Source organism: Scleropages formosus, chromosome 4 (genome assembly GCF_900964775.1).
Source record: "Scleropages formosus chromosome 4, fSclFor1.1, whole genome shotgun sequence".
Lineage (NCBI taxonomy): Eukaryota > Metazoa > Chordata > Actinopteri > Osteoglossiformes > Osteoglossidae > Scleropages > Scleropages formosus.
In genome coordinates, this window is record NC_041809.1 from 1,084,510 (window position 1) to 1,228,688 (window position 144,179).

The window sequence follows — 144,179 nt, forward strand, 5'->3', positions numbered from 1 at the left end:
TGATGTGTGTGCACCTCCCCTCCTGGTCCCACCGAGTGTGTGTGGCACAGGAGCGGGTGGGCGGGGGAGGGGGGTGCCGTGGCGGGCACTGATGGATCAACAGGGCTGCCAACCCTGACCTTGAGGGGCGACTGAAACTGTAGATGTGTAAATCCAGTGTAACTCCACCCCCCCCACCGCTCTCCACCACCACCCCCTACTCTTTTTTCCTCGTTTTTAAAAGCATCTCGAAACAGGATCACAGGGCTGTTTACAGGAGCTCATGACTCATTTGGGACCCGGGGCCCAATGGGGCACAACCACAGTCCTCTGTCTGAAAGGCTGGAAACCCAAGCTGGCGGGAGTACACTGTTTAACCAGGGTGGCGCGGTAACTGGCCTTGAATAATTAACTCTGCTTGCTGGTATTCCGCTGTGAGGCAGAGGGAGGAGCTGGAGGTGGGGAGGGGTGCCCACTGACCCCCTGCAGATGGAGACCTGCTGTACATCACGGACGGCTGACCAGAGCCCGGCAGGACCTGGGTCCAGTGGCGAGTTCTGCAGGACACATTTTATTTACAGCCCGTCCAAACGGACCCTTCAGTGACGCGACAGAGAGCTGAGGTGGGGTGGGGTGGGGTGTGTGTATGTGTGTGAAAACGCTGAGCGATTTCTTTTTTTGTCTTTTTGCCGCTGTAGCACACATATTAAACCACACGGTCCCAGGAACACGTGGCTTCTGCTCCCAGCACCGAGCGGTAATCCTGTTTGCCGGTGCAAATGAGCTGAACCACGGGCCTTTGGTCTCCCACAGCAGTCAGTGTGTTCCCCTGACTAGTGTAAACACACACACACACACATGGTCCTGGGGCTGGCCAGGTGAGCCAGCTGCTGATGTTCTTGGTCCTGTTGATTCATCTTGGTTCCGCCCAGTTTGGTTTTTTCTTCATTCAACAAAATTGTCCACTTGTGAGAAAAAATCTGGAGTTGTATCACTTTTTTCCATAAATGGTTTCTAAAATGTGGTCTCATCTTCATTTACACTGTAAGAAATAAATATGGTCTTACGTAGCAGACAATACACACAACATTTTACGAAACCGCATTTTCAGTGAACAAATGGTTTCAACAGTCAAGATCTTTGATGGGACAAGTATGTGAACCTGTAGGATAACAAGGTCTTGAAATGAGGGCAACTGGAGTCAGGTGTTCCAATAAACTCCGGAGTGAGTTTCACCTGCCTGCTGTATAAAGAACCAGACCATGGTGGTTACTTGTTTTTCACAAGGGATTGTTGGTGAGGTTCAGTATGGACCCATAAAATGAGACTTGAGAGAGCCTCCTAAGAAGGACTATTGAAGCTCATAAGACTGGGAAGGGTTACAGTAGGTTTTCTAAAGACTTGGGCCTCCATCAATCCACAGTCAGGCAGATAGTTTATAAATGGAAGACACTGAGCACTGTTGCTTCTCTCCCCGGGAGTGGATTTCCTATAAAGATGGTTTAAACAATCGTGGTTGTTGAGAGAAAAAAAATATCCAAACTTTTGGATTTAATAAGTAGTTGAACCTCCTTTATTGGCAATCACCTCAGTCAAACACCTTCTGTAGCTACTGCTCAGACCTGAGAAATGGCTAGGAGGTATTTTGGCCCATTCCTCTGTACAAAAAAATGTTTCGGTTTATGTGTATTTTTGGGATGTCTTGCTTGAACGGCCTGTTTCAGATCAAGCCACAGTGTATCAGTGGGATTGAGGTCAGGAGTCTGACTTGGCTCCTCTGAAATACGAAATTCCTTCTGTTTGAGCCACTCTGTTGTTGATTACTCCTGTGTTTTGGATCATTGTCATATTGCATGACCCAGCTTTTTTGAGCTTTAGATCACAGGCAGATGCCCTGACGTTCTGCTGTAGAATTTCCTGATACAAGTTGGAATTCATTCGTTCCTCAGTGATTGCAGGCAGTTCAGGCCCTGAGGCAGCAAAGCAGCCCCACAGCATTACACTCCCTCCACCAGGTGTTTTGGTATGCGGTTTTTGTTTTCTCCAAACATAATGCTTTTTACATTTACCACAAAGATTAACTTATTGTCTGCGGAACATTACTCCACTAGTGCTGTTGAACATCCAGGTGGACTTCAGCAAACTTGAGGTGAGCAGCAATATTTTGTTTCGGTGAGAAAATGTTTTCATAAACTGCCTGACTATGGTCTGATGGAGGCCCAAGTCTTTCAAAATCCTTCTGTAACCCTTTACGCTCCTATTGTCACGTCAGGCCAAGAGAACCGGGACGGAAAGATCCAAGTGCGGAGTCATTCGTCTGGAGTCAGAGGATCAGGCAAGTTCTCGGTATCGGGGACAGGCGGAGGGTCGGTCGATCGACGGTCAGGGTCAGAGCGGGAATCCATGGACGAGGTCAGGAGATGAAGCGAAGAGTTAGTCGAATGGCGATTGCAGTTGAAACGAAGATCCGTGAACGTGGTCGAGAAACAAAGCTAGGGGTCAAAACCGGAGGCTGAGAACTGGAGATGCATATGAGCGAGGAGTCACAAGGAAGGGCAGTTGTCCCTGACAAGGGAGCTGAGGAGGGTCTTTTAAAGGGTGAGCAGTTAATCAGGTGCTGGAGCAGAGTCAGGTGTTGTCGGTTGAGTTGTGGGCGTGGATGTGGACGTGACACCTATGAGCTTTGAGATAATTGCTGTGAAGAGCAATTAATTTTTTTGTACAGCAGGGCAGGTCAAACCCATACTTGAAATGACTGGAACACCTGACTCCAGTTGCACTCTTTTTGAGACCTCATTATTCCAGAGGTTCATATACTTTTCTCATCAATGACCTTGACTCTTTCAACCATTTTTTCAACAAAGAAAGGGAAATGTAAAATGTCCTGTGTATTTTTTAAATAAGACCACATTTATTTATTGTGACATAAATGAAGTTTGGATCACATTTTACTAGCTGTTCATGCAGAACTTCGTATAATTCCAAAGGGTTCAACTTTGTCAATTTTACACGATAATGGTGAAGTATAAATGAGTAAACATGGTGTAACAGCGTGGCTATTTACACCTCAGTGCCTCTATCTGACTCTGGGGGGGGGGGGGCTGGGTTCTCAGCATGCCATGTTGCAGACCTGCATCGATATTGAGCAGTCCTCACAGCTCACTCTCTCGGCTCATGACAGACAGGTGTCCAGGATCCAGGTATCCAACAGACAGGTCTCCAGACCCTGCAACTGCAATGTGCATCCAATGCTGCTCATTACCGGACGGGTGGATGCCGATCTCTCCGTCCCACTGGATGCGTTTTTGGAAGAGAGCTTGACCTGTGAAGATGAGCGGGCGAGCAGCAGGAGGCCTTTAGAGGTCACGCCACCTCCAGGCAAACACTGAAATGCTTATTACAGCTCTAAGTGATTTTGAGTTCTTCAACATGACAAAAAGGTCCTGATGTCTGTTGACACCGATATTTACTATTTACCTGGTGTCTTCGCTGAGACTGCAAGTAGCAAATGAGGGAAGCGTCATGCTGAATGAAATATGAAGAATTATTGCATCGTCTGATCGAAGACAAAAAACTGGAACAAGTCTGTGATTTGCTGAAGGAACTGTTGTCTGAAGATCAGTTGTTGTTTGACTTTCTCCTACTATTATTAGGTATTTATTTGACACTGTTTCGCAAACAGAGATACGATGTTGGATAGTCAGCTTTAGAAGTGCGTTAGCACTTATGCCACAGAGTCATGTTAGCTGTATTAAGGGTATGTTTGATCAGGGTTACTACAGGAGGAATGGAGAGTTGAACCCTTCAGCTGCAAAGCGACAGCTCTATCCAGCACTCCACCGCATGGTGCTGATACACCTCTTTGTCTGCTTTCCGGATCATACACTGTTTGTCTTTACAAACCAGTCGGTTGTTTAGAATAAGCACACCTTTAGTCTCACCTTTACCTGAGAGCTGCTCAGGATCATGGCATCAGGTCCTGCAGCATCTTCTGTCAGAAGGACATGAAGCAATAGATGAGAGTGTAATTAATATCACGAGTTTTGCAAATAACTGAGAACTATGTTAATCTGCCCAGCTTTTTGAAAATTGGACAGGACTCCTACTTTGGAGGTGTATTGTTCACCTTCTTAACATTGGCAGTGAAAGGCAAAACAAGTTACTGGAGACTCACACCTCATTTCCAGGAGTCCACTCGAGTGTTTAAGGGCAGGTCATTTCTCACCCAGCAGCTGGAGGGCTTCTTTTCAGCTGTCCACCCCCAGGACCTGCCAGCCCCCCCATAGCTTTTAGATGAGGGGTGTTTCACAGAGCAAAGCAGGGGCCCATAACCCCCAGCTCCCCATCCCCCCCACCCACCAGCACAGCCCCTTCCCCACCTCTCAGCGCCACATCTGAGCTCAGATGGCTGGCTGCTGAGGCCGCCGTTTCCCTTTAGGATGCTCTGTTGTGCAACTCGAGGAAGGTGGCCTGCGAGCATCACTCATTCCCCAGTCGACTACACACCGGTCCCTCAGAACGAAACTACCGTTCTCGTTGTTTTGTGGAAACATCTTTCCTTTCGCAGCAAAAGGAGAACCAGAAAGACTCGGTCTTTCTCTTTGCCGATGGGTGGCGCCGTGCCGACAGGGCCCAATTAGTCAGAGAGCAGACTTCCCATGTAATTATTGCTCCACAAATAGCAGGCTGCCTCTCTGGCAAACAGGAAGTGGGGACACAGGGCGCCACGTGTGGGAGGAAGTACCATGAATCAGGCCGAGGAGCTCTGATCTGACATCTGATCTGTCGCGACACGGCGAGCCCCCCGGCCCCCCGCTTACAGGCCCTTAAGGGTGGGCTGGCGCCCGGGGAGGACTGACACTCTAGACATGCGTTTCTTCTGGTTCTTTACTCGTTTGTTCCCCAAAAAGAACGCGGGTCTCGACTATCTACTCGAACCCCGTGCGTCACGCACAGCGGGAGGCCGGAAAGGGGAGATCCCGTGAGGAGATGTTTAAGAACGATGCCATTTGGCATTTCCAGTGCCCCTAGTCCCCTCGCTGCCCGCTTGCTTGTCTCGAGGACCTTAGATTGCGTTTTGTCTTATTCTTCAGGATTAACTTTATATTCACGACGTTAAGCTTCTCACACGGATTTACTCATTTACACAGCTGGGTAATTTTTACTGTCTCAATTTAGGGTAGGTACCTTGATCAAGGGTGCTGCATCACAAGGTGTAGGTCTAGGTCCACCTGCTGCCCCTAAACTTTGCGGAGCGTGGCTGCATGTCCCCCTTACAGTGCCGTGTTGGTACTCAGAGGTACTCGGGACAAATTTGCTGCTGGATGATTCTGAGGTTTTCTGATAATTATGTGGTTGTTTGCCCTGAGTCTCCGCCCACCCCAGGCGCGACCTCCCTCTCCTCCTCCCCGTCTCTCGTGCCTCTTCCACGGACCCCGCGCCTTCACCGGTCCCTCTCTTGGCCCTTGGTTACGATCCCAGATCAAATGTTAGGTTTTAAAAAGCTAAAGTTTGATGTGGATGAACAACTGCCTATAAAACACTTTAATCCCTAATGCTGTAATGTATTTAATTTCACACTCTCTGATGGTATTGCTCCCCCCTCCAGCCTTCCACTCCGCCCCAGGATTACCGAGGGAGCCGTGGGCGGGTGGCTGTTGTGGGGGACTGCCATTGTAACCCTCGGTAAGTAAAATAACAGAGAATGCCTCTCTTTCTAAAGCCCCCAAACCCTTGGCAAACCGCAGAGCGCTCGGATGTTTGTATTCAAATAGGAAGCGAGAGCTTTAGCACGCTGAGAATGCTGCCGTCGCCGCATTCGCTCAGCCCTACGCTGAAAGGGCGTAAGCCTAAGCCTATTGTGTAGGTACGATTGTGGAGCTTCATAAAGTTTAGGTCCAATATAGTTCCGGGCCCCGACTGGATGAGCTTTGGCTCAGGGCCTGAAACCCCGAGGGAATGTGGGTTGCGGTAATTCCCCGGTACGGGTGCGCGCTCGCCCTCTTTCATAACGCCGCCTCATATCCCATTTACAGGCTAAACGCCTTTCGCCAGTGCAGCTTACCAAGTTATAAACGCAAAATCTTTAGCGTGAGCCGCAGCTTGGGCCTGTTCTGCTTTAATTGTGATTTCACTTTAATTCTTGATCTTTGCCCTCAAAACCAATTTGCCTGTTTAATGAGCTAAACCGAAAGGGACGAATGTTTGCGTTTTAGATTTAAGCTGCTACTGAGTGGTTATTGCTGTTCGAAATGTGGAAAAGCCCCACATGAATAACATCCGGTACATACCCATGGAGCCCCGCAATGGACGCGTTGATTCTTTTTTTTCTCTAACTTTTCATTCTTGTTGGACATCTTGCCCACTGGAGCTGCTGGGAAATTGAGACACGTCTTTTAAAACCCCGCACCTGACTCTGGCTATTTATTTTCCAGAATCGCTTCAGGGGAGAAACAGAGCAAAAATAAATATTTAAAAAACGATTTTTAAAAATATTTTTACTTATACTGTCTAATCCAGCAAGTATTTATTAATTTGTAGCGTTTCATCAAGTGACGGTGTGTATGTTGATGGAGATGAGTGGAGATTTTCATATCACGGGCCTGATTCAATGTGACACACACTTGCCACATTCTTCCTCCAGTGTCTCTCTCACACACACACACACACACACACACACACACACACACACACACACACACCCACACACCCTGTGAGCCGCCTTCAGAGTCACACACTCCGCGCTGTCTTTCGTATCCCTCAGTGAAGTGACATATCAACCTCCAAATGAGACTCTGTGCTCCTGATTTATGCACCGAGTCCTGTGGATTGCATTACACACACTCTTTAACCGTTTCCACTTCACGCTCCTCACTTTACCCTCGCAGATCCCCTTGTTCTCAGTGCTTCACACCTCATAAAAACAGAGAAGGAGGAGAAAGCAAACCCAAAAACACAAAGCGGCACAGCTCAAGGACTCAAGGGTCTCTGTCCTTTAGAAATCCCACTGGGTCACCGATGGACCCTTATGCACGTTGTACTCGGCTGGCGAAAATATGTTTGGTGACCGAGGAGCACCGTCCTTAGCGCTGGTAAAAAATATAAGGTGGCAAAATGTAGAGAAAGGAAGGTGACAGCTTCACATCACAGGATTTGTGTGGACCTTTGAGCCTCAAACACCTCCATCTGTAGCCTGATGTGTGTTTCCCAGATCACTTCAGGTTCTTCTGCTCTAATGGTGCAGAGCTTTTTGACTGAACCTCTTTAATTTCTTATTTTTATATTCATGTGTAATTTCAAGCCAGTATCTATCTATCTATCTATCTATCTATCTATCTATGTAATAGTCCTTGACCAAGGTACTTACTCTGTGCTCATACTGTAAAAATGATTAAGAAGTATAAACTGCCAAATCTGTGTAGAGTACCATAGTGTACCGTAGTATACAAACAGTACAGTACAAACACTGTATGTCACCTTGGAGAAAAGAGCCAAATAATAAAGGTTAATAATAGCAGTCAAGAGTTCACACAGAGCCCAGTGGCGGAGAAAGAGAAATTTATGCCTTGGCTTGCTGCCATTGTGCCGACCCAGGACCATAATGCGGTTTCCATGTGGAATACAGTTTCTGGAATAGTACCAACACTAAAGCCCATGTGGAAAATACCTTTAAATAATGAACTCCTGGCAACAGGTACAACAGATTTAAACGTTTTTTTAACATGACTCACAGAGGCTCCTGACACTGACTGCTGAAAAGGTCACGCTAACAGCTGATTGAAACACTGCTGGCCCAAAAGTGTCTGTTTGCTTTCAGTGTGAAGACGCCTCTTCTCTGACTCACTCTTTTCTTTGAGCTGCAAGATGATTTGTTTGCAGCAAAATGCCGCCATGCCTCGAAAACACAGAGCTTTCGTACGGTGGTTAATCTAAAAATTGGTTTATTTATTTAATTTTATTTTATTTTTCTGAAAGGTCAAACGCAGTGCATGTAAGTCGTAAAAAGAGCTTTAATCACATTATTTAGCATGTCTCTTGCCAGTTCCGTTCAGTGGACTGGAAATGGAGTGAATTATAGGAGCTGGTCAATAGCAGAGCTGTAATGACTGCTGGTGGGCTTTCACTTTGCTCCCATTTGTTTTCCTGCTAATCAATAACTAATTTTCAACATTGTCAGAAATAAAATAAAGTGGGAAATGATGCAGATGGTGGAATTTGGTGCAGACCGCCCCATCTCTTGCCTTCCATGGACAAAGTGGGCCGATAAGTGGCAGTTTGTTAGAGCTGGATGCGAACCCGGGGTTGATTTAAGTTTGAAGGAAGGATTCACCCACTTCTTCTCTCAGTATCCAGGGACAGAGGAGCCCAACCACCCATTAATCTATCTATCTATCTATCTATCTATCTATCTATCTATCTATCTATCTATCTATCTATCGATCACATCTCGGTTGAGGACGTGGGGACAGAAGCAGAGCAGAAGCAGAAAAATAGAGAAAAGAGCTGGAAAGATGTTGTGAAACACAGAGAGAAGAAGAAAGAAAGAGGGGCGACTGTGCGCTTGTGCTAAGTCGTCCATATCTAAGCCTCTTTGCAGAAACTCCCTTTGTCTTCAGACTCAAAGTCATTTAAGACTAATCCTATCACTCCACCTAATCTGGAGCCCCGGAGTCACAGTGCTGCCTCCCGAAAGTGCCTTTGTTCCAGACGCCGCTGAGTTCTGGTCAAGAGTCACGCTGGAGCGCCCCCCTCCCCTTCGCCCCCCGCATCCCTACATAACATTTAACGTTCCAATGAAATGCTGATAATTAATCTGTTGGCCCCACCCACGGGGTCTTCTGCTGCGGTTCGGTTTGGAGCTGCTGAGATCGTGTCCAGGAAGGGCAGTCGAGGGCGCAGTGGTTCGTGCTCCTCCCCTGCACTCAAATGACCCAGGTTTGAATCCCACCTCCTGCTGTAATACCCTTGATCAAAGTACTTACCCTGAACTGATACAGTAGAAAGTACCCAGCTGTATACATGGGTAAATCCATGTAAGTAGCTTAACATAGTAAGTTGCTTTGGAGAAAAGTGTCTGATAAATGAATAAATAACTACATAAGGTTCAGTGACAACAGCAACAGTGCAGTGACGGTTCCCTCGTGGAAGCGCCTGTCTGGCTGCTGTCAGTCCTACACATGGCACCAGCAGCGTGCGGCTCGAAGATGAGACGGAACCACCGTCCATTTGCTGCTCAGCAAACGCACTCGTGTTTTTCTCTGACAAAGGGTCACCTTGCAATAATTTGCTCTCTCCTCCAGGCTGATGTTATTAGCGGAAAGGAAATGCCCATTGAAGTTGAGCCAAAGATCAATTAGGGATTTTATGTCGTGAGCCGAAATGACACGAACCGGCAGAAAGCTCCGCGGTCCTTTCTGGAATCATGCTGTGATGTTTGCTTAGGGATGCTGGCGTGTGGGGATGTACCTTCCTGGTGCGTATTTGACCCCGAGAAGCCCAGCACTGGTTCTCCTCAGACTGGAACAAGGAACACAAGCACACTCGGTCTTCACATTTCTGTGCTGGCGTGCCGGTCACGGCCCCCAGGCCCACGTCGGAGCGTCCCTGCAGGGTCGTCACACTCCTCCTGTTGCCCCCCCTCCATCCGACAGCTGCCCTTTCGTACAAACCCTTTAGTTCAGCTTTACTGCCCTCCTCCTCTTCCCTGCCCAACAGGAACCTACACAGCGAGGGAGCCACGGTGACGCCAACCACCCTGGGACGAGCCGCCGCACAGCTAACAGACACAAAACTAGTCAGTATCTCAGTGTAATCCCCACCAGTGTACTAGTACTAACTACTGTCTGTACGGCGGCTACTTACTGTACTTTCCTCTCACTTTGTCGCTTTATGCTGTGTAATGTCTGTAGCGTCTGTTGTTCCTTCGTGTTAAACGTGACTGAATGAGCACCAACCAAGTCAAATTCCTCCTGGGTGCAAATGTTCCTGGTTGATAAAGTGTTTCCTCTTATCGTGTCTTATCTCATCTCATCATATCTTATCTCATCTTATCTTATCTTATCTTATCTTATCTTATCTCATCTTGCTTTGACGAGGTGCTACAAAGTAAGCTCCCTGAAGGTAGCCGCAACGAAGCCAGCCGCCTTGCAGCTAGTCACGGCAATGCTAACCAGCGTCACGCTGGCCACAGTGAAGCTGGCCTTTGGTTTTATCTCCGGTGGCACTAAATAGGAACCAGGTGCACTTCAGGCGCAATTAAAGTGCAGTAAATTGGTGGAACAACGAGAGGGTAGTTTAACTGCGCAGTAAATGCAGGTAAGAGTCCTTTTTAAGGGCTCTCGGGTTGCAGCGCTGCTGTCAAGGGCCGCTTAGCGGGAACTCGATCGGCGCTGACCCGGCCCGCGGAGACCGCAGCCGGGGTGGTGCGGAGGGCAGGGCTGAGCCGCGCACACGGCGCCGCAGGGTCAAAGATCCGCTGTTAAAAAGCACATTAACGGGGGGACCGTTGTGGGTACGAGAAGATGACCCTAACGGGCGCACGTGGCCGGTGGTCCTGATGGGTTCGTGTTCTGGGTGTGGATTGCTGTCAATGATCGCAGTTCCTTTACGGTTTTATCCTAACAGTTTGCACACTTGCCGCGAGGACTCTTTTTCCACACATCCTGCTTCAGTGGCAGCGACTCTTTCAGTAAATGCAATCGCTTGCTTTCTGTGTCGATTACAGTTTTGGATAGATGCTCACGCTGGGCATACAGTACACATTGTGATTCTTCTCCGTGTAAAAAAAAAAAAAAAGCGCTTATAGGGATGAATAGAAATACAAAATCCTTCTTTCTACAGCCTTGTCTGTCATAACTTCCAGTAAACAACCCTGGTGTCTCTTTTAATGGTTTCACCAGGTTCGTTTAATTTGATTCCACATTAAGCCGGGCCAAAAAATAAGTCGCGTATAAAAATGGTATTGAAAATTCTGGGTTAAATTTCTGTTACGTGTTTGTATATAAACATTTTGAAGTGCATATATTACGTACAACTATGATAGACTGGCATTCTGTCCTGGGTGTACCTTACTTAGCTTTGTGCCCTGTGCTGCCAGGATAGGCTCTGGACCACCATGACCCTGACTTGGCGCAGCGGTTAAGGAAAGAGAATGAGTGAGTGAGTGAGTGAGTGCGTGGGTGCGTGATATTAGGTGTAAATGAAGATGAATTCCTCGTTGCTCTGCTTTGACCTCACGTGTGTTGTCAAGCAGCTCCGCTCACAACGATGGAACCGTGTCGTCCGTTTCCCTAGAAAATGACATCACCCTCCAAAAATAAATCAGTGCCGCACGCCTCGCCGGATTTCCTGCATGGCTTCCATAGCCATGTAGCATTGTTCAAAATTATGTCACTTATTCCCATAATAATATTTTAAATTAATGAAGTGGTGAAGTGGTCCATGTGACACCGGTGATTTAGGGAGCTGCTTTTAGCCGGGGCCCGCAGCCGTTCGTTTAAATAAGTCACGCTTAAGAAGCGACTGAAAATGAGCACTTTCTGAGCCGGAGTTTACAATTCAATTAGGGGTGGGGGAGGACACTGGCACATCATTACTCCTCTCTCCCTGGGCAGGCGCTGTGCTGTACTGTGTGTGGCAGGGAAGAAGGACTCCATGGAACCCAGGACCTGCATGAGCGCTGCTTGAGTCTTGAATAAACCTGTCGAACCCGGGGCCAGCAGAAGTCTCGTGTGAGTCCGGTGGACTCAGATGACTTATGCTGGAGCCTACAAATACTCTGTTGATTCACCAGTTTGCTGGCCGCCGTCGTACCCAAAACCCAGCTCGTTTTGGAATCCACGGGTCCTCAAACTCCGAGGACGCACATCTGCAGAGCTACACAAGCAGAGCTTTACTTGTCTAAACTTCAAATTAAAAAAAAAAAACGCACACAATGCAATCATTATTTTGTTTACTTTTTCATTTTCATTTATTTATTTGGCATTTTTGTCCTAAGAAATGTATGTTTGTGTTTATAAACTGTGGTGTGGCCAGTTGGCAGACAGGCCCTGGTCCAGACCCAGCCCCCCGGCATGCGTTTCCTTCTGAGGTCAGCTGGACTCGCTGTCAGATCCTGTTTGGTTGTCTTTGATTTGGTCGCCTGCAATCAAAGTGCTCAGTGTTTGGGTCGGGTGGGGGGGCTCTCATCCATGATGCCCCTGGGGCAGCAGGCGAGGGGTCCCCTGAAGATTCTGCCTACCCTCCATGCTGCTGCGTGTACTTTTGCGCAGCCTCTAGAGGGTCTCACTTGAAGCGACTCCAGCGCCAGACCCCACAGTTACCTTCTCCCTTTAGAAGACATGGGCTTCTAACCCAGGTTCGCTGCTGTGTCTCAGCACTAATAAACTGTCCGAAAAGTGCGCGAGGGACGGAGGTGCGGCCGCTCGATGTCGGAGCTCTTGCGCTTCCAGCCCTGTGAATAAGTGTCGGGAGCAGGGCCGGCGGACAGGAAGCTGGCCGAGAGGAGCATGTTCTTGCTGTCTGACAACAAAAGGAGCGCTTGGCTGTCAGGCAAAACGTCGTTAAAACGCGCGAATCTGGACTAAATCAGCTGTTGTGCCTTCATTTCATAGTGACGAGGAGCTCAGTAAATAACATTTCCAAGCTACTTTATGGGTCTGTGTAGGAAATCCCAGCTCTGGCTCGGGCGCGAGCCCCGCCTTCATCCAGGGCTCTCGATCCATCTGCAGTACATGCATATTTCCGAGCTGCACATTCCACTCCGAGTTTAATATCCACTGCAGAACGGACGCCGCGAGAGCTGCGCCCACATGAACATCCCGCTGTGACCAGAGGACATGGACCCTGTGGCCACATTCCGCAGTCTCTGACTGTTTCGTACACTTACCTTTCAGTCCTCGCTCTCCTCCCACAGTGGCAGCGGTTGCTCAGGTGTGACAGGTGGGCAGCTGATCAATTCTCAGCATCCAGGAGAGGTGTGAGAGCCATCTGCGGACGGCCCACAAGTGACGGAACTTCAAGAACCCCCAACCCCCCATCCCCATGCCTCTCCCGCCGAACCAGGGCATTTCACCTCATGTTTGACTAACTCAGACTCAAGGGATGGGACCGCAGCAATCTGTGAACTGAACCACCCCACCTGATCCCATTAGCACACCTGGGTGTCTGGGTGGAGCAGAGGAGAAGGGTGGAGAGGGTTTGGAGGGCGGTGGAGAGGGAAACCAGAAGAGCAGGAAATGGACACCTCTCGAACCCTGAGCCACTAACTTGCATAGAGCGCCTTGAGAAAGTAACGAGGGGAAAAACCTGAGCCCTTAAATGTTTCCACAACATGACATGTAAAAACGGGAATCATCCATCAGGTTAGTAATATGTAAAAAGTACATTTTGCAAAGTTTTATTTTTATTAACACAATTGCTGGCTATTGTGACACTAACCATGACAGTGACCCCTAAGAGGTGTTTTCGCTCAACTCCTGACCCCTGACCCCAGACCCCCTTTCCATATTCCTTCTTTCACATTTGTGTTCCATAACTCACAATCCACTTCGGTATTATTTATTATACATTCATAACATTGTTTACAGCCGCAGAATGCTGGAGTTGCGTGTGTGTGATCGCAATCCTGTGAGCCGCTCCCTTCTGCTTCGACGTTAAGATATGGGAAATATTATAACGCAAAAAAACATTCAATTTTCAATAGAAAACAGCAGAAAAACCGAAAATGCCTTCTATCCAGGTGAGAGAAAATGTTAAACCTAAAATGTTTTAAAAGGAAAAATGTTATCAAATGAGCAGGTAGCCTGTAATGTTACCGAAGTGCAGAGAATGAATCCACATGATGAAAACTGCAACATGAAAATATATTGTTTAACGTGACCCAACGTTTTTGAGTGTGTGGTGAGTCATGAATTTCTCAAAGCGGGGTTATGTGCACATGTACTTGTATATTTAGTACAATTAAAAACAAATACGCATCCCCTCCCCCCAACAATTTTGCAAAAAAAAACCGAGAGAGACTTTGCACTTGGCGTCTCCGCGGACTTAAGTTTCCGACTTTTTCAGCAGCGCTTCTCGCCACTGCAGTTCCCGCAGCGGGCGGTAGGCGGCGCTAACGGTTTAGTGTAGCAGTGTTTCCGCTCCGGGAGGGGTGGGGCTGGGGGTCGGGCTGGGGGTGGGGGTTCGAAGGAGCTTTCAGTTGGTCCCCACATGGAGACACGAGCAGCAGAAACTGAACAAATGAGCCGAACAAACTGGGCGAACTCCCCAGTGGAGCTGCGGGAACCGGGGCGCTTTAGAGAAAACGTTTAATTGCTAATTAATATAAAGTCAACATTTGTTTGTAAACACAAATGTCACGTTACTTTCCGCGATGAAGAAGAGTATGAGCAATAAAATGAAAGATAAAAGCATACATACAGCTGTTGACTAAACGAGCGCTTCGTTTTTGAGTATTGTCTACCTCCACAACTGTGACATTTTGGTTTTTTTACAATTTCATTTCTCCCTTTCTTCGCTCTAGTTTATTTGTGAAATGTCGTTTAACTGTAAAATTACATTATAATTAATTGCAGGATTCTGTTAAAAAGTACTCCTAAGTGTTTTCTATTCCATACCTTTATTGTACTGTATTAGAAAGTGGAAGGTGAACCGTCGTAGGTCTAGTAATAATGTCTAAAAGTGAAAAGTTATAATGAAAAGTTTATTTACGTGGTTTTTAAGTGTTTCTTTTTTTGACGATGGTGTTTGCAGATGTAAGCCTGGAATTTGATAAAAAGTAAAAATAAAAATTACAGCCCGCAGAGGAGAATGTGTCTATATATTCGGACTTATCGGTGTTTCTCTGCGAAAAGTCTATAAAATATTTTACCTTGTTTTACGTCGCTTTGAGTACAGCGTGTTTGTGAAAAATGACCGGGTTCGACCTCTGAAACCGCCTGTAAAACGGCTCGGCGGTGAGAAATATATTATATTCGCGGACAGATAGAGTCGCTTTACGAAAGAGGAAAATTACAAACGAAGGATTACTGTAAATGTGCGCCCGAGGCTCGCGCTCATTATCAGCGACGTCCCCGCGAAATGGGTCTCGTGCTCGATATTCCTCATATATTCACCCCCTACTTTGGTGTATTTCCGCGGAACAGAATTAGTGCAGGAGTTGAGAACAGGGAGGTTGCCGGTTCATGTTCCCGTAGTACCCTTAAGCAAGGTACTTACCCGGAATTACTACAGTAAAACACCGTGCTCTAAATGAGTCAAACACGTCACACTGGTGGATAAAGGCATCAGTTAACGAATTAATAATAATTTATCATCACCTTATTTCAGAATTTATTTCTCGTCTGGTGAAAATTCGTGAGACGGTATTATTGAAACAGGCCCAAATTAATAATAAAAACAACAGTAAGAAAACTAAGCAAAATGAAAATTAAACTTCGGGAATAAAAGAGGAAGTTAACAGTTTAGCTGTTAATTAATACATTATCACTGGGTTATTATACATTAAAACGGAAAGATCGTTCTTGAACTGGTTATTAAATAGAGAGAATAACGTCACCTGGAGTTCTGTGACATGAGACTGAATTGTCACAATGTATCCCGGACTCGTTTGATGGTCTTCATAAAGATAATAACAGTAATAATAGGAGCGAGGAAATGGATCACGTTAGATATGGATAATAAGCAATATTAAACTGTGTCGCAGATGCCGTTAGAGAGAGAAAAGAGAAAATGTGACACATGATGTGACGATGAGCGGAATCCTGCGTTTCTCCGCAAACCCACCGTTTCCGCCCTTTGATGTGCCTTTATCGCTCTTTTTATTGCTGTTAATCACTTTACAGCGAATTGCTGAGGCGCGCTGCGAAAGTGATGAAGTTGTAATTGTTTCAGTCCAAACTGAACACGATTTGAACTGGACTCCCGCCGGTGCTGCCCGAACGGTTCAATGCACGGAGGAGAAGCAGAAAAGACGCAACAACAATCCGCCAATTCGTGCGCTTGGAATGAATTATGATTTATTGATCTGACTGAGCGTCGAAACAGAACATCGGTGGTGTTTACAAATATTTTCGCCGTTTGAAATGTACAATTTCCCTTGTACGTGAAATGGAAGGAGGACAGAACGCGAGTGGTCGGGTGGGAATATATATATAGTGCCGAGTGAATCACTGTGATGTGTTCGTTACTCACCGCCGCGCTCCGCACGGTCACTCGTGTCACCGGTCCGGGGTCTGTCTCGAGCCGCCACCGTCCCGCCGCAGGGCTTCCGCGGCGATTTCACGTTCGGGCGCGTGGAGGACCGACTCCCTGGGCCACGCGGGACCGCTCCGTGCGCGCAGTTTGCGCTCTCCGGTGTGACGCCGCCGCACGCGCCACACTCTTCTCCGACGGCTGCACCTCCCCACCAGAGCCTATGGAGGCAAAGAAGGCGATTTGCGCGGCGGCGTGGACCCCACCGTGGACCGTGGCGTGGGTGAAACAGGAAAGCATCAAAGTCAGGAGAAAACGCAAAAAAGTTAACACGTGTCAGTGTGTACTGAGTACTTACTGATGTCGCGAACAGTTTAAAATCAGTGTACCACGAGTGTTTTTCTTTAGCAGAGTTATACATTATTTCAGTAACACTTATGTATTCAGTACTGTGCTTTGAATTTATTAAAATGATTACTAATCAGTCACGAGACACACATCCCTTGACACGCCGGACCCCTGCGATGATGAGCTCTTCGTGGGAATTAATAAAATATTCGGACAAATTAGCTGCATAATCTGGTTATATTTAACGCATTTAGAGCAATTTCTGAAGGAATCTGTTATTCCAGGATCGCATGGATGGATTATCTGAAGTGAAAGATCCACGTGTGGACGTAATAAATGTAAAACTATATTCTCTGAAAAAATTATCACATACGGCGGCTGTATTTCTACTCGTGCTGAAGAGTAATCGCGCGTTTCTCAGTCAGTGTCTGGTATCTGTGCACATGATTATATATTTCCATCATTTAAGTAGCATTTAATATAAAAGGCACTCTGACCTGCTCTTTGTGACTGCTTTTTTTATTTTTGTTTTTATTTTTTCCCCAATACTGCTGGCCAGCCTCAATCAAGTTGATCGATCTCCCGAACAGTGCGCGCCTCCGTGCCCAGTGAGGGGTTCCACTCCGCGCAGCGCACTCCCATTGGACACGCGTCGGTGCTGAGCGCTGGACCATCCCATCTGGCGGCGCGTGGGGGGGGGACCAGGGCTCGTGCACGCTCAGAGTGGCATGTGTGAGCGCTTCGGCGCGTGCTGAGCGCTCCTTCGCTTCACTGCTGCGTGTGCGCGCAACTGTGAAAAACACGAAACTAAGTGAATCATGGTGGTGAATAAAAAGGCACCTTTTCCAGCTGCTCCGCACTTGTGTGTCTCGCGTTAGAGAACTTGTAACTTTTTCTCATCATGTGGATCCATCGGTTTTTGGGATTATTTTGTCCATGCAAAGAAAAAAAAAACACTGCGCCCTTTGCATACACACGTGTGTTGGAGGTACAGCATTTCTGCGAGCTTGTGGTTACAGTTGGAAACTACTGTAGGACACAGCGTTCGCACCTCCCTCCTTTACTCGCAGTAACCGTGGGAAAGAAGCAGTTCGTAATCATCATCGTGATTATTATTATTGTTGTTGTTGTTATTATTATAATTATTACTACAGTAAAACACATCCACAAACTGAGAGCACAGCAATAAAAAAAAGAGAGGAACACAAGTCAGAGAGGTGGAACACGCGGCTCCACACGCGCCCCCACGCCTCGTCTCGAGCCCCGACTCCTCTCTCCAGGGGTCCAAGCGGAGACCCCCGACACCCCCCCCGACCCCACCCCCTCCCCCACCTAGCTCCCCTCCTCTCCAAGCAACTTGCTGCGGCCCGGTACATTGTGCAACACGCGACCTGTTATGGCCACCACTGCTTCCGGGTTTCACCATTCTGGTCCAGACCCACCTCTGGGCTCCGCACGAGACGCCGGAGTCGCGCGTGCCGCGCCGCGCCACACCACGCCACGCCACGCCACGCCGCGCCGCGCCGCGCCGCACCGCGTGAACCGCACCGCGCAGGGGGCAGGCGGCGCGCATCGCCCACCGTGGCTCCTTTAAGAAAAACTCGTGCGGAGAGATCAGCCCTCCTCCTCCTGATCTCACTTAGAGCCCGTTGCATAAAAAAAGGAAAAATCAGCTCGCGAGCCGAGAGTGATCAAAGGGAGGGGAGAGCTCGCGCTTCGTGTCACTATTTCGGCGTGAACGGCCGGGCTGTCCCGAGCGCGAGCGCGAGCGGTGCGAGGCGCGCCGACGGCCGTCGCTCATCCCGCACTCCCGACGAGCGCGCGCTTGCCTGACAGCTGGAGGCGCAGGGAGCCATGAGAGCGTAGCGGGGTCCGAGGGGGTCTCTCTCTCTCTCTCTCTCTCTCTCTCTCTCTCTCTCTCTCTCTCTCTCTCTCTCTCCCCACGCCGGTCCGGCGGAGAAGGTCCGCTCTCGCGCTGCTCTCGCGCTGCTGTCCTGGCGCCCTAATCCCGCGCAGACCGAGGAGCTCGTCGCGCGCATCGGGGAGCCGTCGGGAACCGCTCGACGTGCGTGTGGAATTTGCGCGCCCGTGTCGCTCCAGCCTGGACGCGCGCGGGATCCGGAGGATCTGTGTGAAGCTCGAGGCTGGAGAGGGAGCGCGGCGGCCCGATGGCGCAAAGGGTGGGTACCGGGAGGAGTGGGGGGCAAGGGGAGCCCGGGAAGGGGCTCCGCACCGCGAGAACAACTTGCACGCACGCACGCACACACGCGCGCAGGGACTTTTTTTTCAGCTTTATACAAGTTCACTTTCCTCGAGCCGAGTTGCACCAGCCACAAACACGACGTGAAAGTGTGTGTGTTGCGCGCGAGAAAGTGTGCGCTGAGCAGTGTGTCCACATCACATACTTTCCAACTGAGTCATGACGTCTTTTTACTGTATTTTGTGCTCACCGGGAATGATCTGTTTACGTGTTTATGTGCCTAAGGTCGCTGTTTGTCTCATTCATTCCGTTTTGCGTCTTCATTAATTTCATTACATTCATTACAAATTACATTCCTCTTGCAAAATCGTGTCCTTCGAAACAAGATCGTCAGTTGCCACACATGTTTCATTGTTAAAGGAACTTTTGATGCGCCAAAAAAGATCTCACGTGAAACTTTCACAGCAAAATCCACCCGCGAATCTTCTGTGTTTTCATCTTTAAATCAGTGTCTGTTCATAATCTTTTCGTTCGTTTCGTAAAAATGGTGTATCGCGGTGTTAACTGAACTAAAAAAGTATGTACATTTAAAAGAACTCGCTAAATAATCCTTCTGTAAACCTTTTGCTAGTGAAGGTGTGACAGTAAAGCGCCCCGCTGCCTCGTGACACCTTTAGGGTTCGGAACATGAACGCGCTAATTCCCTTTTTACTGCACCTTTTTTTTTTAATTTTAAAAAAAAAAAAAAAAAAAAAAAAAAACACTTTCACTGCAATTGCTCTGGCTTTGGGGTAGCAGGGCGAACAATTAAGGCCACATATTAGTGAACATTAGGCCTTGAAAAACTTTACGCGTCTCTTCTCAATGCGGAGGAGAAATGGACCGCTGCGCCTCTTGGTTGATCCGTGGAAAGTGTTTTCGTAACTTGTTTTCGCCACACACACAACAAATATATTTATAGAGACCCTGCATGATTTCGAGTCTCCGGGCTGAAAGGGAAAGCTCCAGTGTCTGCTTCTCTGTGCCCTCTTTTAATGACCCGTGGTGCATGTGTCCATGCTTTTCATTTTCAGTTCATATTATATAATACGCGCTGCATGCGTTGTTGCTATTTTTCTATTTTTGAGACACAGTATATATGCGTTACGGCAATAATTTCACTTTTTGTATTGTAATTACTTAGCATGTGCTGTGTTTACTCTTGTTTTGCGTGCACATTGTAGTATTTATGCTGCTGCAGTGAGTCTTTTATTTTTACTCTGTATAACGTGCATGTATTTTACTTACTTGGCGGATATTTTGTGTTTAGTGCTGTTTAGTGGTTGTTTTGTTGAATTGATCCATGTTTTTCGGGCGCGTGGGACAAAAAAGTCGCTGCTTTTACTCTTGTTTACCGCTTGTATTCTATTTGGCCTCCTTTAGTCTTTTTAATGCCCTTTGTTGGATGTGTTTTATTTAGCGTACACGTTGCGTTCGGTGTTGCTCAGTCCACCTTTTGTTGCACTTACTGTAGTTCAGTGTCCGCGTTGTTGTTTGTACTCGCGCTGCTGTGACTGACTGCTGTGTGTGTGTGTGTGTGTGTGTGTATCTGTGTCGCGCGCAGTACGAGGATCTTCCCCACTACGGCATGGACGGAGTAGGAATTGCCAGCACCATGTATGCGGACCCTCACGCGGCCCGGTCCATGCAGGCCGTGCACCTGAACCACGGCGCGCAACTGCACGCGCACCCGTACCCGCACGCGGCCGCCGCGGCGGCGCACGCCAACGCCATGGCGCCGAGCATGGGCTCGTCCGTGAACGACGCGCTCAAGCGGGACAAGGATGCCATTTACGGGTACGAGCTGTCCGGGGGGTGGGGGCGTTACAGAATAAATGTGCACATAGTTATTAGTGTGAGAAGTGGGGGTGGGGTGTGTGTGTTGTGTGTGGGGGGGGGGGGTCGGCACCGGGACACCGGGACACCCGACTGTTTTTATATTGCTTTATTTATGCTTTTCATATTTACCTCTGTATATATTTAGGTAATTGCACGCGATCATTAATTACCATTAATCACCGACACCGTTTGCATTTGGTGTCCCTGCAGTTGTTTATTATGAAACTTTCACGTTTTGCGCGCTCACCGCGTAGCTTTGCTTTGTAACTAAAAATCGAGACTATTTGCTTGGATATATGAATGTATTGTTTTAAAAAAACATACACTTATATAACGCAGAAAATGTTGTTTAGTTTTTTTAGCAATTTACAACAACAAATACAAAATATAAGAAGCTGCCGATTAAAGTAGCTGAGCTTCACTGCATTGGAACTATGTCCGAATATAAATGAATATGCTGTCAATAATAATAACACCCTCTTTTCCATTTAGAATTTCTTGTCTACGTATGTGTATGGTATAATAGTAATAATAATTATTAACATAGCTGGGCCTACGTAAAGGACACCGCGAGCTCTGAGAACTTCGAACGCAATTTCATCCCTCATAAATTAACGTAAGAAAAGAGAAGACTCTCGCAACAAAAGTTTTAACTTGTCCAAATTTGCGGTTGCATTTTCGCCCCTGGAAGCTGAATGTGGAGCTCCAAGAAGGAGACTCCCTCCTCCATCCATCCATCCATCCCTCCCTCCCTCCCTCCCTCCTTGGCTGCCCCCGCGGAGCGGCGCGCGGCGCCTCGGCTCGCGGGCGGCGGCGGCTCTCGGGCTCCGGCGTGACGTTTCCCCGTGTGCTCCGTTGCAGGCACCCACTGTTCCCGCTCCTCGCGCTCATCTTCGAGAAGTGCGAGCTGGCGACGTGCACGCCCAGGGAGCCGGGGGTCGCCGGGGGGGACGTGTGCTCCTCCGAGTCCTTCAATGAAGACATCGCCGTGTTCGCGAAGCAGGTCTGGTCGGAGCCGCGCGCTTTACTTTTTGCTTTTTGCTTTTTGCTTTTATTTCACCCGGCCGATGCATCGCGGCATTATTCCGCGGAAGCGCGCGCACGAGGTGACACGCGCTAACGTGACAAGTTGGTGACGCACTGCGTGAGAAAAGCGTGGCGTTGCGGCAAATTACTGTAATTTTTGCCACGTGACCCCCTGGCCTGCGACTTGTCTCTCAATCTCTGACCTTTTCGTTGCTTCAGGTTCGAGCAGAAAAACCGTTATTCTCGTCAAACCCCGAGCTGGATAATCTGGTAAATATATAATTGGCTGTAAATAATGGGGTTTGGGGGGGGGGGGGGGGGTAGTGAGCTCTGATGTATTAATCAGTTCTGATCTGCGTTTGTTGCAGTGATGATGGTTGATGCATGAATATTTTTCTCTCTCTCTCACTCACACACACACACACACACACACACACACACACTCACACTGTAGCTGTCTCGAGCTTCTCCTCAAAAGCATTGATGCTAATTAATTTCACTCATTTGCCGACACAATGATCTCATCACCAGCATATTTTTTTTTTAAATAAACGATTAATTATTTTTGAATTCTTGATTACTGATGACTAGTTTAGAGTAGCTGTAATATTGCGATATAATGCAATAATTGTACAAGAAAATTAACGGCTATATTCGGGGGATTTAGGCAACAGTTTTCTTTAAGAACCTTTATTATAATTCTTTTAACAGCAGTGCAACTGGATCAAGGGCTGTAAAATACTCTTAACTCCAGTTTGTTTCACGAGCGCGTTTTTATTCTAATCAGTTTTTTTTCCCCCCCTCTTATTTTTTTTCTTCAGATGATACAGGCCATCCAGGTGCTGCGGTTCCACCTCCTGGAGCTGGAGAAGGTGACTGTCTCCACTGTCTGCGGCCCCTGTTACACTCGAGGCCCGTGGGCCACATTTGCATAAATGTCTTTTTTTCTGGTCTCTTGTAATTAGTGTCAAAATCAATCTTGGCGCCTATTTCTCCTTCGTGTTTAATTACAGTTCACGCAGACGGAGCTCGGCGAAAATCTCCGATTCAATTCCGCCCTCGCGCTCAGCGCGCGGTGCCACCACGGCGCCGTGTCCTTGTCACTGTGGGAAACAGACACGGATGTGATTATTAACTCTCGGAAGTGTTACACGCGCTTCCATATTTACTGTGTGAAGCCCGAGCTGTTTCTCCAAGGCGCTGACTGTCCCACTTGTATAATAACTCGCCAGGGTTCCTCGCGGAACCAGAAACACTCGCAATACTCGAAACACGAGCACTTCCACGAGGAATACACACACACACACAAGTATTTCGGGGGGCACGCCCCCCTCGCCTTGTTACCCCGTGGATTGTGTCACACGTGGCCGTGTCCCGCGCTGACCGCTCCGTAATCATTGACCTCGAGGACTTGTCGCGCGCCCAGTGAAAACTCGTGTGAAGAGAATGAACTCGCGCGCGCCCTTCGTGTACCTGCTACTCTGTAATGCTTGTTTCTTTTTTCGTGACATTCGCGTATAAAGTAACTAACAAAATATGAAGGGTGTGGAGTACAGGAAACAGACCCACGCGCCGTGGAACGTTGACGTTGCAAACCTGAAGCGCCCTCGTGAAGTGTACGAGCGGAACTTGCTGGAATGAGACGGTTTGGGAGGGTTTACCGCGATATCGGCGCTGGACGATGCTTTTCCCACGCGTGTCGCACGTGGGGTGGCGCTCAGCCGTGCTGTCACTGTCCGTTATCGGAGATATCTCTATTAAAGGGAAAAAAAAAACACTCGTCCTGCTATGCGGATGATCGAGGGGTTGAGGGGAGGGGGTCATGCTCGTGTCACACTCCGTACCCACCCCCCCGTGGTTTGTGCGTCTCTTCGTCTTTAAAAAGTGCGCCTTTTTTTTAGTGACTTTTACTTCTCTGCAGGTACACGAGCTCTGCGACAACTTCTGCCATCGATATATCAGCTGTCTGAAGGGCAAGATGCCCATCGACCTGGTGATCGACGACAGGGAGGGCGGCTCCAAGTCGGACAGCGAGGACATCTCCAGGTCCTCGGGACCCCTGGACCAGGTAGGACAGGTGGAAAGCGGAGTGAGCTCGTGTTTGCTGTGAGGCGCTCAGACGCTGGGGAGAAACTGAGATGCTGAGACGTTGAGGTGGTGTTGAAATGTTGGGACGATATTGCGATCTGGAGACGATGTTGAGATATTGAGATGTTGAGGTGAGATTATAACGATGTTGAGACTTTGGGAGGGATGTTGGGATATTGAGATATGGAGACATAGAGATACTGAGACTGTCTCCTGGGTCAGCGCGCTATTTGCATACGATTAAGGCTCTTTTAAATTCCATCTGAATGAAAAAAAAGATTTGAATAATGTGTCCATTATCGCTTCATTAAGGTCTGATCCCGGATCCGACCCGGGAGATTAGCTTGTGAAAGCATCGCCATAAACTTGACCTGTTTCTTGTCGATTTTAATTTAGCCCTTTTCCAACTCTTTTTTTTTTTTTTTTTTTTTTTTCCTTTTTTTAAACGGAGCCAAACATTATGGGTGTGATTTTGAAATCAGTAAATGGGCGGAGGGGAAATGTGTTTTATTGAGAAATGTGGCGTTTGGAGCCTCAGATGTTCTCATGTTCACCCTTCATTGAGCGTGTCTTTCTGAAGACACGAAGAGGAGCTCTGCATGATTTAAAAATAAATTTTGGCATATATTAGTATGCATATGCCAGTAGATTAAAAAAATAATGTAAATGAAAATCATTCAAAAGAAAGGAGAAAGAGCTGTTGCTCAGCTTGAGGATGGTTGCAGTTTTGCTGCAGGTGATGCTTTCAGAAACCCTGCTCGTTGTTGCCATATACCTGTGAACTTTGCATAATTCAATATGTTTTATGTGCTGCGTGTGGGGAGGGGGCGGGGGCAGACAGCACTTACGTTTACTGTAAGTATGTGTTGGAGCTTAAAATGGTATAAAATTAATGAAGCGATCAGGCAAAGTGATATAAATGTGCAAAGTGATGTGTGGTTGAGTGCTCTGCTGAGGATGGTGCATTATTATTATTATTATTATTATTATTATTATTATTATTATTATAACAATTATCGCGTTGGTCACCAAGCTCCGCACCGGGGCGCATATGGATCCATGCAGTTTCCTGTCGTTAATTGTTAAACAGTCAAAATGTGACGCCCTGTCACATATGAACATTTTCCATACGTTTATCCGGAATGTCTAAATCTTTTCACAATAGCGACGGCGCTTGTCGGGAGGCGCCTGCGGGCGGGAGCGCGCGCGGTTTACCGTTTCCACGCGCCGAGGCGGGACGGCGAGGAAAGGATGGGATGGAAATAGACTTGGCGAAACACCCTTGGGTTCCAAGGTATATGGAGCTTTCTGAACAAATTATGTTGTGCTTAGGGGCACAGAAGCGGGTCTTTAATTGACTTTAAGATGGAGACGTGCCCTAATTTCACCTAATGACGGGCCTGCGCTTCCTCTTCGTATGGAGGCCAAAATATGACATGTTTACCCCACCGGATCTGTGAGTCTGTAGAAGGGCCTCCTCGCACTGGGGGTGGGTGGGCGGGAGCAGAGCTGTCACTGACTGTGGGCCGGATGACCGCCGAAACGCTCTGTAAGGACCGCTTCAGGCGCGCGAGTGACCGGAAACGCGTTCGGTGCGGATTAATTAAGCAATTAATTAATTAACTGGCTTGTGCGCGCGCGCGCCTCATCACCGTCGACCATCTGAAAAAAAATACAGAAAATTTCTGAGTTTTTTTTTTTTTTTTTTTTTTTTTGTTACATTTCCCTATGTGGCTTGTGTGTGCGGTTGTTAAGAGGTGACATCTCGAACGAATTTGTGTCGTGTGTGCATTATCTCGTTCCATATGTATTTTTAATACGCGCCCTCGGGCATAAAGTTGAATTGGACTGGAAAAAAATGTTCTTTGTGCAAATTCTCAACATTGTTAACAAGACGGAGAAGGAGGCGCATTTATTCATAAACCAATTTATTCATGCAAGGGGACTGTAGCAAAAAAAAAAAAAAAAGAAAAAAACTTTGAATTGATTAAACTCCTGCCAAGCGCGCGTCCACGGCATGTCTTGTCTTGTTGCGCGCGCGCGGCCCAGCATGGAGATTATGGTGCTCGGTCCCTTTCATGTTTTTTTTTTTTTTTTTTGTTTGTTGTTTGGACATGTCGGAACCCAGAGGTGAGGGAGTCACCGGATCTCGGACCACCGATCACCGCGCTCCGCCACTTCCGCACGAGCCCGCGCTGTGGTTCGTGCCATTGAACGCGAGGCCCCCCTGGGGTGCTTAACCCCTTAGCTGTGGACCCGCCACACACACACACACACACACACACACACACACACACACACACACACACACACACACACACACACACACACACACACACACACACACACTGACATCAGTGCGGCTGAAAAACGAGCGCCTGGTTTCCAGTTTACTGCCAGAGTCTGAGAGCAGAGAAACGCGGCGTAATGTTTCACTCAGTGATCTCAGGATTGTTCTAGAAAACACAATAAGGAGTATTAAGAAAAATAATCTCTCTGGTCTATACTCCTTACCTCGGTTATTAATTATTATTATTATTATTATTATTATTATTATTATTATTAATTCACTTATTGGATTCTTTCTTCAAAGCAACTTTAAAAATAAAGTACTTACACTGATTTACCCATTTATATAGTTGGGTAGTTTTTACTGTATTCATTCAGGGTAATTTCCATGATCAAGGCGCTACAGCAGGAGGTGGGATTTAAACCCATGTCCTTTTTCAGGGCTGCATGACGGCTGTAACCACTATGCCAAGGCGGCTCTTTAATTCTTTGGTGTGTGTGTGTGTGTGTGTGTGTGGGGGGGGGGGTCACAGTTGTGTTTGTTCATTAGGTGCCACAGGGGGCCTCGGGAGCCACACTCAGGGGACCAGAACCATCTTCGAAGGCATTGTTGACTCTGCCATAGTTACTGGCTTGGCTTTTAAGCAATTAGGAGGCGCAGTGGTTGTGTTTCTTGTTTTCGATGTGTCCCTACGACCGGCGCGCTGTAAGGATGCCCGCTTTGTGCTGACTGGGAGTGACTTTACCGCGGTGCGCTGCCATCGGGGGGTGTAGCAGGGAGCCGTGCCATCGAGGTGTCCTCACGGAGAGCAGTAGATGGCGTGAAGACAGTCAGGGGGCCAGGATAGCAGCACCGCACCGGGAGTGAGCACTGCGTCACAAATCATCCTCTTATCCAGGTGTGTGTGTGCTTGTGTGTGTGCGTGTGCGTGTGTGTGTGCCCATGCGTGCGCACGTGCTGGACCCCCTGGGTGGCTCCTCTAAATATATCCACTTCCGACCCTGTTCCCCAGGTGGCACAGTGTTAAAGCTGTCACCTTGTGCTTAAAGGATCATTTTGAAATCCCACCTCCTGCAGTCGTAGCCTTGATCAAGGTATTAACCCTTGATGGACACGGTAAAAATGACCCTGCTGCGTACATGGGTAAATCAGTTTAAGTGGCTTTGGAGAAAAGTGTCAAAAGATATAATAAAAGCCCCGTCGCGTCGACTCTTATCGGGCACTTGGAGACGGTCGATGCTGTGAGCACTGACACTGCTGGGTGCTGATTCTGTGTAGCGACAGCGATGTGGCGCCACTGTGAGCTCCGTCTTCCAGAAGGATGCGCTCTCTCTCTTTCTCTCTCTTGACCTGGTGCTCCGCGCTCTGGCTCATGGTACGTGTGACCCATTACCGTAGTAATGATGCGTTGGGGTCAGTCCCGGTCGGCCCCGCAGGGCGATGGAGCCACGTGACCCGCACACCCGATCGGTGGGGGTGCCTGGAGCCTGCCAATCAGAAACGGGCGCCGGAGTCCCGGGGGTTCAGGCCCCGCAGTGTGGGTGGACATAGGAAGTCAGCCCATCGCGTTGGGAAGGAGCCGGGTGATGTGGAGAGGCGTCCATCCAGGAGACGAGCAGCTCCTCCTTACAGTAAAAATGATCCTGGGCAGTAAAGAGCTGCAGTGGAATAAAATGTTTGGCGTGACTGTTGTGTGTAATTATTGGTTTTTATTTTAGTGAGTCGCTTTCATTTAACTGATGGAGACAAACGTGTTACGTATGAGGTTGAAGGTCCCGGGTTCGGATCCCACCTCCTACTCTAGTGCTCTTGATCAAGGTACTGACCCCGAAGTCACCCTGCTCCATCAGTGGGTAAATCAGTGTAAGTAGCTCCGTGTACAAACCCAACAGCATTTATCGTGGTATCAGATAATGGAGCGAATGTAAACGAGGACTGTTGGGAGTTTCCCACTCACTTTCTACTACGGTAATTACCACGCTTTTACCCTTTGATGCCAGGGCCTGGCGCTCAGGTGTGGAGTCGCACACAGACGTCTGTGTTACGGTCACGCTACAGATCAGACCAACAGGCTGTGGACGGGGGGGACAGGGGGTGTTACACTCTTATTCATGGACCTATGGGCCCCCACCCCCAGGTCTGTGTCACTGTGGGAAACTATTACCTTAACCACCCTAAGGGGGGGAAGCTGCCCACATGTAGGGAAACAGCATGAATTTCACATAATTCACACACTTCTGGGTGTCTTTAGGTTTTTTCGGGGCAGGTTTGCTTTTGTGGGGTGGGGTGGGGTGGGCATATAAATATAAATGTGTCCCCACCAGGTTGAGCGAGAGAGAGACAGGCTTAGGAGTGCGTGGTTGCGTGTTCATCAGGACACACCAGCGTCACCCCTTCTCAGCCCTACTCTTCTGGCTCCAGCCTGTGTGTGTGTGTGTGTGTGTGTGTGTGTGTGTGTGTGTGTGTGTGTGTGTGTGTGTGAGTGTGAGTGTGAGTGAGATCCTATAGCCACCTGCTTGTTTATCAATGGACCCCTCCCTGCCCCTCAGGGCTCCTCCGCCCTTTCGGCCCCTGTGTGTCACCCGCCCATTTTCTGTTCATTGCCGTCCACATGAGCGATCGACACGCGTGTTTATAAATAGACCCCCCCGCCCCCCACTCTTCAATTACATTCAATGCAGTCGTTTCCTGTTTTCCCCCCAGTCATATTTCCATGTGGAGGGGAACTCCGCGTGACGTGCTGGTGCTCTCAAACCCGGGTTCGGCCTGTAGGGCCCCTGCGCACCATCCCGAAATCAGAGCCATAGGAATCGTGGCTCGATGCGCTAACCGCTGACCTTCTGACCACATGGTGCATATTCACCGCCCCCCCCAGGGGGCATTCCTGTGCTGCACTGCCTTATAACCCCACTCTTTTTATTCTGCTATTTTTAAAGGGCCTTTTTTGAGAACACATTTCGGTCAGTGGTGGGTTATGAATATGTGATCTCGCGCACACACGGAGGGTGTGGGGACACGTGGGGCTGAAGGGGTCTCACTGTGGGAGACCAGCTCCCGAAGACGTCACCGCAGGGTCGCGTCACCCGTCCACCAGCTCCGCGAGTCCCCACCATAGAGACACTTGTGTCCATTGCAGTAGAACCCATCAAGACCCACAGTGCCTGCCGGACTGCGGGTGGTGTAGCGGTTAGAACTGTCCTTTTTATGCTTGAAGGATCTGGGTTCGAATCCCAGCTCGTGCTGTAGTACCTCTGATCATGGTACACTCCCAGACCTGACACAGTACAAATTACGTAGCTGTATGAACGGGTAAATCAGCGTAAGCAGTTGAACATTTTGTAAGTCGCTTTGGAGAAAGAGTCATAGAAACAGTTTCAACGTTTATTTCTTTAGGAAATCTGGGATATGACATGACCCTGTAGCCTTAAGGTTTTGGGTTTGAGCCCCAGTACCCGTCCTGTTGTAGTACTTACTCCGTTTTTCCCAGTCCCTCTGTGTACCGCAGTAAACACCGCTCGTGCGTTTCTCTGTGCGGCCCTGAAATGTCCGGTGTTTGGACGGGACCGAACACGGCAAAGGCCAGACATGATTTTGTGTGTGTGATGCAGCGGGGCGTCAGGGCTGGACTGGGGGAGCAGGGGGGGTTGTGGTATATAAGGTGAAGTGTGGTCTCACCGCTCCGCCCCCATCTCCTTCTGTCCCCCCAGCAGACTTCGTGGAACAGAGACCACGACGACGCGGCCTCGACACGCTCTGGCGGCACGCCCGGACCGTCCAGCGGGGGCCACACGTCACACAGCGGGGACAACAGCAGCGAACAAGGTGAGGCGCTCGTGTGGCCAGCAGGGGGCGCAGCAGTTAGCGGAGACCGGACACTTTGCCCCGGAGGAAGTCACTGCGATGGGAAGGTGTGCCAAACGCGTGTGCTGCGGCTCCTTGCTTCGTTTCTGGAACGTTCCCACGTCCGACCGCCTCGTTTGCTTCGGTGACTCCGCAGAAGTAGCGAAGCAGATGTTTTGAACAGCGAGAGGGATCTGCGGAGGATCTGTCAGCCGGCGCCGATAAGCCGTCGTTAATGAGCGCCTCTCCGGGGCCCGACCCCCACCCCACCCCTGGCAGGCAGCGGCTCCGACCGACCAGAGTTAGAGGTGCGACCCGTGTGGCTCTGACGGTCATTAACGGCCGACTCAGCAAGTTAAAAATAGTACATTAGCAGAGTGTCCGGTACACTGACCGGGTCCCGGAGTGACCACACGGCTCTGTCCGGCGCAGTATCGTCCTTTAACGTGTTTTCCAGAATCGCCATGAAAAGAGTGGCTGGTTAATCAGCAAAGTAAACCACAAAATATGTTTTAAAAATGAATTTAATTCAAGTATTTAGAGTGACTTTCAAGAATACAGCTCAACACACAGAAATACTGTGCTGGAAACGCAGAACTGGGGGCAACGAAGGCCACCGTGATCCTTTCTCGTCTCACTGCGACGGAAGGAGAAATTTCCAAGTCGTGGGTTTGTTGGGTGTTTCTCACCACCAGGCAGAGATGGCAGCAGGGGGTGAAGTGGTTAGCGCTGCCTCCTTGCGCTGGAAGGACACGGGTTTGAATCCCACTTGCTGCTGTAGTAAACTTCATCAGGCTACTTACCCTGAACTCATTCTGTTAAAATACCCCCTGCTGGGTAAATCACTGTGAGTAACTTAGGGCCAGATGGAGGCTGTGATTTGAGCAAATACTCCATGCTGGGGTACTTTACCCTGGTAGAGAGAGCACAAGGTGAAAAGTGTCTCTGATCCCGTGGCCTCAATCAGACTGCGAGGCAAGAAGCGGCTTCATCGATTATTGAAGGCCAAGTGGGGACTGCGGTCGGGACCCTGGGTCGCCGGCAGGAGCTGCGAAGGGGCGGGGCCACCGAGCGCATACAGTCTGGACAGGCGAGCAGAGCGGTTCTCTGCAGTCGCCACGTGGGTGCTGACTGATGAGATGGGGGTGGATGCCGCAATGGGCGCTCACTGCACGCAGGTCAGTTACAGCCCTGCCCCCTGTTCACATACACACACTTGTGTAACGCACACATGCTCGCGAGGCAGTAAATAGTCCTAGAAAGGGAGGAAAACGAAGCACGTGAGCCCGTTTGCGGCGAACACACAGGTCAGGCGGGTTAGTTACCGGCGCAGTCCCGTCGTACACTCCGCACGCTCGGTACACTCAGTATTAAAGCTTGGAGAACAGAATGCAGGTGGTTTTTCTGGATGTTATCGCCCCACCTCCCCCCAGACTCGCTCATTCACTCAGCAGGGAGCGCCCGTCTCTCCAGTGCCACCTTTTTGAGGGTGCTCTGGGTCCCGGTGCGGGGTTCGGCGCATCTCCCGTGGCTCCGCCTCTCCTCGGCTCACCGCTCATCACTCGAGTTTCTCAACACGTGACTCGCCTGCCGCGTGGTTAATGCTCGCTGGATTTTAACTATCTGTGAGTCCCGGACCGCCGTGACTCGTTGGCGCGCCGCGTCAGGAGGAGTTCTCCACAGACACACGGCGCTCCGTCTTTAATTAGCCGAAGCCTGTCGGTCGGGGTGTGTGTGTGTGTGTGTGTGTGTGTGTGTGTGTGTGCGCGCGCGCGCGTACGCACGCGATCCCGGGGGCGCCTGGCAGTATTGTGTGCTGGGCTGCAAACAGTGAGGCGCGGAGGCCGAAGGGAAGCGAGGCGCTGCTGGGGGTCCCGCCAGGCTGGTACGACCCGGCGCTCTTCCTCTGGTGGCGCCCGGTACCAGGGACACAGAGACCTTCCTGGCAGGAAAGGGTGGAAATGGAGGCGAAAGAACAACCCAAACGGACTTTGACAAAAAAGCCTCGGGTTCCTCAGCGGGTCACAAACAAAGGGTCTCTCTCTCCCTCTCTCCCTTCTTCTCGCTCGCCCACTCACGCTCCGCCAATATAATACAAAACGAGAGAAAATGGGTAGAGGAACGAGGGTGTGTGTGTGTGTGTGTGTGTGTGTGTGTGTGTGTGTGTGTGCGCGCGCGGTCTGCGCAAGCAGGCACTCTGTGAGCCCAGCACCAGTTCTCTTCTCCACTTTCACGGCGACCCGGGACTCGACGGTGACACATCCTGCTTCCAGCTTCCACATCCCTGTGCTGTGGAACCGAAACGTGCGTCTCCCCACCAGCTGCGGGTCATTTCGGGCCTCCGCTCTCCACACGTTACCGCGGTACGGCTCGTGCCGCCATCCCTGCAGCCTGGAGGGCGCGGTGCTATCGCTGCGCCATCTGCCATTGTGTCGCTTCACAGGGAGCCGCTCGCTGCGCTCTCGTCCTTGACTGCAAACCCACTCTGTGACACTGTTTCTCTTCGCTGCCGCTGCAGGGCGCTCGGGTCGGGAACTCCGGCCCCCGCTCTGCAGCGGCGGCACTTGTGTCCTCTTCTCCGAGCCGTCGGCGCGTCGGCTGTCCAAACAGGTGGGAGTGGTGCTAGGGATGAGAAAGGATGTCCCTCTGCCTCACCCTGTTACCATGGTTACCGCAAAGCTACAGTCGGCTACATGTTTCTCAGGTGTCTGTGTCTCCCCCCTCCGCTGCCCCACGCTGCCCCACCCTGGGCGGAGGCCGTCTGTCTGCAGCGCCGTGATGCTCCACGTCTCTCTCATGTCGAGCCCAATTGTATATTTAAATCGCACGCATATAATTGTGGTGCGCTAACGACAGAGCCGCATGCTATCTTTGTAGCCGTGCTGGTGGGAGCTTCTTCTTTCCCACAATGCAGCAGTGGTGATCTTCCATGTGGCGCGCACACACAGACGCACAGAATGGCGAAGCTCTGCGACATGTAAATAAATCTTTGGAGACGAGTTTTCCACGACGTGATCATTTTTCCTGCAAAGCGCCGTTTAACAAGCGGTTAATTATTTATTCATTTACGTGACGCTTTTCTCCAAAGTAAAACCGAGCTGCTTACACCGATTTACCCAATTACAGAGCAGGGTAATTTTTACTGTCTCAGTTCAGGCTGAGTGCTGCAGCAGGAGGTGGGATTCGAACCCGAGTCCTTTAAGTGCGGGGTGGGGCTATAAGCACTGCGCCCCCTGCTGGCACAGCTTTCTTCCCGGTGCAAGTTAATGACTCTCTTCAGCTTTAATGCTCCTTTCCACGCTTCAGAGAAGCTCTATACACAGCGGAGTAAGAATTTTACCACATCGTTCCACTCGAACCCTGGAGCGGACGCCGTCTGCTGGGGTCCAGACAGGCTGTGCCCCACGTGGGGTCCCCGAAGGACGACATGCTGGGAAGAAGCTCCAGATGTATCATTACGAAAAACACAACTGGCCTGAGCTCTGCGGCGGAACTCGGTCTGGGAACGGCGTTGGGCTCTGGGCTCGCACCCCAAACCCAGAGCCCAGAGCCGCAGGGCCCCACATCGCACCCGCCTCCAGAATCCGAGTGAACGCTGGCGAGTGAAGAGCGTCGCCAGAGCGCCACGGGACCCGGGGGGCAAACTGGCGGATTCGTGCAGCACTTTTCAGGAAAAACCTGACAGTGCTCATAAAGGGAGGGGGAGGGGGGGGGGGTTAGTGACAGAAGACAAACATGGGCATTAACACTTGGCTCATTATCACTTTCTCTCCCTTACACACACGCACACATTTTCTCTCTCTCTCTCTCTGAGCATCTTTCATGTTTTCTTGCTGCTTCCTTGCAGCTGCTGAACTGGCCCATTTGCTGCAGTGTGTGTGTGTGTGTGTGTCTGCGATTTCTTAATCTGTGTGACACTGCAGGAGCTTCTCTGTTTTTGTTTCCAATTTGGTGATAGATCCCGGGACACACCAGCACAGAACATAGAGATATAGGAAATCAGTACAGATACAGGTAAATACAGCCCATAAACAGACCAGCGATAGCAAGAGCTTGTCCCGAGTGGGGTCACCGCGAGCCAGTGCCTACCCTGGGAACGCAGGGCGGAGGGGACACACCCTGGACGGGACGCCAGTCCGCCGCCAGGTGACCCAAGCAGGGCTCGAACCCCGGACTCACCGTACAGTGAGCACCGGCCAAACCTGTTGCACCACCACCAGGTAAATACAGGTACAGGTTATCTGAGGTTACAGTGTTCGGCGGGGGGGTCATGTAGCACCATGTGACAAGTTCCTCAAAAGTGAGCAGATCTTCCGGAATCCATTAGAATTACAATGCAGATGAAATATTGACATCGGACACAGATTTGTGGGGGGGCAGCAGTAGCAATATCCATTTTCTTACCAAATTTTTAACGGCACATTTATACTTCTCTGACGCTCTTGAAAAGCTGTCTCTTGCAGGAGCTGAATCCCTGGTACCGTTTCCATTAAAGGGGTCCGACCTGAGGGATCCGAGTGTCCCCCCCCCCCCCTCGTGTCCAGGGTTAGTGGCAAGAAGTTTCCTGTAGACAGCAGCTGGGTGGTGGTGGAGGGGAAGTTTTGTGTTAACAACTGGCCAAAAGCTTGATCCCTTGCTGACCTCGGGTGACATGACCCCCCCAGCGAAGACCCAGTTACCTGTTGGGAGATTTGTGTGCAAGAGATAAAGAGCACCTTAAAGGGGCATTGGAGGGGGGCATGTTTAAGTGGAGAAGAAAAGAAAACAAACACACTGAATGGGGCTGCGGAGTGTGTGTGTGTGAGAAGTGGTCAGCTGACCCTCGCTGGTGCTTGGGGGGTTGTTCCAGGCAGGTTCAGTCTGATGGAGGAGACCTGATAATCTGGTGGACAAAGAGGTCAGCTGGACTGAGGTGGAAGGACATGACCCCTCAGGGATTCCTGTCTTTGAACTGTGGGAGGAAACCAGAGCACCTGGAGGAAACCCACACAAAGACAGGTTAGAACTTTTAAATTCCGCCAGTGCTTAGTGGGGTTCGACCCCATGTCCCAGTGTTCAGCCCAAGAGTTGTAGCACTCTTCTGACTCCCAGCACCAAGTGCTATCTCACCATTCCTTCCTGTACTTTAAGCCGAACTACCTAAGGACAGTGGGGGCGGAGTCAGAGTGGATCAAATGGTGAACCCCACACACACACACACACACACACACACACACACACAACCCACCCCCGTCACCCAGTTTGCTTACTGAAACACAACTTTAGTTACACTGTTTACTCGCCCAGCAGATGTCCTTATCCTGAGCTACTTACCAAGCTGAGACTTTTACACGGTGGGGTGTCCATCAGGGCAGTTCAGCTCAGGTCAAGTAACTGACTTGAGGAGACAGCAGGGGCCCCCTGCTGGGATTTCACCCCACTGTGGGTTCATCGCCCCAGCAACGGGGCAGTTAAGGCACGGGGGAAGCGGCATTAGCGACCGGGTGCTCCTGACACGACGCTACGAGGGAAATCCCTGCTTATCTCCCGTGGGTATTTTACATAACAGCTGTGTGGAAAATGGTCTTCGAGGAGCGTCGGCTCGCGGAAACAAGAGCGCCCAGAGCGTCAGCTCCGTGTTCCCCACCAGAGCGTAATAAAAATTTGCATAAGAGTGTAGGAACGGGCCTCTCGGTTCTCCTGCTGTAGTTGAAGTTGTGCCCCAGCTGCTGGGACTCTGAGAGCTGTATTAATAACAGGGACAGCAGGTGGCACAACGGTTAGAGCTGTAACCTTGCACTCAAAGAGGCCTAGGTTCAAATCCCACCTCCTGCTGTAGTACCCTTCGAAGGACTTAAAGGGAACTGGCTGAGCTGCGGCTAGACCCTGGCTGGGTCGCGGGTGTCGGGTCACGAGTGTCATCTAGTCCTCCTGCCTCCGGAGGCTGCTGTTCTGGAAGGATCTCGGGCTGCTGTGCTGGACACAGAGGGGCCCTAAATTGACCACTCCCCTGACCCCCCCCTGCCCATGGCTCAGAGACTGAAAAGACAGAGCATCCTGGATGCTTGGGGAGAAAATTGATGGTTTTCTATTCCTGAAAGGGTTAGGGTGAGGTCCGTCCCCACACACTGCAGACCCGCTGTGTATTTTGCACCGCGCAGTCTCGCCGGGGCAGCGACCCTCACGCAGACGCCGGCACGCCTTTTCCCGCTCGCATTTTCGTCATGGCCTGTGGGTATGAGCTCCGCCCCCCGCCGGCCCAGCAGCCGTCACGTACGAACATCTTCACTGTTGCAATCGCACAGATTATAAATGACTAACTAATCACTGCTATTTAGAGAAGCAACTGTGATTATTCGGAAAAATCACTATAATTACGGTGAGTAATTATGTATTTATCCACAGATTAGTCATTACTGTATTTCTTCCTTTTAATTATGAAACGTGTTCGACGCAGAGCGGGACTCGTATCAAACTTTTCGTTTACTTTGTGTCCGGCGAATGCACGCGTTGGCCTACGAGTTGCCGAGCAGAAGCACGGAAGGTCTCTTTTACGTCTAATTTATCTTTTCTTCCGCGAGCTCGATAAAAGTGCTCCTGCTCCGGGACCCACGTGGCGTTGGGAGAAAGCGGAGCCGCAGTTCACTCGCGAGCCTCCCCCCTTTCTTCTCAGAGGAACCTTTAATATCGGCGAGAAAAAAACGACTGTGCCGGGGCTTCGTGAACAGGAAGCACAGTGACACGTGGAGGGCGTCCCTGTGGCTGCGTGGCAACCGTAACCGAGGGATTCCTCGAGGACTCCTCTTCGCTGGGGGTGCCGAACGCCTCCGCCGCGGCACCCATTCCTGAACTGTCTTGCCGAGCGGGGCTTCCGACCTGTGTAAATGGAGCCCCGCGGAACCCCTCCCCCCCGCCCTGCATGTCCGTGGACTGAATGCAGTTCGAGGCACTGCACCCCCTTCTCGTACCGAGGGTCACGAGGCCCGACTGGGGTCCGGACCCAAACGCACAGAGAACGAAGAGGGAGGGACGATAAGACGGCCTGTAACATTTGCTGGAAATACCTTTCGGGTCGACGCGGGGTCCCGAACGGCTGCGCTCAGGGTGGCAGCAACTCTACTCGCATTTCGGCTCAGAAATGTCGGTCAAAGTCACTAATATTTGTATTTATTCATTTATGCATCACTTTTCTTCAAAGAAACATTCAGTGTTTAATGAGCTACGTATACTGATGGGATACAGTGCTTTTTACTGTACCAGTTCAAGGTAAATACCTTGATTTTAGGTACTACAGGAGGGTGTGGGATTTGGACCTTGGTCCTCCCAGTGCAAGACAGCGTCTCTAACCATTGTGCCACCTGCTGCTCCTTTTGTACACGAACCGAACAGATGATATCATCGTTTGGGTAAAGAAATGCAGGAGGAGCAGGAGGGCGAGAGAAAAGCGGGGTGCTCCTCCCCTCCCCCACGCGTGTCCGACCGGCACCGTGATCACGTGACTTGCGTGTACCGACGCCGCCGCTAATTTCCAAAGGAGCAGAAAAATATGTGGCACCTCTGCGCCCCGTCTGACGAAACAAAGGATCGGGGAGTGCCAATTAATGTGCCCTTTCTGAGCTATCAGCTCATCGTGGATTAGCCCAAATTCCTCTGATAATGTCAAGATACGCCTGGAGAGAGAGAGAGGCTGCGAGCGGGCGAGCAAGGAAGAGCGAGGGAGGAGGGGATGAAGGCGGCTGGTGGGAGAGCGAAGAGGAGGATGGGATACGATGTTCGCTCCCTTGCTGACGGAGGACAGCAGAGCATTAACCTGATTTCTGCAGCCCGCTGTTACCGCAGTAAGGGGGAAGGGGGGGTCATAAAATATTCGTGCGTGTGCGCTCCCTCTCGCCAGCTAGCCGGCGGGCATCTCGCGGCGCCCCGGCCCCCCTCCCGGCCCGGCGACGACAGCACGAGCAGGCGCGGCCCCCACCGCGCGCATCCGGATGATGTGACATTTGGGCCCCTGTCAGCGCTGAGCCGCGCCGCGTCCCCGGCCCCAGTTGCTAAGGAGCTGTCAGAACCCATTAGCGGCTGGCCGCGGTCGCCCCTGGCGCTTCCTCGTGGCACCGGGCAGAACGGGGCCTCCGTCCGCCGCTGCTGCTGCCTGCTGCTCGGATAATGAGGCTGCGAGCTTGTTTATGGACCAGCATCATTTTTATGATTATTTCCACCTTTTCGGCCTGCCTCCGTGATTTGCCTTTCTCGGGCGTCCGAGCAGCGCGTGACATTTGGCAAGCTGGCTGCCGGTGGCCGCCGTGAGCCTGCAGAACGAAACGCACCGGGACCGTTGGAACCGGACCAGTGAAAATGGGCGAAATTAGTAACGAAATGGCCCTGCTGTATAAATGGGCAAAACGATTAATCCGACACTTTTCCCCAAAGTGACTTACACTGATTTACCCATTTATGCAGCTGGGTCATTTTTACTGTATCAGCCCAGGGTAATCGAACTACAGCAAGAGGTGGGATTCGAACCTGTGGCTTTGGGTGCAAGGTGGATCTAAGCATTGCACCACCTGCTACCATAAAGATGGTGGCTCTGCACAGACCCTTCGAGACCGCAGATGCACGCAGCGAGAGCCGTGAAAATAAATCGAAGGTGAAAATGTTGGGAAAGGGAGGGTAGTCACGGGTGGGGGGGGGCTCCTCCCCAACTCCAACTCCACCCCCCCGGTGGCCTCCTGCAGTCCCGTGTAACAGGCTGCAGTTTATTGTTGCAGGCTCTGCTGCGTGAGCCGCAGCGTTCGCCTCCAATGAAAACCTTGTCGTGGATTACGGAGCAACGGGGTGCCCCCCCCCCCACCCCCCAATGTGGGAGCAGTAGGACGGACAAACCGAGCGGCACGTCGGCATGCCGCCGGCCTCGGGTGATGATGTAACTGGAACTCATTATTGTGCACGCGCGTGTGTGTCTGTTTCAGTGTGTGTGTGTGCGGCATCCTGGCTGTGTTTCTGTCTGTAAATGTGCTGGTGTGTGTCTGGTGTGATACTTTTCTACATTTATTCTTTTATCAGGCACTTTTCTATAATGTGACACAACAGATGTGCATCAGCAACAGGCAATGAGGTTTGGACACACACACAGATTATGTTCGCACAGCTGTGTATGTTTGACACCACCGTGTTGCTGGTTCACATCCCTCCAGTAGCTCCTATAGAAGTGACACTGAAATAACCAATACATAGATAATCAGAGCAGATGATGTTGGACTCATTGATGGAGCTGTCAGGAGATCAGGAGAGAAGTGGTTCTCAGAGAGATGGGTTCGAGACCCTTCTTCAATGTGGAAGGGATTCAGCAGCTCTGAGAGACACAAGGAGCTCATTCCACCGCATCAGGCACCGAACTGAGAAGTGATGGACCTTTAGTTCTGTACCACCAAGAGGTGGAATACCGGTGTTCTAGCTGGGCTGTCAGGAGCGATCAGGTCCTGTGGGTTTTGGGGTTCAGATGCTTTGACCGTGTTGTTGGCCGAAACCAGGGAGAGCCAGCGGAGAAAGACGAAGAGAGGAGGTGATCGCTTTTTCGACTATGCGTGTGTCTAGTGGTGGGGGGGTGCTGGTAGCAGAGGGAGGGGGGAAATCGCTGGTCATCTCCACCGGGCACGATCGCCTCGACCGAAGCATCTACACAAGTCTCCACTTAGAAAGGCAAACTCGTCCTGCGCCCCCCCCCCCCCCCCCCCCCACATCGCTCCATCGCTCCATCGCTCCCTCGCCCCCCCCCCCGCAGCAGTGCACAGAGCGCCTGCGCTCCCCTAATGGCCTGTATAATTCAGGTAGCCCGCAGGCACGCTTTCAGGGATTCTTCTACCGCAGGTAATGGGAGCAGCGGTTGCTTTACAGACCTGATTATTCTATTGATGCGCGGAGCTGGAAGAAAGTTATCTCCACCGGATTACCTGCAATATTTCCATTAATTATCGATGAATCCGGCTTAGGCGGGTGCCGGCGTTGCTGAGCGACGCCGGCAGAAGGAGTTAAAATCCGGTTATCCGCGTGGGGAGCTTTAGCCCGGCTTCCCATTTAATCAATAAATAACGGCATCCGGCTCCACGCCCGCTCCCGTACCCCTGCTGGAAGCGGCGCGCGAAAGGAGGTTATCCCATAGAAATTTCCAGCGCCGCCGACTTGTTTACCTTTCTCATGTTTCTTTTATGATTTATTATTTTATGTGGCAAATCGCTTGGTCTCTGAATAATGATAATAACAATTATAAAAGGGCTTTTCAGGGCCGGAGACAGGCAAGGATCTTCTGTGCCGCGCCTGTATAGAATGCCTTCGATAATTGGGGTTATAAATAAACGGCGGCGTTCGGCACATTCATTAAATGCAGAGGAGCGCCGGCGGGGCCCGTGCCTCGCGCTCCGGGGGAAGCTAAGCCGCCTGCCCCGGCTCCCCAGCCGCGTGTAACTGCCCTTAATGAAACCTTATCGAGCGCCGACAGGTTGCTGTAAGCACCTATGCGCCATTGTTATTGAAATGGCGGATTTGAAAGCCACGCGGTGCCCTGGTATAACTTTATTTCCCTCCTGCTTTTGTGGTACCGTGCAGGTGCCCTCTCTGGTGGGGCGTGGTCATAAGTATTTCTGTGGGGTGCCGAAGACTCGGTGTGGCTGCCTTGCAGGAGGGGACCCGGGGCGACCCCCCGGTGCAGAGACCCTGCCGGAGTCACGTTTTTTTCTCTGGCTCGCAGCCACACCCTCTCCAACCGCTCTGCGCGCTGTGTTTCCGCAGGCGACGGTCTGGACAACGTGGCGTCGCCCAGCACCGGGGACGACGACGACCCCGATAAGGAAAAGAAGCGCAATAAGAAACGAGGGATCTTCCCCAAAGTGGCGACCAACATCATGAGGGCCTGGCTCTTCCAGCACCTGACGGTAAGCGGAGAGAGGGGAACCGCTGCGCCCGCTGCCCCAAACGGTGCTCCGCCCACTGCCCTGCCCCGTGCTCCACCCATCGTCCCGCTGAGCCGTTTCGCCCGGCAGAGCTAGAGGTCCACATGAACGCAGTTTTGATAGAACACCTGTTCCTCCCGGGATGTTTGTCAAGCGTAAATGTAACTGTGTAAATTGGACAGAGAACATGGGCGATGACTGGGATGATTATGGGTGGGGACTATGATCAACATGGGCAAGGGCCAGGGTGGGCGGGGACTGGGCGTCGACTGGGATGGATCTGGGCGGAGACTGGTGGGCACCGCGTTGATGAAAGGAGGCCGCTGGGGCCGACACTTGGGAGCCGTGGTTCTCCTGCGACGATCTGTGCCGGAGTGGCGGTGCCGTCGGCAGCGAGATGAACAGCGCAGACGCCGCCCCCCCCCCCCCGACGGGGGTTTTCGGGGGGGGTTGACGCGAGTCCCGGTCCATTGATGTGGTTTGTTAGCGTGGAGTTCCCCCGTCGCGTGTGCCGCGCGGCGACGGGCCTCTGATGTACAGCAGCACATCTTTGCACAGCAAAAGGCACATGAAAGGCGTCCTTTGCGTGGCGCTCGGCATCATGGGACATCACGCTTCAGATATTATATATTGAAAATGTCCGCGGTGGAAGATACGGCTGCTTCTTTCTGCTCGGCGAGTCCCACGCTGCACTGCGACTTCACCCCTCAATACGGATGCTTTTCCACGCCCGGTGCTCCAGACCCGCGGTCCTCGATAACACGGTGGCGCCGCGCTTGGTGACGGCGGCCCGGTGGCAGCTGATAAAAGCTCGGACTTGGTCCTCGCAGGCCCGGGACGTGTCCGTCGCGTGAGAACCCTTTTGATTTGGGCCCAGGCTGTCCGTGCGCCAGATAAAATGCTCCCTTTCTTCGGCCCACTGTCTTCTGGGAGGGCAAAGCGGCTGATCTGCGGCAGCTCGGCTATCAAGGCGGCCTTTCATTGTCGCGGGCTGGGGGGGGTGGGGGTCCGGTGAACGGTGCTGCAGGCATTTCCCGCCGAGCGTAAAAGTTTGTAATGTTTGTAATGGCTTCGCTGCTTGTGTCCCCCACGTGGAGGGGCTGTGAAGCGGGAAGGGGGCGTCACCGTGCGGGACGTGTTCGCGGGGACGGGAGCGGGCTGATCCGGTTTCTGGAAACGTATTCTCACCCTACACCTCCGCCCCAGTGGCGCTCATGCGGTACCGCCCCCGTTGCCCCGCCCCTTGAGCTCCGCCCCCTCATACACGGGGTTTTCTTGTCGAATTTAACGAGAAACGAGCAGTAGATGAGTGCCGCTGCCCGAAATTCCCACAGCGCCTGTGTTCCGTGCTGCGCTCCCCAACGAAAAGGCAATTTGTGAAATTACGCGACGGAGTAATTAGGCGGAGTCCCGGCTCGAGACGGTTGCCACGCCGACGACGGGAAGCTTCCCCTCGGATCCTGGCCTCCCGGAGCGTCTGCTGGAGCTGCAGCAGCGACTCGTAAACGTCGACCGCAAACGCAGAGCCTTTTCTTCGTAGCGCGAACAGCGCTCCTGGAAAGCCGGGCCCCTGTTAAAGCAATCACCCCGTGAACCTGCTGTTCCGTGCCCATTTTCCCAGGATGCTCGGTTGGTGAACCTCCTCTGTGTGGCTTTTGGAGCAGAAACAGGTGTGAAAGGAGCTGTAATTCATCTCTGCGCTCAGGGGCTTCGTGGCCTTGGAAGGAAGTCGGTGATCTTGTCCAGGTGGGAGGGAGAGGCAGGTTGGCAGCTTGCTATTTGGGCTCCGGATGCCGGGGGGCGCTCAGGAGCACGGTGGCTTTGCACCCTTTGGCCCCGTGAGTGGGAACGTGTTGTGTTCTTGTAAACATGGGCAGAAACAGGGCTTTAAGTGACAACTAGAGGTTTTCACAAGAGCAGCAGAGCAGGGTGTTTGATGCCGAAAGAGGTCGATAGCGCTAAGCGAGTTCGGCTCCGGGGCGCCTCCCTCAGGGCGGCTGTTGCACCGCCTGGGCGCACGTCGCGGCTGCCGATGGTGATCTGGTTCTCAGCTGTCATGGCGGTTGCTGTAATGGGCTAGCGAGGGTTGACGGAGCCCCCAACAGCTCCACCCTGTCCAGTGCCGTTGCCGTGGCGACAGCCTGCCGTCACAAACTTTGCCACCGAGGTTCGGACAGCCGGCTCGGGGGTCGGAGCCGCCGTCGGCCCTGTTGTTGGGCTGCGTTAGACTCAACGGCTTCTCCTGGTGACAAGGGTGCAGAAAGGTGCAGAAAGGTCCAGCGAGGCGCGAGCTCCCTGCTCGGAGGGTGCGAGCGCCGCGGATGACAGCGGAAGGGCTCGGCGCCACGATGCCATGTCATCCCACCCCCTGCAGCACCTCAAAGTGGCCCTGGACCCCTTCCATCCCCAAGAACCTGTCGTCTCGTATTGCCTCAGCTGTCGCTACCGCCGCGGTTCCTGCCGGGGGGGTTCCTCCAAGTTCTTCCAAGACCACGGGCGCTTGGCGGATGCCCTCCCGGAGCCATGAAAAACACGCCGAAAACCTCGTGCCTGGGCCTGCGGAGTCGAACCTCAGCCAGGCCTCAGATGCCATCGGTCACTGGTTGTTTACCACTGTGGTCTAAGTTGTCAGCATGCTGGTCACCCATGGCAACCGGGGCATGACGTGTGACCGCAGGCCTCTTGTGTAGCCGCTGCTCTTGGCCTGAGGCTCACAGTTACATTTTACATTTATGTATCTGACACGAAATGTACAGCGTTAACCTACTTAGAGAGATTTATCTTTACTCTAGGGTTATTTTTACTGTGTTCGTTCACGGTAAGCGCTGTGCTCGGTAAGGTAGTCCCTCTAAACACTCCGCCACCTGCTGCCCCAGGTCTGAAGGCTCAGAGTTGGCCGGCCTTCTCCCAGGTGTGCGACCCCCCCCGTGGAGCCGCTAACCCAATTGCGGGCCCCCGCTGGACAGGAAGCGCAAGAAAGCTCCCTGTCTGGATTCCAAGTAGCCCATTCATATTAATATGTGCAAATTCAATTTGGTGACCCACCGTCTCTGATTAGTCCTTAATTCCATCGGCGCTGAAGGCAGAATCGGAGACGCCGCTCGGGTTAAAGACGAATCCTGTTGCAGACGGTCGGCACCGCAAGGGCGCTCCTCTCCACGGTCACTGGAGGAGTTCCATCTTTGTCTTTGTGGCTTTCAGTGCTCCGTGCGTCTCGGTCGGCGTCAGTTTATTGTGCCTTTGGGTTTGGTGTCGGTTTGGTTTGGGCTTGTTTGGGCGTCCCTCCGGTGTGGTTTCCTCCTTTGCAGTCCAATGGCAGCTGCGTGCCGGCGGGGGAACCGTAGTCGAGGTCGACGGCCGAGCCGGCGAGCCCGGGAGCGCGGACCCCCGTGCCGGTCGTTCCCACCGGGCTGCCATCTTCTCCGTGAAGCGACAACGTGAGCCGTGCAGGAAGAGATGGATGGGCACCAGATCGCTGCTCAGAGCGTCGACGATGGGGCTCGGTGTTGGGCGCCCCTCCCTCTGTCGCTTGACCTCTCGACCAACGGTGCGGCCGAACCATTTCCGAGTCACTTGGGTGTGGAGCCGTGGCTCTCAATGCTCAGTCTGGGCTCTTAATGTGGATTAAACAGCCCACTAATCCACAGCGATTCCGTCCCTCCTCACGGCAGACCGGAGGGTTGCCCTGTTGTGGCCTGGGTGGTGATGGGCCGGCTCATCGGCACGTGTGTGTTTGCGCGCGCGCGTCTCTGTGTGTGTGTGTGTGTGTGTTTTCAGCCGGTGTTTGTCTGGAGAGTCAGGTGGCGTAGTCGCAGGAATAAATCCTAGCCAGCACATGGCTATCATCGACAAGCGGCAAATTAAATGATTTTATGCCATCATCTGTAAGTGCACAAATGGTTTAATGGACCAGGCCCTGCTGCCGGATTGAATCCTCGACCCTTTTAAAGCGCCTTTGTCTTTGCCGCCATTGATTTCTGGGGCAGGAGGACGGCGCCGCACCGGGAGCTGCTTCCTTCTTGGGCTTCCTGCGTTCGGGCAGCGCGAGAACCAGCGGTCGCGTTCGGTCGCTGGAGGGGACCGCAGCCGGAAGGAAACGGCGGCAGCTGACGGCCGGAGCGCAACGTGTGACGGTCGCCGTTGGGGATCGCGCGGTTTGCTCAAGATGCCGACGAAGCAGTGCTGCCGCTCCTCCGGACTCACCCTTCCCGACCAGCGTGGCGTTTTAGTGGCGCGTGAGGACGCTGCACACTAGTTTGGTACGACAGATTAAGCCATTGATTAGTGAGAGCGGTGCAGCAGTGAGGAAAGAGCTGCCTGCTGTGAGAGAGAGAGAGAGAGAGAGAGAGAGAGAGAGGGTTGAGACCGTCTTGCCTCCATCTCCCAAACCGTGGAGCAGACATAAGGGAATGATTGTGGAATACCTTTACCTACTTTTAACTCCTTCCTGTCGCCCCCACGGGCTCCTCCAGCAGGCACTAATTAACACGGGGGGGCCAAAGGGGCATTTATGATAATGACATCATAATATCGCGTGGGGTCCGCCCATCTAACGTCACTTCCGTTTCAGCGAGTAGATCGCTGTGCCGTTGTCCGATTCGCGCTTTTAAACGCTTAACGCCCCCAATTCCCAGCAGCCCCCGCTGCTCCGCCCGCCCCCGTTTGGCTCCGTGGATCAGCAGGCGACTGACAACTGGAGTACTTGTGTTCTCTGGGGACTGTGGCCCCACCTCGACCCCGAAGGCCTGCCCCCGCAGGTATGGCTCCCCCGCAAACAGCCGGCCCGCCCCCGGGGCCACGGGGGGGCTGTGTGAACGAATTGCTCCTCAATGTTCTTTACTCAAATAGGCAGTAATTACAGGCTTAAAGAGGTTTAGTGGCCCAGTAAACTGTGTAATCGGCCCTGAATTAGCACAGCTTCATCAGTCGCAGTCCAGCGAGCCCCAGTGGCGCTCGGCACGCGGCGGCGCGATCAGCAGCAGGTGTGCACCGGCGAGCCCCCCCCCCCACGCACGCACGCAGCGGTGGCTGGCCGCGAGGCAGCCGCAGGCCGGGGGGTGGGGGAGGGGCCCTGCGGCCACCTGACATGGCTGTTGTGTGGCACCGGTGTGTGTGCGCGTGCGTGCGTGTGGAGGCTGAGCTCAACTCGACTGGACACCGACTTATTTTTGTATTCGCCCAGCAGGCAAATGAAAGAGTAATTCGGGTCACCCGAAAGGGCAGCGCTGCCGTTTCTCGTGGAATCCTGAGGTTGCCCAGCACACGCTGTCAGCTGCCTGGGGCAAAGGCCCAGGCTGTGGCTCTTTCCTCCTGCCCAGAGGCTCTGAAATGTTGGCCAGGGCTGGAAACGAGGCTAGGATTCTGGCTGCGAGCTGGACTGGGAAACATGGGCACGAGGTGGGTAAGATAGGCCGGGAAAATGAGGCTCTAGGTGGACTCGGTGACGGACCGGGAGGGGAACCGAGAGAGAGCAAGAGATGGACCAAGAGTTGCACCGGGGGAACAGGCCAGAGGATGAGTGAGGGAAAGGGTCAAAAGATGGCCCAAGAGATGCATCAAGAAATAGTCCAGGAGATGAGTGAAGAAATGGACCGAGAGATGGATAAAGAGATGGGCCAGAGGAGACGGATGAGGAGACGAGTAAGAATGGACCTGGAGATGGAGCAAGAGACGGACCAGGAGAAGGACCAGGAGGAGGCCATGCTGGGATGTAGACTGGGAACCGAGCTGACGGACAGACCTTCGTTCTCCAAGGGCTGACCTTCGCTCCTCTGAACCTCTGAGCCACCTCCTTCGTGGCCTCCTTGGGCACGCAGCTCGCCGGTGAAACTGCCGACTCGGCAGCGTAGAGCCGCGCTCTCGGCCCCGACTCCGGCTCGCGTCCGGGGTCCGTTTATCCTCCTCGCTTTGAAGAAGACGCCCCTGTGCCCACCCTTCTCCCAGCAACGCTTAGAATTCCACGCTTCTCCTTGACACCGGGATCCACGCTGCTTGTTCCGGCGCCGAATTATCTTCTGCGGCTCATCTGCGCTATCAAAGCCGGAAGACGTAGCGAGATGCGCTCAGATCTGGCGCGCGGCACGAAACGCCCAACGCTCCAGCTTTAATTACATGCTTGTGTCTCCAGCTGCATCCGAAGCCACTGGATACGCGCATTACCCGTCGGCGCATCTCGGCAGCCTTTCCCTCCGCCAGCGAGAGATGTTTTTCAAAACGGGACGACTAATTAATGTTTTGGATGCGAGAATTTTTTATCTCAGGGAAAAATTAAATGACATAAAGTGTTTCTTTCCAAGGGTGTGCTTTCCCAGGTCTCGCGCGCCGCACAACGAGGATTTCTAAAAACAGCCGACGTGAATAATTCATGCGCCGCCTTTGTGTTGGTTTAGCGCGCCGCGAGGGGAGCGGGGCGCAATGTGGGTCGAAAGGGGGCACCCCAAATTGGGGCCTGCAGTTATTTTCCGCCCTGCGCTCCGCAAACCCGAACGCTGCTGCGTTGTTTATCGCTCGGAGCCCCCCCGCCCGAATTTCCTACTTACATTTATGTATTTTTACTTGCATTGGACACTTTTGACGTGAAACGGCGCCAGTGCTCCCGGTAGAGGCTGAGGACGGAGCCCCTCTAGGTTGCATTGGTAGGAGGAGCAGTAGGGGGCGCAGTGGTTAGAGCAAATACGTTTGGACTCGCAGGTCATGGGTTCTAATCCCACCTCCTGCTGCAGTACCCTTGAACCAGGTACTTACCCTGAACTTAGGCAGCAAGAATGACCCTGTTGTGTACGTGGTAGATCGGTGTAACGCTGTAAGCTGTTTTGGAGAAAAGCGTCAGATGAGTAAATAAATGCAAAGAGAGAGACGCTCCTATACCAGGGCGGTGGCACCGCTTGGGTTTCGCCCTCATCGTGACTAAGACAACGAGCGGCTGGCGTCTTCCTGTCCAAATATTGAAGGGACTGACGCGGTCGCCCGACTGCGGGTTCGCAGGCCTCTTCGCGGGGGGGGGGGGGGGGGGGAGAGCGCCGCCCAGCCCTGTCGGCAAACACGACGCCGACATCAGAGCCGCGGTGGGAGGGACGGTAAACTTCCCTTCGGATCCTTTTTTCTTCCGAGCAGCTGCCTGGGAACACCGGCATTTCTTGGCTTAACTCAGGAGGGGGAGTGGATTTCGAGGGACGAGGAACCGCGAAGAACGGGAGGTCTTGACCCTGCAACAGCAGCGAAAGGCCCAGGATAATAGTGTGCGGACGCTTTTAGTCGACGTGACATCGATGCAGGTGTCCAGTCTTTGCCTGCCGCTGCCGTTTTTAGTTATTTACAGCGATTCGTATAGCAGGCTAACCTTTACCATGTCGACTCAGGGTAAGTGCCTTGATCAAAGGTACTACAGGAAGAGGTGGGCTCTTACCACCTCTAAAGCGGAGACTTTCCCGACAATGGGGAGCAAAGCTCAGCGGAGGAAGAGGTTGGTGGAGGCCTCCTCCGAGAACCCGGGGCAGCCAATCACCTGCTATTTTGGGGTTCGAGAGCGTCGAGTCCTCGCATCGGCGACGTCCGCCGGGGTCACGGCAGCCTCTGGTTTCTACACACGCGTTAATGAGCCCCGTTTTAATCCGATTCACACTGGACAGGGCAAAATAACGGACCTTTAAATAGAAGAATTATAGTGGGGGGGCAAACTGCCCTGTGGTGCCGCGGGAGAGGAGACCATGTGTGAGAGTAGGTGGCAAAATAACTTCCGGAAAAATCCTCCCTGCGGAAAGAGGGGGGCGATAAAGATGGCGATGCTCTGATGGGGCTTGATTCCCCTCCCACCCCCTGTGGCCCCGTTTGGCCCCTCGTCGCTCTCATAACTCCCATAAGTCTCTCAGTGAAAAAGGTTTTACAGGCTGTAACACCTCCTTTTCTCTGCCCTTTTGATTGTCTCACACCAGTAAATGGCATACCCCTGTGTGTGTGTGTGTGTGTGTGTGTGTGTGTGGGTGTCTGCAGTGGGGGAGGGGTGCAAGAGAGGTGCCTTTGTCCTCTATCTGCTGTGCACACTGGGGCCTTACTTTAGTGTTGAGCTTTAGTATGGGCAGTGTACCCTGCTGCCCCGTCGCACACACGTACACCGACACACACACACGGACGCGCAGATAAGCTGGAGCGAAGAGCGAGAACCACAGAGTATCGCCCTCCCTCGGCATCCGCAGCGCAGCCTGTGGTGGAAATTCTGAGGAAAGCAGGAGTACATTAAGATAGGAAGCGCGCGGGGGGTCTGGGGGGCTTTTCCGTCTGCTCGTCGGAGATGTCGGGTCCTGAGAAAACACTCGTCAGGCCGGACAGCCAGCGGCCGGATCTCGAACCCGAACAACAATCCTATCTATGTTTGCCCCCGATTACGGCCCTCTTCGGATCACGCCGTTTTCACAGATACGGCTCATTCGTTGTTTTCGGAGCGGGAGACGGGACGGGCTTCCGACTGGCGCGGGGGGCTCGGGGGGGGGGGGTCCGCGGTGTGTGTGTGTGTGTGTGTGTGCACTTCACTAAAGGAGTCACAAGCCCTCAGTGGAAAACAACTGCAAGCAAAAGCAAGAAACTTTGAAAGTTGGTCTGTTTAGAACCTTTGTGGGGGGGGGGGCACCGGGTGTCGTAGCAGTTTGAGCTGTTGTAGGTTCGAATCCCACCTCCTGTTGTAGTACTCTTGATCAAGGTACTTACCATGGACTCATGCAGTAAAAATTACCTTGCTGCATTCATGGTAAATCGGGGTAAGTCGCCTTGGAGAGAAGTGCCAGACAGGTGAGTGAATTCGGGAGGATGTGTGATGGAGGAGGACTTGTGTTGGGAGTCGTGTGAAGGAATTCTGGGAAACCTGCATGGCGCTGGTGTATGGCTCCATCCAAAGCAGACGTTACAGAAAGGTGTGTGGGGGCGGAGTCAGGGGCAGCGGTTGTGCTTTGATTGACAGCTCTGGATCTGGGATGCTGCAGTCTGTCCCCTGATGTTACCCCTCCGCAGACTCACCCACGCCGAGCAGCTCCAAACAGGGCCTCTCCTCACTGGCCCCGGGGCGGGGCGGGGCGGGGCGGGACGGCCATACTGTTTCCCCGCGGTGGGGTTGAGATCAAAGGCATAACGGCGCAGAGTCGTGGGCTTCATGCGAGCAGAGAAATTGCCTTTGTCTCTTGGAGGATGAGAGGCGCCAGGAGCAAGTTTGCCGGCGTTGGTGTGATCACATGCCTGTAAACAGTCCACGAATAACCCTCACCCCACGAGAGCGGTTTGCTCCCATTCGAAGGCCGCGTTCCCTCCCCGACACGGCCTGATGGAATTAGCGATGATGGGGGGCCTCGGACAGCGCGAGTCTCGGCCCCGGGCGCCAAAGGCGACGCTACAATTATAACTTTCTGCATGAAATTAGACACAGTTTGTTGCAATTACCTACAGGCAGGTCACATGGAAATGACGGCGGGCGGCAGGGCGACGCCTCTCGGCCCCTCGAACCTCGGAATGAATGCGGAGCGAAGTCGCTGATTTTCCCGCGCGTTTGGGCGTGACGGCGGGTGTCGAGTCGTGCGTCCAGGTGGTGGTCACATCTAGTGGGGGGCGGAGCCAACAACACGGTCGTCTGCTGGCGGTGGATGCTAACCGTGATGATCGGGGCAGCGGATGGCGTAGCGGTCAGGACCCTTGCGGATTTGGATGCGCCTCCACGAAACCATCTCCAAATCCTACCTCTTACGGTAGTACCCTTGGTCAAGGTACTTACCCTGGTACGGTATAAATTTACCATCCGTTTAAAAGGCTCAGTGAACAATCCTCAGGCGGGGAGTGAACAAGGTAACACTAAGCAGTTAAATTATGGTTAATAGCAGCCTGTCCATTACCTTCGCCTTCGGGAAAATAGTTGTGAGTAGCGAAAGATTCTAAGTCGCTTTGAAAAAAGCAGCAGGTGAACAAATAAATGTAAATGAGGGACGACGGCACAGGTGGCGTGAAAGCGAACGCGCCGAGTCCGGGAATCCATCGTCACGGAACACGAGCCGGCGTGGGGAGTCTGTCGCCCCGCAGCAGGTCCGTCGCGGTACGAACAAGCCGAGCGCGATTTCGCGCTGGCGTTTTAACGAAAAAGAGGATGCGGAGCACGGGGGTGCTCGACGCCAGCGACGCCGCGCCTCCCTTTCCGGATCCTTCACCGCTCGGTGCCCTAATTAGCGACGCCGTTTCTCCACTTCACTTCACTTTATAATTGCCTTGCCTTTTTCCCTGCCATTAATTACACCGCCGCGTATCCCATTAACGGCGGCGAGAATAAGACACACCTCGCGCTTTACGCTAATTAACAGCTGCTCGGAGACTTCCTGTGCCGAACGCCGCCCCGTTTCCCCTCTCGTCTCCTGCGTCAATTAGTCCGATTTGAAAACAAAAAAAAGCAAAAAGCCCAGATCTGTCGATTAATTGATTTATTTACGTTCTGTGCTGGCGTTTCCTCTCCTTCGCAGCATCCCTACCCCTCGGAGGAGCAGAAGAAGCAGCTCGCACAAGACACAGGCCTCACCATCCTACAAGTGAACAACTGGTGAGTCATTGGCACTCCTCTGTTTACAGGCAATCAATACCGTTGCCCCTGGCAACCGGCCCCTAATGATGTGAATGAGTACGCTCCCGCGGTACCCCGACCACGCCCCGCCCCCCCCCCCGACCTCATATGGGTTCAGCCCAGAGACCTTGGGCTTGTGAGGTCTTGCCAGCAATGGGGGACACAGGTTTAGTTTACAAACACAAACTCTGTCCACGGGATACACACACACACACACACACACGCTGTTCCTGCTTACAAGGGCTTTTCTGTGGGTGCTGCACCGACCGAGTTGCTGGAACCCGAATCGCCGTTTAGTTTCCTGACTGCCCTACATGAGATCAGCCTGGCACAGAACTGGTGTGGCCCAAGGTTCGAAGGGGAGACGCTTCATGCTCACGTGTACCTGGTGCGGGCTACCATGGGGACGGTGCGGCACAGCGTCAACACCTTTCTCCCAGAGGATCCGTTTGCATGGTACGTCATGGGCTGTGGGCGCTGAATCGCAGAAGAACATCCGGAGAACCTCAGAAAAACCAGAGGAGCTCGTAAGAACGTCAGAAGAGCTTCAGTAAGAGAGAAGAGAACCTTGGCTGGGTGTCCAATGAGCTGGTCCTCGCTGCCCCTGTCCAAAATGTACCGTCAGCCACCGTCTGCTCATCCCAGGCTTTGTTTGGCTCATGACTCCTGTTGCTAATGACTCATGGGATGATGTCACTGCATGCCAGGAGGTAGGCGTGGCTCTGAGTCATTGTTGAGGGCATTTCCCAGGCCATCCTGTGTTACATGTTATACTGTAGTATACTGAGATTTCCTCATGTTTCCTAGGTCTGTGTGTGTGTGTGTGTCTGTGTAAGAGAGAGAGAGAGGGAGAATGAGCACATGAAGGAAGGAGGCCTGCTGTTTGGTGTTTTTTCACTCTGTTGGCCCCACGATTGGGTGTCTCCATGGCAACCGTGACGATGTGGTCTTATGAGCTTCTTGTCTTAACAGCTGATTTCCCTGCCGATGATTTTGTTTGGTGCGTCAGTCAAAGTTGCGGGACTAACTCTTCAGGAAAGTTAATTATTAATGAGAAAAAAAAAAAAACTGACAACATAAGTAGAATTAGAGGTGTAATAGTGTTTTCCCTCTTCAAGCCGCGAACGATGGATGTGTTCCAGCTCATTCGCTAACCGTAGGACATGATCACGTCAGGTCGGATTGAATCTCGCTCACGATGGAGAGGCTAGAAACAATTAGCACGTTGTTTTAAATAACGGGAACATCTTCCAAAAATAAAATCGCATTTGAGAAACCGAAGAGAACCGCGGTGCAAACAGTTGTTAACACGCGTGTTGCTGTTCATTATTGATGAGCAGCCTGTAAACTGGCGCCGTGCAGATTAAATGAGAGATGCTAAAGAGCAGGCAGGGTGCGGATAGCTCATCAATTATTGGTAAGAACACAGCGCTAGGGAGCGTACTGAGTGTGTGTGTGTGTGTGTGTGTGTGTGTGTGTGGCCATAGATTTATAATACACACACACACACACACACACACACACACACACACACACCAACATGGATATACTGGGGACCCTCGGCAGCTTGCTGTCACAGAACCAGAGCAAGGGAGACATAAGGATGTGGACGCTGGACTGTTTGACGCAGTTTACCACAGTAAACCCTTGAACTGGGTGGTTGAGAACGTAGTAAATAGGCCGTCGGGGTTTTCACATCCCAGATTGTTATCAGCTAGTGCAAGCAGAATTTATCAGTCTGGATCTGAATTTATAAACAGGATTCGGGAGTTACGAGTTTGCTCAAATTCACTATGGGTTAGTTAACGCTCCACAGGGCTGACTGGTTGTGGCCACTGGGAAGATGCTACCAGCTGCGTAAGACTGGTGTCACAGTTATTCGTCACTGGTTGAAGTCCTTCTCTTTTTCCTCGGTGATCGTGGCTGTGTGCTTTCCGTGAGGTTCCTTCACTGATCCGGTGGGCGGGCATAACAGACTGAAGGGAAGAGCAGGACTTTCTCCTTATGTTACAGTGATCCAGCAGAGCCATTCGGAGGACTCTTAAAACCCGGGTTCAAATCGCACCCCGTGCTTGATCAAGGCAATTATCCTGAATCGATGCAGTGAAAGTTACCCTTCTGTTAAAATGAATTAATCCACTTAAGTAGCTTAATGAATAAACCAAATAATGTAAGTTGTCCCAAGGACTGACAAGCTTAAACTAACCAACTAGGTAGCGGTTAGTGGCAGTGATGTCCTTGGCACAGTGTTGCCAACCTGTCCACTGAGGTGGTTCCTTTTCAAGGTCCTATACCTTTTATTTCCCTGAGTTAGAGTCAAGTCCTCGTGCTCCACTTTCTGGAGTCACGTTATGAGTAACCGTGTTTTCTGACTCGGCGCTCCAGGTGACCGTGTCCCTTGAGCGACTCTGTCCTCACAGTCATCATTTCCTCCAAGGGACTGTATCCTCTGTGCTACTGTGCCCTATGAGTGAGAGCGTCTCCCATGGGTTTCGGCCATGCGTACCGTGCTGTGCGACCGCAGGGTCTGCCGTGAAATGTCGGATGGATGGTCGACGGTTGAGGAACGGAACGGGGCGGGGCCGGGGATGGGGCCACCTGCACGGACCGCGGGAGGACGGCCGCCTTCGGCAGTAAGCGAGCGCTCCGAGAAGACTCCGTAACGCGCCGCAATCCGAAATCGATGGGAGGGTCGTCAGGTTTCAGTGCTGGCAGCTCCACCCTTCCTGGCGGAATTTAATAAAACCCTTAAAGACGGTGTGTTGGCCCCCACGATGGATTGTTTTGTCAATAAGGCAGCTTTTACGAAAGTCTTAAAAGCAGGAAGAGCGACGCGCTGGATGTGCGGCAGGTCTACTTTGGAAGAGCAGCGTCCGGAGAAAGTGCAGATCCTGTTTCCTGGTTTCCTCAGCTGCAACACACGCACGGGTGGGGGTGGGGTGCCGAAACCTTCATGTCCACGAAATACAGGCGGAGAGGCTCGAACTCCAGAGGTTGTGCATGAAGGACCTGGGTTCGAATCCCACTGCCTGTTGTAGCACTTAACCTGAACCGATGCAGTGAGAATTACCCTGCAGTATAAATGAGTAAGGGGTGCGGTGGCGCAGTGGGTTGGACCGCAGTCCTGCTCTTCGGTGGGTCTGGGGTTCAAGTCCCGCTTGGGGTGCCTTGCGGCGGACTGGCGTCCCGTCCTGGGTGTGTCCCCTTCCCCCTCCGGCCTTACGCCCTGTGTTGCCGGGTTAGGCTCCGGTTCCCCGTGACCCCGTAAGGGACAAGCGGTTCTGAAAATGTGTGTGTGTGTGTGTGTGTGTGTGTGTGTGTGTGTGTGTATAAATGAGTAGATCCATGTAAAGCAGTTAGTGTACGAAGTTCCCAGGTAATGCCGTAGTCCCAGAATGCCGTGTGTCATTGGGGGGGGGGGGGCTGCTAGGCTTCTTCCCTGCAGCAGCTCTAGTCTTTACAGCTCCGTAGCGGGGGGAGGGGAGCAGGTCGGTCCGGTTGAGTTTCTCGCAGACCTGGTTCTGGCTGCTTCTCCTCAGCGTCTCCTGCAGGGTTCACAGCCACCTTCACCTCTGAGGAATTCACCTACCTGCACAGACCTGATCCCACCTGTGCTGTCAACGTGAGCACCGCGGGGATGTGCGCTCTGTGCTCGTACGCGTGAATGAGGACCCCGCCTACAGGTGTGTGCGCAGAAACGGCTCCGTATTTGTTGTGGGAGTGTTTGTCAGCGCATGACTGCATATCGGCAGAAGTGTGTGACCGACCGGCCGAGCGCGCGTCTGTTTGTAAAGGAGCTCACGCGTTAGGTGTCCGTGGAGGATTCGCGGTTGGACCCCCTCCTGTCCCGCTCACCCGTCCCGCGGTCCGCTCCCCAACGCCGAACACCTCGAACCCATGTGGAGTTTGTGCTTTTGCACCGATGGTGCCGAAGTACAGGAGACGCTGGACGCAAGCGTCCATCTCACTCCGCCACAACCCGGGGTGCCTGAGAGAGGCGGTGGCAATAATATTAATGTTTATATTTATTCATTTTCCAACATACTGTGATTATTTAGCTCCGAATCAGGACTCGGTGCAAGTCATTCTGCTCTCCCGCTTCTCTCTCCCATTGGTCAGATTGAACGACAGACTGTGGGGGGGGGGGGGTCCCTGGCTGTGGTGCTGACAGGTATAGGAACAGGTCTGCCTGCCCCCCCGTGACAGCCTCACCCGAGGGGCAACAGTTCTGCAAATGGTGACGCTTCATTTGGGCAGGATAACAGGTCTGTGGGGAAACTGGGGCACTACGCTTGCGTGCCTAGCCCTCCATTCCAGCTGTGTGTGTGTGTGTGTGTGTGTGTGTGTGTGTGTCTCCACACAAGTGTGCTTTTTTTGCAAGAACTATTACAGCACCAGGTGGCTCCTCCTTTACCTTGTTTTGCGGGTTTTTTTTTTTTTTAATCGCAAAGCATCATGGGGGAGCTGCTGGCAAGGGGATCAGTTGGTGTGTGGGCTCCAAGCTCCCGCTCACAGCTGGACCGGTTTATGCAAAGAGTCGCAGCGCAGGGGAAGTGACCCTCGGCTGACACGCAGCGAGGAGGAGCCTCTTTTACGACTCTGAACCCCAGACCCTGGAAAGAAGGGAAAGGGAAAAAATCCCTTATTTATGAATTCTTGCTCTATTATGAATTCTTGCTGTAAGGCTGCCATTATCGGATTATATAAAAGGAGCCCTAATTCCTGCTAATTGAGGGAAGCTAAACGGAGCTCTCCTGGAGATGGGCAGTGAGCTAGCGCCCCTCGCAGCGGCCCAACGGCAGCCTGAGAGAAGACGGCCGCTCTGCGTTTTTCACCACAGGCCTCATGATGGCGCTGTCACTAAGGCAGCAGGTAGCGATCGGCGGAGTCGCGGTCGGGAACCAGTGGGATCGCGGTGTGCGGGGTTTGTGTGCCGTCCTGCAGCAGCCGGGGGGGGTTCATCTGACTCGCTCGCTTTCCTTTCTCACACTCCTCCTGTCCTCTGGCCACCACCCCCCACCCCACCCCACCCCATCTTTTGTTCGCTCCGTGCCGCAGCGGGGTCCTCGCTCGCAGAAGAGGCCGGTCACGGCGGTCCGAGTGCCGGAGCTGGGGGTTGAATGACCCTCGGCTGACCCCGTCCTCCCGTCCGGCGAGGGAGGGAAGGGGGCGGTAAAGGCACGCCGTGCTGGAGACACCCCCGGTGCACAGGGAGAGCGCCGGGTGATAAAACTCCAGACGTTCCCTCATCTGATGGTGCCCTGCCATGCCATTACATTCTTTTCCTGTTTTTTCTTCCTTATTTAACTGAAAAAAAATCCCTCCTTTAAGGTTGGGAGGGTGCTGTGTGGTTCGAGGGCGCAGGACATCTAAGACGGGACAGTGCATCAGTTAGGGGGCCGAGTCAATGTCCATGCGGGCATCTCTTTGTCCGCAGCGTCAAGTTTAGCTTTTGCATGAGTGTTTTCCCTGCCCCCCTCCCCCGACCCTTTGTGCCTCTTTGGCTGAAAGGAGCAGTGTGGCCATTGTCTCCCCCGAAGAAGTCCGCTAATTCCCCCCTGAAAAGACGCAATGGAAATGTCCACCCGCAGTTAGAGCAGGGGGACATAAATCAAGTCCGAAAGCCCGAGTCTGCACCGAGAGGGGTCGCCGGGGTCACCGGGGGTCACAGGGTACTTTTAGAAGGCTTTAGGCTGAGCAAGACCAGAGTGGCCTTCTGCTAGGGGGGCTGCGGGATGGGGGGTCAGAAGCCAAACGTTCGGGCGCCCCAGACGCAGCCGTGATGAAAAGCACCTCCCCCATCACTGGGCCGCATGCTCCACGCTGAGGACTGTGGGAATAAAATGTTCTAGCCACTGAAAAGCTTGCCTTGGAATAACATGGAAAAATATGATGGAAAAACCCTCAGGGGTGGTGATGTGGACAACATGGAGAAACACCCTCGCTGCGGACCCCGTCCTCCTCCTCGTTCTGTCCGACACCCCCTCCGCCTCCACCCGAGGCACTAACCCGTGGAACGTGTTCCTCTCTCTTTCGCAGGTTCATTAACGCCAGGCGGAGAATAGTGCAGCCCATGATCGACCAGTCTAACCGAGCAGGCAAGTCCCCTGTAGTAACCGTGTTCAGGTGCCGCAGGCCACGGCCGCTCACGCGCCGCATTCCGGGAGGTAAACATGCAGCCGGCCAGACGCTGGCACCGAGTGACCACTAAGCCGTCATATTAACCGCTGCATAAACTGCTCTGACCGGACAGACCTTTGGTCCGCTAAGGCATTACAACTAGGGGTTAAATAATGTGTAATTAAAAGTGTGATCTGTGTGTGTGTGTGGGCCAGAACGGGCCAAATGTAGCATTAGATTGTGTCCCGAGCAGAAGGAAAACACAACTGCACTACTAGCAGCCTGATGAAAACAGAGCCAGGTTTCCAGACCGCGCCCCCTCCCCCCCCCCAACCCCCAGTGCATGGCGTGTGGTGAACCGCTGTAAACTTTATTACCTGTAATAAGGGTCAGGGGTCAGGGGCCAGGCCTGCGCCAGGGACTCTGTAAAGTCCCAAAGCAGTCCCAGGGGTGGGTGCTGCAGGGCTCCATGTTCCTGTGCAGGGAGCGTTATGGGGGGGGGGCCTGGGAATTAACCTCTCTAATACGCTGCTGATGACTGATAACTGAAGAATGATGAATGATGCTTCTTTCCCAGCCCTCTGCTGTCCAGTGGGGTTTTGGTCACTGCGGTGAACACGACTCACTGACGGCGTTTCTCACGTTCCCCAGCTCACCTGGTCTGCTCAGCATCGTTCATTCACTTTACATATCCACTGTAGGAGGGATTATTTAATGTGGCTCTCATTCCCAACCTTCTTGTTGGAGGAATTGGTCTTCTTCGACTTAATTAGCTGCAAGAACAAACCAAGCATTAGAATAAGTGCAAATAAACTAGAAGGGTTCTGGTCCAGGTCCCAGATGTTGGACCCTAGAGAGAAGCACCTGTCCTGCATTGGTGTGCTGTGAGCCGTTCTGGGGCCGCTGTGTGATGACGCTCTCATCTTTCTTGCCTGCAGTAAGTCAAGGAGCCCCCTACAACCCCGACGGACAGCCGATGGGCGGGTTCGTCATGGACGGCCAGCAGCACATGGGAATCAGACCGCCTGGTAAAATCCACGTTCGTCCCTTTTCCTGTGTCCCCGCAGGGGGTCTTCTGCTGTTCCCGGGTGTTCTGTTCCGCCAGGAGCTCTCTGTCCCTCCCCAGGTGGTCCCATTCTCATCCACCCTCCTTTTCCAATGTGCTTCTTTCCAGGGCCGATGAGTGGAATGGGCATGAACATGGGCATGGAGGGACAGTGGCACTACATGTGACCTCTTCGATAACTGCTCGCAGAGCAGAGGGGAAGTAAGTACACGGCAGGCGTCGTACCCGTGCCCCGTTCTTCTTACCGCTCCCCGCCTTTCCTTCTCTCTCTCTCTTGCCACCCTCCACCCGGCACACTCACTGACCGCATGCGGTAGCAGCGCTCGCTCTCATCTGAAAGGGGGGTGAGAGAGAAGAGCAGCGCCAATAGCAAAGAGGGACGGTGGTTGGAGGAAATGGCAAAGGGGGCAGGGTTACTGCAATGTCACCGTGGTAACAGTCTGATTGGCAAAGTGCAGGCAGCAGCAGCAGCAGCAGCAGCAGCAGCGGCACAAGGAGGGGAAGAGCCTGTCCCTACAGGGTCGTAAATGCGGCGTCCTGCCGGTGATGCGCGAGCCACATTAACGCGGGAGCGGCTGGACGGCTGAAAAAAAGCACAATGGCCTCAGCTTGCCCTGCAGCGGAAGAACCTTCTGCGCTCACTTTGAACTGGAAGGCCCGGTCGTATCGATCTGGACTTTGCCTGCCGCGCCGCGTGCCCCCCCGTAAGGGGATTAGACAGCGATGGTGGGGAAGCACGGTGTTGCGCGGCGGAGATGTGTTGCTGAGGTATGCCGCTCTGCCCGGCCTAATTGACTGTATCCAAATTAAATATGCCATCAGTGGCAGCGTGACGAATGCACCTGACTGGCCCAGCCTGCGGGAACGCGAGCCCGTAATGTGCCGTCCTGCAGGACGCCGGTTGCAGCGAGGCGGAGGGGAGTGGGGCCGGACGGCCGCTCACACGTCACCCAGCGAAAATAAGCAAGTTTTACGCATCCGCTGCCCGCCCTCCTTCGCCCTCTTAGGAGAACTGCGGTAAGCTGGGGGGGGTGCTATCTGATTTAAATGCATGCGTCGTGCATCAGAGCACCCCCACCCCTACAGCACCTTCCCAGCAGCTGTGCTCGTTCCCAGAAGCCTGTGGGAAACCTGCATCAAGCAGTCTCAATTTGCTGGCCGACTTCCGTAATTGGGCCGCGTGGAACCGGAGACACGGCGGGTCGGGGGGGGGGGGGGTTGCGGTGGCGGCAGGATGCAGCCCTCCGCTTTACGGCTTCATCGCCAACGCTTCCAGTCTGCACTCATTTAAATACGTTTCCCCCTCCCTTTCTGGGTCAATTAAATGTAAGCGCTGTGTTATATTCTTCACGACCAATTAAATTAATGGGTTATTACAAAAAAGTGTCTCCCTTGATTAAGGGAGTGAGGTTCATATTTTAGAAGCAGTTTTCATTAGCTGCGAGTTTTTGTCTTAAGGCAAGACTGAGCACGTTTGCGGGCATCACCTCACCTGAGAAGAAGGTGACGGTTTCCCGGCAAATCACAGCGGTACCGTGGTAAGCAAAGCCAATTAGATATCATGACGCATCCATCGGTAGCTCTTGTTCCATTTTCTTTGGGATTGTTGGACATCGCTACACTTTGGCACTGCTGGGGTCGTGAGGATCACTAGGTTTCGGTTAGTTGTTGGGTGTCCTTAGGTATTGTTACACTTTGTTAGTCAGCACCTAAGTAGCGATAATTGTCATTTTTGGGTGTCGTTAATTATCGGCATCGTCAGACTTTGTGAGGGATTGTTAAGTGTTATTAGACTGTTGGGGGCCGTTAGGCATTGTTAGGTGAGACAGGGTTGTTGGGTTAGGGTTCGGTAGGGTTAGATATCGTTAGGTGCCATGGCGTTAGGCTTCGTTAGGTAGCATTAGGTGTCATTAGCCATCGTTAAGTGTCGTTAGACTTTGTTAGTGATGCTGTGAACTAAGTATCGCTGAGTGGCGTGCCGGATTGCCCTCGGGAGCGTGGAACTCAGAACCTTACGGACGAAGCGCCTGTCGGTCCCAATCGGCTGCAGCCCAAGCAGAAAGGCGGACCCCTTCGACTAGGCCGAAAGGACTGTTTGATGGCCGACCCCCAGCCTTAACTTTTTCGTTCTCCTTCGACAAAATTATCCGAAGGTGGACGCAACTGCCGTTTTATTTTTGAGACGATGGCGGTGAGGCGGAGGAATTAATGAGGACCACTTTGAGGTCTCTCCTCCCTGTCGGGTGGAGCTCGGGCCGCGGCCCGCGGATGAGCCTGCTGACCCCAGGCTGCTCGGCACCACCAGGAGCCTTTGTTTGGCAACCCAACTCCTCCAATTACCGCCCTGAAGTTTGTTAACCTCTCGCAGGGTCGCGATCCCCCTCCTCCCGGATGCAGCCTGGACTCCCCCCCCCCCCGACGGGATTAAGAAACGAAAATCCTGGGGAGTTGACGTGCTTGGCTCCTGGGCACAGCCTCCCCGGAACATATGAAGCCAGAAGTGGAAGCGCATGGCTGTTTCCCGGTGTGACGGTCGTTGCCACGGCGACAGATCTTTACTGGTTTGGCTTTTTGGCATCTATTTAAATGGTGCCCAAACAGGAGTTGCGATTGGTCCACGTGAATTGGGTGCGTCAGCAGCTTCGGCCCCCGGGCCTTTGCTGTTCGGGTGGGCATCCCTTGCGTACCCCTGGTGTGTGTGTGAGGTCTTGGATGAGAGGTTCAGGAGGAACATTTCTACAGTAACTGGATATTAAATACTGTGTAGTTGTCAGAATGATGGAGAAAGACATGCACACGCACACACCTCTTTCCCTGCAAAGCATGTGTAGGGATGTAGCGGTTGGGGTGTCACCTTGCAATCAAAGGACATGGGTTCAAATCCCACCTCCTGCTGTAGTACTCTTGGTCAAGGTCCTTACACTTAAATTATGCAGTAGATATTACAGTGCTGTACCCTATTCTTTGCTCAAATTAAACTTTGGGATGGGCAGCATAACAGCCTTCTGGGTATTCTTGGAGGTGTCCGTGGGGCTACCTGTCCTCAGTCCACAGCAACTGTTGTCCTAACTCATCCCTGCGTGTCCAGTGCTGGGACTCGACTGAAGTCCACTGCGATCACAGTGGTGAGGATGTGATCATTTTACACTCTCTCTCTCTCTGTTCATCTCTCCATGTTGTCCTGGAGCAGTTTAACGCCTTTAAAAGATGCCATGTGGGGGACGCGCTCGTACACACAGGTACTCAGGTTTGCACCCACACCAAGAGGGGGACACATACACACACACACAACCTTCTGAGGGGCTCTGTGGCCTCCTAGGGCCTACCAGTCCTTTCGCCCTTCTCCACCGAAGTCCACCCGGAAGGTGCTACATGAGCTTCCGTGTTCGAGGGGACCCATATCGCCCCACGGGGAGACGCTGCATCCTGGATTTGTGCTGTAGTCATTTCCACCATCCCTCTATTAAACCGGAGACTCGTTTCCTTCCAGGGCTATTTTCAGAGCCGCAGGACATATTTCTCATGTGCGCGAGCGCAGCGCCGCATGACAGAAAGTTTCCTGTGCTCACGAGAACGGCCTTCTGGGCCGGAGAGCGCAGGAGCGCCGACCACCGAGCGCCAAACGTCGGGAGGCTGTACCCCCAACGTGCGTAAGGAGCGTGTAGGTGGCCGACGAGTGCCGGCTAGAGGCGGTACTATGCGCTGCGATTGTCCTCTATGGGGGTTCCTCCCCTCACTGTGCTCTCCCCCCTCCGCCACAGGGCTGCAGGGCATGCCAGGGGAACTGCCCGCCCCACGGATACCCGATGGGTGCGGGCCGCCGAGCTACAACACCCCCAGGATGCCCCCGTACTCGGCCGTGTGCGCCTGCGTCCCGGGACATGCCCACCACCCGCCGATGCCGATGTGCGGAGGATGGACCCACCCTGCCATGCCCGACCCAGCATCCAGCCCCCCGAAGCCCACCCTGGGACACTCTGCCGTGGGGGGCCACCACATGGACCTACATGCCTAGCAGCTTCTGGGGTTCTTTCATAACTTCAGCGGCTCAGCGAAACGAAAGAGACGTACAAACGAAAGTGAAACGGTTCTCTTCTCCTGGGCGAGAGCAGCCGTGTCGCCCGCCGGCCGGCGTCGCCCTCACAGGAAGGAGCTCCCTCCTCCTCCTCCCTCCGCCGCGCACCTGGACCAAGGGGGAGGCTGCCGAGGACACTTGGCACAGGAAGTGCCCAGCAGACGAGAAGCGAGACGGGAAAGGGACGACGTGCAGTTAGAACAGCGTGAGCTCTGTGGGGAAGCTGGCAGACACCAGTGTACTGTTTGTACAGACTCAGCGAGGATGGAGAGTAATTATTGTAAATGCCATCGTACTGTTCTGCATATGATGTTGTTTCTAATAGATTTTTTTTAAAGGATGTGAACTTGTTTTCTTTCCACACTGCGTGTGTGTGTGTGTGTGTGTGTGTGTGTTGCCTCGCCTCTGTAAACACTGACCTCCTCCAATCTGGGGCCTTACCACCCCACCCCCCACAAAGATACAGTTTTAAGGCTTCATTTGCAATGTTGTCAGGGGCTAAATGAGTTCTGCCAGGTGAGAGACCCCCAAGCCCAAACCCTGGACCACCCTCGGGACACCCTTGGTTCCACCTCCTCCCTCCACACACATGCTCTTTGACCAGCCCCTTCAAACTGGCCCTGATCTTGTCGCCACCCTCCGTGGATCAGCTGCTGACAGCCTGAGGACTGATCGATCGGCTGCTAATTGGCTGTAGACTGATGACCAGTTGCTGATTGGCTCCTCACTGACCGCTGGCTGTTGACTGAATGTCAGCTGTTCGTTAGATGCTAATTGTGCACGAGATGCTGACTGCTGACTCCTGATTGGCTGCTGACTGCTCGTCTGCTGCTGATTGGCTGTCGATCAGTCACCATCGAAGGAAACAGGTGCTCCCTGGTGTGAGCCTCAGTCAGTCAGTCAGTCAATCAATCAATCAATCAATCAATCAGTCTATCTCCATGTTGTCTGAACAAAGTGTCCAGAACATTATTTTCCCCAACAGTTCAATCTAGGAGACTTTATGTACATGTTGTAAATAAATAAATTTTGTGCTAAAGACTGGAAAAAGAAAGTGTTATATTGTTTTTAACATTTTATTGTATCAGATGGATAAACAAAAGTTTTGTGTTTAGAAGAATCCGAGTGTTTGTTTTTTCCCACAAACGTTCAGTGGTGAAAATATAAACTTAGTGATTTTATCAAAGGTTAAAAAAAAAGTGGGAAATTGAGGTACATGTTAATGGAGTAAAACTTTTAATCCCAAAAAAATGGACTCACATATGAGAACAAGATGAATAAATGTTTAAGAAATAACGAGACACTTCCGCTCTACGGCGACCGGGATCCACGACATGAACAGGTAACATCAGCTTCACATCACCTTTTTCATTTATGCCCCTCCTGTGAGCTGCAGTGTTTGAAAAATCCACTCACAGAATTTCTTCTGCATTGTATTTCTGCACAGATTTAAGAAAACAAATTATAAGCGTGGTTGTCCACGTGAGAGATAAAAACATGGCCTTACCACCTGCTTAGAAACTGCTTAATAATGTATATTATTATTTCCAATATGTCTCATTTGGTTAAATGGATCCATCCCCACCATATGAGAGCTGATTTTATTTTTATCGTTTTGCTGTCAGAGGGTGCTGTTGTGGGGTACATGCCCGCAGAGGAAGTAAAGATAGGTTCAAGTTCACTGTTCCGTCTTCAAGTATATTTTTGATTTTATGATAAAATTGAGTCCTAGGAAACCAAAGCTGCTGTTAATGTGTCTATTTGCGAGCAAACTAATTCATCATGTGAATGGAACTGAGCTGAGATGTTCTGCACTTTGTACCGTATCAGAGTGAAGGTTTGAGGAGAAGTTGTGGTTGTGGTTGTTCAGGATTACCCCTCCTAAAAATCCAGTCAAAGATCTGGAGACACGTGTCAGCTGTGTTTGCGTTAAGAGGGTGGAGACCCCCGTCTTCCTGAGAAGTACATCAAGGTGAGATAATAGTGTGTGTGTGGGAGTGGGAGTGGGAATGGGAATGGATCCTGCAGACTGGACACTGACAAATCCGAGCAAAGCACGTGTTGCCCGAGCTCTCCGTGTGAAGACACGTGGTGGACTAAACCTAAAATGTTCATAACTCAGACAGTACGCAAGTCGGGGTTTGCAGCCGAACCATTTCCCCGAAACGCGTTTCTTTCCTGCGACACGTTTCCTGTTCCTGTGGAAATGCCCTTGTTGGCAGTATTGCAGACACATCCACGCTCCCGTAGTCCTCGTGGGGGTCATGTGTGGACCGCAGTCCAGTTCTCATAGGGGAAGGAAGGAGTCTGTGTTCCTCTCCATGATGATGACCCAGTCTTCCAGCCAGTTGCTGTCGCGGTGACACATTATTTCAACGTGTCCCTAAGCCCCGGGGTTTCACACATAATAATAATAATAATAATAATAATAATAATAATAATAATAATAATAAATGTCAATGAGGAAGCGCATGTGAAGAAGCTGAACCCGAACCTGCGCTGCCGTTCTGCTGCAATTGATTGTACAGTATCTATTGCGAGGCTCGCGGGGATTCTTTTTCCTTTATTTTTAATTTAAAAAAAAAAAAAAAACTTTTCTTCCAGTTTTCCAGCGGTTCGAGGCGTTTTCTGATTCTTTAAACTGTCGTTGGCCGGAACCCAGCGGCCGCTCCAGGAGTCCGGGTTCGAGCGTAGCCCGGCGTTCGAGGCTCCGCAGCTCGCGGCGATACATCCGTGTTTGAGCGCCACCTGTAGGGGCTCCGAGGAACTGTTAATCGGCGTTTCACCGACAACACACACACACACACACTTCGAAAAAAAAACAGCCTCGTCAAGACTTTCATTTTGTCACTCAATAACGGATCTTTATTTTTTTTTACCTTCAAACAATTACAGTTCGTTTTAAAATACTGTACACAGAAATTCATTCATGTTCAACGTTACAACAAGTGTCGAACTCGTGTTTGATACCCGTTTATTTCCCAGTGAGTGAAGCTACAAATTAACTTATTTCATGTACGCATATATTTTTGCGTATTTATTTGCGATATGGAAACTGGAGGCTTTCGGACTTTGTTTCTCTCTTTAAATACATATAATTAATCAAGTTTTGTTTTATAATATCATAAAAGTGCAGAAAATGTCACCCAGAACTTTATTTAATACTAACTCTACGAACTATCCACCCTCTGGCTATTCGTATAACTGAGTGGAGAACAATAAAATATAATAATTCATAATAAAAACGCACGCGGATCATATCGGCCTGGAGTGCCATCAGTCGGATCAGCATTTCATGTAATTCCTTTTTTCATTTTCTCGACTTTCTTCTTTTGTTAAACTCCCTCTTCGGAGACCCCCACAATGCTGTGTTATCATGATGGGTTCTCGACAAAATTGTCCTGACAAAGTGCTCACTGGAGTTTTTCTCCAACTGAATTTAAACAGTTACAATAAAAACGACTTTTCTCCCTTCTAATGGCAAAACTGATTAATATACTTTCACTAACTTCCCGAAATTACCAGCAAGTAAATATATTATATTTTCAGTGTGTAAAACCTAATGTCCATGTTACTAATAATAATTGTTATTTTTCCTTCTAGTACTGACTACACACTTCGACCAAATGAGCTCCTAGCGCTTCTCCGTTAAGGGTGCTGCACGCATTCCATCGGAGATATGGAGAAAAAAAAGTCTATATAAATGTATATAGTGTGTGTGTAATGCGCGCGCGTTTCTGGTGCAATTTGGACAGGGTGTAGTAAAGATCACTGTGACTGTGGGCCACGAGAAGCCCTGCGGTGCCCCACTTACTTAGTGTGGGGAAAAATATTAATTAATATAATTGTGAATTTTCTTAATTTGCTTCCGTTATTTTTTGAGGCGGATTGTGTGTTTAAAGGAAAAAAAAAAAAAAAAAAAAAAAGATTTGCTTGGCAGGAGAATAATATTAACTAGTGACCGTGTCCCGTGGACCTGCTGTGCTTTACCCGTGGTGTCCATTCGTCGTTTTTAGGTTTTACTAGACCTAGAATAAACAAACGTATAGCGGTACATACCATTATTATTTTACACCGTGATTATACTATTATAATATTAATTAACCTCTGCCTTACTAAACCAGAAGAAATGAATTTCCCTTCACAGAATAATTTTCTGCTTCTCAACAATGTTCAGTGTGTCTTTATTGCACAGCCTTCTTGTGTAACGTCCTCCCCCCAACCCACACTTCTGATGCGAGTTAATATGCAGCCGGTGCATATTTTCATACACCGGGGTTCATAACTGAAGGCCCACGTGCGCACACGGCCCGGCGTCACGATTCTTTTCCAGTGGAAATGTAGACGTACCACTTTGCTTTACTTTAAAAGAAGATGGGCGAATAAAAACAGTCACATATTCATAAAGGTATATTATTATATTAATTTCCGCCCATGATGCTGCTGCCGACGTCCACGGACTCTGCTGCGCTCTTTGAAGCTGAGCGATGGCAATATGTATTCGGGATCATTTCGCTGACCACTACTTTTGGGTGGGGTGGGGTGGGGTCAGTGTAGCACCACCACGGTGTGTCCAGGTGAAGGGCAGGAGAACAGGCAGTACCTGTTCGTCCCCTCTACTGTCCACGCAGGTCCACATTCACGCAGGGTCCAGACATCATGTCTTGCTTCGCTCCACAGTTTGCGGGACTCGAGCAGCAGCAAAAGTACATTGTGCTTTATTTCTGCTTCAAACAAAATGTTTTTTTTTCCAGTAGTGACAGTATGAGACCCTCTCGCTTTGTTTTTTTTTTTTCTTTTTTTTTTCCCCCCCCAAGGATAATTATTACTATTATAATAACTCATTAACTGCTCCCTTACTGGGTCACGGGATAATATCTTCATTCGGAAACGAAGTCACGTATCATGTCCGGCGGAGGAACGAATGGGGTAAAACGTGGTGAACAACATGGGTTCAGTGTTGGAGAGGAAGGCAGAGTGCAGGAGGACTGTGATGATATCATGATGTCAGTGTGTGTGTGTGTCATTTCGGGATTCATCCGCTACAATTTTTATGGTCATCCGTAATTTTTTATTACACATTTTAATGTTGACCACGAACGACTTTAATAAGCATATTTTCTCCTAATGCAGAAATTCCTAAATTTTATGTTTTCAAAACTTTTTAACAAACAAAGGAGTACTGCGGTCACCATATATATTTTTTAATCAGCCCTTCACTGAGAATTTTCTTTCGGATATTAATTATTTAAGGTTATTAAAGAAATATAACTACGACTTTCCATTGTCTCTAAACAGCAACAACACTAAGCACAAAAATAATAGATGCGTGACTTTAATCATAACCTGCATGTAAGCCGTGTCTTTATTTCCTCGTGGAGAAAACAATAACTGTTTTTATTCAATGTTTAACATTTTTCTGCTTTTATGCTTTAATTCAAAGCAGCGGTCAAACGGGCGATGTGTGGATAACGAAAGGAATAATTTAAAAAAGCAGTTTACAATAGTAGCAAATGCGTGGATAAACTATGTAAATTCTGTACTTTAAATATGTTTCTCGTGCAGCGATGTGTGTTTCAGGAAAACTGCTTGCAAACGCAACACATTAATACCACAAATTAACTTCACCTGGGCAGTTAAACGGAAAATAACAGCTCAATGTCTTCACTCCTCTCTTTTTAATACATTTCCAAATTATACTTGAAAACTACATTTGTTCCAGACCGTTAAATTCAACCTGAAATGATATTTACAAAGACTCCCAATATAAAAACAAACCAAATTTATTAACATAAGTAACATTAATTAGGGCCATTTCAGGGTACACACGTGTATATATATTTTTTTGTTCTTCCATGTACTAAAAAAAACTTCAGAACTTTTCTGATGTGATTTTTACAAATGCAATCTATAAAAGGAAAAACGGGGTGAACAGTTGGTTTTAAAAGTGATGTTTAACAGATATTAAGCGTTAAATACAGCGAGGCAGCTGGTGCAGAAACAAAAGGGGAGAAAAAAGTGTCAGTAAAAGAGCAGCACGAAGAGCGTCGTTTGGTCGCCTCTGTCTCCTTGGTGACCGATCGGCGCCCCCCCCCCCCCAGCCCCCGGGCTCCAGGATTGTTCGAGAAAAACGCGCTATTTTCTGCACCGTCATTTATCACTGTCAGCACATAATGAGTGTCCTCCAGCTCCTTATTGATGTTTGTAATTGCATTATCTCGGGGGGGGGAGTCGGTGCGGAGGGTCGGTGCCGGTTTGGTGCGGGACGCTGCGTCACGTGTGCGTCGTGGGCACAGGACATTCTCAACCACTGACTGTGTGTGTTCATTAGACACAACAACAGGCGCTCATTAACCCCCACGCACCCCCACGCAGCCCGAGAGGTGTGACCCGCGCGCAACGGGACAGGCGGGAGAAACGAGACAATTTCTGTAAAGCGGGGACCAAATATTTTTGGAATGAATGTGAGTGGGGTGGGGGGGGTGGATTGGACCCCCCCAGGTGGGGCCTCCGTGGACCCTTCGATGTAATCGCGTTAAACGCTCCGAGTGCACTAAACAAAATAAAGAAACAAAGAAACAAACAAGCAGGTGAACGTGGAGACGCCCGACAAAGAAAGACGTGGTGCGGACAGGAGCGTCACACGTTCGCTGTGAATTAGAGGAGAGAAAGAAGTGTGTTATTCTGGAGAGCGTTGCGCGCGCGCGCGCGCACACACACACACACACACACACACACACACACACACACACACACACACACACACACACACAGAGAGACACGGTGCCCGGGACCTTCTACTACTGACGATGAAATCGAGGAAAATGAAGTCGTGCTGTTTTGCTTCTTATTTTACACACACACACACACACACACTGTTCTTTGTGTCCTCGCTGAACAAGTTCTCCAGTTTCTGCCTCTTCTTTCCTTCGGCTCTTCAGTCCCCGAGAAACGAGCGGCTTCTGCGTCACTTTGCCCTTATGATTTGTTTTCCGTGGATGTGGCGCTTCCCACTCAAATAACATCCACGGAAAACATTCGTGCACAATTAGTACTCGGGCTACTATTCACTACTTGATCATTTTAAGGAAAAGTTTCCTGAAATATTTAGGCCCGGAAAAAAAAGCATTAGTAAATTTAACAGTTTAACCTGAAAATGCCGCCATAAAAAAAATAAGTGGATTATCTGGACACGGACACTCGGTCACGTAGACAGTACAATGAATGTGTTGGCGGCATATTTGCTGAAGATTGCATTTTTCATCGAGAGGAACATCTGAAAACAGTCCAGAGTTGACACCTTAGGCTTAGACTGCTGCCTACACCATGTGAACAATATTATTTAATTAATAACGGAGAGAGATTTAGTTGAGTAAATAGTACCGCGTTTAATTTTACCATCATATGGAAACTATAATACTGTGCGCAGGTACACACACCCCAGTGCGCAGCTGAGAAAATTTATAAGCTTATTTACAAATAACACGTGACATTATTATTATTATTATTATTATTTGCGACTGGGGCGCAGCGGGTGGAGCTGCTGCCTCATACTGCACTTTTTCCAGGGTCTGAGAACTGCAGTAAATGGCGGTACAGCAGGGTACAGATATATATAGAGACTCCGGGCAGGAGCAGTGAAGCTCTGTGCGGCCTATGATTCCCATTAGTCACTAGTGTCCCGAGCGCGAGACAGCAGGTACAGTACCTTCTTCTCATCCATATGCAAGGTTGAGCAGTGTAAAAATATAGTATTATCCAACATCTTTAACAGTAAATGAGAGTAACGCAAACGCGGCTTTTTGGCTTGTAAGAAAACGAGCGACGATGTATGAAATGAATTCAATCAATCATGTTGGCGAAATCGATGGCAATAATATCAGAATGGAAAATAACTTTTGCAGATTATAGCAACACTGTAACCATCGTCGTTTTGTAAAGAGTCGCGGCGCGAGGAGGTCAAATCAGTTTCTCGGTTCCACAGCGAAGAGAGGTAATTCGCCACTGTGTGATAGCTGTGTCTGTGGGTACGTGTGTGTGACATGTAAAGAGACACCTCTGAGTGTGTGAGATGTAAGGAAAGGAGGAACGGATCTGCTGCTCTTACCGGAGGCGCGCGACGGCCACGCGCGACGCTCATCGGCTGGAGGCTTTAGGCTTTAATCGCGTCTTCATAACACCTTCATAACACCTTCACAGCGCCTCACCTGGACAGGAGAAGCCTCCCGTTCTCTCTCTCTCTCTCTCTCTCTTTCTCTCGCGCGCACACACACACACACGTTCTCTCTCCCGCTCAACAAACCCTCCTCCTTTCCATACCACGGCCTCTTTCCTCCCGGTGTGTGACATCGCGCGGCGGGGACACGTGGTTAAGACGAAGGTCACCAGGTCCTCGTATCGGGGGCGAGAGCAGCGCACTGGGCTCCGCTCCTCTCTCGTCCTCTCGAGATCCGATCTAATAACAGCCGCAGTGTGAGTCTCTAAGAGACCTCCCGTGGAGGGGGGGCGGCGGCACCCCCCACCTGTCCTGAGTCAGGGTGCAACCCGTCGCGAGAATGTCACAGTGTGGTGGGCATCATCTCCTTCAGCCATCCGCCACGCACCTCCTCTTTGTCCTTCTCTGCTTGTGAAATATGTTCGGACGCAGCGAAGAGCTGATAGCGCAGTGCTTCAGATGTTCATAGGTTTAAGTCCCAGCTAAGCAATGTCCTTGAGACAGATAGGTAAGTAAGTACCCAAAAATGGTGCGGTACTCTTGCGCAAGGCACGAACCCAGGTGCTCCAGTAAAGTGACGCAGCTGTACAGTCCACTATACTGTATAGGTGAGTAAAAAGCGGTAAAAAGCTGAACGCTGTAAGTCGCTTTGGGCAAAAGAGTCACATAAATCATGTGATGTTGAGCTGCAGCTTCGTGTCGGTGTGTATCCACATGTGCGACACACCCACTGCAAAAACGCGGGAAAATGTTTGCATTGCGAGCGCACGCTTGTGAAAGCGACGTGCAACGATAAGTTACTTACACTGATTTACCCATTTAGAGGTGAGACATTTTAACTTAGGTCAGGATAAGAACTTTGATCAGACGCACTTCAACAAGACATGGGATTCGAGGCGGCAGCTCTAACCGTTGCTCCACCTGCTGTCCCACTTGTACAGCGGGCACTTTTTACTGTAGGAATTTTACCTTTAATGTACTACAGCAGCAGGAGGTGGGATTCGAACCCGAGTCCTTTGAGTGGAAGGCGCGGGCTGTAACCCCTGTACACAGACTGTGGCTACTATAATACCAATTTGGAAAATCAGCGCCTGATTCCGCTACAATGTGACAATGATCGTGTTATGAAGAGCACATAAAAAAAGGGCACCGCAGCGACAAGACAAATAAAATGTTTTGCTGTTCAGCTCCGAAAAATAGGCTGCGGTAAAATCGTAGTTCTAAAAATACCGCAGAGGAAATTAGTGAAATTTGAATGTGAAACTAAGCACTTTTCGTGTTTTTTTTTTTTTTTTTTTTTTTAGTGTATAAAAACGCTTCCTTTGTTACAGTGCGACATTGTAACAACAACGAGCTTTTCCACGAGACGTTGCGCTTCACGGAACCAACAAGTAGTTACTTCAGTCGCGCGCTTTTCATTACTTTCCCACGTTGATTTTTCCTCCGCGTCGCGGAAACGTGGGGAGAAGTTGGATCATGATCTCAGAAAAGTCTGGGGGGGGGGGGAGGGACCCCCCTGTGCACGAGCATTAAATGTTGCATTAAGTGAGTAATTTAAATGTTTTAAAATCCCTGAGACTGACACGTAGTTTACTGGCGGAACTAATGTAGGTGTGTTTGCTTGCTTCTTTGTTTATGATAAATTAATTCAGTGTGGGGGGGGGGGGGCATGGCCTCCTGGTACAAATATACAGTATGTTTAACATAGTTCTCATGGTGGTGTGCAGTGATGATGGGGTACTTTTTACACCATAACCCAGGTGCAGGGTGGTGGAGCAGTGGTGTGGGGTGGGATTGAGCTCAATGGACCATCTGTCTTGTATTGGACTGACAAGTTGCAGGTTCAAGTCCCACCTCCTGCTGTAGTACCCTTGAGCAAAGTGCTTACCCTGAATCTGCTCCAGTAAAATTACAGTACGGGACATCAGTGCAAGTACGTAACATGGTGAACTGGAGAAGAGCATCAGATAAAAGAATAAATGCAGCTTTGTGGGTGGGGGGGGGGGGGGGGGTCCAGCTGCATCGCAGAATTCAAGTCTCTGATACTGTATGTGATAATGGCAGGCTTCTGCAGAGAATCATGGGAAACACACACACACACACACACACACACAGGGAAGGTGATTTATGGCTCAGCAGCACAGCTTCATCTCTGAATACACACAAACACTGTTCTGTGGGGCTGAAGCACCATCTGCGGTCGCTCTGTCTCACACACACACACACACACACACACACACACACACACACACACACACACACACACACCGATAGAGAAAGGAAACACAAATACATGGCAGTCACTGCTGAGATGGTGCTGAATTACTGGTGTCACAGCGGAATGGTGACTGGCACCAGCAGCAGGTGACACAGTGGTTAAAACTGTCACCTGGCAGTCAGAGGCTCCAGGTTCAAATTCCACTCCTGTTGTACCCTTGATCTAGATACTTAGTCTGAACTGACAGAGTAAAAATGGACCTTCTGTATAAATGGGTAAATCAGTGTGAGGAGTTTGTTAAATAATAATGACATGACCCTGAGCGCAAAATGCCTTCAGTGGAAACATGTTCAGCTCTGAGCTTCTACTGCTCATGTGTTTCTCTTTGTCAATAAAGTGGCTGTTCACAAATAACAGGAAAAATGCGTTTCTATTTATGGCCGGTAAGGACTGCTAGCAGGAATATGGGACCCGGGCGAGTGCTCTGGGGCGGGAGGCGGGGGTGTTGGCCAGGTCACTAATGGCACTGAGTGACCTCTTCGGTCCAGAGCGCATCACCTTCTGGAAGGCCGTGCAAACTTCTAAGTATTTCTGTACAGATAAATGGAATCCAGTGTGTGTGTGTGTGTGTGTGTGTGTGTGTGTGTGTGTGAGAGAAGGATTCAAACCCCTCTGTGTGCCGCCCCCATTTTACAGAAAAAGCTTTCTGCACCACAGAACTCTGCTGAGGCTGGGCTGCTCTTCACCTCTGATGGATTAAGTTCCCCAATGACAGTGTGAGTCGCTGAAACACTTTTTAATTTATTAGCGACTGTATAAGCAGGGTCACCGGTGTCAAACGGGATGTCAGTGGCTCAAACGTAATTTCAGGGTAAATAATAAGCACCACTCCATGGGTAACCTGAGATGCACCTTGTCAGCCGGGCAGGGGTGCGGGGTGGGCCGTAGGGGGTGCGGTACACTCCCTGGAGCCGCCACCCCCCTCAACCCAAACAGGCAGGGATCCTACAATGGGCCCAGGAGCTGAGCACCTCTGCTGTAATGGCTCACGTTGGACCTACTTACTGTGCTCAGCAGGGTTTTACTCCACACTGTGTGTGTGTGTGTGTGTGGAATTGCCCTCTGCTGGACGGCTGTCCCATCCAGGGTGTTGCCTGCCACACACCCTTTGCTTCCAGCATAGGCTCTGGACCACCGAGTGTGGTGAAGAGCCCCCCCACCACACCAGCTTATGCTTCATCATTTGTGTTCATCGTTTTTTCAGACACCCCCCAGACCACAGCTTCTGTGAGGTGGCGACTCGACCCCCCCGGTCCCCACATCTTTCATAAATCAGTGGCGGTTCTGGTGGACCTTGGTTTGTACAGCTGTGTGTAACTAAGTGGGGCTGTAGGAAACCTCCACCTGTTGTTGGGGGTTGGGAGGCTGGTGGTGGGGTCTGGCCTTGGGGTAGTTAAGGTTCGAGTCCAGTTACCCCCTATTTCACCGTAGTAAATGCTGCTGAGTCCATAAATCCTGCATGAGACTCTAACGGCCCATAAGCTGCACTCCATCCCTCTGTCTCCACATCACCCAGAACCCTCGACCGTCCAGTTCCCCGCTTCCTGAGTGGACAGGCGATTGTGACCTTATGTACAAGTGAGTCCTGCCCCCCCACCTGCATTCAACTCTGGTCTCTAGTCCAGTGTGTAGCTGCACTGTGTGTTACGGTCTGGTGTGAACGCTTTCCCGCATCCAGGGCTCTGCAAACAGCTTTCAAAGCTGAGCTCAGACCTGCGGATTTTCACCTATCCGGAAATAATTACACTGATTTACTCATTTATACAGTAGGGTATTTTTTTACTGCACCGATTAAGGGTTAAATAGAAGGAGGTGGGATTCAAATCCGTGTCCTTCAAATTGCATGACCGTGGTGTTAATCACTATGCCCCCTGCTGCCCTGTTCCACACCCCTGTGGAAAGGCTCTCTTTAGGGGGTTCTGGCCCCCCTCAGAACAGTGGGAAACACTGAGCAGTGTAAATACTGTGACCCATTTCCATGAAAGCCGCACTTCCTGTCCAGAATTCTCGCGCCACTGATGGGGATGGACCTCCGTGCCGCTCCTCCTCTCGTACCTGCGGCTTTTGGGGGACACGTGGCACATGCTGCAGGACTGCATTGACCCTGCATCCCTCAGGCCCGGCCCCATCTGGTCCCCCATAGGGAGGGAGGGAAAGAGTCTGTGGGGGTGGGAGTGGGGACAGATTAGCGAGCAAAAGGAGTCTGAGTCGTCCAGCATGAGAACAAAGCACCTGGATTTGTGTCTTTGATAATATCCCCTTGACATATGACCGACGGAGCCCCCAAACCAAACGGGCCTTTCGACGGAAGCCCACGAGGGACAAAAAAATCTAAACGGTTCCGTGGGACTGCAGCGTTCGCAGATTAAGACGAGAGATTAAACTTTGTTTTTGTGCTGCTTTGTTGTCTCGGGCCACGACTCAGACCATTTTGTCCTCGAACCGCAAACACATACTTAACCTTGACAGACAACAGAACTTGACGTTAATTTGTCCCCAGGGGGGCAAACTCCCAAGGACCCGATTGAGTCCTGTGTCCAGCCGGAGTGTCTCTCTCTAGGGGTGCAGCGCTATAGTAACGAACCCTTGTCTACCGACTGCGGCCCATATGTTGCGGTTCGGGGGCCCTTAGGACCCCAGGGACACAAGGAGAACGTGGAGAGGACGTCCAGGGAGCCGTCCTGTGGATTTTCGCCTTCCTTACTTGTTAACGGCACGTGTGTGTTTGCCGAGGTGCTTTCAGGGTGAACATGAACCGTGGAACTGTGGGCCAGACGGCCGACACACCAAGGGGTTCCGTCCCACCCCTTTGCTGTGGGTCCCCCCCAAGTCTTCCCGGCGAGAGTCGGTCGGGTGGTCGAGGGGCCGTCCCGGGGATGGGGGGGAGCCGCTTTTTAGAAGCCTTCCCAAAGTGAGAAGTGGAAAATGCAGGGGTCACTGGGAGGACACGGTGTGTGAAACACACACTCTATATGAGAGTCATAAAACTTGTTAAATTAAAAGCTGTTTTGAGGAGCAGGGAGGGAGATTTTTATGCGTCTCAAGTGCAGGACTCTGGTGCCTGGAGAGGGACCCTGGTAAACCAGGAAAACTCCACAATGTGCCTGCGAGGGAGGGTCACACAGCAAGGGGGGGGGGGGTTCACCGCTCTGATAAACACTGAGGGGCACGTGGTGATGTCATCAGCAATGCTGTTTATGTCAGTGTGCGCTGTCAATAATCCCACCCCTGACACCAGTGACTCCAGAAAACATGCAGCCTGCTGATGTCAAAGCTCACTTTGTTTGTATGTGTTTATTTAGCTGGCTGCTTTCTCCAAAACACCTTTTAGTGTTTATATATTTACACTGATTTACCCCTTCGTATAGCAGGGTCATTTAATTTTACAGAAGCAAATGAATGCAGCAGGAGGGAGGTTTGAACCTTCGACGGTGCCTTTAAACACTGCACCAACAAATGTAAGACATTTCTTTTTGTGCTTAAGAGATATCAGTTACTCACGTAAATTATAGAAAATGGAATATGTACCAAGCAAATGTTTCCCTTTTTTTTTTTTCTTTTTTTTTTTTTTTTGCAGCTCGATTTTTCTGTCTTTTTTTTTTTTTTGGTGAGCTTTACTCCTAGCTTCGGGATTGTTGTTCGCGAACATCCCTGAGAAGAATGGGTGGGGATTCCTTTCCATATTTTATCTTACGTACATTTATTTTTCTGGAAATGGCATTTTCTTCTCTAACTTTGAAAACAGAGAAAATAGCAGCGCACATTTTTTTTGTAGCAGCGCATATTTGACCTGTGCTCACCCTCCTAGCTGACAGATGGCAGTAAACAAAGAGACCCTGAACAGAATAGCAGCGCGGGAACCGACTTTATTCAGCTCCCTTCCACAGCGAATAGGAGTTTTACAGCATATTTTATTTGCAATCATTTTGAATTAGTTTTGAATTTAATGTATCTGGGAGTGAGCAGAAATATTTCATGTAAAAGTCATACAAAATATTTCTTGCATTTATTCATTAAGCCAATGCTTTTCTCCAGAGCGATTTACACTATTAAGTTGCTTACACTGATTTACCCATTTATAGCACAGGGTCATTTTTTTCTGTATCAGTTCAGGGTATGTACAGTACCCCGATCAAGGGAACTACAGCAGGATGTGGGACCCAACCCTGAGTATTTTGAGCTAAAATGCAGCCCTTGTAGTAATACAGTCGAGAACAACGGAATAATTAAATAAAGAAACAGAGACATAAATTGCTAGCGGGACAAATCACGATGTCATCAAAGCGGGGTTGTTTGTCTGGTCCCAGGTTCCGTTTCAGTCGCACGGTCGTGGTGAGAAGGGGCGGCCTGATATGCGGCTTGACCTGGTCCCGGGCCATCGGCTCCACCGGCACAGGAACGGGTCCGCGAGGTCCCGACTGGACCGAGCTCGGTGTCAGAACCTTCTGTGGGGTTTGTGTTTGCATGAACCCTGTGGCGTAGGACTCTGGAAAAGCGGTAGTAAATCTCACTGCTCCCTGACCCGTTTGGGCTGCTTCTCACTGCGCCCATTTGGTTCCGATTAAGATCCAACCTGCTGGCCTCGCCGACATGGCAAGGGTTCAAGAGGCTGGGGATGGAGAGGGGAGGGGAGCTTGGAAGAAGGCGGAGAGCTGGCTGTTCCTTGCCCCCTACCCCACCCCACCCCACCCCCACAAGCAGGCACATGAACGTGTGAAATATGACGACGGTCAGACTTGTACTACAAGTCATGCGTTCCTAATGACACCGTGATGGAAACGCTTCCTTAATAAATGTGCTTGTTGTTAATTGACTTTCAGTAAAAAAGCCCTCCGATTATTAATCGCTCCTTCGCCGGCGTCGCCTCGTGTGCAGAACCTCCAGAAGCCGTTTCCACAGAGCGCTTTGGTTCTGAGCGGGAGGCGAATGTCCGTCGGGGAGGGCAGGGACTGCTGGTAGCACTGGAGGCTCTGCACTTCAGAATCGCCAGCGTGTTGTGTGTTTGGCCTGCTGAGCTCCGTTGGCCTGTGTGCGGTCCTCTCGGAACCCGCTGGCCATCGAGGACACTGTGTCACGGACCTTCTCTAACATTTACCTTTCTCTGAAGCTTTTCTCCAAAGCGACTTGCAACGTTAACCTGCTTACACCCATTTAACCATTTGCACAGCTGGGAACTTAAGGTAACTACCTTTTTCAAGGGCACTGCAGCTGGAGGCGAGATTCGAACCTACAACCTTCTGGCCAATGAAAACCACGCGTCAGACATTCTGTAAAGTTGGCGACCGGTGAGAACCGATCGTTGCAACGCTCTTCAATACCGCTGGCCGGTGAGAAACCCGAGCGCCGAGTCTACAAACCCACGGGGTCAATGAGAGAGTGGGACTTTCGGCCCCCTGCGAAGCCACCGCTCAGTAGAAACATCTTTCCTGCGCTGCTAGTTAAAGCTCTTGGAATCAGCTAATTGTACTGACATGTTTATAGCAATGCGAGCTTCTTGTTGGAAAGAAATAGGTGGTTAATAACAATAATAATAATAATAACAACAATAATAATGATGATTAGTTTGTCGTTTTCCGCCGATTCATTGTATTTTACACTTTTCCGCAGAACTGAACGACGAAGACCCCCTTTCACTTGTGCGAGCAGATGGTTTCTGTGAGAGTTAATTTTCCCATATCTATAACCTCCCCACTCAGCACGACCATATAAATCATTATTGCTATTACTGTCTGGTGACTTATTTAAATGAGCCTTTCCTTCCCAGTGTCCACACGGCCGGCGTCCAGTCGGACCACTTTCATCCATTCTGCTACACAGACTACATGCGGAAGCTAATTAATGACACGGTTTATGACCCAATTACTGCACTCTTGATAAACTTATAGACTGTTAATGGCATAATCTGAATAATACATGGAACCGATATGATGATGTATGTAATGGAAGAAGAATATTAATGCCTTTCTTTTTTTGCTTAACTTGAAAGATGGTTTTTAGTCATTTTTGGAAAATCGGTTCTCGAAAATGTAAAATGTGGGATCGGGAGAACTTTGCAACTGAATACTGAACAGAAAGAAATTCCACGCAAATAAATGTTCAGATTTTTTACAAACAGAAGAGATATTTGTAATACTGATGTTGACTGATGAATTGTACAGGGATATACATTAGTGGAAAAAATGTCTGGAGTAGATGGATGGATGGATGAATGAATGAATGAATGAATAAATACAATTTAATAAAAGCATATAATTTTCCAACTAGAAACATCTAGTTACATAAATATAATAGTAATGTAATATAGGCCCAATTTTTAAAAAATTGCCTTTTAACCCTTTCTAATAAATAATGAAGAAACAATTCCCACATTATATCAAAATGAATCGGGCAAATATCACACAGCAAGTCAAGCTATGAAATATGAACAGTTTACATTTACAATGACAATGCAGCAGAAACGCCTCACATCAGTTTTGAGAGACAATATTTATTTTCACGTTCACTCTCGTATCTCCACTATTTCCTCTTCACGTGAGTAAAACTTCCATCGGTTCGGATCTTTTGTGTTGATCTGTTGTGTTTACTGGCTTTCATTTTTATGACCAGAATTATTTTTAACGTATTCATTTTTTTGCCCCCACTCCATCCTGGCCTTTCTTTATGGGTCATCAGTTATGTTCAAAGACGTCTATAACTGGCAAGCGGGTCTGCTGGGGGTGCTGGGGGGGGGGGGCTCACGGAGCTCTGCTCCGAAACCACATTTTCACTCAGTATCAGAGTTTCAGCCAGAATATCGGCACAGAATCTACAGCCACCGCGACGTCACATATAAACATGTTACCATCTCATGTCTGCTTCCTTGACTTGATCAACAAAAGGGAGGAAAATGAATCTTTTATGACACCAGCAAAACACTGCGCTATAAAAAACACACGTCTTTAAATAGCTGCATGTTTTGTTTTAAATAAATCTCAAACTCAACGTGTCAACGAGCCTAAAAACAAAGTACAGCAAAACGGCAACAAATTATCATAAAATAAAAAAAAAAAAATCAAATTCTGTGACGGTATTCACATTTTTATATTTTTTTCTAGGTTTTCTTGTTTGCTGCTGTTTAACCAAATGTCATAATTCCATCCACATTGTTTATTCAACTTTGCTGAGACATCAACAAAATCGTTAAAGTTCTTACATGATTAATCAAGCGATGAATAAATCAGCTCGAGGCACAATATACAGTTTGGATGGTTTTGGATAATATAACTCCCGAGATATATTTTTCATTTGCATTATTTATGCAGAAATGGAACTGAAATGTGTCCATAATGCGGATGGCGTTTATTGGTTCAGCTCGGCCTGTGAAGGAAACGGGTGGGGTTAGGGTTAGAGTTATGGTTGGGTCAGGTTGGGTGGGGACAGGTGAGGTCACAGAGGTGACAGGTGACCGCAGCGCAGAACCGCAGCGCCTCACACTGACGACTATTTCAGAGCATCTGGGAAGCAGTTGCGCTGCCGACTGAGATCATTTCAGAATATTTTCCTGACAGTTTAGTCTTATGATAATACATTTTAGAGCGGAAACGTGCACCTATTGCGGTCCGCAGCCGATATCAGATGACAAGTACTTCCAATAACCTTTTCAGAAATGATCACATTATCTGCTTTTTATCGTTTTGTTCCGAGACTTTGTCAGAATAACGGCCGTTCTGTCCATAAATCTGCCCAGTGGAGAAGCTCTTGTTTACAAACGAGACTCTGCAGCTGGACGTGAGAGCGGGACTAGTGCCTGTAGGAGGTGCGTGTGTGTGTGTGTGTGTGTGTGTGTGTGTGTGTGTGTGTGTGTGTGTGTGTGTGTGTGTGTAGGAACAGTAATGTCAGGCCATCTGGCTGGAAGGCCGTGTGCATGCGTGTGTGTGACTGAGTGCCTGGCAAGTGTGTAGGTGTTTATGTGGGAGTGTGTGCATGAGCTTCATTGTGTGTGTGTGTGTGTGTGTGTGTGTGTGTGTGTGTGGGCGCGGCGGCTAAACGAACGAATGTGTTTTGATAATCCCCTTGTGCGTGTGGCGCCCTGCTGCCTTTGTCGCTACGAGTGACACGAGGGCGGCGGCTCGGCAGCCGCTCGAACCGCTGACAGGCGAATTATCGGAGGCCCAGAGATGCTCATTATGGGCTGCGGGACTCATCGGGACGGCCGGCGAGGAGGAGGCGGCCGCGCTGTCACTATCTGTCAGGGGGACAAGGGCTCCGGCCCGCGCCGCCTGACAGGTAATTTCAACAATAACAATTACTCCGATTACTGGTGTCATAAACAATTGGCCCCGGGCAGCGCAATAACAGAGCTTTATAATCCCAGCCATATAAATAAATGGCAGCAGGTAACAAGCAATTTGGGGAAGGAGCTGCGGCCCGGCGATAGGTGCCTTCTTGTGGCAGCGCCGGGAAACGGCCTTATTAATACAGCGCGAGCCTTTATTGATACACGCCTGGGCACGGGTACACACACGCACACACACACACACACACACACACACACACACACACACACACACACACACAGAGAAAGGTACCCAGTGTACATCCTGTCCGTGAAAATGATCGGAATCGATCACGCTGCTCATCGCCATAAAGAAATGATTTTTCTTGAAAAATTGTTGGAAAAAAATGATCCTTAATGTGATAACAGCCATTGAAATAATACATAATACAATAATAGATTATTCCATTATTTGCCGGTTCTTTAAAGAGAGGTATATCATTTAAAAAATCCTTCAGGTGTCTGCTGTACACCCTATTGCGTGTGTGTGTGTGGGGGGGGGGGGGGGGGGGGGGGGGGGGGGTTGCAGGATAAAGAAATCAATTTTTTTCATTTTCAGTTTTTTTCTAAATATGTGAAACACTGTCACGTGTGATCGCGCGGTGTTGTTTTAATTTACAGCAGAGGGAAGTGGTGGCTGGTCACGTGCCCCCCCCCTCACACAATCAGAGGGGCTCTAATTAGAGTCCCGGATCAATTAACACGCGTCCGGCCCGCGCCGCCCGCTTCCGGGGTGCTGCTCCTCTCCCGGCTGTTCTCACCGCGGTCCGCCTGCTGCTGGCCATGTGGGGTCCTTATCTGATTATCGTTCTTCCGCGTGCCAATTAACGGCGCGCGCACAACTAACGAGGCGCCCGTTCAATGATAAGGCGGAGTGATGCACACAGAAAATAAAAAAGGGGTTTTCTGACTTTCTCAAAAAAATATATTTTAAAAGTTTTTTTTTTTTTTTTTTTTTTTAGAAAACTATTTATTCTCGTCGTTGAACACTGAACTGTGTCGTTCAATCTCCTCTCTGTCTGAGTTTCTAGAATTTTCTCTTTTCATCGAGACCATTAATTAGAGGCGCAGAGAATTGAACGATAAAAAGGTTAAAAACCAAGTCGCACTTTTACATTTATGGAAATTTCCAAAGAGCGAAAGGAAAAATAACTGGTTGTTGTGTTTTGTCCGACTCCTTTGGTACCGAATTTCACACAATTTCCTTTAATATCTCTGTTCAACATGTTTTATTCGCAATTTATTAGACTTTAATAACGTCTATTTATCACATATAAAACGGTTAATTCTGGTAAGATTAATTACAATGATCTGTGGGTATTTATCTAAAAACAGATGATTTGAATAGAGAAGAAATATAAAAATTATATATGTTGTAATATATAAAACTGAGAATTTTTAAAAATACACTGAAACAATTTTAACCGAATAAACAAAAGAACTGGTGTGTGAAGGGATTTCAAAACGTGTAGAAACTGTTTCTGACAGATGTTTGAGCAGCAGCCCAGTGTGTGTGTGTGTGTGTGTGTGTGTGTGTGGGGGGGGGGTTCTCTATTTGTGTGGATAATAAAATAATAACAGTAATTCTTATACATCAGACAGTGACATTAGACTGCAGTGTGTGTGTGTGTTCTACACCAAGAGCCAAGGCCTGCGGAGTGTGTTTTATTTGTTCGTTCTACAGTTACACTCCTTACACACAGTGACAACACACACTGGAGGATAAAACACACCAGTGCTTTTTCCTGTTGTTCTGCTGTATTGTTGCATTATGATGTGTGTGTTTGCTCCTCAGTGCCCTGCACGCACGCACACACACACACACACACACACACACACACACAGAGGCCCAGTGTAACACTGCTGGCAAACTCTCATGAAAGAAACACTTTGCTTAATACATTTATTGAATAGAATTAAAAAGCATTACATTATTTATCAATAACATTTCTGCCACATGTTCCAGTCACACATTTATTTTGTTAAACTGCTGTGTTTCTGTTTCTAAAATACTGTGTAGAAATACAAAAAAAGAAATCCTTCCAGGGAAGAATTGTAATGAATTACCACATTAAATGTAACTGTCTTTCATCTCTCATTTAGAAACAATACAGCAAGAAAATGTTCAGATCACAAAATAGAGAACACCCCCCCACCCCCACCGACACAGAACTGTACACACGATCAAAACAGGCGGGGGGGTAAAATGATAACAAAATATAGTTTTGCAGAACAGCAGCAAGAGAACAGACTCAGAAACGTGGACATTGAGCCTTAGAAAGACTGGAGGAGAGGCGGTTTATTACCACGGTACGTTCCCACTGGCCTCGGCATTCCCACGGATGTGGGGTGCCGGCCCTCCGAGAAGCTCAATGGGTGTGAAGCTACAATAGCTCTTTAGCACATTAACTGGAGAGGCGCGTGAAAAAGGTGCTTTTGTTACCGTTTCCATTACCGAAGCCGCCCGCGGTGGAGCTGCAGGCACGGGGCCCTGGTGACCAGGACCCTCCGCATCTCCCGCCTACGCATCCTCTCCTCCTCTCGCTCGTGCATCTCATTTGCATACGTGTGTGTCGCCGTGGAGGCCTCGGGCTCATCGAGGGTTCCTGTAGGGAGCGGTGGCGTACCTGGGGGCCTCAAGACGGTGCCGGGAAAACGGTGAAGGATGGAAAGCGGTGCGGCAATAGCCCCTTCTCGGGAAATCCGAAGGGGCGCAAAAGGGGCCCCCGCGCGTCGTCCTTTTTGCTCCTCCATCTCCCGAAGCTTTAAGCAGCCTCCTCTCATGACAGATACCTCTCGGGGTCAGGGGTCAAAGTTGAGCCGCAGGTCAGCAGTAAAACAACATGCGACCCAAACTCCAAAGTGGATACTTATCTGTCAGGGGCTCGACGGTGGTGGTGGGAGCAACGGTGAAGAGCCGGGGTGGGTGGGTGGGGGGGAATGGGGGCGATTACATCAACTCACATGGAGACGCTTGGGTGGGGTGGGCATTATGAACTTAAACCGAACATCTAACAATAAACAGTCCATTAAGTCTCAAGGCAGAGATAAACGCTCGTTTGGTTTGAAGTGCCAGAATTATTTCGGTTTATCTAAGGCGCGGCGACCCGCCGCCGGACTGGCCTCATCGCAGGGATGAATAAAATGTTTATGGATCATAAAGCACGGCGATCCCCCCGTGCCTTTCCCACCGCACCCTTTCTGCAGCCCGCTCTGCCCGCTTTTCTATTTCTTCGGCCTCCGAGCCGCACCGGTGACGGCGAGAGGAGCTCGTTGGCTCTCCGACCGTGTGCCGTCGCCACCGACTGTTCACACGCAGAGCAGCGCCTCAGTCTCTTGCTTCATTGATAAGAAAGAGACATGTTAGTGAGCCCCCCCGGCTAAAGGGTCCCATGACGGTTGGGTCCCTGGTGCACGTTTCCTTGCCGGTCACATCAGACCCCCACTGGACAAATACACAAATACACCAACATCTGCTCCTGTGTGTGGCTCTCATGGCGTCTCTGACTGTGGGCTTTTTTTGTGTGTATGGGCTGGGTCATGGGAGAACCCGTGTGTGTGTGTGTGTGTGTGTGTGTGTGTGTGTGTGTGTGATGAGAAGGGGCCTGCTGCAAACACGGGGGAGGGGTGTATGGGTATTCAAGCCCCATCCCCCATAATGCCGCACTCGGGTCATGAGACTGTAAATATACACGCAGCGGCTCTGGCCCATAAATCTCGGGTCCCGGTCTCGCCCCCTCCCTCGCTGCGCCCCCCCTCCCCGGCACCCCAAACGGGTCTCCTGCTCCAACGGACTCCCGGTTCCACAGCAGCCTGCGGTTTTCCGAAGAAAATGGAATAAAGAGAAATATTTCTGAATGCTGTTGTGGCGCTATCAGGAAAAGGTGTGTGATGACACACGCACACACACACGCACACAGACCCGGTTTACAAAACGAAGCAACGGCACGGAACGTCATCATTTACGCTGTTATTTCTGCGCGTCCGAACGCCTGTATGTAATTTTCTCATCGTTACACGAAACGGCCGCATGTTTCGCTCTTTTTTTACCACTAATCTTTTCATCTTTGCGGAATTCGCGATCTGCTTGAAGGCAGAGTTCGGGCTTTCTGCAGAAACGTTTGTCTCTCTAATAAAACTCGTCGGCCTCAAATTATCCCTCGTGTTTTTCCCAAGGGCTGGGATGGGGGGGGGGCCTGGGTTTACATCATAATAATTGAACAAATTAAAATTTCTGAGCAGATGTGTGACAATAGGCCGCGTCTTTAGGACGTTTCGCACAAAGTGCTCCATCATTTCGTAGCGGCGCTGAACAAAAAGCCAAAAGGCCCTTTGTTTGCGCGCAAACTTGTCGTGTGTTTCTTTCGTCTGCGAAGCGCTGATCCGTCTCCTTTGTCCTCCCTCCTTTGTTTGTTTGTTTCTTTCAGGTGTTTTGTCCTCTCTTTCCGTTTGTCTCGAGATGCGGCAACGCGGCACCTGGTCCTTTTCCCAGAATGCTCCTCTCAGGGCCGCGCTCGTTCCCTCGTCGCCGCGCCGCTCCTCCGGGAGCCGGGACCAGGCGCAAGAACCGGCCTCTTTGTGCCTTAAAAGTCACTTTAACCGCTAAGTAACAGCTCACATTTTTTTTTCTGAAACCGCATGTCCCCTGCGGGGTCGCAGGGAGCCCGAGCCTAACCCGGCAACACAGGGCGTAAGGCCGGAGGGGGAGGGGACACACCCAAGATGGGACGCCAGTCCGTCGCAAGGCACCCCAAGTGGGACTTGAATCCCAAACCCACCGTAGAGCAGGACCCGGGCCAACCCACTGCGCCACCGCACCACCCTGAGTATCGATGAGCAACAGCTAAACGACGCAAACACCCCTTTGCTGGTTATGTTTGGATGTAATAGCCATGAAATCCCCTGGGATACTTTTTATTTACGTTTTTTTTTATTTAAAAAGAAGTTATCCCACAAACTCCTATTCAGTGCTGAGTGAAGACTGATTCCACCCATAAACATGTCCCTCATCTTGTCCCTCATCCCTGACACTGAGGAAGAGCAGACAGGAGCTGTAAACACTGTGGCAGTGAGTTGGATACTCAGTGGATCCCGGTGTCGTACCGCTCTCTGCACCACGTTCAGCACTCTGTCTCACCCTGGTGGGAAAATGGTTTAGGAAAATAAATTGAAGCGGATTGATCCAGATTAAGGGACTATTCCTTCCGGGGGAATGCTCTTTACTGCCATCTATTGGCTCGGAAGGTAAATACGATAACGTTTACTCCGCCAGAGACAGAAATTTCGTAAAGCAGAAAACCAAAAAAAGGGAAATGTGAAAATCAAGAAAGAAACTGAACCTTTTTTATACATCTTCACAAATACATAATTTAGTTCACAGCGAAGAACCGGCGTGTTTGACGTCGTTCATCCGTCCACGTGGTTCAGCGAAACGCTCCGGAGAGCAGCGGCTCCTCGGTCGTGTTGCGCGACGTTAAGCTGGTAATCGGGAACTCCTCCTGTGTTTCCATTACAGTCACGTTGCTTTCTCTCCAGTCTAATGTGAGAAAATAACCGCGACCCTGACATGCAGTGGCGGTGCTTTAACCGTCTTCTGTCTCATTACAAACCCCCCCCCCCCACGCTGCACCGGCCCACAATAGGCCTCTCTGCTGAAAGCTTTTAGAAGTATTTAGCACAATTATGCCCCTCTGTCGGGTAGGTCCTGCTCCAGCTGTGTGTTTTACCTCGGTAAATAGGCCGCATCGAGTTCCACGTGGACACGGGAGCCCGTGATCTCATCCCAGTCAGTGGCCTCCAGCCTCAGAGTGCCGCACACATCAAAGCACGGTCCAAGTTGCTCGTTTCTCGCTCTCTGTGTGTCTGTGCGTACTTTCTTTAATCTCTTTTTGCTGCTGTAAGATGGGAGGTTCGGGCCCCTCTGCTCCTTCGGAGGCCACCGGCGGGCGTCGCGGCCGAGGGTTCGGCTTCTTCTCGACGCTCCTCTTGGACACCGATGGCTCGAAGTTCTCCGCCAGGGAAACGTTTTTTCTCGTCCCCTCGCACCTCTGCCAGGTAATAGCAGGTTCCACGTTCCACTGTGGCGAAGCTCCGAGGGTCTTTACACCACACACTGCTGCAGGGGGCTGTCAGTACAGGGTGGCTTTTATTTTTATCATTAACCGTTATTAATCTGGCACTTTAAGGCGAGGGGACTTGGGGTATGAGGTGTGTACACTAGGCTGCTTACACTGATTTACCCACTTGTACTGCTGGCTCAAACCCAGGGCCTTCAGACTAGAAGACCCTAACAGCTATGGTACTACATTACCTTTTACCATGACACTAGACCAACTGGAGACACACTCCCCACAGGAGGAGCGCTGGGAGAGGGGTGTGAGGGACGCTACAGGGGCCTCACGGCGGAGACCCTCCACCCGGACGCTGGACCCACACCCGGATGTGCATGTTAAGTAAAACACGGTGCACTGCGGTAAAAGAGGCCCTGGAAGGCGAGTTCTTGAAGTGCAAGCGAAGTGCGCGGTCGTTGTCGGGTGTGACTTTTGGGAGCTTCTCCTCTAGAACGGAAGGGCAACATGCCGTCTCTCGGCCTCTGCTCTTCCGCCCTTAGTTTCCTGCAAGGAGCTTCTTTAACGGGGAGAATTAATTTCAGAGTCGGACTGCTGCCCCCCGATACCTGACCCTCCCCACTGATCCAACTCGGTTCACGGCACCGTTTCACGGGGAGACCTGCTTTCCCGCGCCGATCGTTTGAGTCAGGTGGGAGTGCCTGCTAGTCGTGTGCTATCGCCATGGCGACGGATTACTGGTGCTTCCCTATCGAGACCGCAGTGGCGGGACATGGGGAGTACCGCGGTAAGGGACCGCAAGGAGCCCAAGAGGAACGCCTGGCAGAATGGCGGCTCTGATTTTCTTCCCTGACCCCAGTTGCAGAGAGCCGGCGGCTCACCAGATGCGCTCGCATGACCCCAGTTCGCACCTAAGAGGCCTGGCCCTTGTCAGCCGTCAGTGAACAGGTTTGGAGCCTGGGAGGGGAGTGTGTGTGTGTGTGTGTGTGTGTGTGTGTGTGTGTCTGTTCACACACAACACTGGGATGAGTGAGCTCACCTGAGTCCATCTTTACTGCAACCAGAGCACAAAATACAACAGAGGAACTGGTGTGGCATTGTCTGGTGGCTCGTCGACCGCGTGCACGCACACACACACACACACACACACACACACACACACACACACACACACACACACACACACACTCGTGTCTGACAGGCTACGACTCCCGGCGGGATGGAGAAGCCGCCGTTCCTGCAAGTGAGTCCAGTTTGTTTTCCTTCCCTCCTCGGCCGCTTTCTTCTCCCCGGCGGCACCCACGTCTGCTTTTCCTCAGCCGACTTCTTTTGGTCGAGGGCCAGAAGATCAATGCGATTCGGAGGTGACAGGTCGGGTGGGGGCGAGGGGGTGGGGGGGCGCGGGGGGCGGAGCCTTACAGCTCAACACATGGTAACGAGCTCATCTCCAAGGAGTCCTCTCCGCTGCTCAATGGAAATAATTTTGTACCTCATGCAATTTTCCATTTTCATACAGCTGCATCCAAACAAATTCCGTCCACAAATAAAAGCAGGAATAAAAATTAATTAGTAATATTGTGGACGAGGCCTTAAATCTTTCCTTTTTCTTTTGCTTTTTTGCAGCATTTCAGAATTCTCTAATGTAACGTAATGTTTCTGAAAGTCCTTACACTTGGCAGCTTTTACAAAAGTGAGAGCAGCAAACAGATTTTGAACCTTTCTTTGGAGTGTAAGAAACAAATAAATAAACAAATAAGACACAACAGTGGTGCTGAGTGTAAAATAGGAGTGTCATGATGATTTAATGTGGAAGCTCTAAATGATGGGCGTCGCAGACGCAGACAAGACCCAGACTAAACCTGTCCGCTTTCGTTAGAGTCAGGCCTCTGCCCCGCCCCCCCCCCCCCCCCCCCCCGCACCCGGCTCCAGCTCTTCCACACAGATATAATGAAATGTAAAATTTATACACTCGTGTCACAACAGTGTCTGTTTGCGTGTGATTAAGCCGGGCCCAGCGCAGGCGTGTCATTCCTCGATGTGTCACGGCGCTCGGTCACGAGTTTGACTGGACGCAGGCCGGCGGCGTGTCAGCGCGACCCGTGTGCGTGGCGCTTGCAGCAGGACCTTTGACCTGCCCTCGGGGGAGGCGGCGGTGGCGGTGGCGGTGGCGGCAGCCCGGTCACGCCGGGCCCGATAACCTGGAGCGGCAGATGGGGCCCTGTGAACCCCCACCCCTCGAGCGAGACCCCCAGCCATGCAGATTTCGATCATCACGTGGTTTGTCACGACCGCTGCACAGCCATCCGTGATGAATATGTCTCTCTTTTTAATATTTACATTAATCTATTTGACAACTTGGTCCCCAGAAGGATCATTTTTTTCTTTGTCACTTCAGGGTAAGTCGCCCAGCGCAAAGTGGGGTTCGAACCCATGTCCCTCTGATTGAGGGTAGAGGCGCGAATCACTTTGGTCGAATTTACAATCAGCCGAAAACCTGGAAAACAAGCGAACGAAAGATATTTGCTGGTTCAGACAATAAACTGGCTGAAATAGAGAAAGCCACTGCCCTCTGTTTGACATGTTTCACATTAATCCGCTTTATGCCATGAAAGTAACTTTACTGTGTAAGTCGCCCGCATCACACCGACCAATGGGAGGTGATCACGGACCGTCGCGGTGCTCGGAGACGCTTCAACACCGCGTGTTCTCGTCCACGGCGGTCTTGTCATGTGGGGGGTCATTTCAGGGGCTTGTGGAAAGAAAAGTTTTCGACTTGCCTAGATAAAGGTGATCAACCACAAAGGTGTGTGTGTGTGTGTGTGTGTGTGTGTGTGTGTGTGTGTGTGTGTGTGGGAACTGCTGAATGATGCCTGAATCCTCAGGTCAGGTGACAAGTTACCCACAATTCCCCTGAGCTGACTGATGGAGTGGCCAGTCATCTGCAGCGTTACTGCCAAGTAAGGTGCTCTATCCATGGGCAGGGCTGGGATGCTGTTACTATGGTAACAAACAACCCTTTCAGTCAATAGCAGCATCTCCACTGTATGAAAGGAATTCATCAAATCCATAATGTTTGAAATAAACAACTGGCATAATATCTGGTTCCTTACATTTCTGAAATGCCATCTAAAGTTCATATAAAAATGTAATAATAAATGCAAAAGCAAATGTAATAATAATAATAATAATAATAATAATAATTATGAGTTATTAATTGTATTATTATTATTAATGGGGCAGCTGATTCCATAGTTTTTAGAGCTGCTACCTTTGAACCCAGTGGTTACAGGTTTGAATCCCATCTTTAGTACCCCTTAGCAAGCCACTTACCATAGCTTACTCCAGTAAAAATGACCCATAATGCAACATAAATGGGTAAATAATTGTAAGTAGATGAATAGTATAAGTTGCTTTGGAGAAAAGCATCAGATAAATATGATAATAATAATTTTTCCTCAAAGACACTTTTTTGAAAAGGGATGAAAAAACTTTTTATTTTTAACCTTTGTTGCTGAAGTAGAATTTAGGAAACATTTGGGGATGTGGACTGAGACACACTTCAGGTGTTTGAGTTGGTGATTTGAGTGACACACACACACACACACACACACACACACACACACACACACACACACACACACACACAGAGCGGCCATGCACATGCACTGAGCCTATTATAACCTACATAAACAACGATGACAAGTGGAGATTAATGAAGGTCCCTCGGAGGCCGAGCAATTTAACTGTCAGGGATGACGGCTGCTGAACTTTGCCATGATATTTATGCAAAGCTGACAGCGCCTTAAAAGCAGCCTAATTGATTATGACCAATCGGTAATTAGAAAAGTGATCCCAATTGTGTGTGTCCCGTGCTCAGCCCACGTTGAGGTGACTGCGTCTCCAGGGGCCTCAGGCTGTGTGATGATGGGTGGGAGGGGCTTGTTGTGGGGACGACAGCAGCAGGGGTCCATTTGCCCGAGTACCTTAGAGGGTCCAGTGGCTCTTGTCTCCTCATGGGGGGTGACATTAATTGAGTTATTCCTGTTCTGTTCAACCTCTTATAGTGTAAATCCACTATAAATCCATCTAGTATCAATAACTGCTTGTCTAGTGCAGTTCTGTGGTGCTTCAGAGTGTCCTCAGTCCCCCCCGGTCACCTTGTTGACCATGTCCCATTAATATTTAATTTTAAAATAGAATTAATTCACACGGAGATCACTTCTTACCTTTAAAGACTCTAAATGAGCTGTGTAAAAGGCAGGGACCCTCCTACAAGCCTGTAGAGATGAATTAGACTTTGGATCCAGTCCCTCCTCTTTCTAACCCCATGTCCATCGCCGAAGCGGAGACGACTGTCCGGTCGCGGTCGGCATGAACAGAAATGAGGCCCAAAGTGGGCGTGTTCTCATTGGGACAAGTGTGGGACGGAGGCCCATTCCCCATGCACCCCATAGCGCTGTTGTCCTCATGGGTTGCGGCATCGGAAGGAGCGAGAGAGTGAGACACTGGGAAAACACGGTGATCCTCCATTAGCCACGCCCTGCCAGCTCACACTGACTAGTGCCCGTTCTGGCTGAATCCAAAAGAAATACAAGACGAGAGCGTCTGCACACAGTGCAGGGCTGGGCTGTGCAGTCAGGAGGCCTCTGCTTCTAACGGTGAGGAACAGGAGGAGGAGGGACGACGAAGAGCTCAGAGTTCTTGGGGGATCCAGGTGCTGAACACTGCAAGTTCGAGGGGCAGCGGTGGGGGGGGGGAGGGGGGTTGGCGCCGCCATGAGGCCCCAGCGGCAAATTATGAATTCACATATTCAAACACGAAATGCGCAAAGCACATCTTAGCACGTGCCACTAACAGGCATGTTTAAGGTGTTGCGTGTGCCAATTTCGGGGGGAGGGGGGGTGGGTGGCAAACTGACGGTTGGGGGGAGGAAGACGTGCGCCTCCATCGCCTGCTGTTCCGCGAACCACGCTGCAGGTTGGGTTCACGCTGCCGACACAACACCTGGGAGGCATGCCCCCCCGGCAACCCGCGCCCCCGTGACCTCCTGCACCGCCCGCCAGCGATGTCCACAGGGAGACCGATGGCCAAGATAAGACGCAGAGATACTGTTGCAGGTATCGCCCAGCTTGGGAGGGGAAAAATCAAGGAGGAAATGATTATGTTCGGAGCGGCATCAATAATATATGAGGACATTTACTCCTCAGACAGACCAATTAGTGCGTGTGCCAAACGGGGCCTGTTGGTGCGGGAGGTCGCTGCTCTGAGAGCGCCACCTGTCTGCGGGAGTGATCGGAGCGCGGGACAGCTGACATCATTCACAAAGAACACACGCACACACGCCGTGCACACACACACAATGTTCTGAAGGAGGAATATGGAGAATCAGAACATGGTAACCTTATTTCTGTTTTCTATTTATACTTATAATAGTTCGAAGAGTTATTTCATAGCTGTTTACATAAAATCTTGTGAGCAAAGGTATACATTTTATTTTACATATCCAGCTTTGTTATGGTCTGTAAGCCGTGTTTTATTTACATCTATTTATCGGACACGTGTCTACAAAGCGACTTATAGTTTCATGCCTCCTACAGTGATTTACCACTTTATACAGCTGGATAATTTTTGCTGTATCCTTTCAGGGTTAAAATTTTTGTCAAGGGTTCTGCAGTAGGAGGTGGGACTCAGACCTGGGCTTTTTGAACCACTATGCCACCTGCTCTTCTCCCATGAGTACGAAGTGCTGATGTTTCAGTCAAAAGTGAAGTTAACTGTCCCGTCACTGTTTATACCACCTTTCCTGACAGACAGGTGAGGTGCAACACTAAACCAGGCAATGAAACCAGGTGTGAGACACACCTTCCAGGTAGTGGGAGGGGCCTCAGAATACATCACTGCTCCATTCCCACTCTCACACCTACTGGACTTCACTGCAGCCCTGTTCCTCCCCACCCTTTTACTGCCCTGCAACCTGGCGATGTGCACAATGGGACCTGCGTCCCTTCCCTCTAGCCCTAAAGTTGTGACCTTATCGCTAAGCTTTGACCCAACTCTGCTGGCGCAGTGACATTAAACTCCCAGTGCTACGTCAAACCCACAGAGTGTCGTTCTGAGACCCAAGTGGCTCTCTGCACTGCTTACCAAGGACACACTGTCCAATCGCAGTTCTGCTATTTGTCAGAACCTGGCCCAGCTGGGTTTCTCTTTGGCCTACGAGCCGCAACCCTGCCGGCGTCACCATCTTTTCGGAACATCGGGCAAAATTGTCAGGTGTTACATTGCGCATCACGACAGTTTTCGTCTCAGTTATCAAAGCAGAGTCTTCAAGAACAATTAAGAATTTATTGAAAGTACCTGATATGTTCGGTTTCAAATCGTAGCTTTCTGCATGACACCCAGAGTGATGATGCACGCTAAACGCTTTCCGAAAGACGAGCGAAGGACAGTAACTCAGCTTGGCAACAGGCACAGCGATCCCTGGCTCCGCAGTGAATAATGGATAAAACCAATATCAGATGAAAGAGTTTTTATAGCTCGCCGGCAAACTCGGACGGCGGTATGTTGGCGGGGCCTTTGGGTTGAATTATGCCCGACGTCCCAGTCTATCGTTTCACGATTTCGAATGAAAACAGTTAATTAGGAATGAATAAAATATGCGGCGCTATCGGTGGCGGGGAATGGCGGATCGGGTGGCTGACAGTGGATCCATGGGTACAGGGAGCGAGGGATCAAGCTTACCCCGGTGGCTTCGGGTTACCCAGCCGAGAGCTGGCGACCCACCAGGCAGGAAGTGGCCTTCATTGAAGAGACGATTAAAGCTCGGCTTAATGAAGAAATGCAAATGGATCGCCCCGAGGTGGCCTTCTAGAGGGCCCTGCAGATGGCTCCACCTGCACCCGAGCAGCTGTGCAGTGACCTCATGGTATAAACACTGTGTGCTGCAAGGAAGCCCTTTTTAAGTTTATATAGTATTTACATTATTCAACTCAAGATACACTGACATTTACTCATTTAGCAGGCTCTTTTCTCTCAAGTGACATACACTGATTATAAACTGGTGTTTATCTGACACCTTTATCAAAGGAGACTTACAGTGTTAGACACACATACACACACATTGGCTGAAACCGCTTGTCCATACTACGGTAAATTCCCTAGTCATTCAGACGTTCATGCAACATGTCAGTACATGCACGCACTACGGCCACTGTGTGTCAGCTAACATCTCTGTAAGAATACATGAGCTGTAAAATGTAGGTCCTTTTCACTTTGAGACAATGCAATTTGGACCCATTGCTGCCCCTGCAGGGTGATACCACTCTCTCTCTCTCTCTCTCTATCTCGCTCTCTCTTTGAAACACACAAACACACACACACAGAGCCTTCAATATTTCACTTTCAATACGAACGCTGGTTTAGCAACATGGAGACGCTGAGCTCCTCTGTGCCGTCTGTCCTCCGAGCAGCTCCTTGAACCCTTCCCCACACTTGCCTCAAGCGCATTGCCACCACTACTGGAACACGAGAATGTCGCACCGGCAGAAATGATGGAGGGGAATTGCAGAGTCGCTATTTCAATTAGAGCGCACTGGTGCGAGTCATTTGTTAACAACTTTGATAAGTTTAAAACCTTTATGTCTTATTTAAATGTGGTGCTCATTTCGCTGCACTGAGCACTAGGAATGGGACCTTAATTGATTTTTCTGAAAAGCTAATTTAGCTCAGCCTTCTGCTTTGAAATCTGTCAGCAAATGAGGTAAAACACAGGAGAATCGAAAGGGAACTTTGCACAGATATGCGGAAATGGGGTCGTGGTCCTACATAATACGCAGAATGTAAAGGAGGGGAGAACTTAGATTAAAAAACCCTTTGTTCAATCATAGCCATAAAACCTGCAATATTCAGCAGTTATAAATTTGAAGACTCCTCTGAGGTGATAAAAAAGGACTGTAACGTGATATTAAAATTGGTATAATCACAAGTTTTATGAACATGAACCAATAATCTCCGTCTGCGTCCTTTCGCCAACCAATCTAAAAGACATTTGCTGATCTACAGGAAATGTAGAAATACTGTGATTTAGAATGTCCTAAGGTTTTACTCATTTTGTTATTCACAAATACCTGTGAACCACTGAAATTAATATTATTATTTATCTTACTTCTTTGTTCAAGGCACACTTTACAATGATTCACTCTGTAGCTGAAGGACCCTGTATTTAAATGCCACCTCCTGCTGTAGTACCCTTGAACGAGGTACATGCCTTGAATTAATACAGTAAAAATTACTCTGCTGTATAAATGGCTGTAGCACTGTAACTTGCTTAATGTACAAATCCAATATTATAAGTTATCTTGGAGAAAAGGCTCAGGAACTTAATGGTGAATAATAAAAGGATAAACGTTACTTCAGATTTTCACAGTTTAATACCTATATTGCAAGAAAACTGGAAACTACAGAAGATCTGTCCAGAAAAAAACAAAAAAAAAACAAAAAAAACATTGCGGTGAAAGTTGTCCCATTCCTCTCTTTTTGAAAAGTTTTGACACTGAGTATTTTCAGGGCTTCAGCCGAAATCTAATATTATACAGAATGAACAAATAGTTTTTTAAAATTTATCCATCACCAAATAGCACTGTGTGAAAAATAACTGTCTCCCCAATTAAAGGTATAATTCGAGTCAGCTGACTGAACACAGCCAAGCTTGACTACTGGCAGCTCTTCTCAATACCAGCCTCATGTATTTGAACCCTCACCATCAGAGTCAAGCTGCCAGAACTACGATTCAACAAGCACATAATGCCACGATCAAAGGAAATTCCTCAAGAGATCAGAAAAATGATGCTGATTTCTATTAGTGTGGAAAAGGTTACACAGTCGTTTCTAAAGCTCTGAGATGACATTAAACCACAGCGGGAGCCATAATCTCCAAATGGAGAACACTTGGAATATTAGTGAATCTTCTCAGGAGTGTCTGACTTGCCAATATTTCTCCAAGGGATCAGTGTAAATTATCCAGGAATTCACAAAGGATCCAAAAAAATCATCCAAAGAACTTTTCTTACTTCAGTCAAGGTCAGTGTTCATGACTCCATATTGAGAAAGACTCTGGCCAAAAATGGGCTTCACGGCAGAGCAGTATGATAGAAACCACTGCTAACCAAGAGGAACATAAATACTCGCCTCTCATTTGCCAAGAAGAACTGGGATGATCACCAAGCCTTTTTGGAGTAATATTCTATGGACAGATGAGTGGAACCTTTTGGATAATGTAGGACTTAAAGCAAACACAATATTCTATAGTCAGACTTGGTGGTGGCAGTGTGATGGTGCTGGGAGGCTTTGCTACCTCAGGACCCGGATGACTAAGCATAACTGAAGGAATCATGAATTTGTGCTCCACACCAGAAAGTGCTTAAGGAGGGTATTCGGTCATCCTTCTGTGGACTAAACTGTAGTTGGGCCATGCAAAAAGACAATGATCCAAAACCCAAAAGCAAGTCCACATGAGACAATTAAAGTTCTGGAGTGGACAAGTCAAAGTCCAGACCTAAAGCCAGGACACATGCTGTGGCAGGCCCTAAAATGAGCAGTTTATGCTCAAAGGCTTGCCAGTGTTTCTGAATTATAGCAGTTCTGTGAGGAAGAGTGGGCAAAAGGTCCCCCACAGCAATGTGAAAGGCTGATGCTGAATTATAGAAAGTGTTTGGTTGCAGTCATTACAGCTAAAGGTGATGTCATTAGTTAATAAGTGTAAGGGGGCAATTACTTTTTCCACAGCGTTAAAAAACATTGCTCATTAAATAAATGAAACGAGTACAAAAATAATGCATTGTTTGTTCGCTCAACTGCCCTTCATCTAATGTTGAATTTTGGCCGCCGAAGACCTGAAAACATACATACATACATTTTCGGAACCGCGGGTCCCATACGGGGTCGCGGGAAACCGGAGCCTAACCCGGCAACTCAGGGCGTAAGGCCGGAGGGGGAGGGGACACACCCAGGACGGGACGCCAGTCCGTCGCAAGGCACCCCAAGCGGGACTCGAACCCCAGACCCACCAGAGAGCAGGACCGTGGTCCAACCCACTGCGACCTGAAAACACTTAACGTTAAAAATTTTCAGTAGCAGAGGAAATCTGAAGAGGAGTAAATACGCAAATAAGGTTTCAGGATATAATTCTAAAGTTCCGAGAAAACATATTTGCCCTCTTCCCCTATTGCTGAAAATGTTGCAAAAACTGTTAAAGGTGCTTTTGCAGGTAAAATCAGTGTAATTCCTCAGAAAGGAGATTCTCGTCTTCTTCATAATTAGGTGTTCTTTTCTCAGCCAGGTGCACATTGACAGAGGATGGTCGTGCAGTTATTTTAATTAAAGGGTGGCACGTTCCATCCGTTCATGGTCTTTCACAGTATGCTACGTGTACGTGTGTGTGTGTGTGTGTGTGTTTTTCTCTGTGTGTGTACAAAAACCATCCGGGCACGTTTCCTACCGTATATCACCTGAAAAAGTGAAAGGTTTCTCACCAAGGAAACACTTCCTCAAGCATCAAGTCTGGCACCCGCTGCATTCAGAACTTGTTAAAAAAAGGATTAATTGTAATTAAACGTGTCTTGTTTGTTAACTTGTCATGGAGCGCCGATGCAGTGAACTGAACAGTTCCCTCTGGAAACCGGGGGGGGGGGAGAACGTTGCCGTCGAGTTTGCCGCGGGCTGCGGCTTTGCCTTTTTAATCCCAAGTGTGATACGAACGAGGAACTGCAAACAATCTAATTATGCTGCAACGGCAAAACAATGCGCAGAGAAGGAACGGCAATTTGTCACGCCGCTAAATCTGTTTTCACCCCAATTTGAGAGGTTGTCTGACTAAAAACGGGAGAGGTTGGCGGGCCTGCGAGAGGCCGCTGTTGGCGGCGCGACCCCTTTCCTTTTGCTGGTGCCGCGGGAGCCGACCCAACACTCCATTTGTCCTCAAATGTGGGTCGGTGTCCCTCGCGCCGGGCGCTATCTGGTAGAATCTCAGTGCTCGGATTATAGGAGCAGAATAAAGAGGACTTATCAGGTTCGTAGTGACCATCCCCGGGGGCCATTGTTGCTGGACTTCACAGTGTGCGGCCACAAGGAAACCCAACCCTCGTTTGTGGCTTTGATGTTTGCTTTAGCTCCGAGGGAGGGGTGCTTGGCGGACAGCGGTGCCCACCCGGATGGCTCGGACCCAAACCGCCGAGCACAGTCGGCCCCCCAACCCCAGCCCCTCGTTCAGCGTAGGCCTGAGTCTGAAAGTCATCCAGCTGACAGGCTTTTGTTGCGCTACCATTTGCCTTTTGTAATTTATTACGTTTAGATTAAATCTGGCGAAACTCAATATTTTAATTGAATGTTTAGAGCCAAACCCCTCTGAGTAATAAATTTCCTTTGGCACCCCACATCCCACTATCGTGTTTCTGCTCTAATTACATTTACATAAATGATGTTCTGTGAAATTATCATTGGGACTGTACAGGCAGAAGGAGAGACTCGGAGAAGGGCTCGCGGGGTGGGACGAGGACATGCTGGAGGACAGGAAATGTGGTGGGAAGTCCTGCCTTTGCAATTCCTCAAGCCAGCACTCGCTGGCCTTTGGGTCTGTTTGCAAATCATTTTTATGTCATTACATAAATTATTGCTTCAGTCACTTACTTTTATTGACCAGACTCCATCAGATGGTGTTTCTCTGAGACTCACCTTTGGCACATCGGAGCCCACGAGTGTTGGTTCTGCTTGAACAATCCTGTCTATCTGAGAGCTGCTTAGTATGTCAAGTGTGAGTCTTTGGTCATAAACTGTGATCCAGTCCCTCTGTAGTCGGGGGAGGGATGTCATCTTTAGATATTGTGCTGCCCTTTCGGGCTGCGGAAAAAGCCTAAACAGACATCCATCATGGGACCACCTGGTATAGATCTTTGCCCCTGTCACTGCTGGAAATGCCAAGAGAGCATGAGTGGCAGTTGATTTCTCCAATGAGAATAACTCATGTATCATCCAGAATGGCACTCCTCTCCATGGGGGGTCATGGGAGGGTCTAATGTCATGGTGGGGGAGGGGTCAGGGGCCCTTTGAAAGGGTGCGGCAATTAGAGCCACGGCACTTTCTCCCTAATATCGATTCGCCCGATCCTTGATCTGTTCTCACAGTGAAAACCACAGCTTCATGACTGTCATTGTCCTGATGCAACAGCTTTCATTAGAACCCAACCATAACCCTAACCCTAACCCTAAACCACTGCATCGCTGACAATGCTCTCCCCCATTTCCACTGCTCTAACTAATGGCTTTGCTTGAAATTCTCCCAAGCAGAACCAGGTTCTCACTTTTCCCCATAGCCTCTGAGTGGGTGTAGAGTGGAGGTGGTGGCACTTAGGAGAGCGTGCTTGAAGAAGTGAGGCTGTGTGGGTTAGGGTGATACTGGATCTCCAGAAACAGATGATCTCACCATATGTAGAGAGAAAGCAGACCGCTTGAAGATGTTTAGTCTCGGACATCCTGTTGATCTGGTGGTTCTTGGCTGGGAGATAGAAACTCAGCACTCCCGTGCCTGACTGTAGGACACCGAGAGCCGACCTTTTTTTGGATGGGTGGGCTGGGAGCTCCTGGACAGTCATTCTTTTCCCATTTTCCTCCATCTCTGGCTGCTTGCTCATTAGTTACAAGCAGTCCACAACTGAACACCTACTGCTTCTCAGTTTTGTCCCTAGTGAGGTGGAATAAACTCCCTCTATCCCCGGGAACTGCTGAATCGCTCCCACAGTGAACCCACGTCCTTTAGAGTCACTTTTCTCCTGATCTCCTGACAGCTTCATCAATGAGTCCAGCACCATGTGCTATGAATATCTATGTATTTGCTATTTAAATGTCACTTCTATAGGATCTACTGGAAGGATATGAACCAGCAACATGGTTGTGTCACACACAAGCTGTGTGTCTAAAATCCTGTGTCTGTTTCTAAAGGTCTTTGTCTGTTGCAGATACACTTTTTTTACTTCGTATGTTGTTTTGGAGAAAACAAGAGGAGGATTCCCACTGTCCGAGGGAAATTGGGATCATGGCAAGCCGCTGGCATAGGACTCAGGATGCCACGGAAGACACGAAGACTTGCTCCTTCCTGAGCCTCCTAATTGCTTTTGGTGTCATTTGGACAAAAGCAGTATGACAATTAGTGACCGCTGTAAAGATCCAGCTGCGCAGCCTGTAATGCCCTGTGCTGAAGTGTGTGATGCCTACAGCAGCGCTGTGACGCTCGGGGGCAGTCTGATAGACACGGCACAACTCGAGTTACCGCCCAGCCCCTCCCGTAGCCAATCCCCGGCAGTTAGTTCAAGCACAAACGGCTTTGTGACAACGAGACAGTGAGCACTATCGCTGTCAGAACAGGCAGCCAGAAGCCACAGACTTGAGTGTCATTGTAAGGGATCTCTGTGAAGTAGTGTCCTCAAGACCATTGAGAGAACACCCAATCTGCCTACTGCCCCCCACATCCAACCCCCGGCAGCCCACAAAGCCTCCACAATGCTGCTCCAGTTTGTCATTTGACTTGCCTGGACTGTTTTTTGTGTGTCACAGTTAGGGCTTTGTGTTGGCAAGGTGATAAGAGTACCTGCCAGCAGCGCACTTGAAAGAGAGACACCGAACTCGTCTGCCTCACTTATCTGCCATGTGGTTTATAGACCTCACAATCGCTGGAAAGGCCTTCCATCTGTAGCCTGAGCCAGGGCAGCCTGGGGTCATCCGTCTGTACCTGGGACATCATCCGTAACGGATGATTTAGAAATAATTTGGGCTGTCAGAAGACATGAAAGATTGTGTGACGTGGGGACGCTGATGTCTGTTTGTCCATCTCTTATTCCCGTCAAGAGAAATAACTCTGCAATATATGCCAAGGGTTTCCGATGATCGTGGCGAGTCAGAGTGTGCGCAAGACATCCGGCTCCATTTAAACAGGACTAAATGAGACAAAATAATGGGTTTGTGGAAGTGTGCAACACTTGGAAGGCACTGTAGGAAAAACAAAATACCTGAATCTATCCATGAGTAGCTGCCCAGCTCCCAAATTCCTTTATTTGCACAGTTGCTCTTGACTCAATGCATCAGACAAACCTTTTTATCATGAAAGAACTTGTTGAGGTTATCTGACACATTTCCCTGTGAATACCACATCTGGACACAACCGCTAAGCTGGCCCTTTCAGGTGGGCTGTTATGGGGACGACGGCTTCGTCTCTGAGGGGGATCACACTTCTCGAGCAGCTGCCGTCCTCAGGTGTGTTTATGAGAAATACAGAAGGCCTCGGCGCTGTTGCCCCTGTGCTCCCACGGTGCAGCCGCTCCGGATTCTGCGGCTCTAATTAGCTTTCTGTGTAGTCGTCTCCTCGCGGAGGAAGCATCGGGACAGTCGCCAAGGTCAACAAGAGCGTGTTAATTAACAAACGGAGGCAAGGCGACGGCGGTAATGATCTCCTGCGTGGAAACGGCACGCCATGCGTCAGTGCAGCGCTAGGGTGTGTCTGAGGGGGAGTCGGCTCAGAGATGCCCCCCGAGGGTGTCCGTCTGTCCGTCTGCCCATCATATCCCACACAAAGAAGAAGCAAAAGGTTTACTGTTCTCTGTCCCCACACCAACCCGGAAGCACAGAGTCGAATGGACCAGATTCACCGCTTTCACCATCTGTCACTGTGAGAGTCCCTGCGATGCGTTGCATTGAACCCCTTGCAAGCCAGAACGCTCTGGCGGCAGGCAGACTGTGTGGTCTGGCTCTATGGCACGCCGCTGCTGACTGCTAGGTCACATGCTGCTCCTGCATCCTGTCCTCCGACTTGTCGTCATGGGCTGCCGGGTTTGGGTTTGGCTCGCTCCGTGAAGAGCTCGGGTTTGGCCGTGTGAAGAGCTCGCTTCAACACAGGAGCTGCACGGTTAGTCGTGCCACGATGCATCCCCTGGAGCGGGTGTCGGGGACATGACCAGGGAGCTCCATCCACCCGAAAGAGTACCGATCACATAGAGGGGGTGGGGGTAGGTCGCTGGAACACAAAAGATATTTCTTTGGGATGAGATGGCAGGTAAGATCTCTTGCTAACAACACCAATGTGAACCTTGTCACGTTATCTTTCAGAAAAGGGTGGTACCAGGTAATAATGCACCGCTTCCCTTTTTATCCGGCGGCTACCAGCAGTCCTTTCTGAAGACTGGTGTGACGGCAGCCGACCATCTTGATTTCTCCCCGTTGCCATTTGAGAGCCGGCTCTGAGGCCCATTCACCCCCAGACTGACGATCTACCCAGATTTAGGGTATGTTCACAAAAAATGACTAAACTAAAATTGTATCTGAACATCTACAAGCCGGTGTGAAATTCTGAACAGTCACTTGATATCATGGATATGAGGAGGAACACGACGCATTGTGGGACGCATATCACCCTGAGGGGGGCTCTGGACTGGGTGCTAGAACCTGCTAGCTCTCAGGCTGCCATGTCTTCACACTTCGCTGTGTGCAGAAGATCTTCACCCCAGGTCTTCTGGGCCTCTTTCTGGCTGCTGTGGCTCTAGTCTGTACTGGCTTTAAGGGCATTGCTGCCAAGAAGTTTGTTCCCTCTCGTTGGTGACCAGATACTGCTGATGGGACTGCAGTACTACTAAAATGCCAGTGGCACCCTGGTTACATCTCTTTACAGAAAGAAGAAAAACTGAGATACTTATATTGCCCTTTCTCATTGCTGCTAAGAGCTGTTGAGTTGATGTTGACTATCGGTGACCATGTATCCAGCAGAGTTCCTATAGAAAATTCAGTTCTCCACTTCTGTCCTTGGTGTTGAAAGGGGTGCGTCCACTATTACTGTGGTTGAGTCCATGCATCTGGTTTGCTGCTTATCTTTTCTTCAAATTGTTTGTCTCTGTAACTGTGAGGATGCTGCAGTTTGGTCACCCTGACCTAGTGCGGAACTTCTGGGTGCTGCTATGTTGCTGCATCTCAGGGTCCATTTGGGAAGGCAGAGTGCCTCCACTCTTACCCTGCCACTGTCCCATTCCAGCTGTCCGCTCGCCCCTGACAAATGAGCGGCCACGGTAATTGCACAGCCCGTGACGAGACCATTACTCACAGAAATCTCCAATAAACCCAGTTGACGGACTGCAGCACTGCTGGACCCTCCACATCTTAATCCATAGCATTGATCTTTTTTCTCTCTCCCCATCCACCCATTCTCAATTTTTCATGCTCAATGAGCGACATGCAAACTGCCTCCAATGATGTGGGTGAAACTCAGTTAACTCCCATTGGGACTTAGGTGAACCATTGAGCAAGAATGGGTATCCCTCACTGTCTCCATGAATCCCTCATGGTTCCTATGAGAGACCCTCTGCTCAAACCTCCAGCCCAACATGTGATGTAGAGAGGAGGGCTCAAGCCAGCTGAGCCGCAAAGCCCTGACCATCCTGTGCTAATCCTCAAGATTAAGGCAATGTGTGACAAAGCACTTCCGCTTGGGTTAAAGGTCAGGAGATGTGTGACCTGTGACCCTCTGGACCTGAGGATAACAATATTTTGGGAGAAGGAAAGTGTTGGTTTCGACTGATCTAGTAAATCCACACAGAAACGGGCAGGCTCCAGGCACAGGGGAAAGATCCTGGTGGAATTAAAATCATTTAATGTCGCCTAGAACTACGCAACTACGTGATGTCACATTCTCAAAGCATCCAGCACCCCGACTATGGCCAAGTCTCCTGCTCTTCCTGCTCTCTTCTTCCCTCCCCTCCTCTAACCTCCAGCTCCACCCACTGACACCAGCTCGTACCATCGAGAAGTTGTCTAGGACCATGGAAGGAGCTGTCTGCTGGACTGAGCTCATCGGGGGCCAGGTGAGGGCCCCTGCTCTGCCTGTCGTCCACCCGTGTAAAATAAAAAAGGATGTGACATCTTTCATGGAGGTAGAACGGGAATGAAAATGGACTGCTACACAAAATGTACGTGCGTATATTGGATTACAGAGTTCAGCTGCTGTCGGCCATAAATTTTCCAGATGGGACGGTAAAAGACCAGGATGAGAGAACTTATTTGATTATTGTGACTGATCAGCAGGAGATGAATCATGCTGTGTATGGACAGCCACTGTGGATAGGAGCTATTTATTAGAGTGGAAATGTGCTGTTGGCGCAGCGGTCGAGTGAGCGAGGTGGGTCTGGTTCTGAAGCCAGATACCTTTCGAACCCCGGCCAGACAGTAAAGCAGACCCCTGTGACCGTCTCCTTTATGTCATTGTAAGGAAAGAGCAGCACCTTCTCCTCTATATGGCCATGCCACTCAAAGATTGCTCATCATGCTCGTTGGTGGACATCTTCAGTCGTCACAAGGTGCTACAGATCACCGACACCCCAGTTGCCCGGCATTTTTTCCTGCAAGCGAAAGGAATGCGGCGTCTCCTTAGTGATGTATAAACACACACTTAATAAAGTGGAGGCCGCAGCTCTGGTCCTGGTGAATCTTCTCCAGCTCGCTCTCCAGCTGGGCGGCTGTGATTTAAAGAGCTGACATTAATGGCAGGGAGGCCTATTATTCACAGCGACTGTGTGTATAGAGGACGTTTCACCACGGCTGTGTGGGAGTCAGCCCCAGCTGGGTCCACAGCCTTGGCCCCTTGTGCTGGCCGATGAAACACAGTACTTAAATACACACAGTAAACCTGCAGGTATTTCTGGAGGTATTATTATTATTATTATTATTTGTTGTAGACCAACAAATCATAGGTGTTGGCAGCTATCCGTACAGCAGAAAACACGAGAGACTCATAAGGACGTCTAGTGAGGGTCGGATGTAGCGCAGTCCTCAGCTGCGGGGAAGAGGGCAGCAGGCCTTCAGGGAAAGAGGGCACAAAGAGATGGAGCAAAACAGTCCAAGTTCCCCCAGGCAAGACCATCAACACGTGTCCTTCACATGCGTCCAGAGCCGTTGCAGACTGTGGGTGCAGCACCTGCCCCGACGAAGGACCCTGCCATGCGGGCGCGTGCTGATAAGGCTAACATGCTAATGCCAACGAGCGCCGGGGAGTTTAGCTGTGCGCGGAATTTCAGGCGAGGCGACATTGTTGAAATCACAGCAAACGAAAGGCATTATCCGTACCGACACCTGGCGATGTGCACTGAGAACTCCGGGGGCGACCGCTTGAGTTGGATTCGATTTCAGGAACTCTAAACCTCTGAAGAGGCATCGTTTGCATGGTGTCACGGACGGGAGATGTAAAAATCAATACGACTCGTTAGGATGTTTTTAAAGCTCCGTCTGCATTTCCAAACAGCGCTATTAGAGGTGACAGCGAGCTCGCCTGTTCTTGCCTGTTGTTATTGCTTTTGTCGGCGATGCGCTGAGCGGGACCGCGTCCCGGGGCTCCGTGCCTGGCTCTGCCGGACTGCGTTATGAGTCATAACTCGATTCCTGCAGCTGAGCACGGAGGTAATCGAATCGGGCTCCCGCAGAGCATCCCTGGAGCTCAGCCGGACGTGGGCGAACTCGTGACATTAGCGTACGGGTGCGATGGTGGGATATTCTTCTCGGGGAGGGCTTTATTCACGAGGGCGCAGCCGCTTGACATCGCGCCCTCCTGTGCTGTGGAGGGACCACGGTGCCTTGACTCGGTCGCTGGGGCTTCTTCATCGAACCCCATTGTTCTGCATAAAGGAAAGTGTAAGCGTTATGTACAAAATGTAATTGAGAGCGCGTTCACAGAGTTACAGATGAAGCACATAATAAACCATAGCATGTATCAGCAAGACTCATTTTATATTTCAGTAGTAAGTACAACTAAAATGTTAGGGACAAATAATTAAGTGAATAGATACTTCAATTAATATAACGTAGAGACATTTGTATTACAGTGTACTTTATCGTGATGATGTGTTCACAGATTGGCCTTAAAGCTCCATCTGTATACTTCCCCACCCTGTACCCCACATTCCCACCCTATAACTAACAACCCAATGCTATACCCTATACATTCTCCCTGCATAGTGACCCTGTAACTTGTAACCAGATGGCATAGTGGTTAGGCTTGCCACCTCGCAGGTTCAAATCCCACCCTGTACCCTTGATCGAGGTATTTACCCTGAACTGGTAGAGTAACAATTACCGGGCTACGTAAACGGGTAAATGAGTTTGCGGTGCTTTGGAGAAAGGTGTCGGATAAACCAATAAATGCATTGGATGAGCGGTGACCCCGGGACCTCAGTGTGACCTCCTGTCTGTGATCCTGTTCTCAGTAATCAGATGCTCTTTGCTTAAGAGGCGTTTAATGCGCCTGTGTTCTCCAGGCTGTGGCCTCCAGTCAGCTGTGTGACTGTGCTGTTACGGTGTCACTTGCCCCCCCCGTGTGTGTGACTGCCATCCAGCTGCTGAGAGAGCAAACAGGCTGCAGGTGTGCGTCTGTGGGCTGGGACCCACCTGCACGCATTTGCACGGGCGTCATCAATCATGCCCGTCGCCGCGGGAACAGACATGCTGCTGTCAGATTAAACAATGGCATAAAAACACACTAGTGTACATATATACACAGTGCAATGACTGCAGCGCAAGGAGACCCCCGAGTCTTAGTGCAGGTCGTGTGGTAGTGCTCGCGCCTGATTGGCCAGCCTTGATTCGCATGCACTGGTTTAAAACCAGTCGGAGCTGGGGCTGGAGGTGGATGGGGGATTGTTGCACATATAAATTAAGAAGTGCATGTTTGGAATAATGTATTCCTCGCACCGATGACAAATTGTGTAAGGAATCTCTCATAAATCACGCACCGTGCGCAAGCGCCCAAAGAGGTTCGAGCACCGCTCTGCAGGCTGACATGATTTAGGAGGTTGCGGAAGCTCCGGCCTCAGCGCCATTTTATCTCAGAAGCGCAGCGGCTCGGGGAACGAGAGCGACATGGCGCTGCGGCGCCGGAGCACAATGCAGCCGTTGTCCCCCTTCCCTTTCGGACGTGTCGCTGAGCTGATTTAAGGCAGAGATGGCCGTTCCATCTGCGGCGGGATCTGTACGCTGCAAGGAACTAATTGGTTAGTGCTGTCACCTTCTACTCAAAGGAGCCGGGTTCGAGCCCTTCTGCCTGCTGTTGTACCCCTGAGCCAGGTGCTCGCCCTTAATTGGTAGAGTAATAATTACCCAGGTGTATAAAGGGGTAAATCAGTGTAAGCAGCTTAACAGTACAAACATAACAGTGTATTTTACGTTCCACAATGGAATCATATAAATAATGGCATGATATTGAAAAGTCTAATTACTCTTTTGGAACTTAATGCTGCACAATAAACCGTGGTAAAATACTGCTGAAGATCTTTTGCTCTTGTATCATGTATATGTATGTATCAGTGGACTGTTTGTGTCTCCATGTTACCGTGACCCAGTGCTTTCTGTTGTTATCCGATAAAAAACCTTGATGTCTCCTGAGAAGTAACACAGTAAAACAGTAAATTACCCAGCTGTATAAATAGGTAAGTCAGTGTAAGTACCTTTGTGTACAAACAGTATAAGTTGCCTTGGACAAGTCATGTAAATAATGAGTAATTGCATGTTTAACAATTCAAAGTACATTTGCATATTGGGATAAAATTGCAACGTTTAAAAAGTCGTTTACGCGCTGGGAACACATGGGAAAGTACAGCTGGTGCTGCTCTATCTCAGGCCTGTCCAGCCTGTCCGTAACTTCCAAACACAATAATTTCTATTTGTGCTTGGCGGAGGCGGACGAAGCGGCGGGCGCCGTGAGACGATGCGACGGACAACACGGCGGACGAATTTTTCGAGTGAAAACAGCGAAAGGAAATGACACACGGGGTTTATTTGAATGTCGGTCTGCCGTGCACACATCTGCTCGACGCCTGCCTCCGGACGGTGCGGGTCAGGGACGTCCGGTCCCAGCCATCAGCCGGTAGCTCCGTCCTGCCGGGCGGCGTGTGGGACGGGACCGCGCCGTTCCCACCGCACACAGACCGTTGTCTGGCCCCTCGCCCATAAATCACCCTCGCAGCAGAACTCCCGTGTTTGCGCTGTAATTAAAAATTGCGGAGTGAACCCCGCTGACAGCGCAACAAAACGACGGGGCCCGTTAATGAGTAACGGCGGACTGCTGGGCCCTGCCAGATGAGGAAGCTCCCAGGGTGCACTGCACAGACCTCTCCGAGCACAATGTGAGTGACTCCTTATTGAAGGTCTTCAGAAACGCATCAAGCAATGATTCAGAAGCATAAAACATGTCAGAGACCGCGAAAGCAAACAATACCATACACACCCTATATTATTATTGTTATTATTATTATTGTAATAATGAATAACCACTATTTAAGAGCTGCTTTTCTGCAAGGTGACTTATAGTGCTGATCTACCCATGTATACAGCGGGGTTATTTTTACTGTATTAACTGAAGGAAAGCACCTCAATCAAGGGTACTAGTGGGGGGGGAGGAGGTTTGAACACTACAGCTACAGATTATAAGGAGACAGCACTAACAGTTGCACTGCCTGCTGCCGCATGACCTCCCAAACAATGTAGCGATCTGTTCTTTTTCAAAAATGTCTATGAATATAAACCAACCCACTGAAAAAATTGTATTGAACGTGTATATAAATTGTACTTTGGTTGGTGAGGTACTTTGAAGATTATTACGACGATGTCATCCTAAATAATTCTTTGCAACTGAACACCGCGTTCATTATTCATTGCATACGTTATCGTACTTTGACGTATGAGATGTAAGCACTGAACATCCGCTAATGATCCAAATTGAACCAGCGAGTTTGTGGTCCGTTGTCCAGCCGTGCCATTCCACCAAAGAAGAACATCCAAGAGGGCTTTTTCATCGGTTTCGACGAGATTCGTTTAAAAAAAAATTAAAAACGAAAGCTGGGGGAGGTTTTGATAGGTCGCGTCTTTACCGCGACCACGCCCTCCGCCACGCCCCCCGGTGAGCATAAACAGCTTCCTGCTAATGACCTCCCTCGCTTTGCCGCTCCCCGCTGGAGCGAGGACAGTTTCCCAGCGCACACAGACACTTTATGACAAATAATGATGAGAAATCAATGGGAGAGAAGGGGGCAGAGGGAGCGGCCCACGGAACTGAATTAATCTCCCAGATAAACGACTGCCCACAGACTGGACGCCGCCCTCTTTCTCTCTGGGCTGTGAGCGCCCAGACCACACTGCGCTAACCGTCCGGGAGAAAATCAAACATTTTGTTTGGGCTTCACTAATATCAGCAATTTTTGCAATCCTAATGGTGTTTTTATTGATCGGCCCTTTAATGGGGGCAGTATATATCTAGTGTTGCTCAATGGACGGTGGATGTGAGTAATAGGCTCCTCCGGCGAGGCAGTAAAGCAGCACGTCGCCCCCATGGGTCGAGAGCAGAAGAGAGGAGGAGGAGAAGAGGAGGGGAACTGGTGCTAATTCGCTGCTCGTTGAGCTTAACAAGCAGGCAATGAAGAAACCGCGGTGGGGGGACATGTAAATGACTTAGCTGCTAAAAAAAAAGAGCAAAAAATGTATGTTTGAGGAAATATGTTGGCCTTGGTGGAACGAAGGCGTGAACGGTGGCGAGCCCGTGTGCGCACTCTCTCACATGGAGAAATGCGGCGACCTCCCCCCAGCACCCTTCTCCTCTGGTCATCAGCGAGCGCTGCCAACAAAGAGCCGCCGGTGGAACGACCTTGGCTGTGACATCATGCTCCTGCAGAAAGCAATGAAGCCATTAGATGGAGGCAGAGCCGAGCTATAAATCAAGCCGCTTTCCAATAAGCCGCCCTAATGGTCGTCCATCATGCGCCAGCGTGGACCCGGGCCCTGGCACAGACATAAACAATAATAATCCCCAGCCGATGGCCCACCCCTGCAGGACGGTCGGGGAATGCGCCAGCTTTCGCTTGACACAACTTGCGTCGAGGGGGACGATGTGATAATGGTCACATGCATCGACACACGCGGGCGCCCGTGCATCGGCACGTGTACGTTTATTCAGAGATAATATAAATGCACGTGTATGCGCACGCAGAGATGCATTCGTGCACATGTGTGTTCACACATGCAGATACACAAAAACATGTGTTGTACTCACATCCCTGCAGCACTGTAAGCGTATGCAAAAGGCCAAATCCAGAAGCACTAAGAGTGAAATAAGAAGACCTATTTCAATGATGAATACACACAGAGACATGCATTTCTCCGAGGTGACTTACAATGTTAGGTTTTTACACTAAGGGGTGGGGTAATACCTTGATCAAGGGCAGTATAGCAGGAGCGAGGAGTCAAACTGTCAACCTTCAGACCAGATGGGGCCCCTAACCAGTTTACCTTCCCATTTAGACCATTTTGAAAATGCTTCTTTATGTTTAGTGGCCCAGTATTTGTGCACATCCACTTCCAACTCCGTATTTATTTTTAATTTATTTTTATATAGCACTTTTCTGTTAAACATACATACACACATACAATATGTATACACACACATGAAATTACACTGTGTCAGCATGGATTAGAATGCAAAATAATATCTAGGAATGAAAGCTGATATGTACTCTAGCTTCATATTCAACTTCTGACCTGAAATCCATATTTCCTGAGTTTGCAACAAAAATAGCCAATTTTACTTCACTGTCTCAATGCTTCTTAATGTATATGCATAGTGACATGTTTTTGTGGATGAACTCTTTCCTCTCCTTCCTTGCTGATTGTGCCTGATTCTTTGTTGTTTTAAAGTTCTTCCTATTTATAAACAACACAATTATTTATAGCAAAAAAATAGCTTTATTTATGTGGCTATATGGGACAATGCATACATTGAGAATACTCAGATTATACAGGTGTTCCAAACACCTCGCTAGCATGTGTGTGTGTGTGTATGTGCGTCTGTGTCAGAGAGACAGTGACACAGTCCTGCTGGAGCTGCGCTCAGTCCGAATTGCATCGCCTCGGAGTGAAAAGGACCTACACGGTGTCTCCTCACGTATCATTAGGGCAAAGAAGTTAGTTGACCCAGAGCAGTTTTGGGTACTGACCATCTGGCCTTTTACCACGTTTACACCCTGCAATTGTGGCTCAAGGTCTCCCAGCTGCCTGCTCAGTCTCCACTGTAGCATGGGCTCCTCCAAGGCGGCGCTGGTCCGCGCTCTCATGCAGCCCTTGTGCTCCCTGTGTGCTGCCAGTGGTGGCTGACAGATGGAGTGCGTGTGACGTGTTCCCTCTAATTCCTCACCAAATCAGCACATTTCTGTTCACTTAGGCGCAGCACCATCAATCATGCGCTTTTATGTTGTTTCTAAGCCGTTAATGCGAATTACAGCTGAATAGAGTTTCGGATGCAATGGAAAGGCCCGGAAGGAGTATCAGTGCCTCCGGAGGGTGTCTCTCTTATGGCAGAGCGTCACACACGCCAGGAGGTTAACGGTTTCACGCCTGCGCTGCACTCGCTCTACACCCACGGAGCCTGCCGATCCTTAGTCCCTGTTGAACCCAACACTTGGCGGGGACCTGTGTGCATGTCGATCATTTAGCCTTAGCTGCGCTGTGTGTGCGCCAGTCTCTTAGTGCCAGCTCTACTGCGTGAGTGTTGTCAGTTACTTTTAGCTCTACTGCGTGCTCCTCGGTTGACATCAGTACACTGTGTGAATGTTAGTCAATTGGCATTAGTTTGTTGCCGTATATCTAACGTTAGTGTAGTGTATCAGACACTGTAAGTCACTTTGCTATTATTACTATATAATAATAATCACTGCATGTTGCTTTGCTGAAAAGTGCCTGCTCCTGAATGAATGTAAATGTAAGGTAAATGGATGCACCCCAAGCCTCCCAGAGCTTCCGAGACTCGCCTGGAAATCAACGTTTCTTCCCCGACTCTCGCAATTGATCTGTAGCATTCTGAAATTTGCCCGCCGACTCCCAAAGTTTTATTGTGCGAAGTTCCAGGTCTGAAATAATTTAATTATATATCTGCGATTTCTGTCTCACACGACCCCCTCAGACCGCAATTTTTACGGGAAGAACGACCCCTCCCTGAAATCAATTTTTGCCAAATTGGGATGTTTGTAAATGTACCGCGTTTGCTAATTTAGCACAGATCCTCCTCTGAGTGCGTCACGGAGTAAATTTTATTCATTCCGATGACACTGTATGATGTGAGCCTCCTCCGCGTGCGTTTCAGTCAGTTAGCATTAACTTCCTCTACGGGTGAGCTTCTCGGTTAGCGTTACTTCTCCACGTCTGCGTGAGCGCTGCTCAGTTAGCTCGGACCCTTCTCTGTATTGTCCATTGAGTAAACGTCACCCTCCTCCGTGTGTCTAGCTAGCATTGTTTTCATCATCACCCTGCTAGCACCGGCATCCTTTGAGAGTGTGTGTGTGTGTCTGTGTGTGTGTGTGTGTGTTGGTCAGGTGGTGTTTTTGTTGCTCCGTTAGCATCGGTGTGTGTCAGTGTCCCGGCACCTGCAGCGAAAGTCCCGCTGGTAATCCGTCTCACCCCGTCCGCCAGTCCTCGGTGCCTCGGCACACCCCCCGAGCGAGGCACCATATGTCATTGTCGTCGTCGTTGTTGTGGTGGCATTTTTGGCCACTCGACAAGGTGGACACACTCACACCCCCAGGCTAATTTTAATACAGGTCTTTGCCGAAGCCGGCATTCACTTGTACTCTCGCTGTACAGAAATTCCTTAATTCGGCTCCATCTGCGTACGTATGTATGAATTTACGTATCTATCTATCCATCTGTTTCTGTATAAATGTTGTTGATTTCCTGTTTTTCATTGTAAGTGCCATTATGTTGTACACAGTTCTTAAAATTGAAATCTGAACATTTCATTTAATAGCTGTGCGGTTAACAAAGAAGAGAAATAACGAAAATATGCATAAGATGCGCTGAACCTGAAATGTTATCATATTTGCAAAATGGCAGCAGGTGATTCTCGTTTGTAGCAAATACTTGTTCTTTTCACGTGATATTGAATGAGAGAGAGAGCAGGGCTGCTAACTTTGGAACCACTAGGCCTTGCAAAGAGTCTTTGGCCCAGAGCGGGACATCGTCCTTCAGAGCCGCAGTTGGCTCTCGCTGGCCTCACAGGCCCGGTGCGGCGGAGCGAAAAGTGAAATATAGGAGGTGTGGAGGCACTGGCTCGCGGGCCGCCCATCGCTCACCACAGCCACGGAAATGAGATGACAAACAAAGGGCCGTTTGCGATAACAAACGAGCCTCTTGGTGTGAACGATGTTGGCGAAGACCGCCGCCTCACCCTGACCAAGACCTCGCAGCTCCGACATTCTCGCTAATGTCTTCTCTACATCGGCCAGTGAAAAATCCAGCCTGAATGTCTGCTCTCGGAGAGATCGCGACGCGTTCCTGCACACGTGGAAGATGCCCAAAGTAGGAGGCGGAGCGGCCGGCGGGCCGAGACCAGGTCGCGGCACACGCTGGCCGTGCGTCATTCATCTGTGCTAATGCGGCCTGATGCGATTAGCCGTCTGTTCCTCCACGACAGGCACCGCGGCCCCCGTCTGGGGAAGCACTGAGCTTTTCTGCGGCAGGCGGAGGTTCCGCGTCGGGGCTACGGCTGTTTTCGGTGCAGAACTACGAGTTATTATCTGTTCGAGGCTGACACTTTTCTCCGAGCTGATTTACAGAACTGCTCACTAAGCCGCTTACGCTGATTTAGCCATTTAGACCGGTGGCTAATGGGTAACACATGGGGGGGTAATACATGTCATGGTTTGTCCTTTGCTTCCTCTGTGAACGCACTCTGGAGCGCTATAGAAGATTACATTGTACATTTATTCATTTAGTTGATGCTTTTCTCCAGAGCAACTTACGATGTTGGGTTACTTACAGTGATTTACCCCTTTATACAGCTGGCCAATTTTTCAGGGTTAGTACCTTGATCAGGGGTACTACAGCAGGAGTTGCATCTGAACCCTTTTATTGCGGGGTGACACCTCTGGCTCGTGCACCATCTGCTGCTATCGAAAAATCTCGTGTCACCAAAACCCAGATAAATTTTTTGCTTTTTTATTGGCCCAGTTACTAAACCCACCTACTGTAAACATCTGGAAATTGGTCCTAAATCTGACTCAGCTGACAGCAAGGTCCGCCATGCACCGAGGAACACTGTGAGGGACGCCTTTGTGAAATGTGTCAGCCGAGTCAAACACTTTGTTGTGTCCACTCTGTAATTACAAGAAGATGAAATGTGAATCCAGACCAGTGAAACAATGAAGCACAGAGCGATTCAGGTCACGGTCAATGTTGGGTTTTCACCATTCGACACATCCTGAAAGTATTGAAATGGTACAAGTTACTTTGCAAAACGGCCTGAATTTCAGATTACAAATGGAGTATTTCTTGAGACATAAACATATATTGAAAGTTAAACACCGAGATATTTACAGCTAGCTGATACTTTTCTCCAAAGCGACTTAGAACGTTAAGCTATTTATGCATTTGTGCAGCTTTACTGGCACAGTTTAGGTACCGTACGCAAGGGTGCTACACCCACTCAATGATGGGATTCAAACCTGCGACCACTGGATCCAAAGGCAGCAACTCTGTGTTACCAGCTGTCCCGTTGACAGACGCAGATTGCAATATCCAAAGTATGAATCTTCAGTTCAGTTTTATTTTACTTCATTACTTTTTACTGCAAAACCAAGGAATTTGTAATAAAGACGCAGTTCTGCAAAAACGTAAATCAAACTGATATCATATCAGTTAATGTGAATATTTTACCATCCCTCTTTTAAAGAACAAAATGGCTTGATAAGTTATTTATTTTTAATGAATTTCAGTTATCTTCTGTCGGCTAAGAATTTCACACATATCCTTCATTGTAGACTATCTGAGCCACAATATTGGTTTCTGTATTAAAACCACTTGAGAACAAAAATGTTGGCCAGATCTTGAAAAACGGTGTTCAGTCTGGTGACACAAAATTTAGAAATGGACTGGTGTGAGTTGGAGTGCAGGGTGTGTGGGGTTCGCACCCGGGTCCAGCCTGCAAATGACCTCCTGGGGAAGAACCTCGGTCTGTTTGGTTCCTGCCTATGACCTTCACTCAGGGGCCTAAAGAGGCTGTTCTGACATGATCAGTTGATTGATAAAAGTTACTTCGGTTTGGTGTAAACGCGTCTTGGACTCTGAATTGCCCGTTGTGTACGAATGAGTGTGCGTGTATGAGCGTGTGAGCGATTGCCCTGTGATGGACTGGTGTACCGTCTGTGGTTTGGCCAGTCTCACACCCTGTGCTTTGGGGATAGGCACCAGAGCACGGCGACCCTGCCCTGGACGTGCGGTTAAAGTTAATGGTTAGATAGATGTCACCCAGATGTAGCGTCAGTGATACATACGAGGGAAACATTCATCTTAAAGAAAATACGGACAAATAAGCAGCAGAAATTTCAGGATTGGTGCTTTAAAATCTGATGCTTCAATCATTGAATCAATGGGCTTTTTGGTCTTTTCGGTGAAAGCAACACGCAACTTTGGCATTTTATACACACACTTCAGCCTTCAGTTCGGCTTCTTGTAACTGTATTTATAGATCTCAGTTACAGTTGTGTTACATTATTGTGTGATTCGGTATGACAGGCTTAATCTCGGAGCACTTCAAAGTGTTCCTGTCTTTCTTAATACATCTGTGTGAAAATCACGGTAAATTCGTTTAAAGTGTGCTTTTTTTTACAGTGCAATAAAACAATTTTATGCAGTATGGCTGAGCAAAATTTGCTTTATACAAATTGGCGCTTTATTAGGGTGACAAGCTTTTGTTCGTATGCTTTGCTGGGAAGATGGGGGGAGGATGTTTGCGGAGTTACTGAGCAGTGGATGTGTTGCCTTTTTTTTTATTATCAGTCTAATGTGTTAGATCACATAATTACTTTTCCTGCAAAGAACTGCAGCTGTGATGATGTCTTTAATTACATTACCTAACACATTGTTAAATTTAAATAATTTTCCCAAATAACACGGCTTATCTCCAGAGATACAGATGGCAATGATTCAATTACTGTACAGAGAAGGAGGAAAAAGGCAGAAATGAGAAATGTTGGTACCGCGGTACTTTCAATTTGCCTTTTATTTCCACACGCTTTTGCAGTTGAGACCCTTTGGTCCCAATTTCTGTCTTGAAACTTTCACCGTTGTCCCCTGGGACGCAGACAAGGGCAGAATGCAGTTTTATTGCAGCTGTTCACAATGCCATGCGCTTGAGCCCGTGTGTGTGTGTGTGTGTGTGTGTGTGTGTGTGTGCGTGCGCGCGCGCACGCCAACCCCATCTCCACTTCCACAGCCGCTTCTGTCTCTTCACAGAGCTCCAGCAACTGCTCTCATTGTGGGCAACTTTGCACAAAGGCTGTTTGCTGAGTTTGAAATTGGTGCACCCCCCAAACCCCCCCCAGGCTCGAGCTGCAACCATAAATCAATAAGCCAGATGTAATCTCGGGTGTGCAGAAAGCAAGGGGAAGGTTCTGGAGCGTAATGACACCGGCTCTCCATTGTCATTCAGAGGCGGGCGGCGGCTGCCAGGGAGGCTTGCCTGCAGCCGATAAGAGCGGGACCAGAGTGAGCCATAAATCACGCTGCCCGCCACCGCTTGTGCTGCTTTTACACTCGGTTGTGAGACCAGAAGAGAAAGGAAGGAAGAAAGAAGGATAGGTTCTGCAATTTGCACCTCATTGCACCTGACAGAAAACCTCCTCGCTGACCTGGGGGGGTGCAGGACCTTTGGTTGACCGCCGCTGCTGGTGGTGGGGACGCTCCACCATGTTGCCGAGTGGTTGGACCATGCACCGCGTGAGGAGCACATGGGCCTGGAGCAGCAGCAAGAGGGCTAACAAGCGTGGATCCCCATTGCCGCAACACCTCCTCCGCGTGATAATCCTCAATTGCAATCACGTTGGACCCGTGGAGGATGGGCGACGGCTTCAGCCGTTTCAGCTCCGGGGGCCTCGAGCGTAGAGGAGGCGTTTGCGTTCCTTCCTATGGCTCAGTCCTCCTCATCTCCACACTTGTTCTCCATTCATATGCAAAGCGGGCGCAGCCCCGCCGGCCAGAGGCACCGAGCGATACGTGTTAACACGTGTAATCCCCTCCATTAATGTGCACGCGCTCGCTCGCCATGATCGGCCGCCCACTCTCCGCAGGGATTAACCGCGTCGTCGAGGATAACGGCTGCGAGGTGCCTCGCTTCGCCCTCCGCGGCCCGGGCCCCTGCAATCCCTGCAGTGGGCGGCTTCTGGGGCGCTAAGCCTCTCCGCGGCTCCGTGGGAGCAGCGCTGCATCTGCACGGTCGGCATGTTTTGCGTTAGTTTCATATGAGCGCGTCCATCACCCATCCTGCTTGCAGCAGCCTCATGCCAAGCCCATCACCTTCACCAGCAGCCACTGCCACACTTGTAGCCTTCAGTGATTTGACTCCCCCAAACCGTAAAGGATCTAACTAGTTATTAGACAAGGGTGATCTGGTCATCAGACTCAGTTTACATTTATTCATTCACTTAGCTGATGCTTTTCTGCAGCACCACCTCCAGCGTTAACCTTCTTACGGTGATCTACACATTTATACAGCAAAGTAATTTTTACTATGTGAGTTCAGGGGTAAGTACCTTGCTCAAGGGTACTGCCACAGGAGGTGGGATTTGAACCTGGGCCCTTCAAGTCCAAAGGTGGCAGCTTGTTAAAGCATCAACCATTTGTTCAGCTGGATATTGCCTCCAGAACCTTAAGGACCTCCAGTGCGCTGCGCTAAGGGTCACCGGGGCACCGATCCGACACGTCCAGGGCGTACTGAGCTGCGCGCTGCTTTAAATCCACTCGTATCGGAAGTGTTTAGCATAGATCCAGTCAAGCATCTGGAGCACGAGAAGCAGCGTCACCCCCGACTTCAGCACAGCCTGTTTGGACTCATCTCTTTGCCAACTACTCTTTGAGAACAAGCCAAACTGTTGACTCAAACTTGTCTTTTCTCGCGCCTCACCCTTGGCAGGCTGTGACCGGAGCCTGTTGCACCTGTTCAACCTCCGCTCCAGCCTTTGGACCACAGGCGGTTGATGTGAATGCCATGTGTCCCTCCAATAACCAAAGCAAGGTGGGCTCAACTCTCACTCTCTTTGCCACATTGGATGATCTTTGCCAAATGCCGTGACCGAGGCCTCCAGCCATCTGGCTGTGGTGGGAAACTGAAATAGGCTGAGATGGTGGTGTCTGAAATGCATGGAACCAAGACCATGGCAGACCCTTCTCATCCGGGCCATCACATCATCCCATGACCTAGGAAGCAATACAGGTCCACCAGGACTGTATGTACTGTTTCTGTCGTATCGCTCGTATTCCCTTTGTCATTTACTTACTCTCTTCCTTAAATGTTGTGTAATCTGCGTAATGTCTGGTGTTCTTACGTGACAAATATGTGTCCGTGACCCCCCACCAAGCCCAGCAAGCCAAACTGCAGGGCCAGTATAGTCTTGTCTCATTTTGTCTGGAATGTGGTTGATGGGCAATGTGGCCTTCCACAAAGCCATATTATTTCTCTTCTCTTAACATGTTAATCGGAGATGTTGTACTTGCCTCCCAACCCCAACAGATCCTTTTCAGCCTTTTCACTCGAACCTTTCCCCTGGTTTGGCTCTTCCAATTAGTTGATTAGTCGGTTACCGGTAATTTTTCAATATATTTTTGTCAAATTATTTTCCTTGAAACAATATAAATGGCAAGCGATCTTGTCGACTTGTGTGAGAAGTAAGAGGAGAAGCACAAACTTTAGACAAAAGCCATGAGACGGAACACGCACTTCAAACAAAGATCAGTGGACGGAACATATACTTTATACGGCTCCTGCAGATACCGCATTGTAGTATAATTTATGTCGGGGAATGAAATTTTAATAGGACTCATCTGCAGGCATTAAAACGGGTGGAGAAGGAGGCAAGGCAGCCCAGTGCTCTCAGCCTCAGCTTCAGCTGCGGTGTAAACGTCACCTTCGACGTGAGCTCCAGCCTGAGTGTTGGCACCTTCCTGAGGACAAGTGTCTTCCTCAGCCTCCATGGACCTTCATGTCAGTTCTAACCTCAGATGGAGCTGCAGTCTCGGCTTCAGCCTCAACGTCGAACTCAGTCTACGCATCGCCTTTAGCATCGTTGCCTGGCTGAACTCCAGTCTCGGTGAGGCTCAGCTTCAGCTTCAACGCTTGTGTCATCCTTAGCTCCAGCCTCAGCTTCACCATCAGTTTCAGGTTCAGCCTCAGAGCCTTTCCTCACCTCACCCTTAGCTTCACCACAGCCTTTCCTGGACCAAAAGTCCGACTGCGTCTCAGCCCCAGTTTCAGCTTCAGTTTCAGGCTTCATTCTTAAGCTCGGCGCTCCTTTTCGCTCCTCAGCCCGGGAGATGAATGCAGTACGAGCTTCACTTGCGGGAAGCCTTTCATGTGATGCCAAGCGCCCCGCAGATGAAACTCTGCTCATCTTCTATTGTCGGAGAGAAAAACCAGCGGCGCTGAAACACCGATGACATCACTGGCTTTGTGTCGGAAGAGGCAGCGCGTTTCGAGGTGCCGGACCTGTAAGCGCGGCTTGTCGCGGCTCATGTTTTGTTTCCCGGTCCGAACGGAGACACAACAAAGGAAACCAAAGATGAAGGACCTCGAAAGTTTGGGGACAGTTTTCTTTGGCTCCGCAATGAAAGGCTCTCTGTTCTCGGAGCGGAGCACCTTCTCCTCAGTCCCTCGGAATCGGGGGTGACACCCTTGTACAGCCTAATGTTCCGTTAACAAAACGACACCAAACCCCATCGATGTGTCTCTGACTTTTACCCTTTGGACACAGCGTGGCCGCGGAGGCCGAGAAGAGCAACAACAAAGCAAAGCTGCCGAGATGGAAGTGTTGCATCTGTCATTTTTTCCCTGCAACTCTTTCTTCTTTCCAGCTGCCACATTCTTTCCTCAGCCCCTCGATGGAAATATAAAATTAGCTGAAACATGAGGACCATCATTGGAAGGAGCAGTGTAAAGAGCAGGAGAGAAGGAAAATAAACCCATCAGAGTCCCTGGAATAAATCTGGTTTACTTTACAAAGCGTTCTGAACTCCTGCCAACATCTCCTCATACCCATATTATGTATCCCATGCTTTTTATATAGAGTTTTATATATATTGCACCTTAACCATATAGCACAGTCTAGGAGACGGCGATTCCTTTCCCCGCCGTTTTGATCGTGTGATAAGGTCGCCTGAGCATCTCACCTCACAAGTAACTTTAGTAATAAGTAATTGTGCTGAGGTATGTGGGCCGGCCGTTTGATGTCTCTCTCTATTCTTCTTGTTTTTCTTCACAAATCTGGGAAAGAATGCCGAGCGGGACACGCTTTCCCACTCCGAGTCTCATGTTTTTTTCTTGTCCTCCTCCACGAAAAAGACTTTTTACAGCTTGTCTCATTACTGCATTTAGAAAAACAGTGAGTTAAAAGTGTTGGAGCGTGGATGAATTATTCAGGCGGTGCAGCGGATCACCCAGAGCCCGTGAGCGCTTTTGGGGGCTCCGTGTGGGCAAAGGGGGAGTCGTAATGTAATCCCCCTTTTCGTATGGCAGGGGAACGAACGCTGCCTGCCGTGTTTATTTAGCAAAACACACAGTGTGGAGAGCCAATGACGCTGACATTCGCTCCGGCTGCGGCTCAGAGGTCATGCGGGTCTGCGCCGGTTCCATGTCGGCTTTTTCAGAGGTGGGCCGGAGCGGCCGAGCGATCGGTGCTGCTGTTTATTTGCCAGCACACTTTGTTTATTTGCTTCTTTGTATTTGTGTGTTTTGCTACTACGGTGCTGTATGGGCTCTGTATACCTGCAGCCTTTCCAGAGTCAGAATTTCTATCTATCTATCTATCTATCTATCTATCTATCTATCTATCTATCTAGAATGGAGCCGGTGTCATGGGTGGCCGAGAGAACCGGAACGGCAGGACCCACGTGCGGAGTTGTTCAATTGGATGCAGGGGATCAGACAAGTTCTCGGTGTCGGGGACAGGTGAATGGTCGGTCGATCGGTGGTCGGGATCAGAGCGGGGATCCATGGGCGAAGTCAGGAGAGAAAGCGAAGAGTCAGTCGATCGGCGGTCGGCGTTGAAACGAAGATCCGCGGACGTGGTCGGGAGACAAGGCAAAGGGACGAAAACCAGAGGACGAGAACTGAGAACGAGGGTTGAGTGTGCACTGGACGTCACGAAGGAGGGCGGTTGTCTTTGACGAGATTCCACAAAGGTCTGGGAGCTGAGGAGGGTCTTTAAAAAGGGTGCGTAGTTAATCAGGTGCTGGAGCAGAGTCAGGTGCTGTCGGTTTAGTTGTGGGGGTGGACATGACAGTTGGAGAGAGGAAAAGTGACCCCACTATTGTTGTTCTTTAAATCTCATTTCCTTGGTGTGTAAGATCATGAAATGTTCAATCATAGGTGTGAAAAAGTAATCGCAGTCTACTGGCTGTGTCACCTTTAGCTGCTATGACTGCAACTAACCTCTTCCTGTAGCTGTTGACCAGGGTCTCTCACCGCTGCGGTGGAACTTGAGCCCGCTGCTCCATGCAAAACTGCTTCAGCTAGCAATATTTGTAGGTTTCCAAGATGTCTATCATATATGGGATTCTTTGATGCATTTGAGGTTAAGTGTAACAAGGAGCGGCACCGCACAAACTGTCTTGTGCAACACGTCGATTCTTTATCAATTCCACATTCAAAGAATTTTGTTTGTTGTTGTATATTTACAGTTGTATCCTTGAAAATGTTTTCCAATGCTGAAATAAAGTGATTGTTTAGCAATTTCATGGTGATTTCTTTGTCCTAACTTTCAACGAAAATTCTGGGAAATGTATTAAAATCAGTACAAAATCTAGTCATGCATGGATTTAACAATCTGTACTTATTTTTCAGGTCAACAGAAAACGTGATGGATTTTTTAAAAAAATGTTCAATGTTTCCAAGTATGTGAGCAGAGGAATTTAAAGGTCAGAACCTGGTCAGACACGGATGACTTTCGAAGCGCAGAAGGTAGGAGCAGACGGGCTTGGGCTCTGCCAGGTGTGTATGTAAGGCCAGCACCGCGGCTCGGGGCCGAGCTTTGAAGCGGGATCTCCGCTTTGTTCCTGCCTCTGATGGACAGGGTCACACTTGGCGTCTTTGGATTCCTGCGATGGTGGTGCGAAGAGGACGACGGTGGATTTCGCAGACGGCTGGACACCGGCCGGGGTGAGAACTGCGCCACACACGCTCTCCCTCTCAGTGCTGCTTTCGCTGGGGGCCTATAATGTCATTTATGGATGTTTTGTGAGGAGCAAGTCAAAGTCTAAGGCCATCAGGTGCTCGCGAAGCATATGGGCATCGCAGTCAAAGGAAACCTCAGCAGCATATGACCTGCATACTGTATATATTTAATTTCATTTTTTCAATCACAGTTGGACACTGCACTGGAAAGCGTGTTGAAGTTACACTTTGTCTTTCTTACATTTCTCTCCTCTACTATTTGATAATGGTGAGCTTGATAAAAATGATGCCCTATGAGGTTAAACGTATTTGGAGGTAAAAAGGAGAAATCCTCAAAGAAGACCTAATTATAACAAGAAGAAGGTAAGACCCCCTTTTGAGCTCCATAGACAGAATCAGATTGGCTCGTTGCTCTAGTGCAGGATGACCTGGACCAGGTGAGGACGCTCAGGCCAAAGGTGGACCCAGGCGTCCTTCACTCCTCAGTCCACAGCGTGACCAGCATGACACATCAAGGACTCCTGGGGGAGGGCGGTTCCTCCAGGCGTTATACAAGGTAATCAAAAGCACCTGCTTATTGGCCCCAACAAAATCCGAGGGACACAAATAATCGTGGCGCTAAAGGGACACTTTTATGTGATGGAAAAAACATCTACTTTACATTTTCATTTATTGGAATTACGCCCTCTGTGTTACAGTTGTATTAATTTAAATTTTTATTGTCTGCGCCTCGTACGTCTAGAATCGCGCTACGGATTTAACGGATTGGCGCTTCTCCGCCGTGACTGCTTTATGATTGGGGAAGGTCGAAAGTTTATTGACTGGGTAACCCCTGGAAAATATCAGGCATACACACAGGGGGGGTTATTTTGGGAGGGACTTCAGTGGTGATGGACACAGACCAGCTGCCCCCTTAGAGGCTTACATCAGGTCACACATCCTTCCGATGGCTTCTCGAACCCTTCCCCCATATCGTTGCCAGAGAGGAGAGTCCATGAGGGAGGAGGCTGGGAGGAGAGGGGGTCTGTCAGGGGAGGAGAAGGGAAAACAGAACCGGGTGATGGATGTGCGAGGGAGTCCCGGGTCTGCTCTTTGAGGCCTCATCCTCCTCATGGCCGTCAGGAACGTTTTCTCCAGCTGTGCAGAAGAAGAGCGTGCCGGCCACTCCGGTAATGACGCTTCACCAGAAACAGGAAATCAGAGCTGTCCGGTGGGTTTCGAGCAAACATCTCAGCGCAGTGAAGTGACTGAATCAATACATGGGGTGCACAGTGGCTGATCAAATGGCTCATCGGAGGAACGGGTGAGAACATGTGCACTCACTTATTTCAGGAGGGCCCACGGGCCTTGAGATCATGTCCTCCAGTGCTGCTAGAGCTCGAGATTCATCAGGACATGTGGCGTGGATCCTACTCTGAGCCATAAGCTTCCACTTCGAGCTTCACAGTTGCTGAGACGTGTCTAAAATCTGTGTCATCCCTGGTGTTGCCAAGGCCGTGGAATCCCAAGGTCTGTTTCATCTCCAGAGGAAGCCGCGGAGAAGTGGAGAAAGCTGGAAGTGTGTAATGCTTTTCAGGTTTCTAACAAGGCTGAAATGTTCTCACAAACTGCTCCGGTCTGTCACAGAATTTGGAAAATTGCTCTTAGCAGCTCGCCTGGGTAATGGTGTTATCCTTCTTTAAATCTTCTGACACGAGTAAACTCCTTGAAGATGTTCCCATTTTTCTGCCTCTCTGTTGCTCGCCCCCTGAACCCTCTTAACTATTCCTTCTAATGGCCTAAATGACTTACACCATCTGCCTCACCTCCGAGTCTTTTGCATACTTTCTGCGACCTCTGACCGGCAAACTATTATTTTGACAGCTATGGTTAATGCAGGGTCCTGGGCAACAGCAGGTTGACTATGAAGGATGAGAAGATGGTCCAAGGACTAGCAGCCCCCCAGTCAGCGCCCAAATTGAAACCAGACACAGCGATTCTGGCTTTGCGAGGCCTTTTTGGAGTGTCGTGCCACATTAAGTATGATTTTGTGCCCCAGCCGTTGCCCTGAGACCCGGAGGGGAGAAAAACGCACCCAAAGACGATACCCATCCTACTGTTTCTCAGCTCGAACCCTTAGCAGATAATGAACAATGCTGGACCCCCGGCGGCCCTGTATTCGGCTGTCGCCCGACGCATGCGAACGTCCTTGTTGGCTACCGTCATTTGTGTGTGATTTACACCTCAATGCCATTAACCTGGCAAGACTCAAAGTCTGAAGAATCATTAACAGAGAATGATCTTGTTAATTTATGCAGCCATCAGATCATTTGCTTGGGTATTACTCAACATATAAATAATATTTTTTTATTAATCGGGCTGAAGGTTCGTTTTGTGACCCGGGAGGTCTGCGTGCACCGAGGGCGCTTTGATTAATGGCTACTAATTGATGTGGTCGAAGTCGGGGGGGACGCCGGGCGGCCATCAGCCGAGCGCGGAATGGATTTCTTACCAAGAGCAGATGCGGCCGACGGGGGCCACAGCCCAGGCTCACATTCCCCAGGCGCCTGTCTTTCAGTGGCCCTCAGGGTGGTTACCCCAGACTCTCATCGCCGTCGAGCCGCGACGTCGGGGCGTCTCGGACTCCTCCGCAAAACGGAGCGCTCGCTGATACTCCCTGCCCCCCACGTCCCCGTCCCCGTCGCAGGCCTGACCTCCCCCTCCCCCGCTGTCCACAGCACTGTGTTTAATGAGGCCCAGGGGTAATGAGGACGGGTTCGGCCTGGGCGGGGGCTACGGTCAGGGCCGTGCGGTCACCAAGCCTCTCTCCGTTATGAGACCAACAGAAAAGTCATCAATCCGTTTGGAATGTACCGTGTCCAGCAGAAAGAAAAGCTGCTCCTTCCAATTAATCCATTGATTAATAAAAAAATACCCGTGAAATGGATGAGAACAGTTGTATTTCCTCCCTGCCGTCGCTTTGCGTTGGTGAGGCTGAAGTCGCCATCAATCAGCGGTGTCTTGAGAAACTGTTGTACGGATGACTGGCCAAGAACTACGGAAAAATGACTTGTTCATAAGGAACAAAACAGAGCAAAAAATTTACAGCGTTATTTGAATTGCCGCTGCAAGAAAGTACGAGTCAAATTTTGTCCGAAAAATAACCTTCGCAATGGTGACATTTCCACTTTATACTTTACACCCAGATCGCCGTGACAAAAAAGCAAGAAGCTCCTTTTTTGACGCCGCTTGTCGACAATCAGTCTGGCAGCTTTTAGACCTCTATCTCTACATTAATAAAGGTACACATGCATACATACACACGTAGAGTATGTAACAGTACATATAGAGTATACTGTAAACTGTTATACGTGTATTTCAGAAATCCACAATATATACAGTATGTAACAATAATATTTTTCGTTATTTCCTGATTTTGATTTGCATTGCAGTAATCACAGCTGCTGCCTTTGGACCCAAAGGTCGCAGGTTCAATTCCCAATTCCGGCTGTCTTACCCTTTACCAAGGTACTTACCCTAAGTTGTTCCGGTAAAACAGGTACAGGTGTGTATGAAGGGCGTCCCTCTTCAACGGTGGGGCGCTCCTGTTGTCCGGGTAATGGACACTGGCGCAGGCCTGGGGTGACAATGCATCATACCATACTCACATAGTACAACAGTAGCATAAAGCAACAAATCTTCTTTGATTTTCTAATAAAACTGCTTCTTCATTGCTAAGCAAGTTTTTAAATTATTTTTTCCAAGTTGGCGATTTATTTTTCAATTTTAATTGCAATATTTGGTATGCTGAAGAAGGCTCGCGGCCAGAACACATTCGAGTTTGATCATTACTTTTGCGTTCGCAGTAAATACAGTAGAAATACAGTGAATGCTGTGAGTGCTGCCCTTATAACGCTTCTTTTCACTTGGTTTCCGGAACCTTCAGCACCAGTTGTAGCAGTTGCTCCTGTAATCTTTCAACTTTCCACAAATGTCAGCGCCACCAGGCCGCTGCCAAGGTTTTCCAAGCTATGCGATCGGCCCTGGACAAGGGACCGCAGTCCATCCCACCCGATGCCAGCTTCACCTCGGGGGTGTAAGGAGCGACTCGAGCGGTCATAGATTCGCAACCGAAACCCTTCCGCCGGAGCTCAGGTGTGTGAGAGAGCCTGCGGTTGGCCCCTGCATCCAGCTCACACACGCGATGTGAGGCTCCTCACACACGTCTGTCATCCCCCCCTAAACCTGTGATGTGAAAAACAGGTTGGTGTGTTTTTTTCCCCTTTAAAGAGCACAATGATGGATTATTTTCCAGTGCTCAGAAACGCGCTGTTTTCTTTAGCGCAGCAGGGTATCCTATTTGCTCGGACTCCCTGTGAAATATGGTGCGTGTCTCCCTGTCTCTGGCTGGGCGCCCGTGGAGCGCGACCGCGACGGCGAGGGTCATTAAGCGGGCCTCTCGCTGCACCGGCGGTGCCGGCCCAGACACCCGCGCAAGCGCTGCCGCCGAAGCTCTCGCTCCGAGTGGCTCCCCGCAAGACGATTCGGATTATTTGACGGCTCCATGAAGCGCAGCTCCGCAGCAGCGGGAGCATTGCTCACATCTTGAGTCTTGAGTGCTTTTAAAAAGCGGAACCGTGTATACAGAATAGAGCGTGAATTGACTGCGTTTGTTTTATGAGCCACGGAAACATGGACTCGTGCCGCGGCTGTGCTGCCCCACGCACCGCTTCAGTGGGCACATGACTTCAAGCCAACCAAGAAATCCACATTCATCTCTGACACCACCTGGTTGCTGGTTCATATCCCTCCAGTAGCTCACATTGAAGTGACATTCAAAGAGCAAATACATAGATAATCATAGCAGATGGTGTTGAACTCACTGACGGAGCTGTCAGGGGATCTGGAGAGGTGGGTGTAAAGTACATGCGTTCGAGACCCTTCTTCAGCATAGGAGGGATTCAGCAGCTCTGAGGGGCACAGGGAGATCATTCCTTTACAGTGGGACAAAAATGAAAACAGGCTTTTGAATCCGGATCCCCGATGAGTGGGCCACGAAGTGCCCGGAGGGGGATCAGCTCATTACCCCAGGTTTGAGTTTGACAGAGTCGCACAGACCCGAGGACAAGGACATCCCTGAGACGAGCATTTCGGCTCATTCTGGAGCACTTGAAACAGCAGCTCCGCAGCGCTTTGCCGCTTTGCCCACCTGACCCATCTCGGGAAGGGGAGAACGCCAGCGCTGCCATGACGCACACTCTGCGTACATCCGAGCGAAGTGGAAACAACATGAAAGGCAAACAACACCAGTTCCAAAAAACTGAGCTTTTTTCTTCAAAAGAATCTCTCCGCGGTACGAAGAGGCGTAACGTGAACGAAGGACGACATCTGGCTAAACACAGAGCTGCTGCTGAACGGGACTCACGCGGCTGTGAGTGTTCATTCTGAAATGGAAAAAAAGACAAATTTGCTCATTTAACTTTTCTCCAAAGCTACTAACAAGTTAAGAACATGTCCAGTTATTGATCCATTTGTACAGCAGGGTCATTTTACTGCAGTAATAAAGGGTAAATATAGGCTACTACAGGCAGAAGTAGGGTTCAAACCTGCGACCGGTGGGTCCAAAGGCCTCCGCACTTCTAGCCACTCCACTACCAGCTGGTCGTTGCTATACATTTCAGGTAAGTACCATGATCAAGGGTACTGCAGCAGGAGATGGGACTGAAACCCAGCGATAAGAGATCGGTGCTCTGCATGCGCTCTGAGGTCTCATATTTGCTCTTCTTGTTTCCGTACTCATTTGCATGTAGTGTTTTTGACGTTTTCAGCACAAACCAGGCGTCCCATATGGCTCACAATGCTGCCGCGTGTGTGTGTGTGTGTGTGTGTGTCTGCTGCCGCGCCCCTTGTTATCGCCGAGCGACACGTCGACTAACCCCACTCAATTAGCAGGCGCCGCAGGAGCATTAGGGTGTGGTGAGTCAGCAGAAGGGTGTCGCCGGAGGTGCGACGGCACGTCACGCGCACACGCGTGTACACACACACACAGAGACCACGACCGCTCTGAGTCCCTGAACACACGCGGCACAGCAAAACGGACGCAGCTCTTACAGTTACACCGCTACGACAGTAACTGATATGACGGTGAGGTTAACGCTTTTTATGACCTTTCGTTGTGTGAAAGGCAGAACGGACTTCTGACATGTCGCAAGGAGTGTCAATATAAAATATAAATTTGTGAGCATCATTCGGTCAGAGGGACTACCTGAGTGTGTTTCTGCTTCCCTGGGGAGCGAGCTGGAGAAAAGATGAGCGCACCGTTACCATGGCGACGGCACCCGGTGACCTGGTCCGTGGCTGTTCACACCTCCGGGGGGGCTTTGCGCAGCCTGTATGGGAATGTCCTCGGCGACCCCACGGAGGGCCAGCGATCTCCGTGTGTTCGCTACCCATGATTCCCCAGGCTGGCAGCAAGACCCAGAGCGGCTCCCTGTGAAGCTCCGCCTTTCGTTATCGCCGGAGTTCATGTTTCTCGGCGGCGCCGTCATTACCTGCCTGCTTTAATGAGACGGGCCTGTTGCCGTAAAGGTCAAGCAATTACTGCGCACGGGTGTGAGCGGGAGTGTGAGAGTAAGTGTGAGCCCGAGCATGAGTGTGAACGTGACTGTGAGATCTCGTCTCCGAGCAGCCGGGGACGATGGGGTTTGCCGCGGGGGGGGTGGGACAGCATCCCTGCTGCAGCACGACGGAGGCCTGGGAACGACTGGGAGTGTGGGACCCAGCAGTGGACAATTACCGCTTTCAAAGCCTTCAAAGCCCTGGACCCAGGTTCCGATCCAACCTCCCGCTGTAGTATCCTTGATCAAGGTCCTTGCCCTGTATTTATGCGGTAAAAATAACTGTATAAATGGGTAAATCGCTGAGAGAAGCTTGGTGTGAAGATGTCACATGGTAAGAGGCCTTGGAGAAAATGTATTCCAGGGGCCGTCGCCATATTTTTACACTAGTAAAAAAACCAAAGGTGGAATTACGGACTAACTGTTCCTCCAGGTGGATTTCCGAAATACGTTTACTTATGTAAGAGCACCGCTGTGAGGTCATGTGGTTCAGCGCCGAAATGCTGTGAAACCACGGGGCTCCGACCACGCGAGCGACCGCTCAATCCAGTGCATCTCATGTGTGATTCTTAAAATTATTTTGGCTCGATAGCAATCGTGTGAAACGCGATCAACATTTATGACGTGTTAAGAGTTGTAGGCTTGGAATTACCTATAAATATTTCGATTAAGTGATTATTTTTTTTGCCAGTATGGTTTTCAGTTTGCTGAGTGACCAACTACCGAAAAGAAAAATGAGCAACGATCTCGATGCCGTGTTGGATGATGGCGCAGCTTTGAAAATACTTCCCTACCAAAAACCGCGCTTGTAAAAAGTATTTTTCATAAGATTGACTGTTACTAAGTGACTTCAGGTACTGAAAGAAAGTCATTTTTCGGCCACTTACTTGAGTTCCACTTTGCAGATTTTTTTGGAACTTTTTTCATTTGAGAAAATATATATAAAAAGTGACGCTGTGACGCACTGGACTGTGCGGTCGTTCACAATGTGGTTAGCGGAGGTCCGGTTACATGCGCCTGGACTGGACTCTAAGGAAGGGATCGAATGAACGAGTTTGAAAGGCGATGGATTCAAACCTGGTTTCTGACTGGACGGCGAGGGCTCTAACTACTGCGCCCCCTGCTGGCCTACATGAGAAGTGACCCATCAGTTGCAGCTCATGTCCCGCCTCCAATCGGGACGCCGTGAGACGCCACTCGGTTCGGCGCCCCCGTCCGCCGGGGATCCTCGGCCGCTTGCCTCCATCAGGATTGCCGTTGCTTATAATTAATTTTATACTGCCGCTGAAATAATAAAAGCGATTTTATGGGTTCATTATCCAATTTATTTACATTAGGCCCGAAATAAGAAACACGGGCCGTCGCTTAATCACGTTAACCGTAGCTGCGCGGAACGCCGAGGGAGGCCGAGTTCAAAGTGGCGTCTGCAGAGCCATTTTTAAAAATCTTCAAAAGGCTCTTTCTTCGTCAGCTTGGCAAACAACCCCTAACGAGGGTGTTTCTCACCATCATTTTTACCGTTTGCGCGACGCTGGCAGTGAAGGAACGGCAGGCATAATAACGCGAAGAAAAATGACAGCGAAAGGCCATAATTAAGATTAAAGGAATCTCCCCGGTAGTTAACGAAGACACGTCCCGGCGTTTCCGAAACACAATGCTAATTAAAGAGCGGCTCCCATTAATCCTTTGTGAATTATTAAGCTCCATTAGCTAATAAAGGCCAAGCAAAAATAATTTATAATCGAGGGAGAGTTTTGGAATTAGCAAAGACACACAATTAATGTTTTTTAAAAAAGTTTATTTTATGCTCAACACATGATGCTGGAGCGGCGGACGTGTCCGGGACGTGTAAGTGACCGACGTGGCGTGTGATCCACGACCCCGCCGCGTGACGTGACCAAATGCGATACGACCGTCGGCGATGTGACCTGGGCCGACCTCCTGAGGGCCGCCGTTCAGTTTGGTCCGCTGCAGAGGACGGCGTGTTTTTAAGCGTATCTCTCACACTACGTCCTGCTGCTCACAGCCGACGTGCTCTGCTTTCAAACGATGCCATGCGTTTGGGGCGGGGCTTGTGCAACTCCGCCCTGTCGCTGTCCCTTTGCTCGGGAGGGTCCCAGGCCCTGCGACACGAGCGCCTGCGAGGCAGAACCCTTGAAGCCCGTCTCGGCCAGACCCGCAGCACCGGTCACAGGTAGCCGACACGTGAAGCACGCGGGACTCGTGTTTGGACAGGAAGCACCGCTCTAATCCTGTTACTGCTATTGACCCTCGCTGTGCGTTGACGCTCGGGAGGCGCTGCTGGGCCACTCGGAGGGACCCCAGAGCGTAGCGCTGAAGAATCCGCCGTTAACACCATTAAAACTCCGGGGCTGATCCTGTGGCGTGGCGTTAACGCGAAAGGAGGACGCCGGGGGTCTCGCTCGCTCACTCGCTCGTCCCGTCACCGCATCAGCCAAGAGCCCGCGGACGGGGTGCTGGGAGAGAAGCGGGATCGATTTCCTTATTTGGCGCCGCCGGATGGGCTCCGGAGGAAGGGTTTCAATTCTGGACGTGCCATCAGAGCCCAGGCTCAAACCACCGGCAGAGGGAGAGGGAAAAAAAAGGAGGGAGAGAGAGACAGAGAGAAAGAGAAAGAGAGAGAGGCCTAGAAGAAAGGAGAAGGTGCTCCGGCCGAGCAGCACATCTGCCGCACTGAATGGCACCTGTCAAGGTTTGATAAATGACCCCCTCAGCCCCGCCCCCTGCTGCTGTCACTCAGGTGGGGGTCATCAATCTTTCGCAGTGGCCTTGACAGGTCAGGGTGGCGCGGAGGGCTGGGAAGGGGGCCGCGGTATGACCCGGAGCACCGAAAAGCGCAGCGCCATTGTCATTGCTGCCACCGCGCATCATTTGCATAATTTATTACGACTCGCCAACAATCCCGATAATTCTGCCCCAACACACCCCCACCCTTGTGAGCGCTGCATGCTGGGGTGGCGGGGTGGTGCAGGGGTCCTGCTTGCGAGGAGACAGATGGAGTGTGGGCCGGGGCTGGCAGCCTCCGAGACCCCCTCGCAGGGCCCGGCGTGGAGCGCGCCGTCCGCGGGAGCCAATCAAAAAGCTGGCAGTTCAATTACAGAGCAATAAAGGGACATTCATCATTCAATTAGGCATCTGTCACGGATGCACAAAAGGGAAAAGTGCGGATCGCAGACATTGCCGGCGAAATTGCGGTGGGGGAGGAAGAGGGGAGGAAGACGGCGCGAGCGCCGGGCGTTCAGTCAATCAGGGGACCTGCGAGGAGGCCTGACGCGGCCGGCGGCGCCGCTCCATTCCGGCACACGGGAGGGAAGCTCTGCAATTAAAGGCGTTCCTTAAGGAGCGGAGGGAACAGAATGAAAAACAAAATGGGATCTTGTACCGCGGTAAGGCCCCCCTCCCCCCGACGCGAAGCGAAGCGGTGTGACCGCTCTCTTTGTCCTCCCCCGGCTCTCGCTCGCCCCTCCCCGCGCTCCCGCTTCTTCTCTTGTTTCATTTCCAAGCCTCGCGTTTCTTCACACCCCCCCGACCTGCGGGCACAATTACCACTGGATGCACTTTATATTTATGCCCTCATAAAGTCGTCTCGGAGACCAACAACAACAGCTCCGCTGCCAATGCTAATAACACTATGAAAATGCATATTTAATTGTGATGAAGCGTCGCTCGTCTCCGAGGTCGAGCGCGGCGGCGCTGCTGACGGGTGCAAGGTGGCTCAGCGGGTTTGAATCCAGCTCAGACCCTGAAGAGTTTGCATGTGTTTGGGAGTGTGTGTGTGTGTGTGTGTGTGTGTGTGTGTGTGTGTGAGGAGATCTGCTGTATGACTGAGCTCGCACTCAGTTTTCATTTTGGAGAAGAGCGTCTGCTGGACTTTTGACCCGAACGCAGCAGAAAGGTGGGGACTGCTGCGCTCTGCCTGCCGAGTCCCCGTCCTCCCCAGGTCCCCATCGCCCGTGGGGGGGGCTCTGTGTTCTTCCGCATCCCTGAGTGTCACCTTGACAGCAGAGCGAAAGCTCCACGTTGTTCCCACACACACCCGAATCGCCGCACATCTGCTCGGCGCCCCGCTCCCTCCTGTCGTCGCTCCTCACGTCTTCCACCCCTCCTCAGATCTCTCAGCTCGTGCACACCTGAGAGGAGCTGAGCTGTCTGACACACACACACACACACACACGGAGACCCTCTGCAGGGAGAGAGCCTGACAAACCCCGAGGCCTGCTGGGCTCCAGTCCCTCCCGCCGCGAACGGGCACGGTAGCGCTGGGGAGCAGCATGCGGGAGGAAGGGGCGGGGCAAGGCACGACAAGAACTGAAATTTGGGGAGGCATCCATCTGTTGAGAAAGCGAGAGGCGAGCGAGCGGGAGGAGCGCAGGGGTAAATAATGAATGAGCCGCGAGCGCGGCGATGGCGACTCCGTCTCGGTTTCTCGAACCCCTTCCCTGGGGTCGGGGTTCCGCCCAAACGCAGCGGCAGGCACTGTCCGGTCCCCGCGCCGCTCCGTGGCCTGCGTGTGGCCACCCCTCACTAGAACCCCCTCCCCGAACTGCAAGAGGGACTCCTGCTAAATAATATATCAAGATAAATGATAATTGCTCCACTTCTGCTTTGCAGCGTTTAATGAAACCCATGAATTAAAAATGAACGCGGCTAATAGTGTTTGTGGGAATACTTCCGAAGTAAACACGCTGCGGATGCAGCGAGCGAGAAGAAAGAAAGGAAAATAAAAGAGCGAGGGCTCCGTCTTCATACCGCCTACAGCTTTGTCGCATATATTCCATCAATTAAAGAAAATCATAAAAATAAAGGCGCAAGATTTCCTCTTGTACGGAGCGCTTGTTTGTGTGGGCTTTTCCGAAACCAAACATCCTGGCTGCTCGCGAAGGGGGACGCGACTTCAAAGTCCGTTTGAAGGCACCGGTGTTTAACACACATCAGTAAACGGTAAACATGGTATCGAATGTGGTACGGCTCATAATTACCACGGGACTCGGCAACCTTTGACTCCCGCTTGCGGGGAAGACAGGCCCTTTAGAAGCGTTTCCTGGATGAAGCACCTGCAGCATGTGAAGACAACACACACACACACACACGTCCAGAGGGAAAAACTCAAGCTGAGGAGCGTGGAAGATTCTGGAACGTCATCTGCCCCACAGACAGGCAGCAGATCGGAGCCCCCAGAAAGTCCCAGATAAAACTTTTCACCCGAAACAGTGACATTTACCGCAGTCACTCTGTACAAGATCCCAGGGCACCAAAGCAGGGTGTGGAAGCAGCCGGTTCAAATCCCACCTCCTGCTTCGGTACCTTTGATCAAGGTAATTACCCAGAACTGATGCAGTAAAAGTTACCATGCTGAGTAAAAGGGTAAATCAGTGCTGGCAGTGACAGTATGAGCTGCTTTGGAGAAAAGTATGAGCCAAATTAATAAATAATAAATATTAGAATAGAGCATCTGGTTCTGGAGTCCCAGCTTCCCTGTCGAAGCTTCCAAGTGATCAGCCAATGGCTGAGCCTGGTCTCGGCCTGGCCCCTCCCACTGCCCCGCCCCTTCTTACATGGCCCAGGTTGGTGGTCTTCGTGGACAAACAGGGCCATTTGGAGAGAGGGCTTCACCCACGTTGTCTGTGCATCGTCCCCCCCCCCCCCCCCCCGGCCCCGCCCTCCCAGGCCCTGCTGATGATCCCCAGAAGGGATGGTTATCTGTGCCCCCCCAGGGCCTCCAGCACCAAACACGTCCCTTATCTGAGACCTCGTTGTGACCTGAGCTCACTCCTCTTATCACCTCCTTGTTCTCTTAATTCAGAGTTGAACCCAGGTCTCACCTGAGAGCGTCACACCCCCGCCGTACCTTCTTCTACCCCCTACTGGGAGCTGGAGCACTGTCCTGCTGGCAGCTGCTAGGGGGTCGACACCTTTAATTTATTTTATTTTTTCTTCATTTATTTCATGTTTTTTTTTCTTTTTTTTTCCCAGAGCTTCTTTTACTGATTCACCCATTTATATACCAGGGTAATTTTCACTGTATCACTTGAGGGTAAATACCTTGAACAGCAGCAGAAGATGGGATTCAAACCCGTGTTCCAGGAGGGTTACCAAGACAATGTCACAGAGCACTGCGGTGCCACCCTAAAGAAGTATTTAACAGAGCGCCCCCCAGCGAACTTGTCATTCCCCCCCCCCGCCCCTCCACAGACACTGTTACGGTTTGGGTCGTACCCCCCACCCCCCACAGCCAAGGGCCACTGACACTGTTGCCATCCCACTTCAAACAAGCCGTGGACAGGCAGTGCGCCGAGACTCCTGGGAAGGATGGGGGTGGGGGGGGGGTGGCTGATTGAATTCTGGCAAGCAGGACAACATCTGCTTCAAACAAAAGACATCTGCATATTTCAGATTTGTTTTTCATAAATTAAAGGAGCAACCTGCCAACAGAAGAAGGAACAAGCGAGGGAGAAAATCCCGGCACATAATTAGATAAAGTTTACAAGCTTTGAAAGTTAGACATTTGCATGAAGTGCTAAGAGTCACCTGGGAGCCCCCCCAGCCCCCGCCCGCAGTGCGTTCTTACCCCCACCTCCACGTTCCCGGTGCGACAAAAGGTGGGGAGGAACAACCTCTACAAGCATCTGCGGAAACCTCCGGAAATAATATCAATGATCGCGAGCCGCTTCATGAGCCTTTTTTACAACACGTGTTTCTGGGAGTCGGGCGGTTGGGCCTCGGTTACAGAACGGCGTCTTCGGCAGAAACTTTGTTGCGATCACACCCTGTCTGAACGTGTCACGCGAGGAAGAATAATGGCAGGAAGTGTCGCGAGAGAGTGCTTGTGTGTGCGTGTGCGTGTGTGAGCGTGAACTTGGTCCCTGAGCAAAACGCCGCTGCGTCCCAATCCCAGCAACACCGATACCATAATTGCAGAAAATTGCTCGTAATGGACGAGAGCAGAGCTCCTTGGAGCGGGAAAGGAAATACACGAGCTCCTTCGCCCTTGGTCCACGAGATGTGTTTGAGCTGCCATCCCACGAGGTGATGGGGTGAGACCTGGGTGGCGGGACGCCGCTGAAGACGCAGTCCAGCGCCCCGGCGCACAATCAGGGCTCTTTCTTTGTCTAGAGAATGAGCTGGAGGTGAGGGAGTCACTTGTGGCGGTGCTGTCTACTGGGGCAGCAGGTGGCGGAGGGGTCAGCGCTGTCACATTTTACTGGAAGGACCAGGGTTCGAATCCCAGTCCTGCTGCTCTACACTCCACCAAGGTTCTTAGGCTGAATTCACAGAGTAAAAATGACCCAGCTGTAAAAATGGGATTTCTCCATGGTACAACAAGGGCTTCTGGGAGCTCCAGACCCCCGTGGCAGTGCATTGGACAAAAGGTTACTGATAATGGATTAATGTGTAAATAGATGTAAAACTGGGTAAATCATTGTACGGAGCTTAATGCACAAAACTCACATTGTCAGTTAGGAAGTACTTAATATTTACTGCAGTAGATGCCAGCGTTATGAATCTGACTATTCAGCTGATGCTTTTGTCAAAAGCAACCCGTAATATTAATTTTGTACACTGATTCACCCGTTCGTACAAGGGGATAACGCCATGAAGATGAGGCTCTTAGCCAAGGACGCTACAGCAGGAGGTAAGATTCAAAGCCGGGTCCTCGGACAGCCGGGCAGCAGCCGCTCTAACCGCTACGCCCCCTGCTGTCCCCCCCCGCACCCTGTGAGAAGCTCCTCACCCTGCATCTAAGTGTTGCCCATCCGTGTGTTTACAAAGAGCATCATCTGAAAAGTATGAGGGAGATGCGCTTACTAGTACATTTGAAGGCCGCTTCTTTCTTTGCGGCCTGTCATCTGGAAAAGTCCGGAAGAAAGGCAACCATTTGTGTGTCACACACAGGCTTGTCCAGCGGGCCTTCCAGTAAATGCGGCAGAAAGCGCTCCCCATAAATGGAGGGGAGGAGAGGGACGGATGCTTGGAGGATCAGCTCACACCGTCGCTGACAGCGAGACGCGGTCCTGACCGTCTCTGGCGTCATTGCGGTGGTGGGGGCCGGTGGGGGCCGGTGGGGGCCGGGGGGCAAATCCCGCCCTCCGTCGGCTGCAAGCGCTTTCTTCTTCGCGCTCAGCTGAACCTCGGCTGAATCTCGATGGGACCGATAGGCCCTCGCAACGCCTTCATGAGGTCAGATAGCGTGCTGCTGCGCTTGTAAAAGAGCCTTCAATTATTCAGTGAAGTCAAGTTGTGGTTTATCTCCCCCTGGCTCTGGGAACGCGAGCGAGCGAGAGAGAGAGAGAGAGAGCGAGCGAGGAAGAGCGGTAGAACCGCATCTGGGGAAAGGTCCCCCTAGGAGCGCATCCCGAAGCCTGAAGCGCGAACGTTTGCCTGGACTCGCCGGTGCGGCTGACGGGGGAGGGGGGGCGATCGCCGCACAGCTGGCTAAAGCAAACGATGGACTCGTGCCATTTCGGCCGCCGAGGCGAACGGTGACTCGTGTGAAAACGAGATTTACGTCTAAGACGTTGGCTGCCCTTCACATTGTACACGTCAGAACCCTCTGATTACCCACGTTTCCTCCCCGACAAACATGTCAGCAATCAGCAACACGCGCCGTTTACGTATCACTGCACCAAAGACGTGTTTCATCGCTGTTTTTTTTTCGGGGGGTGGAGGGGTGGGTCTGCTCCATAGGATGCCCCGCCGCACAGTGAAAAATACACAACTCACAAAGACCCCTGTGTTCGTCAAGCAAGAGAGGCCAAGGAGGTGGGCGGTAAGCGGAGAGCACAGCGGGGTAGAAGACCCCCCGCCTCCCTCCCCCAATTCGCTTTCTACAGCGCTTTGTGGTGTCAGAAGTGTTATCCCACGACAACGAGCGCAGTGTCACTGCGAGCACCCCGGGAAGGCCTCACACGGGCAGCATACACACCGTGCGTGGCGTGTCCTTCGTGCCACTAACACAGCCCCCCGAACGCACTCTGGCCGCTAACTGACCTTACGGATGACTTGGGGTCACGGCAATTACTTTAGATGGGAAGCTGCGGCGGCGATAATCTGCGCTAATTGAAGGTTTCTCAGTTTTCCTGATCGAATTAATTCTCTATCAAGCGGGAGCCCAGAAAGGGCCGTGGAGCTGCTCGCACTTGTGTGTGTGTGCTGAAAAACTGGCATTGAACACGGTTTGGTCACGGATTCGACACGGTAGAGCCAAGAGACACACCGCAGAGTCCTCTGCACATCCCGTTTGTATTGTACTCCATAAACGAGACGCATCGGGATCTTTTACCAACACGCCGCGCTACCAAACACCGATAGAAAGACGAGTTTCCCGTCTCGAGCGCTCAAATACACACACGCCATCTGAAAGCGCTTGTCCCGAGCGGGGTCGCGGCGAACCGGAGCCTAACCCGGCAACACAGGGCGCGAGGCCGGAGGGGGAGGGGAAACACCCAGGACGGGACGCCAGTCCATCACAAGGCGGGACTCGAACGACCAGAGAGCAGGACCCGGCCAAACCCGCTGCGCCACCGTGCTTAAATACTTCTTCTGTAATTCGGTGCCATTCTTCCTTTTGTCTCAGACTAGGATACGAATGTGGACGTGCCGCACTGCAGCTCCTTGTTATGAGAATTTCGCCCCGCCCCCAAGCAATTAATCACTCGCACTCACTTCTTGACAGGGTGAGATATTTTTGCCCACATAGCGGCTACTGTAACCGTAATTGTTTAGGATTTGTAAGAGCTTCCACAAAATTAGCACGGCCCCAGCGCTCCGGAGCCACGGCAGCGGAATCGTAGAAAAGGCCGCGAGAAGCCAGTATAACGGCTTCACAGGGTTTCCACGGCGACACACGTTAGGGTTTAGGGTACGTAGTTATGTCGGCAGTTTCGCTCTGCAATAATCCACTTTCACACTCCGTCGCTTCGTCCTCTGCGCACGCTGCACTCGCGCTCATATTTATTGTTGTTATTTATTCATTGATTTATGAAAAGCCCTTCCTTCATTAAAGTTGTGTCGATACAAATCAGATTTTTCACTTCCCCATGAACGTTTAAAAATTAAACAAATAAATTAGGGGCGTTCTCCACGCTGCCGTATTCCGTTAAGAGCTGATTCTTTGATCTTTTTTTTTTTTTTTAACAAGCTTCCATCTCCAGTTACTGCGATTGGGCGAAATTAACGGGACTTTCTCGGCCGTAATTATCGGCAAAAAGAGGATTTCCTCTGATTAAGGCTATAAATTGAAGTGGCTGGTGAGTCACTACGTGTCTCCGTGGCGATGCTCGGTGCCCTTTCCGGGCCGCAGGCGGTGACCGGACCTGTCCCCGGTGGGTCCGCGGTGGCTGCCGCCGTCTGTTGATCTCCGGCTGGCGACAGGCACACGCACACACACGCACACACACGCGCACACACGCACACACACACACACACACACACACACACACACACACACACACACCCTTTATGGGAGTGACGGTGCGGCCTAAGACGACAGCTCCCTGCTTCACGTCGCGCAAAAACGGTGAGGAGACCAGCGTGCCGGAACAATCGCAGATTGCCAAAAAGCAAAGGAAAAAGGCTTCATCGTGCGGCCGACGCTGCCGGTGTTGCAACCTCTGGGTTCGCTCGGTTCCCGAAGGCGAGCTCCGCTTCCAGCTTCGCTCTCCCAGCTTCACCCATGATTTATATCATGTTTAATTAACTGATTGAAGCGCCGCGCGGTGAAAAACAGGAGGGGAAGAAGGATGGCGGCGGCGCGCTGAGCTCGGGCCGTATGGCGTGCAGCCGGGGAGGGGGCGCTGCGGAGGGCGCCCTGGGATTCGCCGATGACAGGATGCGAGAGCGGGGATTCGGTCCCTGCTGTCGTCGGAGGACCCGGCGAGGGTGTCTGCCATATGCTCCCCGCTTCCCAGGGAAAAGGAACCGCGGGATGAAAGCGAGCGAGGCGGAGAGCCCCCGCCGACGTGCTCAAAGCCCACAGGAAGACGAGTGTACGCGAGGCCGCCGCCGAGGCCCGTGCCACATCAAAGGCACGGGGGCGAGAGGGAAGGCACGACCTGCCGAGCCCAGATGGAGGCCGAGTAGCTCGGCGAGCGGAAACCGGAGCCGCCGTCGCATTCTGCCGGTAACGGGGTCCGGGTCTGACGAGGGCGGGGGGTCCGCGACGAAAAGTTGGTTTTACGCGCTGGAAACGTGACCTGAGGGGCAGCGAAGCGAATGCGGTAAAAACAAAAGGAGGAAACTGCCGCACTGTTACCGCTTTTTTTTCTCAAATCACTGGTCCGTTTGAAAGTGAACGGGTGGAGAATGTTTTGCAAGAACCGGAACCTGAAGGAATAAATGTTCCTTTTGCACCCGTGGCTGAAAGGCGCCCAACGGGAGCTCTGGCATCTCGCGCAGAATGGAAGGTGGAGGGATATTTTTTTTGCAGGAGATCCTTATTAAAAACTGGGGGGGGGGGTTGTCTCTAACCGCCCACGGTTACCATCTCAGAGGAGGGGGGGCTGCGTGCCGGATCTCTGGCTCCGCCATCTGGCTCGGTCCCTGAAACCCCCCCCCCTTCCCCAGAAGACCGGTGTCTGACGGGTGGGCGTGCATGTGAAGATGGCACTCGGGGCGGGTGTGGGGGGGGTGGGTGTCGAAGTGGGTGGAGCCGAGCCCGTGGGCGGCGCTCTTTATAAAACATCCGGAGTCATTAAGGGCCTTTTTCATTATCGATGAGCAAAGAGGCAGAAGAGCGAGTTTTTCTGGATCCGAACGAGAAAAGAAGCCCGTGTGTGTGGAGAGTAACACGGGAGTGACAGAAGAGGGAAAAAGGGAACACGGTTTACTTTCTTCGATCAAAGACGCATTTCGCCTTTTCCGGTCCGGTTTCTGGAAGCGCAGTTCACCTCTCGCTCCCCGTTCACGGCACCATCGGCGAAATCTGGATCCGTTTGGGCGCCGAGCCACATGGAAGTGCCCCCCCCCCCCGTACGCCTCTCCAAACCTCTGCACCACCGTGCGTTTTAAAGGAGCAAAATGACAAGTGGCAAAAGGTGAAAACGCAATGGGTTCCCGTCAATGTCCTGTCATGGACTGCATGCACATATAAATATATTTATTACATATATAACATACAGTATAATATGAGTATCACTGCTTTTCAGTTTATTCATTTTCCTCTTTTACAAATTAATAGCTCCAATTTATGAATATTTTAGCACATGTGTGCTCTGCGGAACATTTATCACAGCGTACGCTACTATAAACACAATAAATGAGCAGCGCACCCACCCCCCCCCAACCCTGCTCATGCATCACCCGCTGGGTTCATGGGCACCAGCCTGGTGCGCCTCCTTCAGGACGAGGCGGGAACTCCAGGCGCGAAGCTGCCTTTGGGGTCACTGGGCTCCAGGACCCCACCCCCCCACAAAGAAAAAGAAAAACAGATGACGTTTTGTTAATGTTTCGTTTGCACTATTTAGTGCCGTGAAAAATACAAATTTAGAATTTCTGCGGTTTTTAAAAATAGTAACAAGAAATATTTTCTCCCGGCCACCCGTGACATCAGGCAGCCCTCTAAGACAGCGAAGGGACCCCCGAGACCCCCGTGACCTGGGATCACCCCGCCATGCTGCGCTCAAAGTAACACCGTATCTCTTTCAGCTCTTCACATGTTATCAATGAATGAATTATGACATCAATATTGCAGTATGGAATGCAGCATGTGGGATTTTTTCTCTTTGCTCGCCCGGCACCTCGGACACTTTCGCTGCCGGGGCTCAGAGCAGAACCAAATCCGCCGGACTTGTTAACAAATTAAATGGGCCCAGCAGGTGTAACGGAGGCTCTGCGTCCTGCTAAAAAGGCACAGAAGGGATGCAATGGACTCCACATCTCTCCGTCTCTCGGTTTCTCTCCCCTCGCACCCCCCCCACCTGGTGAGCTCCGAACCCTTGTCGCTGTGCGGCCGAGCGGCACCCCGCGCAGCAAGAGCTCTTACGCGGAAGCGAACGCAGCGTGCGAGCCGTGCCCCCGCGCAGCCGGTCCGACAGCACCTCCTCTGAGGGATGCGCGTGGGCGGCGGCTCCTGGCCCCCCGGCGTCGGCGTGCAAAGCGCCGGCTTTGGCAACGAGCGAAACCGTTCGGTGGCAGCCTGGCGCTCAGCCTCCTGGACTCCATCCACATGGCAGGAGCGTGCCACATGCTAGCTGTCATACATGAAACCCCACGTGCCTGGAGGGGGAGGGTGTGTGTCGTAGCACAGAGCTCCCCCAGCGGGGATCATTAATCCCGGGCAATTCTTTCGGTAGCGCGAGCTCACCTGGCTCCACGTGGGCAACGCGCACCCCAGGATCCCGAGCGCAGACGGGGAAACCGTGATGCCCCCTGCGAGTCGCCCGGCCCCCCCGCGCCCCCCCTCCCCGGCTGGGGCACCCCCCCAGTTCACAGGCTTTTCGTAAACCCCAGCAGCTGCTGCCGAGCATTACGGACACGCTCGCTACTTTTTACGGCAGCGCCGTCCTCAATGATCCCCACAATTAGCTCCTTAATTGGGTCTAAATAACGGAGGCGGAACAAATAAATAAAGATGCTGGGAGGACGGCGGCCGAGAGCCTCGCTGGTGCCTGGCAACTCGTGCCATGTCGCTTGGAGGAGAAGGGAACCCCGCGAAAGGGAGATATCCGTCGGCTGTGACGCGTGGTGTTCGAATCCAAGGTGACGCATCGACGGCCTCGAGTCGTGCACCAAGAGGCGGGGCTGCGAACCAGCGGCGCTCGACGTGACACGGGGCGCCGCGCTGGCTTGCTGACGCGGACGGCCTCGGGGCTACTTGGACGGAGCGCGGCCCATGTGACTCACGCGAGAGGACGGCAAGCGAAGCGTTGTGCCTTCGATCCTCTACAAACCCCTCGTAGTGTATTTGTTTGCGGTGCTACGCAGGGTCACGGTGATGCGGAGCCTATCGCAAGGCAATTCCTTTGCGTACACGTGTTTGAATGAATTACAGAAACAGCGTTCATTGATAGATTGTGCTACGGTATGCCACGTGTCGGGTCGGGTCGGGTCGGGTCGGGTGGGTCGGGTTCACCGCATGGCCCAAACCTCATTGGCCACAGTCCGCTCGGAGGTTAACGTGATTTGGTGCGGTCCGACGATCCCGGTCCTGAGACGCAGTGCTGACCGACCCAAACGGGGAAGCCGGGGAAGCCGCTCCTCTCTTCTCCCGCCCTACAAAGAGACCCACGCGAACGAAGCCGCTCTACCTGCTTCACGTTTTTGCGTTTCTCGTTTCGAGCGACGCTTATTATTTTCTCACAGCCCACATTTGCTCTGCCGGGGGCGGCAGCGAACGGAGGCCCAGGGGGTGAGGGGGGCGGGGGGCGGGCGGGCGATCCCTGCCAGAACGCGCTCGTATCGCGTCCCGTCCCCTCGGCATCCGACGCCCACCCCCCGAGGGTCTCGCACGCAGAGTGAGGAGAGAAGACTAGAAGCACCACCTAGCGCTGCACACGGGCAACAGCTTCGGAGCGACGCATGGAAAAGGCATCTCGCCTGCCCCCGACTTCATGTGTTTGTGCATGTGTGCGTGTGTGCGTGTGCGCGCGTGTGTGCGGCTTTGCGCTAGCGCACCTCCCGCAGCTAGCGTGCAGACGCTGATCCAGAGCCAGGACGACATTCATCTCGCACTCCCCCTTGAGTTATTATATTTCCGCCTTGTTGCAACTGCGAGACGTAACCCAACGCCAGAAAATCCAGCTCCGTCAAAACAGAGAAGTTCCACCATTAATAATGAAATACGGCGGAGCAGCGCAGTCCTTCGCATTCTTGGGCCATTTTCAC

General features: G+C 50.7%; 1 protein-coding gene and 1 long non-coding RNA gene across 3 annotated transcripts; both read left to right on the forward strand.

Annotated features, from left to right (window-relative positions):
- Positions 1-17,959: 17,959 nt before the first annotated feature.
- LOC108927001 (homeobox protein Meis1-like) lies at positions 17,960-63,592 on the forward strand. Of its 2 annotated transcripts, none has more exons than XM_029250923.1 (13): positions 17,960-18,698; positions 20,322-20,554; positions 21,458-21,599; positions 21,842-21,892; positions 22,444-22,494; positions 23,544-23,690; positions 29,708-29,822; positions 40,599-40,741; positions 51,244-51,320; positions 57,381-57,439; positions 58,400-58,489; positions 58,636-58,728; positions 62,289-63,592. In XM_029250923.1, the coding sequence occupies exons 1-12, from the start codon at positions 18,687-18,689 to the stop codon at positions 58,692-58,694; spliced, it is 1,179 nt and encodes a 392-aa protein (XP_029106756.1). In that variant the 5' UTR covers positions 17,960-18,686; the 3' UTR covers positions 58,695-58,728; positions 62,289-63,592. The 2 variants fall into 2 exon arrangements, with proteins under 2 accessions (XP_029106756.1, XP_029106757.1); XM_029250924.1 differs by having other exon boundaries at positions 29,711-29,822.
- Positions 63,593-113,133: 49,541 nt separating this feature from the next.
- On the forward strand, positions 113,134-124,069 carry LOC108927075 (uncharacterized). The gene is made up of 3 exons (XR_001965534.2): positions 113,134-113,198; positions 122,413-122,529; positions 122,642-124,069. It is a non-coding gene; the product is annotated as an uncharacterized LOC108927075 (long non-coding RNA).
- The last annotated feature ends 20,110 nt before the right edge of the window (positions 124,070-144,179 follow it).

Bases quoted from the DNA above. Each gene is read 5' to 3' on its own strand.
- LOC108927001 (XM_029250923.1), top strand. The intron at 23,691-29,707 runs GTAGGACAGGTG...CTGTCCCCCCAG, and splicing joins CCTCGGGACCCCTGGACCAG to CAGACTTCGTGGAACAGAGA. The intron at 58,490-58,635 runs GTAAAATCCACG...GCTTCTTTCCAG, and splicing joins CATGGGAATCAGACCGCCTG to GGCCGATGAGTGGAATGGGC.